Raw genomic sequence first — 109,335 nt, 5'->3', positions numbered from 1 at the left:
GATCCAGAGAAATGGCTGTTCCAATAAATCCAGTGATGCTGATAAACACTGAACATTTCTGCTTTCTAGCATACCCCTGTGTTGCCAAATGAAAGCTCACAGGAGTTGCAATACTCTTTGGAATGAAAAAGTCTGAAAGAGTGGTACACTGAAATGTGGTGACTATGCTCTTTGCACACCTCAGGTGCTTTAGTAAATTTCCATACTCTGGCTTAGTGAGTTTTCTCATTTGCTTCATGCAGCCTCAGTACACACAAGATAATTGCCGACAATTTATGATTTACAGCTCCAGATTATGCTATGATCCCAAAACATACATCTAGGCTGAGATTTGGTTTATTCTGTTTTGTTCAGTTTTTTTTCCTCTCTGCTTTTGTTTCACTTACCTGTGTTACCTCTCTCTTCACAAACAGACAAGCATACCTCCAGATTAGGTTCTCAAAAGTAGATTTTACATTAGAAACCAATATAAAAAATTCCTTTCTAAATGTTTTCTTAAAACTACAAGCGCATAATTACTCCAGCAAAATGCTTGCAACACAAATAATAATTTAAAAAAGTCAAATATAACCCCCCCCAAATGTAATGTAATGGAAACTGCCTTTTGAAAATGTCATACTAATAATATATAGGATGTTAAAGTAGTATTACTAATATACATAAGAAAATACATTTTTAAAAAAAGATGTGGCCTGATATTGAGTGTAGATCTCTATTTCTCCTTTAAAATTCTTCTTAGGTTTGAAGTTGATTAGAGAAGACAATCAAAGAATCAAATATGGACTTTCATATTTGATTTCTTGTATCATATCAGTGCTAATGTACTGGGGGTCACCACTCCTGAAACACTCACATAAGCAGCTTTATGCAAGGACATTTGCTCTCCAGCAACACATGTTGCTCCATATCAATTTGACTATGCCTACATTATTGATCTGAAGGAAAATGCACAACTTGAGAAAATAGGAGCTACATATCATTTATTTCTTTTGGCTCTATGTTTACTTGAGGATTGGAACTGTAGAATAATTCCATCCTTTTCTAAGTGGTCTTTTTCCTTTAATTCTTTGGGCAACATTTGAAAATTAAACCCTCCCTCAGTTAAGAAAAAGACCTGACTAAACTGATTTTGGTGACAGTCATACTCTACAGGTCAAAACAACTTTTAATATTCTGTCAACTCAAAATTCAGAAGTAATCTTCTGCTTTAGATCAGAAAGATTTCTGATGTTTGTAATACCGACAGCCCTTTTATCATCTGTTCTGAGCACAGCATTTGGGAGGGCACTGTGTGATATGAATTAAGCTGGAATTATAGTGCATACATGTTTTGACATGATTGGGACATCAGGGTCAAATACATCAACCCAGTGCCCTTTATTGCTCTGTTAGTCTGGAATGACCAATTTAAGATAATTGGATCTAATTTCCAAACAAATTATTCAGCATAAATTCAGTTTGACTTTATGTCAAAAAGACTGATGTTTAACCTCGTGTCTTCCAATCCAAGCTGGTTCATTTTGTCAGCTCACAAAAGAGGAAAATCCCTTGTTCACTGAGCATAAATTATACTTGTAAACCTTGTTTTAAGCAGAAAAAGTTAAAAGGCAATTCCTCATCCACAGGAACTATGGGCCTGGTTTGTTTTCTAATTTAGTAGCAAAACCAAGTTAAGCGATAGCAGTTTAACATTCTTGCTTAACAGAAAAATACAAATGTGTTTATATGTTAAAACCACAATCAGCTATTTAGGGTAAGAACTAGAACAATATCTTCAGAAAGCATTTAATTTTGATTAAAAATAAACAGTGATGAAGCATGCACCAAATAATTTGCAAATTGTTCTCATTCAAATTGTTCTCATTCAAATTTGATTTATTTGTGGTACTAATTTTGTGGCTTCGGTTTTCCATCCATTGAATCCTCTTACATCACTGACTGGTAAATTGAAAATCCCCTTGTTAGAAGATTTCTGGTCTGGTGTAGGTATTAATACATCATGATCAAGACTGCTCTTACATTCATCTTCAAGCCTGAACTTTATAAACTGTTACTTTTCCAGTCCATTCATCCTCCTAGTAACCATTCTGATGATTTCTAGTTTTTCTGTAACTCTTCTGCATTGCTAAACCAAAATGACATGTAGTATTCCAGTGTCTACACCAGTGCAAAATACAAAGGTAAAATAATTGCTACACTGCAGGGAGATAGAGCTATTTATTTCCTTTAACATAAGCATGCTGCCACAGTTTTGAAGCAACAGTACTCTCCAGCTTTCTCTGGAATCTTTCTGTCACTGCAGCATGTTCCAGCCACCCATTCAGTGGCCCATAGCCTCTCTAACAGACAAGCTCTTGGTGAAATTTGAGTTCAGCAGGAAGCAAGAAACTCTGTGAAGAGAAGAAACCAGATTTTACATCCTGAGTTTCCATGGCGTAGTGTATCAGCCTTTCCTATGAACACCTTGAAAATCTTGCTTCCCTGCACTGAAGGTGATGATGGACTGCCGAGCATCTGAGCCTTCCTACTACAGTGGAGCTAGATCTTCACTCCTGCCTCAGGCACAGATCTATCATCTCTTCAATCATATACCCATCAGTCACTTCACTCCTATGTGTTGTAACTGGAAACTCATACTGAACCAATTTTCTGTTGTCATTACTACCAACAGTCCAGTCCCATCCCTTAACTGTGGCCCAGCTCTCATTCTGTGTACTACAAGCTTGGAAATGTTTGCCTTGAAAACTTGGTAAGCATTCAGTATTGCTCTGAGTCAACAGGTATTCTTCATTATCTGTCACTATCCTAGTCTTACAAATGAAATCAGGAGGAATATTGTAAGACCTCAGTGCAAGAATCCACTGTTATAAAAATACAGGACAGCTTTGTGTAGCCTATATTCAGTTCAGATACAAGCAGCTGTTGGCTCGGAGAACTCTTCTGTGCAGGCACACTCATGCTATCAAGCAAGTTTGCATTTCTTCTTGGACTTTGTTGACTCACTTTATCTTAACTCCACAATATGGCATCTGTATTGTGGCACTGCATGTGCTAATCTAGTTTAAGAAAATAGCACAGGGAGTCTAATGAGCTTTTATCTCTTGATGTCTCTGCTCTCACCTGAATCCTTATAAAAATCCTTCCCAGACATCAACCACAGGACATTTAGGGCTTATTTAGCCAAACACATCCATCTCTTACCTAAGGTACAAGGACAGGAAATGCCTCATTGACACTCCAGACATACCCAAGAATTGGGCATTTTCACCTTCATCCTGTAATTAAAGCAGAATGATTAAACCCTGGTCACTCATTTCAGAACAGGAAGTGGAAGAAGAACTACCCACAGATTCGAGATTGATAGGGCACAGAGAGACTGTTTGCATCAGACATGCTGTTTTGATAAACTTAAGCAGTGCTTTTCCCTCTTCCCTGTTTAGCAATACTCATTTTCTGTGCTCCCTCTCCTTCTGACCTTGTTATTTTGTATTGGGAGCTATAATCACAACTAAGAATTACACAGAAAATATGAACTGATTATTTCTTGTCGAAAAACAAAACTAACAAACTTTGTTCAGATAGACATACACTGCCTTCGCAGCCAATTCAGGTTCTATGTCACCCTCTTTCTTCTGAATGCTCTGCCCCCTTTCCGTGCCGGCTCAGCATTCCCTTTGTTATTAAATGGAGGTCGGAGGTCAGGGATTGGTGTTAACCTGGAGAGGGGGCAGGGAGGCAATCAGCACACCTTACTGTGATTTCAGGACAGAAGGCTTTTTCTTCATTTGCCTTCAGCCTGGAAAGGTCCAGTCAATCTTAAACTAATAAGAATTTGTTAAACTGATAATAGGATAACCAGAACCCAGTCCAAATATAAGCCATTTATTCTTCCTTTATCTATTAAATATCTCACTTTTTACAGTCTGACAGCTTCTGCCAAACCCTAATCACTCGCTTGATTGCTACATCTTTCTGCTCTTTAGCCCCTCTGATATCTGCCAGCTATCACTGCCAGCTATCGTATTTCCACAAAACACAAGCAAAGAAATCACCTCCTTCATCAGCCTAACTTTATGCAACTGAACCACCATCCTGGTTCTCCTTTTCTAATCACATCGAGATTAATCTCTTTTTTTCCTACAAGACCTCAAGTCCCTCTACACAGACCACATTTCTTACCCAAGTTTGTTTAGCATTCCATGTCAGCTATCTTGGCAGTAATGTCAGCCTGTTTATTTTTTCATAATAGTTTCCCATTCTATCTCTCCTGCACACGGTCCTCAGACAATTCATGTTCAGGCTACCCATATTACACCAAACCAGTAATTTTGTTTCAGTCATTTCAATCAATGTTCTCTTAGCTGACAAATCCTGTTACCTGTCAAATTTTATCTTGCCTTATTATCTGTTTATTAATGCTATCAGAAGGCTTTGGTCATTAAAAAAAAAAAAGAAGGATGTATGTGATAAGAGCTGGTAGTTCCAGGTAGGTGGACAAGCATGATCACCACCAAGGACTGACGAATGCAGGAGGCATGGTTTCATAAGCTCTTTGTCCTTCCATTTGAGCACAGATGACTGCAAGGAGACTCTGCCAGGTTTATGTGTGTATTTGTGCCAGACTGGCTTTTTACATTTGTGCAGTATATTTAAATAAGAACTACACTTGAGAGACTTATTTCCCGTATTTTATATATACTGCAATAATAATAATAAACAGGCAATAGATAGATATATTGTATCTTCTTTAAAAGCAGCCCTATTCCAGTTGGAAATCAGTCAAGAAATTCTCTGGTGGTGAAAGGGGTGAAATAACTTTGAAATCCATGGAGCTGAAATAATTTACAGCAGCAGAGAACACAATCACTAACTTCAGTTTTGATAATATTGAGAAAAAGGCATTTCAAAAACACACATATAGTCAGCTTCTGTTTAAACCATTGCCAATTTTGTTCTAATGGTAAGTCTTTTGCTTTCCATTAAGTAGCACAAGGAAATGACAAAGGGTCAAAGTCATAAGCTACAGCAAGGAAAATTCAATTTGAATATTACGAGGGGGAAAAATTGCAGTGAGAGTGGTACAACACTGGGGCCCAGGTTATCCATAGAGGCTTCAGCTCTGCTATGATCCATCTGGATTGCTGTTTGCTCCATCTGGTTCACAGCTCTGGTTGTGTAAGAAATATAGTCTTGTTTATCAGAGTGTATCATGGTCACCATTCTATGCATATCTGTCTGGACAGTATAGCCTAGTGTCATCCATCTCTGCAGATACAGTTGCTACAGTTTATTTTTTTTACATGGGGCTCTGGAAGGTAGCACAGACCTATAGAGTTAGGAGGGAAAATAAGCCTGTGAAAGGACCTGACCTCCCAGTCCAGTATATATGTGTCAGAATATATAGATATATACTCTTTTATGTAAGAAAATCCAGCATAAAGACATCTTTCAGCTTAGAGACTCGCAGGTTGCTCAGACAGATGCAATGCAGCGACATAGCGCATAACTCTCTCCAGTGTGTGAGGAAGGAAGAACAAAGACCTGAGAGGTGTAATGCTGAAAAGTTACTCTGACACTGTCATGAAGGACATCCACAATTCAGCTACTGTTCCTCATTACCACCACTGGAGTCACCTGCCTTTCCTTTTCTATAAGGGAGAGTTTTTAGGCTGACAGCTTCACCGTACACATGGATACACTATTTGTATACAGCTGCCAGGTGAATTTCTCCTCTGGATTAAGCAGTCTTATCTGCCCAGTTTCATTCCTGGCCACATTTTTCCGCTTTCTGCATTGTGAAAGCACACAATGTGTTTCTCCACATTGAGAAACTGCCCCAGGGTAGTGATCAGCAGGGTCAGTTCACCAGTCTGGTTCACTGCATGAAAGCCCACCTGGCAGCAGGAAGGTGAAGTAGGAGTGGCAGCAACTTTTCTATCAGCAGTGTGCACTTAATACACTTCAAAAACTACCCCATAATTTTTCTTTTCCATGCTTTTGACTTCTACAGCCCTACAAAACAGTCCTAGAGAATTCTTCCAGCAAAAGAAAATTAGAATATCACCACACAAACTTACTGACTTCCCACTTCAAATATGCCAAAAATATGAAATATATCTGCTTCTTAGTTACACTTAGGTCAACTGACTGTATATTTATACTTCCCCTTAGCACACACTAACTACACAGATTACTGATCAAGTCATGAAGTAAGCACACAAACATGTAAATAAAAAGATTACAAAAACAAAGAAGCTACTGCAACAACCCACCGTGCTCCCCTGCAACTACTACAATAGCAGGCTATAGCCACCACAACCTTAATGCAAGACAAATTGCTGGGAAGCAGAATCAGTTACAATAATCTAGCAGTGAGAGCAGGGAGAGAAAAGCTTTACGAGATCCAGCAGTATATAAGGAATTGTGGGCCCTTAAATTACACAGCAAAGGGACTGCTCTGGTTTGATGAAAGGTTCTGAATGTGTATGTATCAGGCTTGGGTCCTGGAGAGCATATTCAAGCTTCCTATAATTTCTGTAGTTGCTGCAGGGTATGTGATGCTCAGCTGAAGCCAACATCTGCCCAACAGCACAACCATAGAGAAGCTACAAATTAATTTCAAATTTAAATAAACATTGGCAGTAAATGCCACAGAACTACAGGGAGTTTGAAGTCAGATGACACATCTGAACTTTCGGGTTGGTCCAATAGTTGAGTTCAATAAAAACTGTGGACAGCAGTCCAAGGCTAGTACAAATACAGTGCAGATATATTACAAAATTTGCCTTCCTCCTCTTGTTTCCTCCATCCACTCCTGATTTTTATTTCTCTGATCTCTACTCAGGACAGAACTTTGTTTTTCTGAGTGTAGGTGGAGTCAAATGACTTTTGAGGAGAGGAGGAGGGGATTTGTATAAAATCTGATGGCTTACACATCCTGAATGAGACAGATCGGTTTATTCAGATAGCCCGATGGTTGTTCAGATGAGAAAGATGACCTGGTGGTTTACAGTACAACTCAAGAACTTACATACAACTGGAAGGTGAAGGAAGGTGAAAGAAAAGCTTCATATACCCTACAAGCCTTGGTTGCCTGAATAAGGTAATTTCTTGATACTATGTTTGATTTTTGTTACTTCAAACTGATTGCTCAGAGCATTCAGGCCCTCTTTTCCCCCTGATATGCTCTGTCAATAAACTGTGTTATAGATCATACTTATTAGACTGATTCCTTCTAAAATGATGTTATGAAGTTAGAAAGGAGAATTTAATTAAGAGTTCCTCCTGAACTTGTATCTCAAGAGCAGTAACTAGCACAGCTCTATTTTATATCAAGCTGTAGTGGCCAGTGAGCATCAGCAGAGCCAATCTGAGTGTTATGAAGACCATAAGGTATATGAGTGTGACAAACACAGTAAGCACCTGTTCCTTGCTAGTGTATAAAGGCACGTGTGGAGGAAGTTTCAGCATAATTTACAATTGACTTCCTTATTTCTTTCTTCTAATACAACAATTAAGACAAGATTATATTTGTTAATCTGCTGACAATTTATTAAAGATCTACTTTGTATTTAGTTTTATGTAATTCCTGTTTCAAGGTATCAGCTTTTGGTAAAAAGTAGTTGTACGTCTGTGTACATCAAGTATGTTTTTCTTGCTTTTCTCTTTTTCTTGCTAAGTCTGAATCAAAGGTAAAGTACTATACTTGTACTGGAAACTCAAATCAAACCTCCACTTACGAATCACATTTCTTTATCTAAGTGTGGAAAAATTTAATACTTGCCTTTTTTGTCTTCCTGGGGAACCTGTTTCTGTAACGTATCATCAGCTCACAAGGAGTCCACTCAGCCTCTAAGAGAGAGTGAATACAGTTATCTGGGGAGTTTTATATATGAATTGCATGAAAACAAGAAGATTAGGAATCATACCAACAACAGTCTTTTCTTGATTCCACCACTCAGTTGTTCTGCAATGTGCAGCAAATGTATTCAACTCATTTGCTCTTTTGTAAAAAGTGAATTAGAACATGGAACAAGATAACCAGGTAAAACAAGTATCAGTCTTCACAAGTTTATATGGCACCCTCAAATGCAAGCAGTCAGATAAGTGTTTTATAATTTATTTTTATTATTGTTTGATAAGCCTTTTGAGTCAATGACATGAATAAAAGCAGAAGCAGCTTGGAGAACTTGTAGAGCATGAATAGAGCAACACCTGCAGTGTCTCAGAAAGTGCCTTTCTAGCTATTCAGCTGCAAAGATAAAAGTTGCACTCCTACCTGTGTGTTCTTGCTGGCAAATTTTGCTGTAAGGATAATGATACTACTAGCAGAGCTGTCTGCTCCTGCTGATGAACACACCAAGCACAGATGACAGCATTGTGGCTTTCCTGATTGAAGCCCCTGTCTCACAGGGCATCCACTCCAGCTGCCATGAGAAATCTTGGAGGTAGGAGTCAGTGGGATGCCAGACAGTGATTCTTCCAGACATGGCTTTATATTCTTTGAGCAATCTTGTGTGTTGGCACAACAGAAAGAGGACTTTCCCTTCAGGTTTTTTCTCCTTTCTTTTAAAAGACTAGTTTCAGGGAGAAGATGAGAAACTGAAGATACTAAAACCTTACTGTTTACCATTATTCAATAGCTAAGAGCAAAATGAAATCCTATGTGGGTTTTTTCAGCTTACGTTTTTTGGAACTACATCATCTTGTAATAAACTTTCTCTTGCAAGTGAAGGAGGAAGAAAGCAAAACATGGTGTCAGAAGCATGTTCACCCATTGCAACATCTATACTTTCTTCTACCCTGTTCAGGCATTCCAACCCTTCCTAACAGTATGTAGCTGCACTGCTTTCAAATCCATAGGGCTGTTGGAGATAACTACATTAATCATGCAACTGAAACAGGAATTTCATTTGGAGTTACATGTACCACTGTGATCATTAAAAGGGATTCTGAGGGCTGAATTCTGAGCTGTGACATAAAAGATATATTTGTTGTAAGGAAAAAAGCTGTTCATCTAAGTTTTGTGAGCAGTAGGGCCTGATTTATATTCCTCCTGGAGCAGAGTTTGCCTAATGAAGGTGAAGGGTGCTGGGTGGTGTCAGGAAGTAGTAGATTTTATCATGCCTGTTTTAGCCTGGGTGCTGCCTGGTAAGTAGCAGGATTTCTCCTATCTGTCTTGTGGCACAAATCATAATCCCTTGCCCAGGCATGCCCATGCAGAATACAGAAATATCAGTATCTCTCTGCCTAGGCAGGCTCATTTAGCTTAAGTCTTGCATCTTTTTTATGTTCTTCAAGGCCTCAAACAAAATTATGACCATGGTACTTGAACCAGCAATATCAGAAAACATGGCTACAGCTTGATCTAGATTCTGTATTTTCTCATAGTATCTGAGTACTAATATGAGTATTAACAGTTTTAACCTTACAAAATTTATGACCTTTGGAAGTATTAGCTGCATTTGCCAACTGAGAAAACAGGCACAGCAAGATCAAACAACTTGCTTAAGGTCACCCAGAAACTGTGGGAATGAAAACCAGTTTCCTTTATATAGACCTCAACCACAAGGCAGTCCTCCCTCTCTTGTGGCTAAGATTTTTCTAAGATTTTTCAGGATGTTGTCTGAGTTGTTGTGCAACTGATTACTCTGTCTGGCTAACTATGTCCAGTGCTACATGTTAGTCCAGACATGTCAGCAGAATGATTTTGCTTCTGACATCTAAAAGGCTCTGATGGATTCTTTCTCCCACGCTGCTGAAGTGATTTAGGTCCTCTTGAGATCATATACCTCAGTGAAGCAAATCACAGGACTAGTGACTGCTGCTTTGTACTGAATAATTTCTACTGGTATGGATTTCCCTAACACTCATTTTTCCCAGCTGCACACAGGGAAGATAATTTTAAGGATAGTACATCCGGCTATCTCAAGCTCCCATTCTCCCTCCAAGACAGGAGTGTCATCTCTTCTTTGGTCTTCTGCATTTTGTACAATATGCCTGCCCAGAATTTAGTGTCCATGAGGAAACCAGAAAAATGAATGTTTCCCTCCCTCAGCCAGATCCTGTGCCCACCATGCACTATATGATTACTCCAAGTTTGTCACAAAATTTCTAAGGGGAAATACACTTCTTTGATGATGTGTTTAATAAGATGTTCTTGCCTATTAAGATGCCTTCAAAAGGAAGCATGCACCCCATTTTGGCAAAAATGCTTGGCAGTGTAGGAGCCAATAATGTTTATAAATGCTAAAATGCTGAGGACCCTAAAATTCTTACGCAGCATTCCTTGTAAGTCAGTCACAGCTATATTGGTTCAGGCCAAAAGTGGATCTTTAAGATTAAGAACAGAGTAAGGATAAAGTGATACTTCCCGAATTTGGACTAGCTGCAGCTTGGACACTTTCTGATTCAGGGGCCATTTTAAAACATTTGTTAATCCCCAATAGTTCTGTACAGCACAGATTTATGTAATATTTCCATGTGAAGTTCAAGTATCCACAGTCTTATGTGGCAGGAAGCTCCAAAGTTTCACAGTGTACAGGTAGTCCTCAGATGTCCAGTACCATACCTCATACTGGTTCCCTGATTTACTCCTCAGAGACCAGAGTAACACCAAGTTTCATGCTGAATACCATTTCTGAGATCACACACATCTTTTTACACAGGGAGAAGACCAGTTGTCACTGGAATTACTGAGATAACATTGTAATGGTTCTGAATTAGAGATTTGCTTACAACAGCAAGAATTTTTAAGTTTATACATTCCCATGTTAAAGTTGCAAATTCACATGGGACTTTTAGTGACAAAGCACAAACAATAAAAAACAGGTTTGCAGTATTCCTGGAACTTATGCAATGATTAAAAAATGGAAAGTGTCGAGATTGATAGAATCCCATAGTGAATACCTTCAATGGGAATTCTTTTGGTTTTAAATGTCATTTTTGTATTTGCCAAATGGGAGGTGAAGTATTTCTCTGAGAGGCTGCCATCTCAGGAATGGAAAGTCCACTAGGTTCAGACTTCCAGATAAGTGAAGTAGCTTCCATTTATTTCCATTTATTGGATACCCAGAATATTGAAACACACTGATTTCCTGTCCTTTTCAGCTTGGGAACATTTTCTTTTTTTCTATAACATCTTCTGTTGCACTAGTAATACCACTCATAGAAGCAACTTAGCAAATATAATAGTGATTTATCTATACACACAAAATTACGACAACAGGCTGATGGGTACAAACAATTGCCTTGATGGCTTTACAATTCATTAAATTGATTGCTATGCTCAGAGAATGTTAGGAAGTATGGTAACCTATGAGGCATTTTATTTTCTGTTTACTATGATATATTGGTTTGAAAAATGGTGGGATAGGGTTCTTGAAGTTACTAGAAAGGGTAGGATCCTGGCCTGTGTTTGAAAATTTGCATATCTGCATCTTTTCCCATAGTCTTCTCTCTTATGTTCACATATGCATGCTTCTTTTTCTTTTTCCTGCACTCCATACCTGAATATTTTTCTTTTCTTTTTGTTTTCTTTTGTTTTGCTTTCTTCACCCAGTCTTCTGTCTCCTGGGGCATCAGTTCCTCAGGTAATATTTTCAGTCAAACTGCTGTAATGCATATTGTATTTTAATTTGGTAATTAATCTGTGTAAGCCATTCCTAGAATACTTTAATTCATTTCTTTAACAATGAGCCTTCTACCAATTTGCAGATCTGTTAAAAATCCTCATCACCATCACTACCACTGCAGGAAAAAAAAATCAAAAGCCAACCCAAAGCCCAGAGAAGATCTGAGAATTAAAAAAGATGCAGGCTGAAGACAGCAATCCACCAGATGGTGGCTATGGATGGGTTGTGGTAGTGTCAGCCTTCATGGTGATGGGCCTCACTGTTGCTGTTCTCAAGACTTTTGGTCTGTTCTTTGTTGAAATCCAGCAGCACTTTGATGGACTTGCAAGCACCACTTCCTGGATCACATCAGTAACTATTGCCATCTTTCATTTAGGAGGTAGGTAGAAGTGCTCCTCTAGCATTTCATTTTAATGTATTAACTACTAAAACAAGTTTGAAAAGCTTCCTTAAGAAAAACCCAAACCAAAAATATGTAAGGACAAGACTTTCTTCTTCTGTCTCTACAGAAAATACAGAAAAATTTCTTACAGAAAATTAGCATTTGCTGCCTCAGATATGGAATTGGTTAATAATGACACTCTAGATACACAGGAATCTGATTGCCATAAAGAACTTCACGTTCCTGAACTCATGATTCAATTTTGCTACAGGCTTTGAGTTAAACTCACTGGAAATAATTCTAATAACTACAGAGCTTGTTGAATCAAGCTCTTAAACCAGTTTGTGCAAGTTCACTGATCTCAGAGCGACTGTCACTTTTTCAAAGTACTTTTAAACTTAAGGACTGTAACCCTGTCTATCAGATAAACCATCTGCTACCAAAATGATGATTCTCAGTCCTGCCTTCTCACACTTCTCCTTTCTGTCTTTGCCAAGATCCCCCTTCTTTGCATGTATTGCCAGTTCTGGCTCTCCTTTAACCCCTTTAGAATGATTGCAAGTCATTTATCTAACAGAAAACTCACAGAGTTAAAAAGAAAAAAAAAATCAGTTCACTCAGAGCACAAGAAAGACAAGATCATGCAAGCAGAGCGTAGGGGAAGAGAGAGTGAACTATCCCCGTCAAAGGCAATGAGCTATGGGAGCAGGCCAAATACCATATCTCACCAAATGAAGGAGGAAAATAGAAAACACACTGCATTTGACTCAGCTTGGTTGTTAAGAGAGTCCTTTGCGCCCTGGTAAACTGCATGATCCTTCACATGATGATGATGATTCTAAACATGTGCAGGCTTGAAATGTACAGAATTTGTGAAGTCTGCTCTACATATTCTCATACAGATATATGGTTGTAATAGGTAAATATCCTTACGTAATAAATGCTATCATAATTTTGTTTGTGAAGACACTTCATTGCATAGACACTATATAATTATATGCATCCTACTCAGTCCACACCTATCAGTATTACCGCTTGGAACTGCAGTGCTTCCAAAGATCATGAACAACTGATCTTTCTTTAAAAAATGTATTCAGAAGAATCAAAGAATAATCCAAAGTCAAAGGATAAAGCAAGTCATGGGTTGAAAATATTTTATCAGTTCCATAAACTGCTATCCTTGATGCCTGTTTTGCAGTGACAGAAATAATTAATTGAAAAAAAAATTGAAAAACTTGCTTCACAGACCACAGAAATGAATAAATCTATCAATCTGGTTTACAAATTAGACTTATCACAGACCTACTGTGATACTATTTTGTCATTCAGGCATACAAACTTAATGAGAAAAAAACAAAACATAAGAGGATAAAAGAACTCAAAGTCCTGTTTTAGTTAGGTTTTGTTTCGGTTTTAACACATACTTACATTACATAGGAATGTATCAAGGAATTGAGCATATTAATAATATCAAATATAAACCAGCAAAACTGTATTTGCCTAGCCAGGTCTGAAACCAGCCTAGTTCCAAGAAGACAGCTATAATTTTCAGCAGAAATTGTTTTTCATCCTTTGAGATGAAAACAACCCTCTTTCAGTGAATACAGCCTGATGGCCAAATGTTCCAAAACCCCTCTGTATAGCAGTTTATATTGTCTCAGGTCAGTATGTAATTGTCCTCATCTTCTCCTGCCTTTGCTTCATTTACAGGGACCAGAAGACTTTCTGCTTAAGATCATCTGAACCTCCAGTTCTTTGAGCATCTTTCCGGGCCTGGCTTAGTCTTTCTTATCGTGTTCTTCTGGGAAACCTTCAGTGTCATTTGGTTCAGTATGAAGGATGATCACTGAATTATTATTTTGTCCTGTCTGGATCCTTCCAACATCAGCTCTGTTCTTGTATGGAAGGAGAGCATGTGCTTCTACTCCCAGGGTTTGCACTTGCAACAGGCTGTTCAGTTTACCAGAGCAAGGGTTTCACAGGCTTTCTCTTGGTATTGATGTACACATCCCATCACCTTTCTCTTTGCACTGTGATTATAATCCCTTTTCATTTCTTGTAAGTTTTCTGTGTGTTACTCTTTATCCTTCCAGACTGTGGAATCTAGCTATTTTTCCCGTTTCTAGTTCTGTGGTTAGCTTCTTTCCTTCTCCTTCTACCCTATGTTCAATTTCTGCCTATCCTCCTTTTTCATTATTTAAAAATTGGATTTTGGTAGTATTTCTGCTCCAACTGCAGATCTCTCTCGTCTTAAAGCACTTTCATGGAAGTTATCCTGAGTCTACTTTTCTCTCTTTTTTTTTTTTCTCATCATAATGTATGATTCTCCAACTGTATCTGCTTTATCATGTCTCATCCACTACATCATAGAGACCATGACTGAATTTTGGTATAATTTTTTCATGTTTATAAAATCATAATATTTTTGCTGTAAATTCTGATGAGACATCTGGGGTTTGTATAACTTCTGCCAGGTCTGTCTGCTATCAGACAATGTACATCCTGCACATTTTGCAGCCATTATACTCTGCCAGATTTATTTCCCTCATCCTAGCCACCAAATTCTCTTAATTCTGATCCTAATACAGGTGAACCTAGAACAACCTGCCCCTACAAACTACTATGAAACCTTCCTTACTGACTGCCCTCTCTTCATTGTCTTCCTACTTATTTCAACTTACAACCATGGTCCTCGTTAACTGAATTCCAGTTCCCAGAACATTAATGTATTGAAGGGAGCCGACCGATGCCAGGTGGTACTTGGGAGTCCCCTAGTGGCCAAGGCTTTTAAAGAAGTCTTACGGCCTTGACCTCATCTCTGTGATGCTGGTGGAAAAACAGCGAGGCAATATAACTGATCCTTAATTAAACAAAAATATCCCTGACATTTCAGGTGCTTCTAGATAGGGAATAGAGATAAAGCAGTTGCTGCCCTGTCAGATCTGTACCTACTGCATTTTTGCCCTTGTGCTGAACAGTCCCTGCACTCTGCTGAAACTGTACCCCTAAAATAAAGATTTAAGAAATGAACTGCAAATTTCCTGTAAAAAGCATAACCACAAAATAAACACTGATTTTTTGTCCTTTATAAACTTTTGTAATTCCATAAAGATATGATTTTGCAAAACTAACAAAGGTTATTTTCCTCCAGAAGGTTTCCGTGCCAACCATATCAATAATACAGTCTCAATAATAAAATTGAGGTTTCACTTCCTGCTAAAATTCTACACTAGTTTCTGTCACGTTGCTAGTTGTATATCCTTACATGAAATTCAGTAGAACTGTCCTGCAAGGAAGGCACTGAAATGCTCTTTCCCTTTAAAAAAGATTACATATTTTGAATATATTTAAAAATCTGACCGCCAGGGACAGTCATTTCCCTGTCAGTAAGGATCCAAGTTTGAAATTACAATTGATGTCCTGCTCCATCCAGAAGAATTAAGTCTGCTTGAGACAAGAGTTATAAGAGTACTTTATTTGATTTATTTGATTATTTGGTCATGTCAATCAGCTTAATGTTCCTAATGTATTTTTCTTTCTCCAATTTTGCTGCTGATCCAGCCCCTGTTGCCAGTTCATTATGTGCACGATACACCCATCGGGCAGTTGTGATCACTGGAGGACTCCTGGCTTTTTCAGGAATGGCACTGGGATTTTTTGGATTCAACATGGTCTGGATGTATGTAACGACTGGCTTCCTACAGGGTATGACTTTATGGCTTTATGGCTTTCTTCCAGCAGCAACTCAGAGCCCTTATCTGAGGGTGCTATTGGTAGGAGTTTTGAAATCTGATGTATATTTTGATTTCATGAGCAGCTAGAACCAACAATGCTCTTAAAAGGTGTCTTCCCTCCTTTCCCACTCTGGAAATAAGAATTTGTGCAGGAAACCTGCAATGACAAAGAAGGTAAATAATTAGATGCTAGTAATTTGCACCTGCAAATTATATACAAGCAGAAAATGAAAAGTGTTTTGTTTTTCACTTGGAGACAAGAGCCTTGTGAAGGTTTAAAGGACCTTCATAAAGAGTACTGGAGTACAAGGACACAAAGATCCCAAATTTTGTTCTTTCTATAACATTATCTTATGTTTTGAACAGAGGCCCAGACTTTCACTTGATTTCAATCCTTTCCTTTACTCCAGTGAAAACAGGCCAGAAAGTTGCTTCCAACAATTAACAGATTTTCCTGGAACAGGAAGAAAAGCTGGCAGGGAATAAAATAAACCATTTCAAATTCCATGCCAGATGCCTGGGAAAATGTCTGGAATTTGAGCCCTTTGGCAGTCCTGGGCTGCCAAATAATCTAGGGGCCTTTAAAATCACTCTAAGTTAGAGCAGGTTTGAGGTCCGCTCAAAGAAGTCAGGCAAGAAAATGAAGAGCAGATAGAGGTAATACACCAGCTTTCTTCATGTCCTGCCTCACTTGCTACCCTGAGCACAGTTCAGCACAGCTCAGCTTAACTCATCTAGTACCAGCCTTAATTCAGACAGGATAGACACTCAGATCTGTCTAGCTTCAACCACATGGCCATGTGATTTCTCACGCAGTGCCAAAGCTGTCAAACCAACTTCTTTTATTTATTTATTTATTTAAGTAAGTAAGAACTTCATGATCCTACTTTTTTGCTTGAATACATACGACTTACTCTTACAGAATATGTGACAAATTTACTCCTACAGGTAGTACAGCTAAGCTCATGCTGCTGCTAGGAACAAAAATGTTTTCCTTCTACACTTTTTAACTTTGCAAATAGAGGAGCACTGACTGCTTTAATTTCCTTCACAAAATACTCAAGAGTGTCTAACCTGTGCTTTTTCTATTGTTTTTCAGGTCTTGGGATTTCCTTTTCATGGACACCAGCCATTAGCATTGTTAGCCATTATTTCTCCAAGAAAAGGGCTTTGGCCAATGCTATTGCCAGCGCTGGAGAATGTGCCTTTGCATTCACATTTGGACCATTTTTCCAGTGGTTGATTAGTCAATATGGATGGAAAGGTGCCCTCTTGATCATAGGTGGCATCCAACTCAATATTTGTATTGGTGGAGCACTGATGCGACCCCTGGCAAGCAGCTGCCTCCTTGAGGCTCACCATTCCGAAACTCGAACACCACCTGGCAAGAGTGCATCCAGGATAGACAAAGAAGATAAGTCTCCTATCACACACAAAACCTTCAATTGGATGCTTCTGAAGCGACCAGAGTTTGTACTTTATGCCATTTTTGGCATATTAGCTGCTATGAGTTTTTTTGTTCCTCCGTTATTTTTAGTTCCATTTAGCTACAGCCTGGGAATAGATGAATCATGGACTGCATCACTCCTATCCATTTTGGCTATGGTGGACTTTGCAGGCAGACTGCTGTGTGGCTGGTATGCCAATCTCCACGTTACCAAAACCATTCATTTGCTGGTGATGACAATTACACTGATCAGTACTTCCCTGATGCTGTTGCCACTGGCTAACAATTATGTTTCCTTGGCAATATTCACTGGCTTCTATGGATTCTTCTTTGGTACGACAGTCGCCATTCACATTACAGTGCTGGCAGATGTTGTAGGCATGCCAGAATTTGACAGTGCTTTAGGGCTTTTCATGCTCATTCGAAGCTCTGGAGGTTTTGTGGGGCCCCCTCTTGCAGGTAAGTTAAGACGATACTCTGCCAAACACAGTTTACAAAGTTTACAAGAAGAAAGGGGAGTGGTAACCCAAACTGAAAAGATCTGGATCTGCACCCAAATTTCCCCCTTTCTTACCTCAGGCATATGTAAGCCAAGAAGTATATAAAAAACAAATGGTTGGTTTAAATCCTCTCAAAAAGACACTGTTCCCTCTCTTCTCTGTGATTTTAGAGACACCTATTCAACATGAAAGCAGGGATGAATGGCAGGGTTCACTTGGTGGTGTTCCTGCTTCCCACAGAATGCCACTTGATGGCCTCCCACTCTCTTGCTATGAAAGTGTGCCGTTAGGACAAGCAGCAGACCCATACTTTCAGAGAAGAAACTGAAATTTGAGACTAGCGATGTTGCACAAATGCTGGTATTGTTGGAAGGCTTCCTATAGAAGTTCAAACTGAACATTAGGCTATGCAAACCTCAAGGAAATATTCACAGAGATGCCTGCTGTTTTTAGACAGCATTTGAGACAACCAATATAATAAATGGGTGAGGCAGCACATAAGAACAGTGGGAAGAGAGAGCAGACAATGAGACAGCACATGGATTTATGGACTGGCAACAAAGCATAATCATCTTGGAAAAATGCACAGCAAATGAACTGCAAGCTGTAGGGACTTTACAAAGTGATATGGCAGAAAAATGACCAATGTGACTAGTAAATGCACACAGAGTCATTCAAAGACCACTGCTCATGCATGACAGTGACTTCTATGGTAATGGCATCACTAATAGATTGCAAATGGGTCAGACTGAATACTGGAACATTTTAATTCATTTTTGAAGATATAGGAACCAGGAAGATCTATAGAGAGTTTGAGACAGAACAGTATCAAAAGTGTGTTGGAAAGATCTGAAAATAATACAAAGGTAGCAAGACATTTATACAGTGGCTGGTCAGTAGTACTGATTATCTGGGGATCAGTTTGTGTACATATAGTAATCTACGATTACTGTATGTAGTAATATCATTTGTGTACATATAGTAATCTACAAAGAAAGTATGGAAGAGCAGGGAACCCTAAGTGCTTCTCAAGCTCTCCTCTCCCACTCTGAGAGTAAAATCTAAAAGATTTAAACTCAGAGTTCCTTTGACTACATAGGGCTGATGTCAGGTTAGAGGGTGGGCTAGAGACTACGCTAAATGTGAACAAGCCTTCCACAAGCAAGCAGTTTTCATCAACCCACAAAGGAGCATGCCATCACACCCATAGAGCAGCTGATATACTGCTGCAGTACTACTACTACTACTATACTAGTGATTTCTCAGTACAGAACAAAATGGCATTATGTATTTTGGTTGATTTAAAGCTTCTTGAAAACCAAGGTCTTTTTGTTAACATCTGTGACTCCTTGTAAAATGATGAAATGGAAACCTGTTATACATCAGACAAATTAACCAACTATGTCTCCCGCAGACGAATCTCCTTTCCTTCTTTAAATTCTCTTGTGCTGTACAGTTATGGTCCAAATTACAGCAACTGATGACAGCTACACCACAGAACATGGGGCTACTCAGATACACAGCTGCGTTGTCTGGGTTTTTTTTCTGCCAGTATCTTCACTGTCTGCCACACTTAAGGTTGGAAAGTGCTTCAAACTGTGTATCATATTGTTTGAGTAGCAACATACAAAACAATGGGATGTGAATTGTGTTTCAAATTTTAAAATGCTATAACAGAGTGATGTTACATGTGCTCATGATGTAGAAAGCTGCAAGACAGGTATGTAGCCAGCACACTGACTTTGTGAGAGGATGTGTTCACACTGTTGAGCTAATTCACATTAGCCTGTTTTCCATCAATCACATTTCTGTCACTTGTTTCTCTCTAGGTCTGATTGTGGACATGGCTGGAGACTACAGAGCAGGCTTCTACATGGCAGGAGCCACTCTCATCCTATCAGCTGGATTTTTAGTTACTTTAGATCAACTCCAACAGAGAAAAGAAAGAGAAAGCCAGACTAGTACTAAACCAGAAAAGTCAACATTATCCTACCCTTCCCTCCATCTCCTGAAACACAACAACAGAAGCTGTTGAGAACACAGTGTAGTGGTGTGACTACACTGGACCTTGGACAGCATTTCAGGACACATGGAAGTGTTTTATTTTAGCCAAATTCCCTATTAGTAGGATTTACAAAACAACAGAAGTTTTGGGTAGGAATGTTTGAAACTAAGGAAGAAAGTAAGTAGTTTACAAGCAAACTAAAGCAGTAACCATTATCATATTATTTTGATGTTGAAGTTGCATTTCGACTATACAAGTCTTCAGGCCATGCTAATTAGGGAAACTATGGTCTAAATTAAATTGCCATGAAGTGTGTACGCAGCAGATAGAAACTCTACTCCCAAATGCAGACTGCAGCTGTCACTATCAAACAGGAAGAGGCATCACCTCACAGATGTTTAGCTTGAGGAAGTAGTGTTCAGTATTTTCAGTAAACAAGTCGGATGTGAAAGCATGAGTACCTGAATAGAGTTTTGAGCTAAAGATTTGCAGAGCTACAGAGCAGGGCTGGAATCAGATAAATAAATAAACCTGATAAATGGGAAAAGGTACATACATGATAGAAAACAGTAGAGAGAAATACAGTATTAAATATCAGAAGTAAAAAGCAAAATACATCCACATAAAATGAAGAAGGATTGATGAATAGCAGAAGAAGACCTATGGCTATGGTGGCCTTCAAAATGAGTAAGAATCCCAAATGCAACCTTGCATTAAAAGTACTAAATGTTCTGTGTTATTGGTAAGATAGAAGAGATGATGATGCTTGCAAGGCTTTAACTGGAAGAAGTACGTAAGTTGCAAAGAATTAAGTGGAAAAAATTGAGACAATTAAGAAAACACAACCTAAGGAAAAAGTGTAAGAAATAAAGATTTTCTGGTTTAGAAGACAAAAGTATTTACAGGGCACAAGAACAGCCTTCAAATCCATAATAGGCTGACATAAAAAGACATTGTAGCCTGTTAAGCATGGAAGCAGACTACAGGGAGAATACGAAAACAGAGAGATATCAGAGAATAGGTAAGACATGAGCAAGAATCTAAATATATTTGACTGCACTTCTAAGTAGTATGATGGACTAGTTGACTTCCCTTTAGTCCCACATTCCAACTATCCTGAGGCAAATACTTTGAGTAAATACTCTTTGAGAATGAAAGAGAGTCTGGATCCAAATAACTTTTATTTTATCAGTGGGAAGAGAGAACTTAAAAGAAAGGAGGAAGGGCTGGATCACATTTAGAAAAAACAGTAAAAGGAAAAAAACATAGCACTTTAAAGTTCCCAAATTATCATGATTATCATAGCTGCCCTACTTATGAACTTTTTATGAAATTTTTACCATGGCTTCCCCTGGGAAGTTTAACATAAATCACTCATCTAAAATAATTACTTCTTGTCTCATAGAATAATCAGTATTTCAAAAACTTACTTTAACTTACACGAAATCAGCTGAGCCACTAATAAATCTGTGAGGGCTTGATTGCAGAATGTACACTGGAAGAAACACAACTGGGCGTGTTGTAGCACAGTCCTGAAAAACTACTTTTCAAAATTGTCAATGGAAAAACTTGGATTTTTCTAGAAGTATTAGTCTTCAGTCTTCTGCAGGGTTCCAATATTTAAAATAACTCTTCATTTTATAAATTGAAAGGAAGGGTTATTGGAGGCAGGACAAATGGGGATATGTTTAATAGACGTAGTTTCTACCTCTGCCTTTCTGTTAAAATTCTGTATTTTATTTACAAGTCCTGTCACTGATTTATTTTGACATGTCCTGACATCAGACATAGGCAATAAAGAAGACACTTAGTGGCATGCTGTGCTCTGCTCCACAGTTGTGCATGTATTTCAGAATACAGTAAAGGAGTTGACAAACACAACTGAGTTCAGCAGCGGATCACTGAGAGGCTGTGCAACTGGGGCTGGTTCAGCCAGGGGGGAGTGGTGGCTCTAGAGGCACCAAACAGCAATCAGGCACCAGGAGAGACAAAGGAGATGCAGGTGGGTCGTTCACAGTGGTGCTTGGTGTGCGGGTGAGACAGCAGCACAAGTGGAAACATGAGGAGCTCAGGCTGAAGCTGTGAGGGCAGCCCAGTGGTGGGGATGTGGTCCAGGGCAGTTGGGTTAATGCCATCCTTGGGGCTTTTATGGCCTGACAGGGTGAAGTCCCAAGTATCTTGGTCTGAGTCCAGAACTGACTCTGTCAGGGCTGGGGCTGGAGATTTCCCCACTTCCCACCAGCCTGAACAGGATCTTGTGAAAAATGAAAAGTCATATTCTTATTTTCTTGGCTAAATGCACAGAATAGAATTAGTCACCTGGACACTCTGTCATTTGATGGCTATGTATGTGTTTAATGGCACAGAAGTAGTAGAATCATAGAATCACAGAAAATGCTGAGTTGGAAGGGACTCATCAGGAACACTGAGTCCAACTCCTGGCCCTGCATAGGACACCCCAAGAGTCACACCATGTGCCTGAGACCATTGTCAAAATGCTTCTTGAACTCTGCCAGGCTTGGTACTGTGACCACATCCTTGGGAAGCCTGTTCCAGTGCCCAAACACCCTCTGGGTGATGAATCTTTTTCTTGATGTAAAACTAAACCTGCCCTGATGCAACTCAGGCCAATCCCTCAGGTCCTGTCACTGGTCACGAGAGTGAAGAGATCGGTACTTGCCCCTTCACCTCCCCTTGTGAGGATCTTGAAGACCAGAATGAGGTCTCCCTTCAGTCTCCTCTTCTTCAGGCTGAACACACCAAGTGACCTCAGTCACTCCTCAAACGGCTTCCCTTCAAGGCCCTTCACCATCTTCATTGTCCTCCTTTGGAGGCTCTCTAAGAGCTCAATATCTTTCTTGTATTGTGGTGCCCAAAACTGCACACAATATTCAAGGTGAGGCTGCCCCAGTGCAGAGCAGAGCAGACTGGCTGGCGATGCTTTGCCTGATGCCCCCCAGGACATGGTTGGCCCTCCTGGCTGCCAGGGCACTGCTGACTCAGATTCAACTTGCCATCGACCAGGACCCCCAGGTCCCTTTCTGCAGAGCTGCTCTCCAGCCTCTCGTTCCCCAGTCTATACACACATCCAGAGTTGCCCCATCCCAGGTGCAGAATCCAGCACTTTCCCTTGTTAAACTTCATATAGTTCATGACTGCCCAGTCCTCTAATTTGTCAAGGTCTCTGCAGGGCAGGGAATTAACAGCTCCTCCTAGTTCAGTGTCATTGGCAAACTTACTTATTATTCCTTCAAGTCCTATGTCCACATCATTAATGAAGATGTTGAACAGCACGGGACCCAAGATGGAGCCCTGTGGAACCCCATTAATGACTGAATGCTGGTCTGATGTTGTTACTCCATTCACTATAACTCTCTGTGCCCAACCTGTGAGCTCACCCATCACGTAACACAGTTATCCAGCTGTGTGCTGGACATTTTGTCCAGAAGGGTACTGTGAGAGTAGTATCCTACTACTCTCCAGTAGTGAGAATTTTGTTACTGAAAAGTATCAAAAGCTTTGCTGAAGTCTGAAAATATTACATCTAATGGATTTCCTAAATCAAGGAGGCTACCTTGTCATAGAAGGAAATCAGGTTTGACAAGCAGGACTTTCCCTCACGAAGCTGTGCTGGCTGTGACCAATGACTGCATTGTCCTCCAGGTGTTTTTCAATACCGCCCAGAATAATCTCCATACTGAAGTGAAACTGACAAGTCTGTAGTTCCAGGGTCCTCCTTCTTGCCATTCTTGAAAATTGAGACCAGTCAGCTGGGACCTCTCCAGATTCCCAAGACCACCTGAAAATCACTGAGAGAGGTTTTGCAGTGACATCAGTTAGCTCCTCAGGGATTCTTGGATGAATCCCATCAGGCCTCATAGATTTACAGGGATCCAGCTCAAGCATCAGATCCCACACAAGTCCAGGGTCAACTCGCAGTCATGGTCTTGAAGCTCAGGGCACTGAGATCCCCTTGGTCTGCCATCCATACTGGACAGAGGCAAAGAAAGTATTAAACATCTCTGCCTTGTCTCTGTCCCTGTTTGTGAGGTGACCATCCTCACCCTGTAATGGACCAATGTAATTTCTACACTGTCTTTTGCTATTAATATATTTGAAAAAAACCCCTCTTTTCCTATCCTCTACATTTTTGACAGTTTCAACTCCAATTGAGCTTTTTCTCCCTACTGTGGCAAACTGCATCTCTGTATTCTTCTCTTGTCACTTGACCTTGCTTCCGCTGGGCATACACCTTCCTTTTGCTCCTTATTTCCAAAAGCAGATCCCTGCTCAGCCAAGCTGGCCTTCTGCCTCATCTGCTTGACTTGCAACACTTTGGAATTGCCTGCTCCTGTGCCCTCAGGAGGTGATCTTTAAAGTGTGACTAGCACGATGGACCCCAGAACATATAAAATAATTTTCCATGGGCACTTTACTTACTAGCTTCCTGAAGTCTACTCTCCTCATGCCCAGAGTTGAAGTATTGAGTGTTTGTATTCATTTTAGGACTGCTTTTACTTCAGCTGTAGTGGCAATATTCCAAGTTAAGTTTCACTGGACTATTACTGCAGAGATTACTCAGAATCACAGAATCATCAAGGTTGGAAGAGACCTTTAAGATCATCCAATCCAACCATCCACCCAGCAGTAACACTGAACCCCCTGAACCACTGAACCATCACCCAGTGCCAGATGTCTTTGAAACACCTTCAGGGATGCTGACTTCACCACCTCCCTGGGCAATGTGCTGCAAAGGACTGTTCTGATCCAAGTCCTAAGGATACAGCCTGTGTTGACTATATTAATTTTCTTCAAACAAAATGTTTCAGAGATGGCCCCAGAGGCCTAAATCAGCAGCTCATCTGCAAGGAGTTTCTTACCCCAAACCAGTTATCAACCTACTGGTGGGAACAGGACTGTGAGGCTTTAGAAAGCACTGCCATTCTCTTAAATCCAGGGATGGTGTCCTGAAATCACAGGAAAGGGAAGTAATAACTCAATCTCACCTTGATAGTGCCCAACTGCATCCAAAAGTTTTTCACCCCCGGTTTTTCACTCATAGTTGGTCACCCTGCATCTCAGAAAGTCCCACAAATCGGAACAATCCCCTGGGCTCAGAACCTGCAGTCAACCACAAAGTAGGAGCAAAGAAAAACAGAAAGCTAGAAAGCTATCCAACCTTTTTTCTTTGGAAAAACACAGTGCAGCCACACAGGCACCACTGCAATCATGCCATCCTCTTGGCACAGCTACTACAGGATTAAGACTACCATTCCTTCCTTATTGTAAGTTTCAGAGATAGAGCAGAGGGAGATGGGCCTGACAGCAGGGACCAGAGCTTCACTTGCAAACTACTTGAGGAGGAACTTTCTGTCGTGAACTAGGCTTTCAGGATGAACATACTAAAGGTGTTTGTGCAAAGCAGCCTACAGGACAACATGTTGCTTCCTGGAGGTGCCTGCAGTCAAGGTAGCAGCTGTTTGAGGAATAGCTTTGCAAAAAGCTCCAAATCATAGAATCATAGAATCAGCTGGGTTGGAAAAGACCTCTGAGATCATCAAGTCCAACCCTTGATCCAACATCATCGTGGTTACTAGACCATGGCACTAAGTGCCACATCCAGTCTCAGGCCTATAGTGGAACTGTTCAGCCTTGAAGCCAGATAATACATACTTCCAAGTAAATCCCCAAACCATGGAGAGATGAGGATTCTGAGGACAAACTGAAAGGAGTATAATGTCCTTATTTTCACTTACTGTACTGTGTTACTGTTAATGTAGATTTAGCAGTGAAATACTTGTGAGTTTCCACTGAAATTCCCATAAAACTCAAAACTAAAGCCTTTACTAAATCAGGTGCCAAGGTACTCACATTTCTTTGTTTTGTCTGCTGTAGGAAGCCTCAAATGCCAGAGAAAATAAATTATCAATTAAGGGAAATAAATTAATAAAAATCCCAAGATCTTCTCCTAGAAAGATGGAATCACAGTGTCAACAGCATAAAACCAACAGCTATTCTTCTTCAAAGGTCAAGCCTGTTATTTTCAGTTACACTAGAAGCATTCATTTCATTCCTATGATCAAGATTCATCAGTGTCCTAGGTTTGCCACAAGTTCTGGCTTATCACAAAAAACCCAAACTAACTTGGGTTACTTGGAGGTTTCTCCATCCTCTTCCATCCTCTTCTCCTGAAATGCTATCTTTGAAAAGGTTAACACCTGTGAAATCCATTTGCCAATTCCAGTGACTTTACAGTGATGGATTTAGCAGCACTATTTCAGAGAACTAAGATTTTGTAAAAAAACTGAGATCAGAACCAGGATGTGGTGTTTCACCTTCTCATCCATCCAATTCCTCAATAGCAGCATTCTGCATTTACATTCCAGATGGTGCCACAAATCATGACAAAGTCGTTATTTTTTTCCCTTTGTTATACTATTAACAAGAGATTCATTCAGAACACAAAATATTCAAGCAGTTGACATTTTGCCCTACACATTGCTTGAAGTGGGGATGGGGTAGAGACTAGGATTGGTAATCACATGCATTTACTCTATGTCTTGATTCTCACAAGACCAAACAATGCCCTTCAGTTATCATCCTCTCCCAGTAATGAAGCTTTTCTTCAGGAAAACACATGATTTGATGAGGAGCTCTATGACATTTTCAGGGTGCACAAGGGCTGATATGTTGCTTGGGAACTTGACAGACTGTGATAGCGTCCACTTACAGTTTTACACACATGGGTATCTATAGAAACTTCCCTGCACCTCTTCTCCCTTTGAAACTCCCATTGAGTTCATCTGGTATAATATAAAGCATTGAATGATTTGTACAAATTAGAGAGTTTATGTTCCTCACTGTTCATTTTTCTTGTTCCCTTCATTTTCCCCTCCACAAAACCCATGTTGTTTGGTCCAGCAAAACTAGCTAGATCTTTCTTGTGTTAATCACAGCATGGTTGAGGTTGGAAGGCACCTTTGGAGTTCATGTGGTCTAACCCTCTGCTCCAGCAGGGCCACCTGGAGCTGGTTGCTCATGACTGTGTCCAGACAGCTTTTGCATATCGCCAGTGTGGGAGACCCAACAAGCTCTCCAGGCAATCTGTGCCAGTGCTCAGTCACTCCCATAGAAAAAAAAGTTTCCTGATGTTCAGAGCAGCTCCTGTGTTTCAGTCTGTGCTCACTGCCTCTGGTCCTGTCACTGAGCACCACGATGGAAAAATATCTAAAGAGAGATCACATTTTTACCATGATTAAGCAAAACACATAAGCAGAAAAATGGTCTGACCTTCCACACCTGCACTAGCTAAGAATACCAATGTTAAGACTTTTCATCTGATTTCCTAATGAAATGGATGTTGGTTTCTCACACTGTCTGTTCCCTCCTATTTGCTTTTCAGTCTGTCAGCTGTTTTCACCACATTTAGAGCCCCGTACACAACTTCAAAGACAAGTGAAAACTTATTAAAAGTTTTCAGTCCTTCAAACTTAAAAAATCTGTGGAAGGACAGAGAGGCTCAGATTAATGAATCATTAAGACGAATGACAAGCAGAACATGGTTCTTGTATCTTCTCTCTCTTTCAACAATATTTAAGACTGCTTGTCCATCACAGTACCCAGACTTCTGAATTAATCACAGACTGCCATTTCTTGCCTGGTCTTGTAAATGGAATTACCACAGTGTTAGCACAGACAATTCATACAAGTCCATAACAAAGGACTTGTATGGACTTGTATGAATTGCCTGTGCTAACACACAAAGGACTTGCATGGACTTGTATGAATTACAAGTCCTAACCTAGGCTTCATTAGTTCTGCAGCCCATGGGATAGACTCTCTTTTTGTTGCAGTATTTGCTTATTACTATAGAATTAAACTGTATTTGCCCAAATGTAAGACACTTCTGTTACAGTATAACATCATCCACCTATAAGTTTTTGTCCAAATATACTAGTTTGCACAGTGTTAAAATGATGCAAAAAGAGTGCATACACAAAGCTATAGTAAAGACATGCAAAAATACCAGTCCTCTGTCACAGAATAATCAGCCCTAAATCAAAACACGTTTAAATTTAGAAATAGTCCACTCTAGGAGCTTGTAAAAAGGGCAGGTAAAAAGGTGCTGACCCGTGTCTCAGAGGGTATGTAACAAATCAAGAAATAACAGATTCTACTGCTGCTTATTAAGAGAGAAGGACATAGAAGAAAATGAAAAGTTGTATCCTTGCCCCTTTCATGCTAATTAACGCATTCAGAAGCTGTACTGAAAGGAATTTAAACTCGTGATAGTCATAAGAAAACAGATCAAAGGAGAAAAAACCAGACCAAGTCAAGGAAAAGAAAGCTGCATATGCCTTTCAGTTAACAGAATACAGGTCTGAAGGAGGTAAGATGTATGCTTTTTTATTCTACGCAAATATTTGTATATTTTTATTCTACACAAAATTTTCTGCTTTGCTTCAAAAGTATGCTCTGGAAGAGGTTTGACTGTGTTTAAGTGAACTTGCAGATGTTTTCCTTCCCTGGCTAGAACTGTCTTAGCAAAGTCATCATGTTTTATACTTTAACTGTGTAAGGTACGTAGATTGCCTGGATACTATCAAGTAGGATCTATTGTTGTGCGCTTTAAATGACAGAAACATGATTACTTGTGGATTTCTTCTTCACTGTATTTGATCAATTAGATTTTTAACTGTTCAGACAGCTTGAAGCTTGATGATTATCACCTTAAGAATGGGAGTTAAGGTTATAACAAATTCTCTGCGCGTCTGAGTTTAGATTGTGGGAGACGTAAATTACTATTCCCATCTGAAAATCAACAGATCTCTGAGACTTTATAGTGAATGAAAACCTGTGCCCTGACTATTTACAGGGAATAACAGAAATAAACAGCTACTTGTAAGGACAATATTAGTTTTTCTTCTCAATAGTTTTACTTGCCCAGGTAAATTGCCTTACTTTCTGTATTCAAGATTGTACTTCAGAATTCTGCCATCACTTTGTACCTAAAAAGATGACATAAAATTCTTCTCTGCTGCAGTCAGGTGCAAATACCTTTATGTCACTGGAGATACTAAAATGTAGACTACAGTCTATACTTGAGTTTTCTCTTAAATTGGGACAGCTGCATATAGGTGTGGATCTACTTGATTCTGAAAATATCAGATTATCCTGCCTCCCTAAAATGCTTGCATTAAAACACAGAAGTTGATAATATTACACTTTAAAGATTACAAATTATTTATCACGCTGAGGCACTGTGTTTCTACCCTGTAGGTCTGAGCAGGACCAAGCTCACAAAATGGGCAGAAGAAATGACCATCCATATGGCAACTATTTCAGAGGGAGAGGACACGCCTATTTTGCAGCAGAAGAGTAAGCATAAATCAAAACCTACCTTGGCCTGTAAGCTGGTGAAAAAATTGCATTGAAAGAAAACCAGGAAATAGTATCAAAAAAACTCACCATTGTATATAGACGGAGTGCATTTTAACTATTGTGTAGTTGTCTCTAATGTTTGTCACTGCACAATCATTAAGAGCCCTCAATGATTAAGAAAAATCGGAATTGCAGAATTCAAGAACTTCGATCATATGATCACAAGTCACTGGTCTTTATAATTACCAGGTTTATTGAGGTTTATTTAGAATTTTCTTTTGAGGCTATTGCAAGGTGATCTGTACACTCAGTTTATCTCTAGATCCACAAACTTCTCTTAGAAACCTGAAAGGGACATTGTCTCACCCTAAAGAACATAGCAAACCCCCAGAGAAATGGTAAAAAAAAAGGTAGATGAAGACATCAATGCCGTATGAATGTGACCCTCAGTAAACTGTTTCTGGGTAAGAGTCCCCTTCAGCAGAACTAAGTCAAGCTAATACTGTTAGCTTCAGATTACAATAATATATTTTGGTCTTGGATTAGAAACACCATCCAACTGGTGATGTTTTAATACATTAGACAAATATCTCCAGTGTGCTTGGGATATCTGTAAGCAGAATTTGCTTCTGGTACTAGTTTATGGGCCCCCAAACTTAGTGACTTGCCCCACACGCACATACTGCAAGATTTTTGTTCCTCCATGCCCTGGCAGAGAGAATGAACCAAGGGGAAGGCTCTCTCATCGTCCATCCAAAGCTGCTTAGTTCTTCAAAAAAAAAGCTGGTTAGTCATGTCTCGGCACTTGAAACTAAGCACGCTCATCTCTAACTGCTGTGAATTCCAGTGGCTGCAATTGTAAGCAGTTTTTCTAGATACGTGAGGCAAAAGTGACTCTCTCCTTTTGGTACTAGAAGTAGTGTTTTAGATATAAGCCCAGATTCCTAAAAGCACAGCTGCAAATTTAACTGGAATTGCAAGAAATTGCACACACACTTTCCATACTAGCCTCTGAGTAGGTAGGGAAGGAGTTGGACGGCAAATATGTAGACAAAAGCACCAGCTCCAGAAATTACATACTAGAGGCATACAGGCTAATGGATGGCTAAAACTACATAACATGTGAAAAGCAGAAAGCAGTCTCAAAATGTAAAGAGAGCAGCAGCTGCTTGGAGGGTCTCTCCAAGTTTTAATTGTGCTGGGGACAGTAACAAAACCAGTGGAGCCATCTCATAACTTTGAAGATCAGCTGCAACACGGCTGCACCAGAAAGCAAGTGAATGCTGTTAGCTGTGTTCCTGGGTTTAACAGGTCTCCAGCCCACACAAAGTCTTCAAGGGGCAGGAGCAACTTGTAAGATCCAGGTACTTGTGAAAAAGAAAATCCCTTTGTCTCCAATGGGCTCATGTTTCAGACAGCACACAGGCAATTCAGACAAAAAGGCAGCCTGTTCTGTCGCACAAATCTGTTTTCATCTTCTTTCAGGCTTCTTAGGTCACAAGGAAACACTCCTTCATCAGACTTGGAGTCAGTGAAAATGATAGCAAATAGATATAAAAAGTCTCTGGTAAATCACATACCCCATACTCAGTCCCTACTAATGCAAAAGCATGGTGGTAATTACTGCAGGGCAACTGGTTAGTAGATATATAATAGTATGTTAGCATGGGTTTATCCTGATTCACACAGTAATATTATTCCCTTTAACCATTTTGCATACTCTTCTGTTCCTGAACAGGGAAAGAAAAAAAACAATGGGGAATGAATTCCATATGTCTTAGCAGGGAGATTATTAACACAGAAGGAAGGGGGTTTGTGACTAGGAAACTTGCAATTACTTTGTCAGCTTGCTTTCTGACAGACAGCGGAATCATGCTGCTTCTCCGAAGTCCCCACTGAGCAGTAGGAAGGATGTCACAGCACAGTTTGCTAAGTGTATTTTCCCTAAAATGAGTGATGCCAATACTGTGCCTAGCATGTCACGAAACAAGAACTAAATTCTTGCAGAGCTCTTAACGAATAAGGTTTTATAGTGTTTTATGTATCCAAAAAATCCTTCCATCACCAACAGTTGTTGCAATATGATGCAATAAGGATATATTTCCCCATACTTGCTGGCTACATAAATTTAGCAAATAAACATGACCTGCATCTCTGCAGGTGTGGCATTTAATTTATTTCACATTCTCTCAGGCAGGTATCTTTTCAGAATCAGCAGTAGAGTATTATCTTCAAAGAAATGTATTTCTTACTTTTAAAATTATTAAGAACTTGGCAGAGAATTTAGCTAACTGCTAAATCTACAGCGACTTGCTGAAGTTACTGATACTTTTTCCATTTTCTGAGGTAAATTCTGCACCATGCCTTCCTCTGATGAAAGGGCACTGACACAAACTTGTGCTCTAATCTTTCATGCTCCCAGGAGAATACATCTAGTTGTGGTGTTATTATTTTGTTTTGCTCTCCCAACAGAGCTCTGGGCATTGGACTTTTCATTTTGGTGCTGGCAACTTTGCTTGCCTTTGGCTGCTGGTATTACAAAAGACGGAGTGGCTATAAAAGTCTGCGGGTAAGCATGGCAGCTCACTTTCTAGCATGCTGTTATTTTGACACATATTACCTTTATTTGCAGGACATTAATGCAGAGAACATTGAATCTGTAACAGAACATCATCAGCTCAGGCAATATACATACACTGACATACGTCACAGGCAAACTCACACAATATGAAACACAACTTGCCCTCAAGAACTTGCAAGTCAGACGAAGGGATAAGAGGAAGCAGAAGCAAAGGGACATGAAGCCAGCCCAGCTTTACACAACACATCAGGGGAAAAGATTATCTGTAGAAAGCATTATATTTAATATTTACACAAAACCAAGATGTGTTCAGTGTCCTTTCATTTAAATAAAAGCAACATATTCACTACTCATAAGATTTACCCCTAAATAAGGACAGATGTGCTTACAGTAAATCTAGGAAGCAGAAAATAAGAATAACTGTTACAAGTAACTCAAGTAAATATGTTCACATAAAGATGACGCATGATTCATCTCTATAAAACTTGACTTGCAGTTTTAAGATTTACAAAAAAGAGCGGGGCAGATTTGAGGTTTGTTTTCTAAACATTACTTTTAAAATATTTTACTTCATGTCTTCTAAGAAAATATTAGAAAAAAGGTACAATCCTCATAACAACTGCTATTAGAAGTCTGAAAGCTTTATTTTTGAAGTTCTGCTCTCTCTCCTGTGGAAGGGAGGTCTTTTTTAATCCTTTAAAGTGAAAACTTGTGATTTAACTCTAGCCAGCAGCTAAGCTCCACGCTTACTTACTTCCCCTTGCCACACTGGTGAGGAGAATACTTCCCCTTGCCACACTGGTGAGGAGAATTGGAAAGAAAAGGTAAATATGGGTTAAGAAGGAACAGTTCAATAATTGAAACAAAATATAATCATCATCTACTAATCTACTACTGCTACTAATGATAATAATGAAAGAGAGAGAGAGAGCGATAAAACCCAAGAGGAACTAATGTTGCACAACACAGCTTCTCACCACTCCCTGACTGACGCCCATCTCGTTCCTTGGCAGCACTCAGCCCCTCCCAGTCAACTCCCTCATTTATATCCTGGGCATGGTGTTCTGTGGTGTGGAACATTCCTTTAGCCAGCACAGGTCAGGTGTCCCAGCCATGCTCCCTCCCAGTTTCTCATGTACCTAATGTGCACCTGATGTCAGTGCATGAGACAATGAAAAGTCTTCGATTTAGAGTAAGAGCTACTGAGCAACAACCAAATCATCGTTATGCTATCAGCATTATTCTCATAATGAATCCAAAACACAGCACTGTATCAGCTGTTAAGAAGAAAATGAACTCTACCCCGACTGGTATTCGCACCAGGCTTTATCCAAATTTTTGTTTTAGTATCTTTTTAGTATCTTTTAGTTATCCTAATATTTTGAAAAAGATATGACTATTTGGGAGTTAAAAAAATCAGCATACCTCTCATTTAAGTCAGCAAATCCATTTCCTTCCTGTTTTCCATAACTCTGTCCCATTCCCTTTCCAGTTATCTATCCAATACTATCTGGCAAAATACATAAAACCTGAACTTTCATAGTGAGATGTTGCAAAAATGAAGGTAATACTCAAAAAAACCTTTCAAAAATCAAACCAAATGCCTGTTTTGTACATCATGGCAAAAACCACAATTTCCTTTTTAATTCCTTCTTATTGCTGACTGCCACTTTCTGGTTTTGAAAATTACATCTTTCTTAGAATTTTTTTGGCTAGGGGAGAACTAGTACAGAATGTGTACAAAAGAAATGCTGGGAAAACAGAAAAGAAAAAGGTTGGAGATTAAAGAAAGAAATGAGTAGGATAAAAATGAGAAGGCATTTGGATACATAGGAAGATGTCAGTTCCTGCAGTAGTCTTGGACCTAAAAAATGTGATGCTCATTTTTCTGGCAATGTAATTGGATATCACAGAAGAAAGACTATGTCTCAGCAGAGACAGCCAAAATTGTAAATTGATAAGTAAATTGTCTCACTTGCTTACTTGCATTGTGTCTGGTCCTAATTCCAGATTCTAATACATATTGTAAATGTGCTATCAAATATTAAATGACGCATAATTTGCCCCAACTTCACAGTCTCTTCTTCCTTTCATGTTCCCCATGTTTCGTTATGCTCACAGAGCAAAAGCTCTAGTGTGAGCACAGCACGAACCGTGGTAGGTGAGGGAGCAATACTGGACTGCAAAATGGCTCTGCAGGACTACAGAAACTTTAATTCTGTGGTAAGTTGTAACTCAAGGTCTCATTTACTTAAACATAGTAAGACATGGTGAGACAATATTGGTAAATGGGCAATTAATGATTTCTTCCTTGGGGTGTGCTCTCTAGATAGAGTCTTCAATGCCTCTACATCAACTTAGAAAGTACTATTTTGAACAAGTTTTACTGTGAAAAGGATTTTTAAAATGTACTGTTTAGAATTCTTCTTTTAAAAATTCATTTCTTTCTTTTACATTTATTCTAAAGTTGTATGGTCATTATGCAATCTATTAGAATGATCTAACACCCGAATGCTGAAATATAATGAAAAAACCCCAAACATTTTCCAGTAGGTGTTCTGCCATTCTGACAAACAACAAATGGACTGTGTCTAGTATTACTATACTCTGAAAAGCATTGTCAGGGAATGTTATAAAAATTCAAGGTTTTAGCTCATCTAATCATTATGGAGAGATGAACATTCAAACTTATAACTGTCAAAAAGTTAAACTCAGTGATAAGTATATGTTAAGTAATGGGTGTGTTTAAATGGCTTTAGAATAGGGAAAAGTCTAATTTATAATCAGTTTTAAATAAGCTGCTCAAATTTTTAACACTAGAAATAAGACATGCCTGCATCAAGACTCTTACAGAAAAGCTTCAATATTTATCCGAGTTACCAATATAAAACCACCCATATCTTAAAAAAAAAAAATCCTGCCTTTACAACACTGAAAAATCTTTCTTCGGATGAACAGTTCCAATAAAATGAATCTGACGCAAAACCAGAAAACATACTAGCAAAAAAATAGACATAATGAATGAGCTTAGCTATTTTAAGTCACTGAACCATATCTAGTACAGTGGTAAATAGCTTGCTGCATGTTTAATGTCATATTCTTGTACCTCAATTGGTTTTTTCAATCTCTCACACCCATTTTCCTTACCACAGGTACCTGATGCTCCACCAGCTTATGACAAAATTGCTGCAGATCAGTCACCACCACCTTATTCACCATGATAACATGAAATTTTAAACTCTTCATGCTCCCTCTTAATTTCCCGTACATGCTTAACTTTCTTATAGCTAAAATCATAAAAAAAGGAAATCACATGCTTTCATTAGCAGTTGCTGAAACCGCTTAGTTACAGACCTGGTTTTTGAAGTGCCTCAATAAATCTGAATGTGCTTTTGGTTTAAGCTTTTCATTTCTTGTGATCAGATTAATACACCATGCTCTGGGCATCTTAAATCCTTCATAGATCTACCAAGTGTACGTACATATTATTCAGTATCAATCAAGAGTAAAAAGCGCTGGCACCTTTATTTTCATCTTTCTCATTTAGTCTCCCTTCCTTTAAAAAAATATATAAATAAACTATTCCTTGGAATGTGATGTACAAGAATCTGTCACAAAACGAACAAACCCATTTGACTACATATCCTGTTACAGACTGTTTTCCTTACCCACAGTTTTAAAATTAATTTCCAAAAAGCAACTCTGTTTTACAATACGCTTTTACCTCACTTCACCTGTTTATGTACCTGAAATAAATTAATTCCTTATAAAACACAATCCAGGTAACCAAGAAAATACCGCTTAGAGATCACATTATTTCATACCGGTCAATGGGTATAACAACATCCCCTCTAGTTTTCCTCTGGCAGTCTTGTGAGAGAGCAAGAGAACTTGTAGATATAGAGCTTTACATATCATCTGTTTCTAATATGATGGAACAATATGAGAAAATGGACGAAAACCATGTTACCAAGAATACAGAAGACAACAGACTTAAAGATGTTAATTTTTCCAGCTTGTCAGAACACGAGCAGTAATAAAAACCAAAGAACTGTGATGCGCATATATTAGCTATATAGATTTGATAGTTATTTTTTACTTAGTCTTTTTGTTATTGCTTATTTGCCAGATTATTTCTTAAGATGATATGCAGATCAACAAATTTATACACAAGGCCTGATATCTCACAGCAGGAGGCAGCTAAAACTGTACAACATTTGTTAAATTGAAAAGTAGCAACAAAAGAAAACTAATTTCATAAAGCAATTATTAACTGCTATTAGTAAAGAATCTGGCTCTTTGTCACCAGATATGCAAATACAAACACCTTAAAACAAAAAAAAAGTTTTAAACATAAGGCAGATTTACTTGCCTAACATAAACTCCACAGATGGTGATAAATAATAAGACACAGCTTTTTTCGAAATGTTTTTTAGATTAGATGTTTCTATAGATTGTTTATAAATGTTATATTAGATATATGTTTTTATTATATCTAATATCTATATAGTATCTAATATATGGAGTTTATGTTACACAAGTAAATCTGCCGTGTGTTTAAAGCTTTTTTTTGTTTTAAGGTGCATATATAAGATGTATATATATAAAAAATTATTTAATATATATTTATATAGATTATATAAAATTGTTGGAAGGTAATAAATATCAGTAATTCTAGTAAAAGGTTATATACATGGTTTTATAAATTTAGTTGATATATTTATTTAAAAACTTAGAGAGGTATTTTAACCCAAGGAGCTGTCTTACCTCTGTCATTTCCAATATATACCTTAAGGAAAAAAATTGTGGACTTGTTTAGTGACAGGAAGAAGAATACACAGGAAAATATACAGAATTCCAGCTTATAGCTAGTAAGCACTAGAGATGTAGAACACAATGTCTAACTAATTTTTTTGCAGAACTGGTAAGCTAAAGCTTGAGGCTAATATCTTTAGCAACTCTGTGCTCTGGATCTCTCTACCCTAAGGCAGCATCCTTTCAAAAGACTGTGTAGTGCTACAGTGGAATAGAACTGACATTCATGGTTGAGAAAAAAGTTAATTTCCATAGAGAATATATAATATAGAGAAGTAAAGTGCTTAGAGTTCAGAAAGCTTTACTTGATCCCATGCATTTTTAGTAGTGTCAGCATTAAATGTGTTACCAGCTGTTGCAAAAGCTCACAAGAAAGTTAACACTGATGAAGTAGAAATATTAATTTATTTCCAGAACTACACAAGGTCAAATTGTTAAAACTGCTCAGCAGCCAGAGCTAGAACTATTACACTTTGACATGAATTTATAGATACTTAAAAGACATATAAGCCCTATTCTGGTTTTCAGAAAAGTTCTCCCCTTTTTAGTCCCAGTAAAAGCAGTATTCTTTCTTAATAGACACAGTTAGACAGTGATCTCAGATTTTAATTGCATTAAAATAAGAGCATGAAATAGAGGTTCACAGAGCACTATATTATATAGGTGGAAACTTCATCACTGAACACCACCGCAAATTTCATTTTTCAAATCTGGCTCTATACCCAATGATGGTACACTGCAGTGTCTGGCTGCTGATCCATTAACTAAACACCAATACAAGACAGGTCAGAATGTGAAAGCAAGAGACCTGCAGTTGCCAAAGCTCCATGTTGCAAGAACTGGCTATTTTACATATTGTCTGTATTACACTCAATAACACTGCACTTTACCAAACACAAGTTAAAACCTTCTAGGAAGCCTGTTCCCTTAAAGAGAAATGCACAGAAATGTCTCAACAACGACACATGGAGAATGTGGCATAGAGTTTTCAAATTTCAAGGGAAGTTTTTCACATTACATAGTTATATGACCCCAGAATAACAACTACTTACAAAAATTTATATTTATAATTTATCTGGTATGGTCGTTATGTAACAGGGAAGGTGTAAAAGTCAAATACCTTCTGCTCCTCTTTTTTTTACCCTCTTTGCAATAAGGCCAAAATCAGATGCCTTGTATTACAACTGTAAGTCTGAACAAAGATAATATTTGTGCTTTATTTTCTCCCATTAAAAAAAGCTAATGAAAAAATTCATGGGCATTTTGAGTTTTCCCCCAGGATGGTGACAAAGACAGGTGGCTGATCATAGTTGGAGAATGAAGCTCTGCTTGCTACTGGTCTCCATTAAACTGCTTCCATCAGACTAGCAGATGAACTGTTATGAAAGCTTTTCTGTACGTGATGATGTTAGCAACTTTACAGCTATGCATGCAACCCTTATAAAGAGGCAATGAACACTTTCAAAATGAGGCCTCTCATGAACATAGCATGTTTTGATCAGATTGCTGTATTATAGTGGTACTAGCAGTTGTATTGTCTTATGTTTGGATTCCTGGTATGGCCTTACTTTCTAATGCAGTTACGAGCCCCAGTGTAGCCTTCAAAGATTCCAGAATATTGGTCAGCCATCCCAGACATTGCACAAAGGTAAAATGCAGCAGGTCCTGACGTATTCAATCCTTCTGGCATCCTGAACCATATAGCAAACACCAAGCCATGAGCCAGAAGTGTATATTTCACATATGTCAGAAAACTATGAAAAAAGAATGTACCAAGAACTTTCCACAGGAAGCACTTATTTTATTTTAGAGTCTCACCAGTCTAGTGTAACAGGAATGGCATTTGCAGCTGGTTAGTAGATAGTCCAGTGACATTCACCTCAGCAATCTCCTTCAGCCTAACTCCTGCTGTAGCTGGGGATGTACGTATATTATTTAGCTTAAGCACTGTATTAGTATTAGCCATACTGCTTGTCATTTTTCAGTAAAACATAACATTGCCAGACTATTTTGATTCATGTTTATGTCTAATATTGGTAAAATATCAATTACTTTGTTGGTGTACATCTCTGTGTTCATGTGACATAAGAGTACACTTTCTTGCTTTTAAAAATCAAACACGAGTTGAGTTCAAATCAATATAAAACAGAGTGATGGCCTAATATAAATACTATGGTCTTTCAATACTAATTCTGTAAGGTCTTTCCAACTCTGCTAACTTTCATTTCTAGATGTGAGAAACAGACGGCTCTGCTGCATGTTTGCCATGTTCTCTGCTTACACAGCTGCCTTCCTTCCTCCTGGTTCTTTTTTTAATTTACATTACCATCCACTGCATTCTTGTAGCTATTAGGGAAAAGATCTGACTCATTTTTGTTGAAAAGCATCTTCTAAGAAAAAGGTCTAATCTTCCAAGTTCTATCAGTTTGTCCTTTCCCACTTACCTTGGCAGAAGTAATTGATTTTTATTTCTGCACACCATCACATACACCCCAACCATCTCATTGCTCCTGACACTCTGGAGCAAAACAGCTGCCCTTTTTAGATTCCGTTCAGCGCTGGATTTGCTTGTGCAGTTGTTTTCAGGAGGAATTTTAGGATTGTCATCTGGTAAACATATTCAGAAAAAACCTGGAACTGCTTCAGGATTTGCAGAAAAACAACAAAATCGTATAGTAAGTGATATAGTAATATAATATTCCCTGACCATTAATCACCTGTAGAGGAATCCTTGCAAAGATTAGAAGGTATTAGATGCCTGCCTATTACTCCTATTTTAATATCTCCAGAAAACCCTTCCTGAACATTTTTGGTATTGACCCAGATTTAATAAGCCTGTCTTTCTTACATTTTTAAGTCTCGGAATATGCAGCCCACATAATGTACATTTCTTAGATTTTGGCCTCACCAACAGGAAGGACAACAATGATATTTCAGTCAACTCCTCACTCAAAACTTCTCCTGTTTAGCAGGATTCTGTTCAGCTGTTTAGCTTCTCCTACAACCTCTTAAACCGGAGAAGCAATTTTATGCTTTTATGTCATTTTTTCTTCTGCTCTGCTTCTCTGAATTACTGCTCACCTTTCTCCAGTACCTGATTCTTTGGCTGCAAAATCTGCTCTTTCACGTCACAGACAAACTCAGGCTGAGTTCACAAAATTCTCCTGGAATTACTTTTAGATGATGTGTGTACATACTGGGGAAAACTAATTCATATTTGTTTATTTCTTGTTCTTTCCACTAAGCATTCTCCGCTGGCCACTACAGTGAGACAGATGCCCAGTTTAAGGTGCAGCTCATACAATGACTGGACTGCTGTAATGAAATGCAACGCTGGCATTTCATGTGCCAAAGAAGCTCACTTTCATATATGGGCTGGTTTATAACAAAAGATTATGCTTTTGCATCAATTTCTTAGGCCATGGAAGGAGTAAAATACTTCCAGGCAGGCCTCTCCCACTTTTTGTTTTTCTGAGATCACTTTGCAGAAAAGCACTCTAGAGGCAAGAACAATATTTTGAAGGCATAGCATGTAGATGAACCATATATTACTGGCCAGACAAGCCTCAAACTACTATAATTTTAGTATTTGTGTGTTGCTAATATGAATTGACAAGGGTTTTTATAAATAGATGTAAGCAATTCCTTCTTCTCAGTAATTGATTATAATAGTAAAAATACCTGCTTTTTATACTGTGTAAATCAAATCCATCATAATTCCACTCTTTCGTTATTACAAGGAAGACGCCCTGTGGCTACATAGTAATACCTGTCACTAATCCCTCTTTGATGTTTTATTTCACTGCTGTATGTGATTAAAAAAAAGAGTGAAGAATGATTCTACAAATAACAGCACATTATCTGGACGGATCTCAATGTATATGCTGGTACCAGGTGCTGATGACCTATTGCCAGCCAAAGTAGTCTGATCTTATGCTTGTGTATTTACTAGATGGAATCAATATGAATAATAAAAGAAGAGTATTGTCTTCTTTTTATACATCAATATTGACAAGCAAAGTTCTAAAGACTGAAGACAATCACAAAAATCACAGTTGTTTCTTTACTATCTTGCTTTCCCATGCTATTTAATTTCTGTAAATGCTATCTGTCAATGCCCCTCACATTCTTGAAAACAATTTAATTTTCTAAATAATTTTTTCTTCTTTGTAAAAAGCAAAAATAGGGGAAAATAAAGCAGTAATCTAGTTGTCTAACCTTTAGTAATGGATGGGATGCTGGAAGGAGTTCAGGGGACCAAGGATTCTATTCTCAGTTCCTCCATGTTGCTATGAGAACTCAGTACTTCATTGCCTTCATCTGCAAAAGGTGGAAAATCATATTTATGCATATTTTAATAGACCTTCTGTGTAACAAACATAACTTCAAGAAATACTATAAGTAATTAATCACATTTCCTTTACACTGCTTTTACATACCATTTTCATTTAACATGTGTAGTTCAGCTGAGATTGTAGTAAAAGATACTGTAAGAACTTTCTGAAGAACTTCTGGAATAATCACATATGAAACAACGAAGTGTCCTGGTTACCAAGTTTACGCCAGACATCCAGGTCGATTGACCAAACAATTCCATATTTTGAGAAATGAAGAAAATACATGTCTATCAAGATCTTAAAGTTTGTTTTTATGCCACTGCGGTTTCAAGGAAAATATATTAAAATAACAGTGTTCTGTATCACATTTATAAAGTGGTCTCTTCAACAACTAAAAAATCTTTATCTGGATGTCAATGTGTATAAAACGACCATGCATCTAATATACAGACGTAACCTTGCATTCTCTGCATAAAAACAATGAGAATTAAAAAACCATCATCAAAATAATTTTGCTTGTCCTTTTTCATTTTCAAGAGAACTAAACCAAACAAAAACAGGAACTGGGAGAGTGTCAGACTTGCACTGGTTTCAATAGCCTGGTTTAAAGACCATGTCTTTATAGCCATGATATTCTGCAAGTGGTATAGTTTTATAGGATGAAATGAATTTGATACTGATGTGTATTTGGTTTAAAATTAATATTTCTATAAAAAAGTTAGTATAAGGCTAAATAATAGTCAGAAACCAACCCGCAAACATTGAAATAATTATGAGACACATAAACACACCGCTGAATAGATCAGTGCTTTTAGAACATGCGCTCTTCTGATCCCACAAGGACACAGTAAAACTGAAAAAGGCACACACAACAATGACAGCAACTAATTACTTCCATATAGGAAATAACTGAATTCACTATTTCTCTTTATTCTAGAGAAGAGACAACCAACATGGCAAAGGTCTACATAGGCCACATGGAGAAATGACTAAACAGCAAAGGCTTATTGCATCTTACAATATAAATATTATTTGCATCAAATGAAACTAGCAGGTGCCAGGTTCTGAAACCAAAAAGGAAATTTATTTACAAATTCTTTACCACTGGGTGCTGTGGATGGTAACAGTTTGTTTACATGCTTTCAAAAATTCTAGAAAGGATTGGTCCATTTCATCAAGAGAAATACACTGAAAGCTATTAAACTGAAGAAAAACACAGCTGCATGAGGAAGACTCTGGCTCACAGATTAGTGGATACTAGAAGATTATTCAGGCCTGTTATTGTGCTCTTTTGGAATGCTACTGTTGACTGCCTCAAGAGACGTGAAGGACCTAAAGTCTGATGCGGCATTACTAATCCTGCTTTGAGTCAGTTAACTCTCTTCAGGTGCAGCTTACAGACAACAGGCTACATGAGTTTGAGTCCTTTTGAGCACCTCTGGTTGTTCTTTTTAAAGGAAAGAGTTTCATCATAACAAACATTTGTGCTTTAATAAAAATGATTAATTAATTTAAAACCATTTTGGGCAATTGAAATTCTGCACTACCACAAAACAGAAGGAAAACCAACTATGAAACTAACTCTGTGGTAAGGCTATGGATGCCCTTCAAATGCTAGCTTTTAGTAATTTTCTGACCTACTCCCATGAGACAAATTATTTTCTCTTCACTTATCAGGAGAATTTTTGCTTCCCTTTTCACATTGTACCCTTTGCTATGTCACACAGTGAATCAGCATGGGTTTGAATGACTTCACAGTAACACACTTGGTTTGAACAGATACTTTTATAACAAATAATATACGCGAAATTTAACTGTTCCTAGTGTGGTAGGGGCAGAATCCCTAGGAGAAAATGGCAGCTCACAGATGTGGGTTTGAACAGTGAAGCAAAATAAGTGTAATTTTCTACTCAGAGCAAACCAAAATTATTGTGCAGAACATGTTAATTTAGGTAAATATAAAGGATATAATTCAAAATATTCAAAGTAATTTGTAAATCCAAAGTTTTGTATATAATATCGTGTATGAATAGCTGTAAATAGTATCAGAAGGGATCTAAAAGTAAGGCATTTTACAAGCACTGAAAAGCTGAACACCTTTTGTTAAAAGGTTGATTTATATATCTGTTTTTATGTGTAACAAAATGTCTTTAAAATTCAAGTAAAGATGCAGGTAGTTCTGCTTTTTCATTGTGTCTGTGAATATAATCCACTTGTTCACAGTTCTTTTTGTGCTATAAATAGCACGATACATTTGGTAGAGAGTAAAAGGTACGTAGCAAGTGTCAGTGTTTATTTACTTGCATTTGAAAGAAAACCTTAACTCTGACTGACATTTATATTACTGGAGAACAGTGTTGGGAATAGGAATTTTATTTGCAAAAATTACTAAAATTTGGTTTTACATAATGAATGATGCAAGCCCATTACATAGCAGTCTCAAGTCCTTCTCCAATAGGACTTGGAGTCTGAACACATGTCTAGTAGAGAATAAAAGTCCATGAAACTCTAATTAAACTGACTCAAACTTTTCATGTTGTAAAGTACATGTCTTCCAAATTATACAATATTTATAAAAATCATAGAATATTATCATATTAATTCAGAAAATTTCTTGGAAATCATTCAGGCAAGTTACTTGAGTCCTGAGTTTTTCAGTTCAGCTTTTCTAACTTCTCTCTTTATTAGAATCAATTATAGCATAAATCTTTCTACTACATCAGCACCCAGAAAAATGTCATGCAAGATTTTTTCTCTCATCAAGAATATCTGCAACAGCAGAACCTAGTCTTGAGCTTTTCAAACACCGTAGATATTCACTCTACAACAAACCTAAATGAACAAAAAAAAAAAAGGGAAAAAACAGTCATTGCAAGAAAATAGAAAAATCCAAGAAAGTGAGTCCCATGGTTCCACCAGTGAAATGGAAATAAAATGAGCTTCTGGTATATATGGTTTTAGAGTATGTAAAATGTCCATGAAGAAACTGCCACTCTGCCATCTTCCACTGTTGGAAAATTCACTGCAGCATTCAACTGTAATGTGTAGTCAGATTTAAAAATACTGTGAACTCTGATGGACAGACATACTTACTGCTAGGTGTTTTCAAAATCCATTACAAAATGCCTTTAATGAGAAGTAGCAAAGGTGTAGCAGGTAGCTTTTCCTAAAATTTAAACAAACCTTCTCTAATCCCAAAACTGACAGTTTCCATCTGTCCCAGCCCTGAGATAAGATGGAAAGATGTAATTTCCCAATGCAATTTTTTAAGTTAGTGCAAAACGAAAGGTCCCTATGGAAGGCACAAGCCTTTCTTCCCCCCACTTTCCCAAAACTCTAGCAAACTAGCTACCAGGCTACTTTTCAGAACAATACAAAGGGCAGCCGACACAGAGCGAGTAAGCTGTGGTCCTATTCGTCAACTCAATATCCAAACTGCCAAACTAGTATAGCAAAAGGGGAAGGGAAGTAGAAAATTCAAAAGGATGAAGAGCAAAGGCTGAAGCTTCATCCTGTTGAAACTCAGTCTAAGAATTCTGCTATATACAGATATGTAAGCTTTTATCCCCTTTGAAGTCATAGCTATTAGAAAGGCAATTATAATTTTTAAATTCTTCTGAAATCTTCCCTTCTAGTTTCTAAAAAATACCAAACAAACTCTACAAAAAATCAACACATACAAAGATAGCAATTCTAAAAACATCATCTTCCATAAAATAAGATGTGCACCCTTTCTTTATATGCAAAATCTCAAAAGATACCTAAAAACTTATCTCCACGAGCACTGCAGCAGGCAGTTGTGAACTCAGTAGATCTGCAGAAAATAACCCAAAAGTTTTATCAGATCAAAAGCTGAAACTAAGTCAACAAATACTGAATACACTGCATAAAAAAGGAAGGTTTCTGTAACATATTATTATCCCCAAAGCACTAATAAAGCTTCCTTTAATATTATGTGATGCTTCAGTGCTATCCTTCAAGATAGACCAATTATAAGCTAAAGAAAAACATACAGAACTAGAAAGTATGACTGGTGAAAAAAAATGGGTCATTTGTTATGGCTAGATAGAAGACTAACAAGTGATCCTGTTACAGTCATCAGACATACAGAAATGCATATAAGGCTGTAAAAAAGAGAGTAACAAACTGTTCAACAGATCTATGAGCTTTAAGACAAAGCATGTTAGTCCTTAACAGCAACCAGTGTGATTTAGACTGGTGTCTGAAAAGCCACTTGTAGCCTTACCACATCACTGGAGTTATTTAGGCAATATAACCAAACATTTATTAAGAACGGATGAAGTATGGCTTATCCAGCCCTGCATCACGAGGATCAACAAGAAAGCCTTCCTTCCAACTCCTGCTAAATCATGTGAAATGTAAAAGCAGAGAAAAGCAAAAGAGGTTAAATAATTTCATTCTACCACACACCAAAAGAAAGATGTGTGTATACACACACACACACACATAAATATACACATATATATACATATATATATATATATATATATAATATATATATATATACGTATGTATGTATGTAGGTAGGTATTCTGCCACGGTGTAACAGATACACATATTTTTAACTATTGCCAACACAAAGCAGTAAAGCAACTTGATTTATTATATGCAGATTCTTCTGCAGTTGCTAAACAGTACACTGGTCCAAAGTTACTAAAATACTTAAAAAACTATACACTATGTAAACCAAACATAAATAAGACAGCATAGTTCTTTGTACATATTGTTTAGTATGGACTGTTAGGAATTCAGGAATATGTACAATTCTACTCTATAGATTGCATTTTTACAATGCATAAATATTTTCCTTAAAGAAACAGATCAAAAATAAATTTGACAAATAAAAGAAGACATGTACTGTCAAAAACACACTGGCAAACAGTCCATAATGTAAGATGTAACATGTGCAAAAGGTGAGATTTCTCCAAACTGTTTAATGAACTCATTGGTCATTTCTGACCTTTTTGCTAAAGAACTCTCCGAAAACTTCCAACAAACTAAAATTTTTCTTCCTCTTAATCCCCACAGGTGAACAGGAAAGAACTGCAACCTTAAGTAATGTTGAGTAAATCAACTGGCTGTAAGAAATTATCCAATAGTTACAACTTCCAAAGTCTGAGGAATGCCCCAAAATTTCAAAGTGGCTCATTTGCAGTAAATTCAGAATGCAGCTTTGTCAGGTTTATCAAGGCAAGATGACTGAGATGCAGGGAAGACAGTGGTAGGATTTCTGCTTGTGGACACAACAACAGGAGGCAGCAATGAAGACAGAGGAGAAACTTTTGGTGCTGGAGTATTTAGAGCATTCAAAATGGCTCCCTCTGGACTGACCAACAGTTTTTTGATAGAAGTGTCTAAGTGAAACACTGAAGTGTTGCTTGGCAAATGAGAATTCGGAGGATGAACGGCAGAAACAACAGAAGATGTAGCCACAACATTAATAGGAGATTTTGTCACTGAAGACACAGACAGTGTTACCCCGGGCAGTGGAGTACATGAGCTAGCTGGAGTACTAAATATCTGGGGCGTTGCATGTACGATGGGTAAAGCATCTGCGGCACCAAAAGAGTTCATAATTTTTGTGGAGCTTTTCAAAGGATGTTTTGATATTTGACAACTTAATGAATTACTTGGTGCTAAGATGATTTTTGAGGTTATTGGATTAACAATTGGATTAACACCTTGAGCCTCTTGACCATGGTTAACAGTTAAAGGAGTCTGTTTCGTATTATGGGAGAGAAGAAGAACGTGGCTGCCAGCTCCAAGGCCTTGCAGTGGAACAACAAAACGAGTACCATTAATCATTATCTGAGTTCCAGGTGCCAAAGGCATACAGGTGTTAATGACTATTTTCTGTTGAATGCAGGATTCATTCAACTGACCTCCTCCGGTTTTGCTTTTTACAGCTGGTGAAGCTGAAGACATCTGAGCATTAGAAGCACAAGTGTAATCATGACTTTTTTTCTCTGTACTGAGAGGCACCTGCTGGCATTGTAGGGTAGAGGAACTGGGAAAGCTAACGACTTTACCTGTATTTGGTGACGGAGAGGGCAACACACTCTGAGGTTTGTGAATACCTGTGTGACTTGACATACCAGCTGAAGTTCCTGATGACTGAAACTGAGGCAGCATGGGCAACTGGTTTTTTGATACTAGAAGAGGAGCTGGAACTGTTGCTAACTGAGGAACTGTATGTAACACCTTTTGGGGGGCGGCTGCAGATCCAGGCAAGCTAATGAATGGAAATTGCAAAGTAGATGCTAAGTTTTGAGGAGATACTGCTGGTTGTGTGGTTGAAATCAGCACAGATGAAGCAAGATGTCCTGTTTTCACAGTTGATATACCCATATTTCCAATATTTGATGTACAAAGTCGATTACCCAGGACTGGCCTTATTCTTGAGGGATCATTGCCACCAGTCAAGACAGTGGACTGTGTCCTAGAAGTAGTCCCACTTGGTGCTACTGAAACAGATTCTACACGTGCATGTGCCATTGTTACTGTAAAGGCATTTTCAGCTTTTGTTGCAACACATACAGATTCATTAGCTGACACAGCAAAAGCTGGAGCAGGAACCACAGTACTGCTACTTGTCAAAGACAGCGCCAAGCCAATGCTTTTTTTGTCTTCTCCTTTAGAAATGGTAGAATGCAATATATTAACTGGTGGGGCCTCCTGTGCATTGCCTTTAGTATTTACAATGGTCTGACCTATATTTAGTCCTATTTTTACATCTTTTACTTGAGCAATAGTTGGTGATGAATTTATTCTTATTGGTGCTCCTATCGTAGATGGGATCAAAACCAAATGTGGTTGCTCTGTAGCATTAACAAAGGTTTTGGTTAGGGAAGAAGGAAGGTTCTGTCTCAATGACTCTGCAACTAGATTGGTGGTTGATGGGCCACTGGCAATTTGTGTGTTAACAAAAACCAGTTTCTGAGCATTAACAGCAGTGGATGCTGGAGAGGGTATAATACTGACTCCTGATGCTCCAGAGGGAGATAAAATTGGTGAATTTGTAACTAATGTAAATTTCTGGACTGGAGTACCACTGACTAAATCCCCACTTGTTGCTGAATTAGACTCAGACTGTATAACAGAATTTTTTTTGCTTTTAGTATCCCCTTGATGCTGTACAGAAGAATTTGGAGTTACGACAGTGTTATTTTGTCCAGTGCTAGTCACACTAACAGGACTGTTTGGAGTTGTGGACATCACATTGCTAGCTAATGAAATGGAAGATAAAGGAGAGGACACACAGTAGGAGTTCTCTATTACTTGACCTGAAGTGTGCCCAACAGGAGGCTGCTGTAGTGTGGATTTGATATTTTTCTCCATTGCCTGGGTAAAATCAGCTGGGAAAGCTGGAATGTTAACAGAAGAAACTGTTGAGGGGGCAAATCCAGAAACAGATGATTGTCCAATATGTGGGAAACCAGATGTGGCTGTTGCTAGAGATGGAAAAGTAGAGTATGATAATGCTGTGGTTTTTGGTACAAGAAAGGCCTGAAGTTGAGAAGTGTAAGTGAAAACTGAACTAGAAGATAAACTACTAGGTGAAATTTGGTCTGAGTTTGTTTGCACTTTAACAATGCCTGTGTTTCCGCCTCGTGTTGTGACCAGAATAGATTGTGATTCTCTTACACATACAGTCTTCAACTCTTGCCTAGTTTCACAGGAGTCAGTTGGCTGCTGCGATGCAAGACTATGACAGGCAGAATCAGTGTTCGCAGACCCACTTAATGCTGTTGCTGGTATCAAGGACTGGCTAGCTGTGGAAGGAGTAGATGAAGTCAAAGACACAGGGAATGTAGCAGTCAAAACTGTAGTCTTGATTTTGTCAGTTTCAGTTTGGTTCACCTTCATTTTTGATGATAGTAAGTTACCTGCTGAAGTTACATCAGGCAATGATAGTGTATTGTTCATGGGACCGGACACTTGTGATGAGTGGGTAATATTCTTGCTAAAAATTGTAGTAGGTGACTGAGTGGTAGTATTTGCAGAGCCTGTTACCAGAACAGGTGTTAAAGAAACACTGATATTTGACACTTTTGGTAAAGATGTACAGTGCAGCTCAGATGATTTTTGTTGTAGTGGCTGAACGTCCTTGGACACAATTTTTCCTTCCTGCTGCTGAAGAAAATTCTTAGGTAAAATAAGAACTTGTTGCATGATTTTTTCTCCAGTTTTAGGGTCAGTCACAGTTTGCATTTGAATTTTCACTGAGTTATTATGAAGGTCTATTGGTACACAAGGGCCATTCGGCATTTTGTATACCATTTGTAAGGGAGTCTTTGAACTGGCCTGGCAGGGCAATGCTGGTTTGATCACTGATGATTCCAAAGGTGGTAAAACTGACTTTTCAGAAGTCGATACATTTATGCCTGGGGGAGGCGACGGTTGATTTGTTAAGGTCACTTTGTTCCCAGTATTCTTGGCAAGCAAGGCCTGGATGGGTTTGGTCCCTTTCAGAAAGTTTGATACTGATGTTGTAGGATCTGTCAAGGAAAAAACCTCTAAACTTGATCCTTCAAATTGTTTTAGCTCAGTTAAACAACTATCCGGCTGCAGGCTACTTTCTGAACTCTGGACTACAGTCTCAACAGTGCTCAGCTTAGCTTTCTTCCTTGGTGAGAGCTCATTAGTGCTTTGATCCAGACAACTATTTTGCTTGAACTGTCGTTTAATGCATTTGGGCAGTGTCTTCTGGATTTCTTTAGAAGCTGATTCTTTTTTCAGAATTCTGTTTTTTCCTGCAGGTAAATTCATCTCTAATAGTTTCATTGCATCTGCAAGGATATTAAAACAGAAACTGCATTTTACATGTTTGAAACCAAAACAATTTCATAGTGTCTACCTAAAGGCAATATTTGCAAGAGCACATGGAAGGAAATGTCTGCTTCTTTAGAGGAATCTCATCAAGGATCTTTTTCAATGAAAAAAGGGCGTAATAAGGAAAGGAGGAAGTAATAAACAAAAACAATTCAGGAACTGAAACCTGATCGGCAATGGGAGACAGTGAGGAAAACCAAACCTGGTCATTCACATAAATTGTTAATGGCATGTGAGAATATAAGAATGTTTATTCCAGCAAGGTTATTTTGAAAGGAAAAAGGGAGAAACCAGGAAAAAAAAGATATACAGAGACACAGATCTAGCAAAATAAAAATGCAGACAATGACAAGAAACAGCCTCACCAATCACACCGATTCATGGGCTATCAAGAAACTGCATATGCCCCTTGCAGGAAGATCAACCTGGACTTTGCACCTGATATGATTATAAACCAGGGGAGATCTTGGAGACTGGGCTGGGAGGGGTGAGGAAATTGGTAGAGCTATACAAATCCATGAAGGGATGTGCAGAGGAAGGGGGAGCTGCAAGGATGGCTGCAAGAGGTCACAGCCTGTCTGCCTGGTGCAATCTGCTGCGGGGTGAATGTCTGTATCCTCCTCAAATCCAGTGCATGTGGGGATAGTGTTTGTGTATTCACTACTAAACTTCAAGCCAGACTAGCAAGTAAGCAGGAGGGCTTGGGGTCTGGGCTGGTAGAACAGGTGGACTTGTGAGGGTGGGGTGCCTGTGGGACAAAGATGTGAATGCCCAGTTTCATACTGAGCATCAAGCTAGACCAGACAGTGAGCAGGGGATGCATGAAGTGGATAAGATGGCTGAGGATGCAGGCAGGGGTGCCCGACAGACAGAGGGGCCATGTACTGAGGTTTTGGCAGTGTGGGGCAGCAGGGAGGCCTCTATGAGGACAGAGGCCAGGAGTTGCCCTGTGCCAGACACAGCTGGCTCCAAAACAGATTCACTGCAGGCCATGGTCAAGCCTGTCTGCCGAGCTGGTGATGTCCCGTGGAAAATGCTTCGCAGAAGGGTGTGACAGAGCACAGTAAGGACAAAATGTAGGCAAAACAACCCTGTATACACCAAGGTCAGTGAAGGAGGGGAAAGAAGCGCTTCAGACACTGGAATGGATTCCCCTGCAACCCATGATCAAGCAGGTTGACCGGCTCCCATGAAGGACCATGCTGGAACAGGTATGTACACAGCAGGCTGTGGAGGATGCCATTCTACAGCAGGTGAATATGGCTTGAAAGAAGATGCAGCCCATAAAGAGCCTACACTGGAGTAGGGTCCTGACAGGAACTGTGGCTTATGGGGGACCTACACAGGTACAGTCTTATCCTGAAAGACTCTAGTCTGTGTAGAGGACCCACACTGGAGCAGTTTGTGAAGGACTGTATCCCATAGAAGGGCTCCACACTGGAGCAGAGGGGAGGAAGGAACAGCAGAGACTAACTCTTATGAACTGACCTCAATCCCCAGCCCTGATCCCTCCTGTACCACTTGACAGGGGAGGAGTTGGAAGAATTGGGAAGGAAGATGAGCCTTCAAAGAAGGTGGAAATGGGAAAGGGGGGGCAGGTTTAGCTTTTGTATTTGGTTTTCACCATCCTACTCTATTTTTAATTGGTAATAAACGAAATTAATTCTCCCCAAGTGGATCTGTTTTGCCTGTGACAGTAACTGGTCAGTGATCCCCCTTGTCTGTATCTTGACCCTTGAACGTTTCTACACTGTTTTCTCTCCCTGTCCCATTAAGGAAGAGGGGTGAAAGACGGGCTGGGTGGGCATATGGCAACCAGCCAAGGTCAACCAACCATAAAAGTAAATACCACACAAGTCTACTATGTTATCATAGAAATAGTTGAGCACAAAAAGAAATGGCAAACACTTGAATAAAGCAGAATTTTCATCTTGGTCATGTCTGCCCTCTTCAAGTCTACATACGACAGATGCAGATCACAAGCTCTTTTGGTATTATCACAGTAGTAGTTAAGGTAAAAAGCAGGACACAAGCTCACATGGAAAAATTAAGTTCCCAAATCACCTTGATTCAGCTCCTGAATCAAGTTCAACCTCCTGAATTCCAGTAAATGCTTACCATTGTCTGAGTGATCTTTTTTGGGAACTTCTATATGTTCTGCAGACTCTGATGATTTACCGCATACTACTGCAAAAGATTCTTTGCCAGAATCAACTTCACTTTCATCATTACTCCACAATTCTCTGGTAAATTTATCATGGTCTGGATGTCTTTTAAAGTCATCATAGTCCTTCTTCAATCTAGACCTTGAAAATAACAAAACTAACTTTACTAAAAAACCACACTGTTTTAAACATTATTTTTATTTCTATTTGCTGCCATACAAAAAGTTGGTATAGATTTAATTGCCTGTGCCCCTCAAAAAATTTCAGTGTAGCTCTGTCTGCAAGTCTCTGAAACCCGGAAAATCTGAAGTGACAGTAAGGTCCTTTCCTTTATCAAACTGAATCCTATGTCATTAAGTTCTCTAACAATAAGTAAAAAGACTGAGTCAAATATGATCATCACTATTTTACTGCATCCATCTTCGGTTTCTTCCTTGGCTTTGCATTGTGACAGAAATACCTACATGGACTTGAGTATTAATTGTAACAAGCCTACTCCTTTCTCTGACAGCAACCCCAGCTAGAGAAGTAACTAAATCTTGTTTTTCTTAAATGCATCATGCTGTTGGCCCAGCTATGGGACTGTAATGTAACTTTCTCCTTAGAGAACATTTTCTTATCTCTGTGCCATTAGAACAGCTGTTACTACCACTTCCATAGATTCACGCTCCACTAAAGAATAGGTACATGACAGAAATACATAGCTATTTTACTCATTTGAACACCATTCAGAAACATATCCACTTACCTTGATAGCACTAAACTGTTACGTTTCCATTGTCCCTTCTTCTAAACCATTGTTTAGATAGGATCTAGTGGCTATTTTAGTGTACAATTACAATGAACTTCAGGATTCAGCTGGTGATTACCAACAAAATACCCAGGAGGATTATTTAGCAAATGAATAAATAAATTATAGCAATTAGCACCTTGTGTGGAATAGAATCTAGACTCTATTCTGGACCTAACCCTTATGACAGTATGAATAAGATCTTTAAGTTACCCATTCGTTTGCATTAAAATAACAGTTGCTAGCACTGAGTGCAGCAATGGCCAGCGACTCTCTAAGAGGTGGAGAGGGACGAGCCAAGTATGTCATAGCTCACAGGGCAAGAGCATCACCAGCCAGCACACCTGGCCCTGAATGAGGAAGCAGGGCAGGCCTAGGGGTAATTGGGTTCAACTAAGAGCCCAGACGAACAGCAAGTTCCTGGTGCTGAGGCAGGTCTGAGGTCAGGCTGGGTAATCAATTTAAAGGTTCAGATTAGGACCAGGTCCAGTGACAGCTGCCAGGGTCAGGACCCAGTTGAATGATTTCTGTGCAGTTCTACAGTGATGATGCTGGTAGTCTAGATCAGCAAGACCCATGGCCAGGCACAGTAACTGACGCAGTTGAGCTGGAAACTGGTATAGAAACTGGCAGAGATTGAAGGCTGCAGAATGACCTGAAATGGGGATCCTGGGCCCATGGACAGGTGGTGTGGATGGAGGGCCACGTGGGGCTGCTAAGGGTCAGTGAGACCTAACTGTTTACTCACAGCTTTGGCACTCTCACTGAGAAAAGACAACACTGAAGCCTGTATGAAGATGCAGTGTGGACAATACTTCAACTCTGTCATTAGGGTTTTGAGCTTGGAGTCTAGGTGTGGAAGAACTATAGAAGGATACCAGGGAACCACTACTGTATTAAAGCTTCTGGATGGAATTCCCTTTTTTCTTTTGAGGAACTTCTGTAGGGTCAGTGAACCGCTGTAATCAGTGGGCACAAGTAACTTTTAGTTTTAAACCTTGCTGCTATTCAAACACCATTCAACATTATTCTCTGTCATAATTTTGAAAAGACTAGAGGACCTTTCAGAAGGGAAAGAAAACAATTTTGACCATAAAGTGTGCTCCTACTAGTTAAAGACAATAAAAAAGGAAGGAAGGAAAACTCCAGACCCTTATTCCATAGTACAGTATAAGGAGGAAGGAACTCTGCCCAGCCCTCCACAGCTCAGAACTGTGTTCAGTTCAGAACTGTTGTTCAGTTAGCAGACATTAGTAGTTCACTGAGACACCCTATAGACACAGCAACGACAGCGAGACTTGTGGTACTGGTGTTTACACCACCATAAGCAAATTTTACTCAACTGCTTTTTTCCTTTTACATGATACCTTTCTTCATCACTGTCACTGGTGCTATAGAGCTGCCTAGAAGCTGCATGATGAACCAGATCAAGACACTGACCTAGAATCCTCCACCCATCTTTCTTTCCTCTGCATGATTTAGAAACATTGTTTTTCAGATGGAGCTGTTCCCTGGCATACTATGTGTATGTCCAAACAGTTATGTCGTGGAAATACTCAGCATCGTAGAATAAACTAGGGTTATAGCCTAAAACATAAATACTAAGAAATATGAATTGAATTAATTAATCCCAGAAGTTATCTTGCACTCCAAGTACATGGCTCTCTAGCTATCAGCACACATACTTGCAAGGTCTCAACCATCCACTTCCAGACTAAAATTTACTCCTATTAGTCATAGCTCATATACAGCACTGGAACACACTATAGATGACAGTTCTGTATTCTATAGCCACATCAACACAGCATGGGCAACAAAAAGGAGGACATAGAAGCCACTGTGCTGCTGGAAAGCTATGGTCTTGTTGCCTTACTGAAACTTGGGACATGACTGGAGTGAGACTATCAATGGCTACAGGCTGTTCAGAAGAGACAGGGGAGGAAGGAGAGACAGAGGGGCTGCTCTCTACACCAGGAGGTGGTTTGAGTGTGAAGAGTTGTCTCTGAAAAACAGCCACCAGCAGGTCGAAAGTCTGTGTGTAAGAATCAGAGATTAAGGCAACAAAGGGAACCTTGTGGTTGGTTTTTATTACAGGCCCCTGACTAAGGGTTGCCTATTGACAAAGCTTTCCTGCTCCAGCTACAGGAGGCATCGCGCCCGCAGGCTCTTGTGATGGCAGCCCTGCCAGAGAGGATGTGATACTGGACATGATGGGCACCAAATAAATGAGCTAATCTGCGACATCAAGACCTGGGCTGTAGAGATCATGCATCAGTGGAATTTGCAGTCCTGAGGGATATGAGTCAGGTAAAGTTAGGCCCCTGAACTTATGGAAAGCAAAGTTCCAGCTCTTCAAGGAGATAGTCAACGGGATCACTTAGGAAACTGCCCTTGCCCTCAGAGATAAGGAAGCAGATCAGAGCTGGCATATCTTTAAGGAAGTCTTTCATAGAGCACAAGAGCTGGCAATACCCATGGGCAAGAAATCAGGTAAGGAAGGCAAGAGATCAGCATGGGTGAGTTGGGAACTGGTGGTCAGACAGAAGGGCAAGAAGGAAATGCACAGGCAGAGGAAACAGGAACAGGTACTCTGGGAAGAGTATAGAGATGAAGCTTGGTTCTTTAGGAATGGGTGAGGAAGGCCAAGACAAATCTGGAACTTAACATGACAAAGGACATAAAGAATAACGGGAAGGGCTTCTACAGATATGTTAACCAGAAAAGGAAGGTCAAAGGAGGTGTACCCCCTCTGATAAACAAGGTTGAAAAACTGCAGCATTGAGAAGGCTGAGGTACTCGACAACTTTTTGTCTCAGCCTTCAATGGCTGACTCTCTTCCCTCACCTCCTGAGTGGATGGACAGCAGGAAGGGGACTGAGGGAGCAAAGTCCCTTCTACTGTAAGCAAAGATCAGATTCATGACCACTTGAAGAATCTGAATGTACAGAAGTCTATTGGACCCAATGAGATGCACCCCAGAGTCCTGAGAGAACTGGCTGATGTAGTTGCTGAGACACTCTCCATGATACTTGAAAAGCCATGGCAATTAGTTGAAGTCCCAGGTGACTGGAAAAGGGGAAACATTGTACCCATTTTAAAAAGGTTGAAAGGAGGACTCGGGGAACTACTTACCTGTCAACCTCTCCTCTGTGCCTGGAAATATCATTGCACAGACCCTACTAGAAGCTCTGCTAAGGCATTTGAAGGACAGGGAGGTGATCTGGGACAACCAGCACAGCTTCACCAGGGGCAAGTCTTGCTTGACCAACCGAGTGGCTTTCCACAACGGAATGACTACAGCAGTGGATAAGAGAAGGGCTATAGATGTCATTCATATGGAATTCTGTAAAGCCCTTGACATGATCCCCCACAACATCCTTCTCTGTAAACTGGAGAGAGAGGTTTGAGGAGTAGATTGTTAGGTGGATAAGAAAGTGGTTGGACAGTGGCATCCAGAGGGTAGTGGTCAATGGCTCAGAGTCCTGATGAACATCAGTGACCAGTGGTGTTTCTCATGGGTCCGTACTGGGCTCAATGCTATTTAAATCTTCATTAATTACATAGATGAAGGGATTGAGTGCGCCCTCAGTAAATTTGCAGAAGACACCACGCTGAAGGGTGTGATTGCCACACCTCAAGGACAGGATGCCATCCAGAGGGACATGGACAAACTTGAGAAGTGGGTTCATGGGAATCTCATGAGATTTAAAAAGACTAAGTGCAAACTGCTGCACCTGGGTTGGGGTAACCCCCAGTATCAATATAGGCTGGGGGGAAAAGGGTCTGAGAGCAGTCCTGAGGAGAAGGACTTGAGGGTGCTAATAGATGAGAGGCTGGACATTATCCAGCAATGTGCACTTGAAGTACAGAAAGACAATTGTATCCTGGGCTGCATTAAAAGCAGCATGGCCAGCAGGTCTAGGGAGGTGATTCTGTCCCTCTGCTCTGCTCTGGTTAGACCCCACCTGGAGCACTGCATCCAGTTCCAGGGCCCTCAGCACAGGAAGGACATCGACCTGTTGGACCAAGTCCAGAGGAGGCTACCAAGATGATTAGAGGATTAGAGCACCTCTCTTATGAGGAAAGACTACGGGGATTGGGATTGTTCAGCCCGGAAAAGGCTTTGGGGTGACCTAACTGCAGCCTTCCAGGACCTGAGGAAAGCCTACAAGAAAGATGGAGAGAGACTTTTTACAAGAGCATGTAGTGACAGGGAATAGTTTCAAACTGAAAGAGAGTAGGCATAGATTGGATATTAGGAAGAAATTCTGTAGTGTGATGCTCATGAGGCACTGGAGCAGGTTGCCCAAAGAAGCTGTGGATACCCCATCCCTGGAAGTGTTCAAGACCAGGTTGGATGGGGCTGTGAGCTCCCCTATGGCAGGGGCGTGGGAACTAGATGATTTTTAAGGTCCCTTGCAACCCAAACCATTCTATGATTCTGTGATTCACTAAACAAGAACTAATACTGGGCATCAAACCATTCCACATCAGAATTTACAAAAAAGATAAAACTGGAAACCCCGTGTACTGGAAAATTAAATCCTTCCTAAGAGTAATACTATCTGCCTTATTTCCAGAAGGAATCTAAATTGCAAAAAACCAGGGAGAAATGAACAGCCAAGGAAAATGAACAGAAATGTGAATAGAAACAAATAAAAAAACCCCAAAACTTGTACTTGGGTCAATTGTTTAAAGCAAAATGCTCAACAATATCCTAAATTGCCAAACAAGAATTTTAGTTCATCCATGATATCCATTAAATGAGCTACTAAGGAACCAAAATCTCAGTATTTCTATCTGTTTACTGTCTTTAGTGTTATGTTATTGTGTTTTTTTAAGTATAATACCTTTTACACTTTTCAGCATTAGTTTTGCACCACACAGCTGTAAGTTTACACTCAACATTTAAGCAGCTGCCTAACTTTTGCTCTCCTTTGTCACAGAGTTCAAGCTTTTAATCCTTATTTGTTCTTTAACTGTCTATGTGGCAAAAATAAGGTCTGACTATAGCAACAGCTATATGGCTGACAAACAAGAACAGCACCAAGCCTGAAGACAATACCTAATCTCTCCATGATTTATAATCAGGATAGCATCTTCACTGTTACTACTTGCCCTTACTAGATTTAAATCTGCCACTCTGACATGCCTCATTCCAGATGCATTTCTAATTTACAGGGTTACCAAGACCTCAAAACAATGCTTCAAGAACTGCTCTGTGGAGAATTCATTAACAGCCAATTTAGGTAAGTTTAGGAAGCACTCAGAGTATTCTAAGAAGCCCTAGTATAGTTTTATAGAGAAAGGTTTTCAGCCTCTCTTAACCAAATAAGCAGCAGTACAAATCCTAGCTGTATTGTGATATACTATTTACAGGCATGCTTAGGGTTTCTAGAACATTTTGGATGAAAAGCCATTAGAGGGTAAACTCAACTTTATTTAAAGATGATAGGTCTGGAATATAAAATACTTCTTCCAATTAAAGTACTACCAGTGCCTCACGCCTCTCCTCAAAGTATTTTTAATTAACTTATTTGAGAGAAGCCAATTCATTGATTAGTTTAAAAGGTGAATTTTGTTCCATGTTTCATCTCATGCACCACTGTTAAAAAAAAAGTAGCTAATTACCTGTTTCTTTGAAATGCTTTAATTAGCTTTGGTTCCCATGGTAACAGTTCATTAAGCAGTCGTAACAACGTACCATGCAATTCCTTTACTGCTTGCTTCCGGTGGTACCATCTTCCCTGAAAACATAAATTCCATTTATTTATCATTGTGTTAGACCTGAATCTTGTTAGATTTTATTAGTACTACAATAATCCTGGTACACTAATACAGTATATGAGGAAAATAACTGGAAGAAAATAGCGAGAAGTTTCAGAGTTACATCTACACTTAAGCTATGTAAGACATTAATACTTTAACTTTTTTTTAAACTAGAGAGATATAATGTCCCAGTTAAAATAGCAATACTGCAAGTATGCTAATTTTTTATAGCTCAAACTTAAAACTGAAGCAGGATCCTGCAAACACACTATGTGTTTAAAATTACTTAAATGAGTAACTAGCATAAGTAGTAATTCATTCAGGTCAGGGAAATGAACCACATTTTAACTTTTCACAATCAGAGATAAAATCTCTACAGAAAATCTTACCATAATCTCATTTAAGAGAAGTGGTATAAATTCTATCATTTTATTTGCCAAAAAAAAAAAATTACTGTAATTTTCAGGGATAAAACCTCCACAGTTTTTGCATTACATTTTATTTAAAGTTCTAGATAAAGGGTTTTTTTAAAAGAAAAGTTTTGCAAATTGATCTTTTATGAAGCAACAGACTATGCAGCAAAGACCAGTTTTCCCATGTAAAATCTTTAAGCTTTTAATTTAAATGTATAATTAAAAATGGTGTTATTTTCAAAATCAATATATGTAGTCTTATAATCTTTCGTGAAAAATCAATGTTTTCTTAAATCAGGAAAGTCTGAATGAGGATTAAAGACACTGGGAAATGACAACCATGGCAGCCATGATGCTGCAGAACTCACCCCTTAACACTCATAGATATCCCTAGTAAATATTTCTTCCCAAAACTTTATTCTGTAGTTCATTAGCTAAAAGACTGAACAGTGCATATATATCTAACTGCTATAAAAGAGAAGTGGTGTCCTCTAGTACTTCTCCCACTCTACTAACTCTGTGCGTTTTATGTAAATGAGGATTTTAGCTCTTGACTTGTCAGAGAGACTGTAAGACAATAAAGAGACTATGGGTCTGCAAGTAAAAGAAGCAAGACTTGGGGACTTATTTCATATACATATTTAGCTTTTCATAGCTCTTATATCCTTTACAGCTTCCTGTGGTCTAGCACACAAAGAAATGTAAGGCAGGAAAACCTGGATAAAGCTTGACATAGCTGCCTTTCAGTAGTCTACAAGAATGATCTTCCTAAGGACTTTTTACACATTTCAGCAGATCCCTCCAATGTACAGCAAGATCAGCTTGTTTGAAGACCAGATATCTATTTTTTATGAACAATCATTTACACGTTATGACATAACAAAACAAATAGTTACTCCTTCATTCTTAAATTAAAATTATAAAAGCGATGATTTTAAGTAGGATATTATATTACATTACCACACAATGATCACTGTTGAACACACAGACAAGCCAGCAAACTGTATTTTAATTTCCTTCGCTTATGGCCAGTCACATTTGCACATGTAACGCACTGCAGCATAAAACCTGTCACAAGCCACTGCAACAGAAAACAGCCCTGTGCTCACTGTAGCCTACTGGGGCATCTGATATCATCTCCTAATGTCAGTAATCAACAGAATTAATTGTTAACATACGAATATTATGTGCACAGATTTTTCTTCTAAGAGATACAAAACACTTCATAGACAGTTTTAAAAGAATGAATTTATATACTACAGAGTACTAGTGGATTGTCTCAAAACAAAAATCAAATAGCAAAAATAAACAATACCACTAATATTGTGATATAGAAATTCTGTACATGTAGTTGATATAGCAAAGAAGGGGATGTGTGAAAATGTAGCATTAAAAAGATATGAAAAATCACTACGAAGTAAAAATGTGAAATTATTAATTTCTAAGACTAACTGGTCTTTAATTAAGCCAAGATTGTGGCTTACATAGAAAAAAAAGAGTATTTATGAGACATAAATATCAGCAGACTGAGTAAATGAAGTGGTAAATGTATCAGGCAGCCAGATACAAGTAAAACACTTAGTCAAGGACAGACTTCAAGGCTTTATTGGCTTCATTAACACTTCACAGAAGAACAAGTATGAACAAATGTAAGTTAGTTTTCTCCTTGATTACAAAAATGAACAAAAAACCTAACCAATCCCTGCACCCTGAATTCTACAGCTAGCTACAGTTGGAGGCCTGTTCCTAGTAAGTGTCCTCCATGGTTCAACACCAGTCCAGCATTAAGTTAATCATCAATGACTTGGATGACAGGATAGAGGCCTCCTCAGCCAATTTGCTGAGGACACAAAGTTGGGAGGAGTGACCAATACTCCAGGGGGCTGTGCAGACATTCAGAAAGATCTTGACAGGTTGGAAAGATGGGCAGAGAAGAACTGTCTGAAATTCAACAAAAGCAAATGCAGGGTCCTGCACCTGGGGAGGAATAATCTCAGGCACCAGGACAGGCTAGGGGCCGACCTGCTGGAGAGCAGCTCTGCAGAGAAGGACCTGGGGTTCTGGTGAAAAACAAGCTGTCCATGAGCCAGCAGTGTGTCCTTGTGGCCTGGAAGGCCAATGGTGTCCTGGAGTGCATTAGGAAGAGCACTGACAGCAGGTTGAGAGAGGTGATCCTGCCCTTCCACTCAGCTCTAGGGAGGCCACATCTGAAGTGCTGTGTCCAGCTCTGGGCTCCTCAGTACAACAGAGACATGGAGCTCCTGTAGCAACTCCAGTGGAGGGTGACAAAGATGAGGGGACTGGAGCATCTCTTATGAGGAAAGCTGAGGGAGGTGGGCCTGTTCAGCCTTGAGAAGAGATGACTGAGAGGGGATGTCCAAGGCTTATAAGGGAGGGTGCCAAGAGGATGAAGCCAGGGCCTTCTTGGTGGTGCCAAGCAACAGGACAACAGGCAATGGGCAGAAACCGATGCACAGGAAGTTCTGCCTGAACACGAGGAAGAACTTCTTTACTGTGTGGGTGACTGAGTACTGGAATAGATTGCCCAGAAAGGTGGAGTCTCCCTGACTGGAGATATTCAAGAACGGTCTGGACACAATCATGTGCTGTGTGCTCTGGGGTGACTCTGCTTGAGCAGAGAGGTTGGACCAGATGACCCACTGTGGTCCCTTCCAACCTGACCCATTATGTGAATCTGTGAAATATAGTATCCACTGGATATAGTTTCTGGAAAACTCTACATTTTAATGTAAATTTTATAGCAACACAATTTTTAAAAATGTAAATTATTTCCCTTTATCCAATTATTCATCTTTTCTACTTGGGTTTTGGAGTTGACAATAAACCTGTTAATAGAAACACAGACAAATTTAAGCCATGAGAAGAACCTTCTCTCCTCAGAAATAGTAAGGACAGAACAAATATAGGTCAAATGACATTCTTCTAAATTGTGGTTCAGTTGATTTTCCATACAAATATGTAAGATCTCTGCAAAGGCCAGATGCTATAATTCCTTAAAAAGAGATATGAAAAATATACCTATAACCTTAAGACGCATCACTACAAAACTTAGCATTTCTTTTCCTATGCAATTTCATTGTCCAACACAGTCTTGTGGTTTTTTCCAGGAGGAAAAGAAAAAAAAAGGCAAACTGAGAATTGATAAAGCTATGACTTAACTCCCTACTTACATAGCTGCCTACTAATTTCTATAGATAATAGACTTGCTTTTACAAATGTTTGTGTGGCAAATTCTCAGAAATACCAAATGATAAAATGTAGGAGATTAGTTATAAACTGAAGCCTAGGAGGTTCAGGCTGGACCTCTGACAGTATATTTTCATCAGAAACATACAGCACTTGTCACCTGGGAGAAGAGGCTGACCACCACCTGGCCACAACCTCCTCTCATGTAGTTGGAGAGAGCAGTAAGGTCTCCCATGAGTCTCCTCTTCTTCAGGCTAAACAGCCTCAGCTCCCTTAGCTGCCCTTCACAGGTCTCATGTTCCAGATCCTTCACCAGCTTCGTTGCCCTTCTCTGGACATGCTGGAGCACCTCAATGTCTTTCCTGTACTGAGGGGCCCAGAACTGAACACAGGATTCCAGGTGCTTTGATTTCTACCAGTGCCAAGTACAGGGGGACAATCACTTCCCTGGTCCTGCTGCAGACACTATTTCTGATGCGGGCCTGGATGCCATCGGCCGCCTCAGCCACCTGGATACACCACTGGCTCATGTTCAGCCATGGTTGACCAGCACCTCCAGGTCCTTTTTTTACTGGGACACTTTCAGCTACTCCTCCCCCAGCTTGTAGTGCTGTCTGGGGTTTCTGTGACCCAAGTGCAGGACAGGGCACTTGGCCTTGTTGAACCACACAGCATTGGCCTTGGCCCATTGATCTAGTCTGTCCAGATCCCTCCAGAGAGCCTTCCTACCCTCCAGTAGATCAACACTGCTGCCCAGCTTGGTGTTGTCTCTGAAATGGCTGAGGGTGCCCTTGCCCAGATAATTCAGAATGATATTAAACAGAATTTAGTTACCACCTTGTTCCAGGTAGTAGACAACCAAAACATTACTTTTTTTTGGAAACACAATATAGGGTATTAACAACAGGAAAACAAGAGAAAAGAAGGTCTAGACAGAGGACAAGTATAAAATGTGACTTTGAGTTGTGTCAAGTTACAAGTAAATTTTAAAAATGCAAACATAATAAAAATACTTTTTAGAAATATGCTGAATGTTTCCATATAAACACAAAGAGATATTCAACACATTCTCAACTGAAAACTTACCTTTTAAAACAAGGTTTCTGACATCCAGAGCAGCCAGGAAATGCTGACTCCACTCTCTGTGATTGATGCCCCAACATACACTATGCTGGCATACTCATCATTGAATCCCAAAGCAGACTGGAGCCAGGATATTGATATATGGTATAAGGACTGAACTTTATATGGGAGTTTTTGTTTTGTTTTTAAATAAACACACACACACAACACCACAATATTTTGCAGTTTTATAAGATTTTCTGTCATCTTTACTTTATATTCCAGGGACATAAAGTAAAGAAAATTAGTAACCTTATAAAACCATACAATATTGTTGAAAAGGGGTGGTGGTGGAGGGAAAAACTTACCCTTAATAGGCCTGCTCCATTCTGCAGCGGGGTTCTGTGGTATGTGTGACATCACCAGTCTAGTGTTTTCTAGTGATGTCACACAGAGAGGGAGTTGGTGATCTCCAGCTGCTTTGGACATAAGATACCTGAAGAACAGAGATCAATAACTTCTTCAATTCAGCTACAGACTAACACTGAATGTTCTTAATATCGAATTTGTGGGCCAAATACTAGAATTTCAGACACTTCGAATTTTAACTGAATAAGAATGCATGATGAGAGTCTGTATTCATACTATGCAAATTCATCTATTATTGGAAGTGTTTTAATTTTGAAAACGTTTTGTTATATTCTACAGTAAAAGTTCCTGAAAATCAGTACCTTGTATTTTACCTTCAGCAACATCATTCTGAATATTATAAATATATATCAACAGCTAACCTCTGATGTTATTTGAAGACTGGGACTAAATATAGTCAGGAAGAATGACTTGCAGTAAATTATAAAACAAATACACTCATGACATCTCTTAATTTTATTTTTGAGCATTTACCAGCAACTAATGAAAAGTCGTCAGACTTCAGTTTGCACACCCATGACCTAGATATCCGATCACATCAAACTATATCCTAAAATGGTATTTCATACTCTCTTATACACTGCAAATAAATAAAGCAAAACAAACAACCAACAATAAAACCACAACAAACTTCTTGCTACCAAGACTGTCTTTGTCTCCTGATTTAGTTCACTACTATGAAATGGCTTTTTGTTCAGATGTTTAGACACATGTTCTAATTTTACTTAGGCAAAACTACTACAAAATCATCGTGTTGGTCCATCCACCATGTTTTTTTAAATATATAAACTACCAAAACACAGGAGAAAGTTTATTATCAGCATGATCTTACTATTGCTTTGAACCTGATTCAGAACAGTGAAATTATCTAGCACTGAATTGTCACATTTTACTCCTCATTGGAAGAACTTCTAGTTATTAACTAACTTATACTTCTGTAACTGACGAAGAAACTGGATGGACATAGTATCTGAAACTATTTACAAAAAAAGCTATGTCTTTTAGGCTGTTATGATCTTAACTCCCTCTCACATAGCTGAATATTTTATCTTCTTAATTCTGGATACACAAGTACTTCTCTATTCTTCAGCTGAGCATCTTAAAATCAGCTGTTTTGTTAGAACTGTATGCTGACAGGAATGCCTTGAATTATTTCTTCAAAGCAACAACTGACCAAAATCCAGAGCACTCTTAAATGTTCTGAATATACAGTAGTATCTCTATAACAAAAATGTTCCAGATTAAATGTATGAGTAGACATTCATCTCTGATGCAGAACCCACACTTTCACATTTGGAACTGTAGAAACATATGTGATGAAAGTGGCTTAAAAAAAGCTTGTTAGCATACATTTATTGGATGTTTAGTCAGCCACACAAAGAAAGGTATGAAAGATCAAGAGAAAAAAATCTGTGAAAAAAGTAGCCAATAAAGAGAGAAAACTGGAAGAGCTAAGATAAACCAAAGACTGGGACAAAAATATTGAAAGCTTTTGAGATAAGCCAAAGTCAGAAATATGAGAGAAGACAAATATTTCGGAGAAGATTTAAAAAACTGAAGCCTAAAATTGGCGTTATTCATTCATATTATACAATTAAATATTACAGAAGCTCCACATCTTCAATGTACAGGAAGCTGCAGGGATGTAAACGTGTAAATTTCAGTCTCAAAATGCAACATTTTTGGTTCATATTAGTGTTTTCAAGAGATGCAGGGAAGCCACAGAGAAGTACTAACCAACTATTTAGAAATGACTAAAGTACCAAACAAATTTTTGGGATAAAGAATGGAAAAAGAGAATATATTACATACACTACAGATGAAGATTCACAGTAACTTAGAACTTAGGCTTAAATAAAAAGAAAATATTTCAGTTGCAAGACTTGAAGTAAGTCTATTAAAATCCTGTTATTCTAAGTATTTATAGAAATCTCTTTAAAGTGCAACCCTGCAGTTTAAACCTCCTAGCATCTGTGCATACACAGATTCCTCAGTCTATAGTATTTTTTGTTTGTGTGTACATTTATGTAAACATAGTAATGCTGAAGAAAACAAGTATAACTGAAACCTCTTTACATGCAAAAGTCTCAAGCATGGTACATATTTTACTGGGAAGGGAGGAAGAGGTCAGGAGAAGAGGAGGGAGGAATCGGGAGAAGGAAGTCAACCTCCTCATAAAAATGGAAGAAGATTTAATCCAATAATACAAACGTTTCATTTGGGGCCCAAATGAGCAGACACAGTAACTTTTTCCATTTTATTGTTTGTAAAGTTGAGGTCTGATTCACTAAAAAATCAGTAAGAGCCCTAACCCATTTCTGATCGTTACATGAAGTTCTACTGAAGGGAAGTTCTTCTTGGAAGTCCCTGTAGAGTCTTGTCTAAACAGTCTTCCTGGCAAATATTTTCAAACATACAATAGTATTTCCCATTTTTTCACTGAACAGAGAGGAGTATTTTATAAACTTCTTTAAATAAATGAACCATTTTGCATTATTTTTGTCATATATTAATATATTTTAAAATAAAATGTAGCAAATCAATTAAAAAATCCAGAAAACACTCTCTTAGTTTAGATACTTACACCTTGTACAAACAAATTTAACAGCAGTTTGTTTAGAGCGTCAAAACAAACAGATATGGAAAATATTATGTTCCATCCTGGATCAATGTATTCCTTTGACTATCCTCATAAATTAATTTATGTCCGAGGTTCTAAATATTTCTGACCTGAACCAGTGGGTTTTTCTCTCTGAATCTTCAGATGCTCTCTGAAATATGTATTTTTTCAGCAGATATGGACTTGAAGTTGCAGAAAACCTCAGCTTGCTTTCAGCCCTTCTGACTCACCTGCCTAAAACATAAATCCACTCCCAAAGATAGACAAAAGACATTCACCTGTCCTGGGACTGTCTAAATCAACTGTCTAACCTCCAGGAAAAATAGCAGAACTGAAAACCTTCATAAGAGAGGTTTTTACTTTTTTTGTTACAAAGTCAAGAACATCAGGGTGTTACAGACCTCCATAAACAATAAAATCTTCAATGCATTTTTTCCAAACCCTTATTAGTTCTTAACGTGGCTGGTGTCCTTTGACTAAGTAATTCTCCTTTCCTTAACCTTTGTCTGACTTTTTTCTCTCTATAGGGAGAGAGTGGTCTCCTTCTCAGGAAAGTAATGCCCTTTATCCATTTAACCTTCTCAACTTAGCTATGGGAATCCTGGGCTCCAGCCTCCCTTCTAACTCCCTGGACAGCAATTCATTTACTGGTCATTCTTGTAGGGAATGATTCCAATCCAATCGTCCTACGAAAATAAAGTCTTGCATTACAGTAAATAAGAAATCTTTCAATGTTCATGTTCAAATTTTACATAAAAACATGCTTACTACAAAGTCAGCTTGCAAGATGGCATCTGCAAAAAAAGCCCGAGGTTCACTATTTTATAAAAGTACCTGCAGTCCTGGCACTTTGTTACTACACAATGTCAAGAAGGATTTGAAAAAAAAAATAAAAATTTTTGCTATGATATGCAATAGTAAAGTATATACAAATGATCTACAAAATAGCTTAAGTAACAGTTTCACACACACAAAGCAAAATTATTTCAGCTCACAAGAGAAGCTGATTATCTGCAAGGCAGTAAGAAGATTTCCACTCATGCTGCAACTCCCACTGATTTGACCAGACACAGAAAACCTATGGAAAAATGGGATCCAAAATGTGAGAAGCTCATAGTTGTTATCTTGCATACCGATAGGACAGGAGGTGCTACTTTACCATCTCTTCTCATAAAAGAAATTTCATATATTAGATAGCAGTCTCTATGTTATCCTAAATATACTGGCAAAATGCTTCACTATCACGTTTGACAAAATTATTTTTTCAGCAATACCACTCCAAATGTGGAATTAGGCTACTTTGCATGTCTTGATCGATTTGATAGTTATAGCAAATTTCTAAGACCTCACATTCAACTGAACAGCCATGCATATTATATATACAGTCTAAATTTTCAGCAAATAAGAGGTAAAAATGCAATAAAATCTCAAAAGAATTTTTAGCCAGTATGTTCTACTTCAGGTTTATAATTGTCTATTCACTGCTTGTAATTTAACCCACATAATTTAACACATTTTTTTCCTATTAATTCAATTTTTACTGCCATTTTTAGTCATAGTATTTTAAAATTAAAGGATTCTAGCTTAGACACTCCTTAGGGAACCATTCTCTATCCTGTCACTAGACAGTGCACAGAACATTAAACACAAGTCCTTTAAGTCCCGCTTTCTGCATCTTTCACTTTCTAATTTCCTGTCGGGCACTCAAACAGTAGATCTCACTAAATTGACTTCTCATCTCCCTCTGGATATGTAATATATAGTAGATACATTACATATAATACATAGAACTGTTTAGCAGCTGAAGGTATAGACTTTTTAGAGCACTTCTGATAGTAATATCACACACAACTTCACTTGTCACAAAAAGGCACTTTTCCTGTCCAAATCAGTCCCACTTTCTTTTCCCCACAGATGCTCAATCCTGTTCTTACAATGACTCCTCAGACTCTGGCAGAATACAAGCACAGGTATTTGTGCAACTGCATGATAAATCGCACTAGAAAACTGATCTGGCTTAAAAAAACTCAGCAGCAGAAAAAGGGTAGTTAGGTTTATCACAGACTAACTCTCTCACCATGCAGCTGAATAAAGAATTTTTCTGGCTTCTCTCATGGGGTGGAACAGAAAAGAGAAGCTTCCAGAGACACAGAGAGTAGGAACTACTTATTTGGCAGCAGTTTTCGCTTATGTCAGTTAAAAGCATATGTGAAACTGCAGTGTCACTTCAGAACTGTGGCTGGAGTTCAAGAGCAGAGTTGAACTCTGTTCAAAATTAAAGAACTGAGGTCAAATTTTATTCTCCTCTCTAAACAGCTACAGTGAACTAGCACAAAGCAAATCTCACAATTGGTACAACAAACTCACCAGTAATCAATCAAAAGTGCAAGACTTTTTAAAAGGAAAAATAATACTCATAACTAATGCAAAAGACAATACAGTGTACAAGAGTACAGAAACAAACTGTTTTAATCAACCAAGCAGATTTATTACTTCATTGTTGTGGAAGAAGCTTGTTGAAATGTCCACACTTAAAATTACCCATGGCTTTCCATTACATAACCCTGTTCTAATTTGATTTTAACTTGCCAAACAAAAACCTGCCATGTCATTCGTTGTCTCAAGCTGATGTTCTGAAACGTGTCAGATACAACCAGTCCAACTACCTATAAAAAATGAGGGAAAATAGTAAGTTTATTCATGTTAAAAAAGTGTTACAGCTCAGCTCTCTCATTATAGTCTCCACTAATTCCAAGTTCTGGAGAAGGAATTCCTTTTACGTACTCTAGAATGGTCTTCTAGGAAACAAAAGCAAGGTTAGGACTAAGAAAAGGTTATATTTAAAAGTGTTACTATCAGTTAGACAAGCTGTATTTCTAATATGCTTTAGTAATTAACATAACATTAAAGCTTGCCTTGACAATTTTTCTCAGTAGCATGTGCTAGCAGCTACTAAAACTGGAATTACCAAGGAGGTTAGCCATGAAGAAGATTCCTATGGCTTTACTCAGGTCACTGTTGCAAACAAAAATCAATAAAGTTACCATGAAGTAGTAACAACATCACCATTTTGGGTCAAAACAAGAAAAAAGTCCATGAACAGCATATATAAATACCATCACACAAAAATAAGCTTTCACATGAGATCCTACTTCTATTAGCAAATTAAAACAATGTCTTACTTAATAGTTAGAAAAACCAAACAAATTTGATTCTAGATGCTTCTGAAACTGCCACTGTCATTTGGTCAGAGCTGAAGAATAAAAATCTGGTTTTTTTCCAATTTTTCACCTATCTAACAAAATTACACATGGTGTTAGACGTCAAAAGTGACATCCTAATGACTTTCCTTACAAACTGAAACCTAATTTTAACATGTCAAATTTATGATTATTCATCTAATTTAACATCTTTCTATTTGTATGTTTGAAAGGAAAACATGAAACTTCCCTAATAAATGTTTTTAAAAATCAGTATTTCACTTTACTGTTTCCTCATAACCACTTCTTCAGCAATTAATCCTAACCCTTTTCCTTTCTGTAAAATTTCTAACAACACAAGTGTTTAGAGACCCAGAATCACGATCTGATAGGTCTATACAAGCACAAGAAAGATTGTCCTTACCTCATAACTACCGAATGCTGAATCTTAACTCCCCTATACTTCAGTGTTTGGTTTTTTTAAGATGGTGCAATTAGAACTAAACATAGTATTCCTGCTGAAGTCATGCAACTTACTTACATAATGACATTATCAGATTTCAGTTCAAAGAGCAATTATGACATATTTAGCATTTGTCTACCCTTGAAGAAGTCTTGTTCATACAGTTTTACTAGCAGACTAAAAGTCTCACCTACACTAAGATTATTGATATGCTGTAGTATACTCTCATTTTTTTGCTTTTTCTTCTATTGTTGCCATAACCTTTCTGATAACCTCTTGACATTTCATCATAAAAACCAGTTTGCAATTTAGCAACTGCAAAATAATTTCAAGATAAGGCTGTTTTTATTCGCTTGGATATTTTAACAATTATTATGCTAAGTGCCTGCAGAGAAATTTGTCTTTCAGAGTCCTAATTTATAGTGCCTCTCTCCTACATCTGTCTCCTCTATTTAAAAAATTTAGGAATAAATTGTTTCTGCATGAGACTGTAGACATTCACTTGAATTAAAAGCAGTCTAGTTTCTAAGGTTTAGAAAAAGCAACATTTTTATCTACCACCTTTTATAGAAATGCCACGGAAATGCCTAGTTCAATAAACAGAACTACAATACAAAAATGCAAGAAGAATAATTCACTAAAAAGGGACATTCATATGAGTACTATTCATGTATTTAAATTTATCTACCATCTTAATTAAAATCACTGTCTCCTACAAAAGCCAAAACATATTGGATTCTCTTGTCTAACCGTTACTCATTCGAGGTTTTCAGTTGCATAGGCTGAGTGATCCAGCATACATTGGTAAAATTTGTATCTCAGTCTGACACCAAAAGCCAGATAGCATGCTTTCTGGTACAACCTACTTTAATAAAAATTAAACAAAGCCAATTTTAATAACTTACTTGCAAACAAAAGGAGTTAGGAATCCCAATAACAATGTAAGAGTCAGCTCACCGGAAGTTTTGATCAGCACTGCATAGGCAGATATAAGAATTCTATCCTGTAATTGCTTGTTAGTAAGAATTGTCCCCAGGGCAGAATGTTAACATGTTTAATAGAAATGACCTACTCCTTCTAAGGCATTGCCACTATCCAAATTTATTTTGGCAGTGAAAAGTGTTAACACGGTTACTGAATTCACTTCTAAAAACATTGAGAACAGAGCACTACATACAGGAAAGATTAAAATTACAGTCTCTACGTATCAACCATATGAGGTTTTATGCAGTTAGTGAACAGCATAAAAATCTTCAGTTGAGAGGCCTCAGTAAATAACTGGCACTGTTTTATATCCATACAAGAGAAAGCTGTTAATGTCACATACCGATTTCTTTTTAATGTCCTCCAGATCTTTGAGTTCATTCTCAATCTTTGTGATTAATTCCCTGAGTTCATCAAGATTAGTGCAAATAAGCTAAAAAACAAATGAACACAAACACTCGGTGATGTGGGACTTGGAAAACATACAATGAAGTTAAATAAAATGTAAAAGCACGGTATTACTTAATGCTACCATTTGTTTTTTATTTTCTTACAGCATTTTTAAAAGTAAAAAAAAAAAAAAAAGCAGGACTTGTTGAAAGAAAGAAAAGCTAATAAGAAAATAATCTATTCTTCAGACATAAATCATATCTCTGCCTGTAAGCTTCCATTTCAAAATGTAGGTATTTTCTTAAAACTTCTGTGAATGACAACTACCAAATTTATCTCAAGTGCACTAATGAGTTGGAACATCTTCGAGTTCCAAACAACTCCCTGGTGAATAAAAGTATACTAGCTTTGGAGTATGCTGTGCTTATAACATTTCACACTTGTTACAACTTTTTCCTGAACATAACTTTATATGCTGACACCGAGTCTTCAGTTCCTGCAGGTGTTTAAGACGCATCTGGTGATATGGTTTACAGTTGTAGTGCTGGGTGCTGGTTGGACTGGATGATTTTTTGAAGGACTCTTACAACCTTGCTGATTCTATGATTCTAAGGCAACCTAGTTGTCTATCAGATCTATCTATTTGTGTACGTTTTGAGAAAGGATTATATTTTTCTTATTCCTGTCTTTAGAAATCAGCTTTTTTACATTTCTCCTTTCAGAAAATGGATGCTATCTTCCTGAAAAAACCATCAAGCAAAAGTAATCTGTATATTTTGTCTTATCATCATTTAGGGCAGTTTAAGACTTAACAAACCGGAAATTATTAAGCTGTTAGGTTCTTTCAGGTTAAGACTTGCTTTTTCTGAACACCCTTAGGTGAAAATCTTTTCATTATTACTGAAAACATGTTAAAATAATTTAAAAAAATAAAAAAAATTATAATAAAAGAAACCATGCAAAACCCATCCCAGAAAAAGTGTTTTTATCATACAAGTGTTAATTATTTTTCCCAAATCAGTAATTCATAACAATATAGTTTTACATCAAATTCATGTGCAACTTTAGATTTGTAGCAAAGACATTAAAAAGAGCCTTTGTTTCACTATTAAAACACAGAATTGACACTTTTTGCAAAATACGTAAATTTCAGAAACCTCTAATGCATACACACCATTGTTTTCATAGCACTTGTGCACATTTGAAGCACTGAGGAACTGAAGTGATTCAAACTAAAGTTTACAGTTTTCACATTTATCAAGTTTAGAATAGCAAATTAATAAGGAAATTGGCACTGTCTTGCCACTCCCAATGTATGCAAAATTAACTTGCAAAAGGTCTCTCTCTTAAGCCAGGAAACAGAATTACTATGTGTAACTTTACCAGGTTCAACATGCATGTCTGTCCTGCACTTAAAGAAGTGTTAAATACATAAGATGTAAACTGAAGCTAAATACTGGCTTTTCTTTGCCTGTCTGGCCTGTGAAGAAATCTATGACACTGTATTATTATGCAAAAAAGTGCAAGTATGTCACATAAAGTCCTTGAAAAAAGTCAATAAAGGCATGGATAAAGATTTTCCCTACACAATTATAATCCACTCTTTTGACTAGATACCTGAAAATTCAGTTACTAAGTATTATCACTACTTTTTATTTTTTTCTATGAGACCAATCCAAACTACATCAATGGGAAAAACAATGCCAATATACTAAGTTGAGTTGTCTTGGGGCTGGGAAAGACAGGCAAGAGTAATCAAATCTCTAAGTCCCAACTTTCATCAGAGGAGGTGTACATGTGAGGCTCATATCTGTGTGTCAGTTACACTCTGGTAAAACAAGGAAGGTAACAGCAGCTGACCCTGGAGGATTTATGGTCAAAATTAGTTCAGTATTTGAAATAGTTCAGTACTGTACTGAAAATCACTATAAAAAAAGGTTCAAGAAAAAATTTATATTTTGTCATTCACAGTGTGATTTCAGGTGGGGAAATGAAGAAGCACACTGATTGGGAAGAAAGTATTTATGAAACTTCTCTCACACGGCTAACATTTCCCACCTTACAGAATGAAGCCAGCATTTTGAAGGAAAGATGAAAAGGATAGTAATAACAAAGTGTAGTGTATTTTGTATGATCATTTTGTTATGGAATCTAGATCATATTTCTCCTAATGAGATTTTTATTTATGTTCCCGTGTTCTTTGCTCCTTGTTGTTGTAGCCTGAAAATTAAGTATATTATTAGAAAGTGTTAGACACAGAATTTATGTATTTTAGACTAAGCATTTTAAAAGGACTTAAAAAAGGACTTGGTGGAACTAAACAATTCAATTTCCTGTGAACAACACTGCCTTTCTAAATTGTTCTATATTTTAATGGGCAAGCTAATATGAAGGTAAAAGGAGAGTTATTGATGTTATAACCTAATCATTTTAGATTAGATTAGATTAGATTACATTACATTCTGATAGCTCACTGGTAGTTTCATATATGGTTCTTGAAGAACATGCCTTCTAATGACCTATCATGAGAAAAATAATCTGAGGAGAAAAAACGTTTCCTTTATAAAATGTTAGGTATTATAAATGTTAAAATTAAGTAGTACAACTAACTCCTGAATGTTTCTGTTAATAATGGATTTTAATGTATCATTTTTGTCATTGCACATATTAAAAGACTTATTAACACTAATTTACTCAGTTTTAGTGACAAGTTATGATTTTCGGGTATGGGATCTATACTTAATTACAGAACCTAATCTTATAAAATAAAGTGTCTTATGGTTGGTTTGGGGTTTTTTTTCTACATTTGTAGGCTGCAGGAACATGAAAAATATTATATATTTTTATTTATTAATTTTCATTCCAAAAGAACTGATGTTTAGACAAGAATAGCAATATACTTGTGGTTATACCCTTCCTGCATATCTCACAGCGCCTGTATACTTAAGGTGTTTTATCAAATATTTAAAAAATATACTTGTACCTTCAAACAGTTCATAATTTCATAAAGTTTGGCTATCTGTGTATGCGGGAAAAGTATACTGAAGCATACATTACTAGATTCCAAAAGTCTTAATATTATTCCAAATATAAACAGTTTAGTATTTGCAAATACTTCTAACAGTCACACCAATCCTGTCTGTCCTCTTGAAAAAGGCAGGTTAAGTTGTTAAAGAGCTCCCTCATAAGATTAAACTGTTCAATACTAATTAATCTGAGCCTCACCTAAATCAGACATAACTCATAGCTTTGATCAAAAGAGCCAGAAGTATTATGTTATATTTTAAGTTTTTACACAAATAAATATACACTTAGATAGATATGTAAATGTATGTACATTTTACCTTGATTAGCTAAAAGATTGGGCTAAGTTTTAGACAGACTACTTAAATGCAGTAGTTTAATATTGTAAAAAAAGGATTTCTAACCTACCTGTATATATCCATGGCATGCAGGTAATGTGCTCGAAAAATAAAATTTTTAGACACTGTATCTATTTTTTGGAAACGTTTCAGTCACTACCATTACAATATAGATAAAAGACAGATTACACTTAAATGTCAGTCGTTTCTCAATATTGAGTGTTACTAACCAATTTTATCACCAGAAATTCTACTAGCTCCCTCTGAAACACATCATCATCATCATGGTGGAATAAACTGGTTTGGTGGGAAGGTTTTAGAAAATAGTCATGATTTAATGTGGGTCTACTCGTCAAAATAGCAGATTGCTTTCTGAAGAAAAAAAAAAAAAGATAGCCAAAGGAGAACTTCAATGTAAAGCAGGCATGCATACATAAATAGCAACTTAGAACTGAAGCACTGTAACACTTCTACAGCACTATAAAACCACATTATCATAATTAATACTCTTGGTGTTCTCTGGCCCTAAAGTCACATACAGACAAGCAAGGTGAGCATAGTTGCCTATAAATTTTTTGCAAGTCCTTCAGTAAACCAAGATGGATTTCAATTAAAGAACCACATTGTCATACCTCATACAAAACAAGTAATCTTATCCCAGAAAATTTTATCTACCCTAAAAATTTCATTAACAACTCCTACCTTTTATAGGTTTTATGCAGTAACAGATATATCTGGGATCCTAAACAACAGTGTGGAACAGTGTGCAAGCTGCAGATAATAAAAATGCTAAAACATTCTTTACCAAGAAAAGGTGAAACGCACTTTTACAAATACTATCAGGTTAAACCTCTCAAACTAGAAGAAGGATTTCCAGCATCTCTATCAGAAACTAAAGGACTTACTTCACAGACAGTCAGATTTCAAGTGCTTAAAACAAAAATTAAAATAATTACCTGAAATTCTGGTATGGTAGACTTTCTGACACCCTTCCTCTTCTTTGTGATTGCTTTTTTAGATAGTGATTTTTTTCCTTGTAAGATTAAAAGAGAAAAGCTTCATAATGCTGTTTGTTGTACTTAATTAATACAACCAAGCTATATACAGACTTGAAAGTTAAACTGTAACTAACAGACGGCTTACAGTAATTCATGTAAACATGATGAATTAGAACTAGGCTCAGTAAAAGCAAACATTAAACACGTATCTGTGTAGTGCAGTCTTTTGGGGTTGGAGGAAGGAAAAAAAAGAAAAAAAAGAATAAACAAGAAGAAAAGGAATAAACCCTTTACAATTCTAATAACATGGCATCCAAAAATTTCAGTCATAAAGGAAACATTCACACCACTCTTCTGAAAGGAGTGAAATCCAGAACTTACTGCACAAACTTAAGAAATATAGCATCTTACCTGAAGATTTGTTCTCTGACACTGTAAAGTGAATCACACATTAGGATCTGGGATCTCTGCACCGTACAGTAAAAAGATACCCTCAAAGCACAAGCAATATCTAGAAATGCCTGACTGAACATACTGAAGTTACCAATGAAATCAGATTATTGATTTGTTTTTTCCAGCAACAGCAGAACTTAACAGTTTTAGAAGAAAGCAAATGCCTTCCTATAATGCAGTTTACACTCACCTATGCTATATAAGAACATGGATGTACCAAAACATGCCTTGGAAGGTAAGGCAGGTACTTTACTGTCTAGAATGTCAGAGCTCTGACATACATTTCTCAAATCAAGTAGTTATGTCACTAAGCAATATATGCAAGACAGGAGTTTCTTATATGGTTATTTCTACATTCATATGGTAAATTGAAATAAGACCGCTTTTAACTTGTTCACTCAGACCAGACCATCACTCTAACATTATTACTGTGTTCACATGTGGGAGTCTTAAAAAAGAATTAAAACCCTTAAACAAAAAAAGAACTTGAAAAAAAAAGTAATTTTTTGTCAACTAGCATAATTACAGGCACTTGGTAATAACACAAGCACAGGTACATTCAATATTTATATTAATGAAAATATTGGCAAATAATGCATTTAAATTCTTCTTAACACATGTTTTCTTGTGTGGGCAAATGCATATGTACATACACATACATCTATTTCTAGGCATCTATTCTATAGGTGCCTGGGCATCTATATTTTCAGTTTATTATACTGTGAGTTTCCTGAACATCTTACCTGACTCTGAAATAAACACATTTAAGGGACAAGGCACAGGGCTTGAAGAATCTAGATCTGAAACTCCACATAAAATCAAACTATACAAAAATCACTAAATCAGCCTAGATTTGAAACTCCCCATACTGAACACATTAAAAAATTTAAAGAGCCCTCAATTACCAAAAATAAACACTTACAGATTTCACACTAGAGAACAAGTGATAAAACAGAGAGGCATGTTTATTAGAACAACAACCCAAAGGTCTTGACAAGAGGCAAATAAGTCACCATTTTTGTTATGTAGTTTATGGATACAGTTGCATTGAAAACATAATTGCTACTACTGAGAACATTGCTGTCCATTTACTGAACTAAAGAAGACACTTATAACCTTTCTTGACAAACTGACTCAAAAAGAAGTCTAGTCGTATCGTGGTTCCTTGTAATAGTCCTGTAAAAAATGTTATTTGGAAAGAATATGAAAAGATTTTTAGAAAGGGCAGCTAGACTGCCTTGCTTCCTTACAAAAAGGAAGATTTGATTATGTTTAAAACGAAATTTTCACTTTACTTGAATATTGTAACGTACTTTTCAACAAATGCTTACTTGAAAATTTTCAGCATGTGGTGCAGTATGATTTATGATGCAGTGTACTTCAAAAAATAAGTTAACAGAAATACTCTCTCTCTTTTCCCCAACATATCCTTGTGACAAAAGAGATAAAAAACTGTTAGAAAAAATTATAAACAATTAAAAAAACAAATAAAATAAAAATTTCTTCCTTTGCATCAGCATCTAAAAAGTACGAAGTAGGAAAGATATGGGGTAACAGAGAGACCAAGAATTAAAAGAAACTGTCTAGAAGCACAAGGAAAATGAGCCTTACCTCCTGTGTAAAGTGGATCAAGGAAAAAAAAAGTTAAAAATAGAGTATGACATATGGGTTATCACAAAGCATGCCTGTTGGAATACATGCACCAAAAGACCTACACAATTCCCAGGCTGGCATCTGCCCCGAGCTAAGCATATATCTGTACAGAGAAGCACTACAGTCTTTTTCACATTTTTTGACACCAGATATCCTATGGTGCAGGCGTTTTTGGCTACCACATATAAAAAATTAAGAAAACACTACAGATAGTTGCACAATGGGAGAGAATTAATACATACAGCAAACTACTTATCACAAATTCATCTTCTACCCTAGTAACTTCCTCATAAAATACAAAACTGATGTAAAAAGAAGTTGTACCAGTAGCATTGATAATCTTTTCCTTTTAAGAAAGCTTGTATCTGTTTTTCCCAAAATAGTATTTCTCAACTTCAAACATCTGCAAACAATGGTAACAGGAAACTATTCTTTCACAATCAGCATTTAGCTAATAATCCATATGTATTATGTAGGTGGAAAATATTATAAAACAGTGTTTAAAAACAGAGCTTTGTAACCCAGAGGTGTGCTGGTTTTGTGGATTACCATCCAGCATCCAGACTTGGAACTTTGTAACACACTACCTTGTCTCTATGTATGATTGGCTCTACCACATCTGGCTACTAACCCTGTCTGGGGATAACAAAATCCCCAAGAGGTTGAACCAGTATCAGCTGGGAGAGGCAACTTCTCAAATCACTCCACTGAGGTCTGCTAGGGATATTTTGCCCATAATCACAGGTAAAGTAACTATTTCAAATGGTTTATAATAATTCCTTAGCAGATAATGTTTTTGACAGCAGCCAGATCTCAGTGCACTGTACATTTCAGAGCATACTCAATGTACAAATATATTTAATTGCTGACCAGTTAGAAAAACTTAGAAAAACCTAAGATAATGAAAATAAATATTTCTAATAAGGAATCTCTTTACCTCACCTATTCAATTCAACACAGCCTGCTTCCTTCCCATGCCTCCAGATTCCACCTTTTACTAGTCATATTTTATAAAGCATGTAGCAGGAGTTCTACACACAGACAAAATAATACAGCAATTTCAGTACAAAAATTTTTAGAGAGGGAAGGGTTCCACAGTGGTTCAATAAACAGATTTCCATCTTTAGAGATCTTCAAGTTACATCTGACCTGCTCTGGTATTTGTCTCAGTTCTGCTCCAAACAAGGAATCAGAGCAGATGACCTCCATATGTTTCCTCCAACCAGCATTTCTACAGTTTGTGACTTTTTAAAAAAAGACTGCCTTGCACAGTATACATATATTAGCAACAAATACAGAGGAATCACTAACTCAGGACTGCACTGCTCAGAAGGAAGACAAACCAGACAATGCTTTTCTCCAACCAATTTTGTTACACTTCTCCATAATCATGTAAGACTGAAATGAGAAAAACACTCTCCATCAAAACAAATGAGTTTCCGAAACTAAACCAAGAAGTCCAAAGAAAATCATGATCCTGAAACAGCTGAAGAGGCATTCTCCTTCAACAGCTGAAGTACATGAAAGCTGTTGTTAGCCCTACCACCTTGAGGCACTAACAGTGCCATCCAGCAATAGCTATAACACTAAATTATGTTTACTCAGACAAGTGTTTGATAAATATTTTATAAATACTGATAAATAAATACTGATTTGTTCTTAATCCTTTTCCACTATTGAGCAATACTTGTGATAAAGATTAAAGTTTTACTTCTTTTTGATACAAAGTTCAATTTCAAATATAGTTAACACTTCAGAAAAAGAAAGTGCTTTATTTATTGCCAGGATTATAAAATAACATTACTAGATTAAAAAAAAAATCAACTGGTTTGTATTCAAACATACACAACAAAACTATATTGAAAAATATACTTTGCTGCAAATGGCACTGTTCTAAAGCTAGGAACTGTCTGCCTATACTACTGCTGTGTAACTTTACATTCACTCACAAACAGTTTACTATGCCACAATTACTAATTATGTCTCCACACTGCCTTTTCCAACAGGCTCCACATCTCAGTTTGGTTTCAGCTCAGAGGAGAAGAGATTGAGACACCATACCTCAAATGGAAGTTGTAACTAGCATCCCTTTTCCCCTCCTACACTGCAGGAGAGGATGAGCTGTTTTTATACCACCTCCAATACTCACAGCTAAGCCAATTCTGATGCTAGAGAGTGGACAACTACAGACATCCCAGGTCAGATTCTTTTCATGTTCAGTAAATGAATCAGGACTATACAACAAATACAGAGTACTTTTCTTTCTCTACCAGAGAATAAAGGGGAAATACACAATTACTTTATTCTTTAAGCAAACTACGACAAAGCTTATCCTAATTTAAACTATAATTCAATTACCTGTGGATATAAACCAAAATTATTTATTGAAGTAAAATTTCTCTCCAATAACATGTGACCAACCTATGCCTACAGTTGGCAGCATCAGAGCCCAAAAACTCAATTTGCACATTTTCTCACTTTACCTGCTGAAACAAACTACTTGCATATTAAATTGAAACACAAGCACTGTCAAAATGCATACACTCTGCAGGAAAGAACAGAGCAGTTGTGTAACATTTTAGCTATCACACCATCGTTTTGGCTGAATGAAAACAAACCTCTCTTGCAGCAGAAATGCAGCAAAACACAGGTTTTCCACAGTAAACTTACTTAAGCCACCCTGTACTCATCTGCCAAAAAAGCTGAAAACTCTGTTCAGCAGACACAAGCAGCATTCACTTGGATACTGCCTTGTCCACCTAGTGTTAGGTGCTTGAAGGACAATGAGGGCAGAAACCTATATAGTGAGTATCAGTATAAACCAATATTTGAGGTTAGTGAAAGCATTGAAGTGAACACAAAACATGCTACTCTTCATGCTTGCTTTTCTAATTTCAAAGCAAGTGAACGTCACATTAGAAAGCACTGAAATATTTTTAGTGTTTAAAACACTGTATTCCAGGTTTCATGTATGATTCAGTCTCAAACTAAAGACAGCGCTTTATATAACAAAGTAAACCTAAACCAAAATAAATGGGTAACATAATTTCTTACATCACTGCTTCTTAAGAAGCTAATTAATGCTGAATTAATGGTGACCACAATAGGTAAGGCAGAAGAAATATCACTTCTCTGAATCAATACTGTTTTTAGTTAACTTCTATTTTAGTCTCAACTACAAATCCCAAGAGATTGGATTATTTTGTACTTATGACTCATAGTTAAGAGGTGGGTTTTATTGATTCTCCTTCTACATGTTTATAATTGTCATCAAGCAACTTTTTAAACAAACTCATTGCTGAAAGTAAAAAACAAATCTAGATCTATAGATCTTTCACATTTATTTCTTTTAAATAACACTAGTGCTGGAACACTTCTGTTTTAAGTTTCACAGGAAATCAACATTTTATTAACCAAGAGCCCCTTAGCTCTGTGAACATTCTTACATATTAAATTTAAGTTCAGTAGGTTCAGGAGATGTCTGGCTGCCACAGGTTTTCCTTCCAAGCCAAAACAAATTCCACAGATGTTATTACTGAACAGATGTGTAAGCAATTAACAAGGTAACATAACAACTTGAACCTGAACACTAGTTACAAGCATCCAAAAAACACACTAGGGAGGTTAGATACAACTAAAACATAAGCCTTCTCAAGTTGGTCTTGCCACCTGAGGGTGAAGGAGGGGAAACAAAAAAATAAATAATTCAGATCTCTTCTACTACTACTTTAGAAGCACAAAAATGAGACAGATAAAACACTAAGCCACAGGAATGTTGTTGACACTTGTAAATGACTTCAGCAAAAACCATTTTTTAGTTTTCTACATTGGAATCCTTTTGACTTGAAAACAGGAACGTTTTTACAGACCTAGTAAAATTTTTTGTTATATACTCTGATATTTGAGTCCTTGTGGTTTCTTGAAGAAGAAAAGTAATGTTAATCCATGCTACAAATTATAAAGTGACAACAGAGAGCAATTTTAAACAAAAACTTACTTGAATAATATATTTTTTATAAAGATGAAATTTTTACTGCATATGCAGCCAAGTCTTATTACCCCAGATGGGGCAACATCAAATACTAACTCAGTAGTATTTGCCACGGTAAAATACAGTTAAGTTAGCCCACTCCAACTGCAAGAATTTCTGTTTTCATTACATTCTAGGAGCAACTCCACTGTTCTCAAATTGAAGAATAGGCTCTATATCTTTCTGTCAACAAATCTGTAAAGACACATTTCATGCCTTTCAAAGATTTGGCAACTACTGAGGATGTCCTATTTCCTCTCTAATCTTCTAATCTTCAATCTTGCTCCGTGCTCTCAACAAGCTCTCCCTTTAGAAAATATAATATGGTACAATCTGGAAAATGAAGCATCATGATAGGGTTTTGAAGCTTCCATACTGACACAGCATATGCTTTTATACAGTCAAAAGAGCAAAACAGGTCTGGACAAGCGCCTAACAATGCTGATTTAAAGAACAATGTAAGGAAACCCTATAAAACCTCAGTGGTACACATTTTTGAAGACACTAGCACTGAAGCTTAATGAATTGTGGACCTTGTTACAACTTGGTGGAATACCCCTCAATGTTTTCAACATGATTAGCAGGCTGTTCATATCTAGAGGCTAGACAACTCTACAATAAAGCTTTTACAACACTGAAGACAAAAGTCTTCAGAAGTCTTTTGAAGATTAAACTCCCAAGGACAATAAACCAGGCCCTACAAAGCTGCTGCCAGGCCTTCTACTTCATTTCTTCACATTGAATCAACACTTGACTTCATACACAAAAAGTACCGATACTCTAAAGAAATAAAATACACTGTGAAAGGTACTTTGAGCAGTAGACTGTAATGAATCTTTCAGAGCATAGAGTTTACATCAAGGTTCTCCTAAAGTTCTGTGCTGTATTGGTGTTTTCTACACCAATTGCAATATAAAGAGATTTAACTTACTTCAACCTTTGCTTCAGGAACATCACAGTTACTTCAAGTCTCTGGTGCCTCCTATTTTCTCAACCCTACGGATGCTCTGAATTTCATCCAATCCCTGTTTCAAACATGCAATCACAGGATTCTCATACTTTTGTACTGTGCCTTGCCCTGAAACCTTTATTGTACCCCACAATTTACTTTGGCATAGCTGTCTTAGTCCAGACCCAACAAGCCTTATCACCATTGTCACAGTCCAATTCAAGATGTATAGCCTAATTTATCTAACTCCAGTAACAAAATACATTTAGAAAGGAATGCATAGCATGCAAGTTGTTTACAGAACTGCTCTCCCTGATTCTGTATTTTCACTTTATTCAGTACTACTCTGTTAATAATACTGACACAGAATGCTGCCACAGTAATAACCATCATCTTCTCTCAAAGACACAGACTCAGTAAAGTGGTTACACCTTTTCATAAATCATAAGAAAACCCTGTCATTATGGGAAAGGTCATAACATGGCTCTGTTCTCCAGTAAGTTTTCCTCACAATAGTTCTGGGAAGTTTTCAGCTAGAAAAACTGTACTACCAGGCTATATTCATGATGGGTATCACTGCTACAGCAAGCCAGGAGTGCGCAAATCATCTCAACAGAAATACAAACTGTGACTGTTACATTTAGCTGCCTGAGAGAACTAGAAGCAGGAAAAAAAAATTTTTGTTAAAAAGTAAGGAAAGGTACTCACTTTTACATTCCCGATGCTCTCTTCTACCCACTGCACTGTTTTAAGAATGTTGTAAAGAGTGATTATGGCCAGGATCAGATTTAAATCAAATGTCTTTGTGAATTCAGACCGGGTTTTACCAAATCTCTTTTTCTGTTCTACATCGTAAGGGAATTTTTAAACAGAGGATTTACATTTCAGCTGATCTTTGACAAATACTACTTAGCCTTAAACATTATAAACCATTATAGAACAATAAAGTATTAGCATGAATTGAATCCAATTGTATCCATTTCAGCCTAATAGGTACAGGATAAATGGACATTTAACATGTATCCCGTTGTTCCTATAGGAACAACAGCTCTTTCTTGCAATGCTGTAAAGTTTTAGGAAAATTTTCTCCAGCAAGGTCAAAATTTGCAATGAAGAAGTGGTCAGAATTAAGATGGAAAATGCCTCAACATTTTAAGAGATAAAGGACAACAGTTCTACAAACTAAAGAGGCCTTGTTTGCAATTTGGGTTATTATTCACTTTGCTTGGTTTTAAGAAAAATGAAAACAGTGACACTTTTGGAGAGCTAGCAGTAGTGCAACTGAACGTAAAATACATTAGTTTTGCCGTATACGGCATATATGAACTTCAGCTGCAACTTTTAAAATTTCTGTTGAGATGTGGGCATTGAAATTTTTTGGAAGGAGGAATTTGTGACTTAAATGGTAAGACAGTTTGTTGGATATTATGCACAAATATTTGGGATCTAAATATTACTTGTTTCCTTAGATTTAAAATTGAACTTCTAGTAAAATGCACTGACATCAAATCTTGGAATTTTCTTGCCCTTTAGAAGACATTTTGCTGTTATTCAAATTTTTCATTTTGACTTTCCACATTTCAGATGAAATCCAGTACTTATCTGTCAGTTTACACTGTTCTGAAAAGTAGCTTGTCACTTTGAAAAATATAATTTTTGAAGCAGTCTGCTAAAATCTAGCACAGATAGCTTAGCCCAGGACTCAACAGAATGAAGCTTTTATGGTGTTTCATATGACATCAAAAATACTACAGCTACCTGACAATTTGAACTGACTTAAAGACTTTGAAAACTTTACTGTTTTCAAATAGCTTTAAAATTTTCCAGTGAGTTAACTGAAATCTGGATTGTATATCACCTACCTGAAACACTTAGCTAGATGCTGCCCAAATCTGTAAAAAGAATGCCATCAGCATAAACTCTGTATCTCAGTTGCTGGATTCAGTAATCAGGCCCACAGTTAAAGCAGTACTGCTTGGTGACCTAAGACTGCACAGTTCCAGTATGAATGACTTTAGATTCATGATCTCATATAATTACTCTGTATTTCTTCATAATTTGGATAAGGTAATATTACCAGAAAGGGGAGAAACATTTCCACAATTGCTCTAATGTAAGACACCACAAAATGGCTTCAGGTGATGCTCTCTGATGCTAACCAGTCAGTAACATTCATTCTTCTAAATATTTTTTGCAACAAACAACCTCTCCTAATGTATTATGTTCTCTAAATTCTGCAAATGAATCACGGTTCAATCAGCCGATGAGCCTGTTTTACATACTTTATATGGGAAACTTTCACTCTAAAATTAACAACCGGAATGTCTAATGCAATAAGGCTGTCCTGTTTCACAAAATAAAATATAGACTTATTAGCTAAAAACACAACCTAGAAATCAGTATCCTCCTAAGTTTTACTACAGGTAAAAACTGTCAACTTACCAGATTTGTGCTTCTTGTGTTTTGCTTTCTTTTTAATTATAAACAACTTGTTCTGGAGCTCAGATTTATAAGATTTGAATGGATGAAGATGAATCTCACGTTTTCTTTGCAGGTCATCAAGTTTTCTCTGTAGATTTTCATTTAGAATATCCTTCAACTTCTTTTTTTTCTTTTTCTTCTTTTTTGCTAGTATCTTATTTAGTTTCTTATTATTTCGCAGTGAGTTCTCTAGCACTGTTTCTTTAGCAGATTCATGGTAACTGGTGTCTTGGTAATCATTGTAAGCGCCATTGACATGCACCTGGCAAGCTTTCAGTGTGTTCTCCTTGAAGGGACTCATATCAGACCTTAGTCTGGCCATTTCAGCATAACCTTGTCCATTCTCCCCATCCGCTATTTCTCTTGAACTAGAGTCACCACCCACACCAACAATCTCTCCTGAAGTAATCAAATTCCTCAAGTTCTCTTTATAACAAACAGTTTTCTTGATGTCACAGACTCTTGAGTCTTTGATTTCACAGTTTATCTCCCCGGTAGGGATTCTAAAGGTGCCTAAATGTAGGTTTTTTTCTGGACAGACAACAACAGAGTCCATACTTTTCTCTACTTCTGTCTTGGAAGGATGTAGCAGTTCTCTACCAGCAGAACTGACCTCCCCATTGCTTTTGGCTACATATTCATGTTTTACTCTTTCTGATTTAATACGTGGTACTTTTTTAACTTTGATGGGAAGAGATGGAAATTCAGGAGCCTGAAAAGGTTTTTGTTTGTAAATCCGAACATCCGCACCACAGAACTGTGGAAAATGAACATATGCATTCTCCAAGCAGTCATAACCAAGAATTACTTCTCTGCATTCATGGATAGGCTGACCTAGCACTGCATCCTGAACATCCTTTTGTGTTTCATACACAAAGTCACAGAGACCTTTTAGCAGCCACACTTTTTGGTAGAATGGTAGCTCATGAAATGGTTTCTCCTCCAAAGGATTAACTTCTCCGAGCACTTTGAAAAACTGGGGACATAAGCCAAGTTTTTCTGCAGCGCCATTAGGATTGTCGGTCTGCCCTACAACAGTATACCAGTGTTGTACTTTCTTTCTCAGTGCTGCTTCCCAAGTCCTGTAAGAAAACGTCGGCCTGCGGTGTAACGTAGATCTGCGATGAGGAGGACTTAACAAAGAAGTCATTATTTTAGATAAAAAAACATTACACTGAGGCATCAGAAGACAGCGTTCCAATTCATAGAATACTATTTCAGGTAAATTTAAAATCTGTTGTGCTAAACAAAGAAAATGACCAATAGCTGGAATCTCCCACATCGTCTCCATCCTTGTAGGTGCTGCTTGAGCTAAAAGTGATTTTTCCCATTCTTCTATTTCTTTCTGACTGGCTTCTTCTGCTTCTTTTCTTTCTTGATCTCTCTGCCTATTAAAGAAAGTTCATGAAAATTCAGACACTGGGTGAACAAAAAAAATGAGAGAGACAAAAATCAGAGCTACAGCATGACAAACATACTTATCTTGAAGTAATGAAGAGCACAGCACATAAAATTTTAGTTCAGTTTCTCTTATTTTGCAGTACACAATGCATCACTGGACCAAAATGGGAAATTACAGTCTTTTATAATCTATCACCACCAGTTTAAAAATGGAAAAAGCCTGGCATATATCAATAGTCTGTGTGGTTTAGGTTTTTGGAGGTTTTAAAATGTATTTCCTTCCCCAGTCTCTTTGTCAGGATTAAGTATTCATCAAATTATCCATATCAAAATCTCTGAAACAAATTCCAGGTAAATCTTGCTGTCAAATGGTTGCCCTGTGGCTTGCATCACCCTCCTTGTACTTCCTTCCTCAGCACACAAGCGTACATGTCTAAGTGCTAAGTGCTTTATTTACACACATTTTCCCTCCCAGTCATAGGTGTGCTGGTTTGCAATGGTAGTTAAAAAGGAAACAAGTATTGGGATACACAAAGAATGTGATGGAAAATAACACCAGAAATAAAATGTCATTACATTAATGAATGGTTTGCCCTCACCTGAAAAAATGTATTCAGTTCTGGTCCCCCTATCTAAAAAAAGGATAGAGCAGAAATAATGTGTATTCAGAGAAAGAGGTTATCAGTAATCAAAGGCCTGTAAAAAAGTTCTGAATAATCTGGAGGTCCACACAAAACACCAGCAAGAGGAAACATGACAGCAATATACAAAGCTAATACAACAGACTGAGAAATTCTATTTACTTTTATTTGGAAATTCATCATGCAATTTAAGGGCAACAAGTGTTAGAAGAAATGCTTTCATTTCAGATAATCAAATCACACCTAGCTTACCATCTAACTTACTAAAATATACGATATGTTAATTCAGTTCCAAAGAGGAAAATTGGACATCTGCATGAATCACAAGAATATAAAAGTTTACCAGCCACAGAAGGGATTTTTCTTTAATGCTCCAATAGTAAACTAACGTTTTTGCCTGAAGGTGTGACCAGATTCCAAAAGATAGCATTAGGATACAGCTGTACTTACAGGAAAATTTTTTTAGAGCTCATCCTAAGCTTCTCATATGTTTTTCCCTAAAACTTCTATCACTGGTAGAAACGATGACCTGCCTACAACACTAATATGACCTGCAGAATTTCCATGTCCTTATTTCCATATTGCTAACCTCCAATTATTTTTTTTTCATACACAAGTAGCAAATAAATGGCATGTAGCCATTCAAAGCATCAATGGCTTCAAATTCAGCAAAAGAGTAATAATAAAGTAAAATCTTTCTTCTAACAACCTGAAGCTAATAGTGGCTTCTAGCTTGAAGAGCGTGTATTTGAAGCATTAACTACTGACTAGCTATCTCAACAATGTAAAAAATGTGACCAACCCAACTTAGTTCACATTTTAGTCAGCACTGGAGAAACATACCATATATATGCAAAATAACATAAAATACAGTAAGATTCTACTGAATACTTTATCTTATACAATTAAATTAAACTTCCAGTGAATTATTACTATAATTTGAACAGAACTTTTTAATACCACAAACACACATTCTTGTGACAGATTCATGTAAAGCATAAAATGTAAAAGCAAACAGATCAGTAAATTCTTAACTTCAGTATCCCAATGCAGCATTAATTTAATGATGTAAAGGATGGGATATAAAAACAAAATCCTACTTTGCAGCACAAAATCCCATTTGCCATTCCATGTGAACAAACCAATAAATTCAACAATACTACTTGCATAGGTAAAGTGAGCATTATTTTTATTCTGACTTATGTTCTATTTCAATGTGCTAATATTGCTTTGATATAATACAGAACAGAAGATAATAAATAAAAATAACTGATTTACATGTGAGACAGAGGAAGAAATGATACTAAGTAAAAAATAGTCTAAACATCAATTTCAAAGCACTTTTGGATCCCACTCCCTCCTTCATCCTAAATGTAAAACACACCTCTTAATAACCTGCTGCCTCCAAAAGGTGTGAACACTATTAATGTGGTATGGAAATAAGATTAAATATGAACATATAGTGAGATAGAACATATGTAGAAACAATAACATTTCAGTATTGTTGAGAAAAATACAAGCTGTAGGTGATCCAAAAATATCATCTTTGCAAGCAGCTTAGATTTATCATCAATTTATAATTTAAATCAAGATAGAATTCTCAAACACAATACCATAGATTCACTTCAGTCTAGATAAAATTACAATTATTATACTATTTTAAGAATGCTTTAGAAGGTTCCTTAAAAAGAAAAATATAAGTTGTTTCACTTGCAAAAAGTTTGTCTTTGTTTTTTAAACTGTTGTTTTATCACAATATCTGTTATTCCGTTCTCAGCAGACATTCAAGAGAAAATGTATATAAAAGCACACTTTCATGTCTTCATTATTGAGGTCTTCCTGCTAGAATCTTTTGGAGGGCATAGCTTTTTCCTGCAGTGTTTTTTGGGCAGTTTTTTTTTTTTGAGAGGACAGAAGGGAATGAAGAGGGGAGAGGGGATGGGGCAAGGGAGCAGGGATGGAGGAAGAAATGGGGGGTAGCCATCATTATGGCTAGGCTTTGCGAACGAAGATTTGGAAAGGGCTCTACTCACGTTTGTTACAAGTGTGCTGGTGGCTAAAAAGGCCAATATGAGATAGACACATCCAGTTGCAAAAGGCACAGCAGAAAGACTCCTTAGGTGGTGTATTCTGCAAGACACGATTCTTTCTGCGTGGTCTTTTCTCCTCGAGAGTGACCCTGCGTGCTTTCTCAAAAGCATCAGCAGCATTATAGATGGTGTGTCTCCAGACCTCCCGACTGGAGGCCGGAGTAGACCAGTTATGTTGATCAATATGGCCAAGGCTGAGATGTTGTGTCAGGGAGTCCTTGTATCTTCTCTTCGGGGCTCCTCTCTTGCGGCAGCCGGTGGCAAATTCACCATAGAGCAGGATCTTATGGAGGCGGTGGTCCTTCATCCTTGAGACGTGCCCTGCCCATCGCAGCTGTGTTCTCAGCAACATGGCCTCTATACTTGTGACAGCTGCTTGTTCTAGAACAGATGTATTGGTCACATAATCTGACCAGTGGATGTTTAGGATTGTACGGAGGCAGCGTTGATGGAAGCGCTCTAGGAGTCGCAGGTGGTGGTGATAGATGACCCATGATTCGGAACCATATAAGAGAGTAGACAGCACTATGGCTTTGTAAACACTGATCTTGGTACTTTTCTTCAAGTGTTTATTTCGCCAAACTCTTTTATGAAGCTTTCCGAAGGCACTATATGCCTTTGCTAACCTGTTGTCCATCTCTCCGTCAATCTTACCATCCGAGGAGATGAGGCTGCCTAGGTAATTAAACTGCTGGACTGATTTGAGCTCTGATTGGCCAATGGTGATGTGGGGATGATGGAAGACTTCCTGAGGTGCTGGTTGATAGAGAACTTCTGTCTTCTTTAAGCTGACTTCCAGCCCAAAGAGCTCAGCAGCATCTGCAAAGCAGGATGTTAAACGCTGCAGAGCTGCTTCTGTGTGGGCAACAAGGGCGGCGTCATCAGCATAAAGCAGCTCCCGGACAAGATGGTTTAAGGTCTTAGTGTGGGCCTTCAGTTGCCTTAGGTTGAAAAGGCTTCCATCAGTACGGTATCGAATGTAGATACCGTCCTGATCATCAAGGTCTGCCGTGGCCCTTTGGAGCATCATGCTGAAAAAGACTGTGAATAGGGTTGGAGCAAGAATGCAGCCTTGTTTCACACCATTAGTTATTAGAAAGGGCTCAGAAAGTGCATCGCCATATCTGACTTGGCCGTGCTGATCCTCATGGAGTGAGATGATCATTTTAAGGAACTTGGGGGGACAACCTAAACATTCCAAAATCTGCCACAGACCTTTCCTGCTCACAGTATCGAAAGCCTTGGTGAGATCAACAAAGGTTACATAGAGATGAGGAGGACAATCAAGGTCTTCCTGCTAGAATCTTTTGGAGGGCATAGCTTTTTCCTGCAGTGGGTTTTTTTGGGGTTTTTTTGGTGGTTTTTTTTGAGAGGATAGAAGGGAATGAAGAGGGGAAAGGGGGTGGGGCAAGGGAGCAGAGATGGAGGAAGAAATGGGGGGTGGTAAGAGAGAGACATTTGCTGTTGGACTGAGAAATTCTCTGGACATACATATTTGGCTTTTATTTCATACTTTTATTCACATTTACCATGAATATGTTTGCAGACATGTATTGTGCTTACAGTCATAACAAAACTAATCTAAGGTAAAGCTGACACTTCCAGACTAAGATCATATTCCCACAACACATGTGCAGCACTTGTTTTGCAGCTCTTAAGTGGATAAAGCCATGGCATTTCACATTAAAGCTCAGCAACCATGATCCCCAAGTAGAGATAACACCTAAAACAGAGTCCAGATGTAACTCCCACTTTTCTTATTATTTTCTCCTTTGAGACAGCAGACAGATAGCACCAGCAAACTCCTTCTCACTTGCAACAAGAGATTTCACTTGGAGGGGAGAGGAGACAATGATTAGATTTTACTTTGTTCCTTCAATTACCACTTCTAACCTACACAGGTGTTGATTCAGGTAAAAGGTCAGAGACTGGAACTCTAATGACAAGATACAGAGAACTATTTTAATTCTACCATAACTTGTTTCTACAAACTTTCTTCTAAAAAATGAAATCAAAATTTATGTACAAATTAGCAATATTACACCTCATTCTAAATTAAGTCAAGGTGTAACACTCAGAAGGTATTAAATTGGAATATGCCCGTGTAATCTTAATTCTGTATCTGTACTGGTTTACATCATATTATAACATACTCTACATTTTTCTCTAGGACCCAGGTTAATTCCATGCTAACATCCTCATAAAAATCAAAACTGACTGTATAAACATATCTTATTCCAAAATTTGCTAAACAAAATTACTAACTTGCAACCAGAATTGAACTCTTTAAATGTTCTGATGAACAAATCTGAAACTTATCCCAGGATCATGTTTTCAGAGATGGTGAAGTTCTGCCTAGCATAACTTTCAACAAACCAAAGTTATAGAGACACTTAATTCCCACTGAAATCAGTTAATTAGCTGTCATTCACCAGCGGTTTAAAAAATTTCAGTAGGAATCTACCTCTATGTTTCAGTACCTAACTAGGCAAGTATTTCGAATTAAAAAAAAAATCCCACAATTATTTATTGTTAACTGATATGTAAATTAGTATGTATATTGCTATGTAAATGTATATTAGCATGTAACCAAACAGCTGAGTAGAAACTCATAGAAACGTAATTAATAATCCAAAGAAGATGATCAATATTCTGATAATTAGAACACTTGAACAAAAGGAAAGCTTGGGAAAAAGTGCTTTTGCCACCGTACAGAAATTATTATCTGCAAAATAATGAAATCTGCTTTGCAATGACATCTCAGTTTCACATGTTGAGTGTACCATGATGAATGTGTCACTTGGGGGAAGTTGTAAAACACAGAATAAAGAAAAAATGAAACTGATTGTGCAAGAAATGGATAAATTGCAAGAAAAAGAGAACCCTCGATGAAGGATACCCATATAATGAAAACATAGGTAGAATCTGTAGGAGGATTTCCATGAAGCTAACTACAGAAAAGAAGATAAAAATCACACTTCAGGATGTTATTCCAAAATATGCAGTTAGAAAAAAGCTTGCAAAATCAATGTCAAGGATTTTGGGGGGAAAACAAACCCAAAATTTTTTAAAGGATTTATTTTTATTTTTATACATAATATACATTATTATATCTATTTGTATATTTTAGTATTTTTAATTTAATTTTAGTTTTATTTAATATTCACCATAAGATGCCTGTGCCTTACAAGAGTATCTAAATATCTAGAGCAAAGAATTAGATATAAAATTATACTTCAACAGGTAATTTCTTTAGGTATGAAGCTAAGTTTTGTAGACAGGCCCTTGCATTTATAACCTTAGTTATTTGGGACTGAAAGCATGTAACTCCTAGGCATTCTAAACTAAGATAATTACTGGCTAGAAAGTACATGCACACTGAGGGGTCTACTGGATGGCAGAAAGGGAGCTTTTTTTTATGTTCCTGACAACTCATCTGAAAGTGGGGTGAACAGCAGATGCTGCCTATCCAAATACAACTTATTGGCCAGCACAGTGCTTGCCAACTGAAATATTCAAGCCTGTAATCTTGCATTTAATTTTGAAAGTATTCCTTCTGTGCCAACCTCAATGTATCAGATTTCAAAAAAAAAAAAAAAAAAAGCAGAATAACCATTTTGTCTTCTTAACAACATAATCTATACTTTAGTAATAAGCCAAAATAAGTTTAGAAAGTTGAAATATATTTTTGAACAAAAACAGTATCCCATCTTAGTGTTGAAAGTCTGTGCATTTATATATACAACACTTCGAAAATTTATATACACTGTTATCATGTGATCTTCACTAGTAATATATTACTAGTTTTATAGGTCTTCCAATTTCCAAGCCTTTTTCATAAAATACTACTAAAAGGTACTTTTGGAACATTTTTAGTGAGTTGGGAAGCAATTGATACAGAGAGGTCCAAATTACTTTGAAAACATGGTGGGATCCACAAAAGAAGATATCTGAAGCACAATTATTTGAGTAGCTCAATAGAGTCAAAGAAATATTCGACCAGCTACTTAGTGATAGATTTTTATCGCTTCATAGTAAATGGTACAGTTCAACATTTTAGGGTGTAAAGGGACAAGCTTGCTGTGATCTTCTGTTATCACAGAATTTTCTGTAGAACCAAGCACTGTGGAGTATCCTTTGCACAGGATCTGGGACTTCTGAGTACATCCAGACACATGAATTTAACTGTTAATTACTACAGTGTTGCAGGAATAGCTCAAAACAGGTGTACGAAAGCCAAATTTTTACTTTGTCTGGTAAAATATTCCACGGACTCTATGGGTGAATTAAAATACAACCCAAATGTTTTTTTTATAACAGTTTTATCAAGTTCTGAGTTCTAGAACAAAGAACTGAGCAAAAATCAAGAGACTTTTACCAGAGAAACAATAACGCTGGTGATCTTTGCTTTTCTTTTTTTTGTGAAGTGTGATTAGAAGATGAGTGGATTAGAAAAAAGATTCACTCCTTTCTAGGAAAAAAGTACTGTCTAACAGTTAAGTCAGCCAAATAGCTTCAAATCTGTTGAAAATAAGGATTACCTGCAAAATTAGAGTGAATTGATTACATATGGGAAGAAGCCTCCAAAGCTTTGAAAAAAGCTAGAAACATTTTGCTTCCTAAAGCAAATACTGTCTTACCATCATGCTCCACCTTCAGACACAGTCACTCAAGTTACTATTAAAATATACAAATTTACAAGCTTCTTTCTCCTCAAAGTGAAACATATTAACATTAAGCACCGCCTGGAATTATACACCTCAAAATCTGACAGATTTTAATTACGCACACATTCTGAAAGTGCTCCCTAACTGACAAGCTGAAATGCCACATCAGTGAGGTAACAGCAGTGGCACTGGCAGAGATAATTTGCTTCTGGCTATCAATGAGGGAAGCAGTGACAAGATCGTGGAATTAGATGTAGTTAAGCATTCTGGTAGTTTTTAATCTAATTGTTGCATGAAAAACAGTCCAAGGACATGGGTGATAACCTGTGAATGAGCTAACAGGAAATTGCTGTGGATGTTCTTAATTAGTCTTAAAAGTTTCACAATCCTAAAATAAAAGCAGCTATAATTTAACGTAATGACTTTGTCATTATGTGGTGAATTCTATGACTTCAACAATTTTTCCAGAAGGTGGTACTAACATTTTGCTTTGCAGATGTACTGTATTGAAGTCATGAACTTAAGAGCACAAGAGCTCCATAATATTTATTTACCTAAAAAAGCCATAAGGAGCTAGCCCCTGTAGAGAACTAGGAAGACATAATTATTTAAAACTAGAACAAAACGGTTTTTCCTATTACCTCTTTTCCTCTTTTGCTCTCAGCTGCTCCTCTTGTCTTAGAACCTGAACCATCACAGACTCAAACATGCCTGTTGACAAGCCTACTAAACTGCGAGGTGTGGAACGACGTCTTGTGGAAATGCATGCTGTTCCTTTCTCATCTTCCTGCCCATAGCATCCTCTAGATGTGACAGCTAATGATGTTTTCTCTCTTAAATGCCTAGAAGAAAAAAGCAAGCCAATTCACAACTATGACTGTCCTTACCAGTGGCACTTCAATGCCTATCCTACCAACCATGGATCAAGCATATTTACTCAGACAAAAGCAGTTACCTTTTCATCTGCCAGTTTTTCCACTTTAGAAGTTCCTTCATGAAATTTTAAACCCAACATGCTAAAATGCCCTAAGTTTTCACATCAGTTAAAAATAGTGGATATTTACCTCAAGTAAACAAATATTATTTGGAGATTGAATTCTCTATATTAATCCATAAATATTTGGGGGGCAAAAAAAGGTGAATTTGTTGGTTTAGGTTGGGGAAGTGTGTGTTAAACACCAGTTTAGTGCTGTTTAAAACTACAAAAGGTGAAAGGCAAAACACTACAAATTTGGCTGCAAAGTTTCATTTCATCCTACATTGTTTCAAAATACTCCATTAGAAATGGTAGAGTTTTTCACAAACTCTGAAAAGATTTGAGGGGACAGAGGGGAAAAATCCAATCTCCGTTCAAAAGCAATCTCCATTCTAAGGTAATTTTCTGTAGCTTGTACCATCTGAGAATTATACAACTAACATTGATTGATTCCCTTGAACCACTTGAAGGGGATCATTAAGCTAAACATTGCTCTGTAATGATGCAAAAATGATTATTCCAGGAAGTAGTTCTTCAATTGCATTTTACTCATAAAATTAGGTCTGGTAAACACTTAAAACAAATTTGTCTGATCAAAAATTATAAAAGAACTTTGAGACTTCTAGATTCCATAATCCTTTCTATATATAGTTCTTAGAAATTTTTACTAAGCTAGCGCACACAGACATATTGAGTGTGTCTTTACAAATCTCTGAAGAGCTAATACAAGAGAAATTCACCGTATACTGAGGCAAGATTATTTTTAGTTTAGTATTTCCTAATATTTATTTGAAAATAACTGTGAATTTCTGAAATAATTACAAGGGCAATTTATATTTTTTTTTAGTAAATACATATATGGCTATTTAGATGACACAGTGCATAAACTGACTTCACTTTCTTACATTATTTCTTATAAAACAGCATTGTGCATTCTCAGGTCCTATCGAATGAAGTGAGTAGTCACTTAATTCAACCAAGAGCCTTCAACAAAATGCCCATCAATTCAATACAGCAGAGATGCTACAGTCACACAACATACAGAAATGAACACAGCACAGATTTTCCAAGCTGCATTTCGTTATTTATTTGCCAGCGGTAACTCTACTAAGCCAGGAATTCTGATTTTTTTTTAAACCAAGTTTTACTCAAGCAAACTAACAACATGCATGCCCCATTAGGTTTGGCTCCTTCCCTTCTCACAAACTGTCTCAAAACTGCTGTTATACAAAAACAGTTTCAAATATATTGTTGCTACATCAGAATGCATATGCTCATTCCAGTTTCAGCTGAGTTCTGCACCACGCTCCTCAAGTGTTCCTACTACACAAGCAAGGTTCTTCTTACCAGCTGGCAGGTCACGCTCTGTGTCACTAACAAGCTTAAAGCTGATGGACATGCACACCTTTACAAACTTCCTAATACTGTTCCTTCTTCACCCTCACCTTTAGCCAAAAAAAACTTTTGTTTTTTACATGCAAAACACTATGTCATTCAGGAGACTGGTGGGCCTTTCATTGTAAGAAGCCACTATGAGTTTCTGATAATGACTGAACTGTGCCTATGACAAATTCATGAGAAAGCACTTACTTCAGTCGTGATTTAAACTGGCCTTTCTACCATATAGCTCAACAGCTTTCTACGTTTCAGCTGCTTTGGCTGATAAACAAGTTCCTGCTGGGGACTCATATTTAAACTTATCACAGTTTCCATTTTGCCGTTTAAGACTACAGTATGCCAAGTACTGTCTCTCATTTTATGGGTATCAAAAAATATGCCATTTCAAAGCAGGTAACTTTGGTTCAACATTTTACTCCTACTTATTTTAAAGACAGTAAAAAATTCACAGAATGTTAAAAAAACAATTCTAAAGAGCCAGATATTCATACAGAGTTTAGGCAGCTTCACGACAGAGTAAAATAAAGAAGCATTTGACATCTTGTGTAAACAAGTGCGTCTCCATGTTCACAAAAAGCTTCTTTCAGGAGGAAAATCTTAGCCAGGAAAAGCTGTGCTCTGTTTGGCATTTTGGTTTGGAATTATTTTTGGAATATTCAGGTTTGGAATTTCCAAAGAGTTTTGAATTAAGATTTGAATACCTCACACTAGGAAACGTTCCTCACATGAAAGTATTGAGAGTTCCAGTATTCTGTTGTGGGGCTTTGTTTGGTTTGGATCGGTGTTTGTTCTCTTTTAATGGAATTTTTCACACAAAGAAACACACCCCCCTGTTCTACTTTATGTAAACAACATGCGGCAGGGAATCTACAGACTTTTCTACACCTACCGGGACAGCAGCGCCAACTTCTGCTCCAGCATCATCTCCAGCTTCTGGGCCTGTTTGGAGAGCCAGTGATCCACACCGTGCAGCCGGTAGCAAGTCTCCAGCATAAGCCGGAAGTCACACACGAAATCTGCTATCCCTGTGTACTGCCCACTGGAAAATTTCTCTTCCATCTTCAACAGCCATATTCCAGTTGGCAACTGCTGGAGGGACTGGCCGCTCTTATGGCCCGAGGGGGAGCCGGCGCCTTCTTCTCCGAAGGATGCCTGATCCGCGAGGGGCTCCAGGAACGGCGCCGTCAGAGGCCGGTACTTCTCTAGTAGGAACTCGCGCAGGATTCGGTATCCCTGCTGTAGCTCGGGACTCAGGCTCTGCTGCCAGGCGGTCTTCCCTCCGGCACCATCTCCCTCCTTGTCGGGCTCCTCCATCCCGCTCCGAAGGGCGGCGGGCCGATCCGCCGGGAGATCTCCGCCGGAGTCCGTGTCCTCCCCGCCCCGGCCGGCTCCTCGGCACCGCTCGGGCACCGCGGCGCTGCCCTTCGCCCGCCCGCCGCATCTGCACTGGCTCAGCTGCGCGACACAGACCCCGCTCAAGCCCCCGCCTCGCTGCCTGGCACGGCCCCAGCCCTGCCCCCGCACCGGGGGCGGGACCACCAGCCGCCGGGGAGCACCGCCCGGGCCTCTCGCGGCCCCGCCGCCTGGGACCCGCCGCCCTCGCCCTCAGGGCCGCCCCCCTTCTGCCCCCGCCGCCCCGCGGCGGTGGCACCGGGCGCATTCCCGGCTCCGGGGCCGCTTTCCCGCCCGCCGGCCTTCCCTTTCGCCTCCCGAGGGCGGCGGCGCTGCCGGCCCGCGCCGGCCTCCGGCGGGCAACGGCGGCGCGAGGGGGGCGCAGGGCGGGGGGAGGGGCGTGGCACCCCCGGGCGGGCACGGTGAAGTGACGCCGGCGCCGCTCACCCCAGCGCGCATGCGCGCGAGCCGGCTGCGGGCCGGCGTGCGCTGGGCGAGTTGCTGTCGGACGCCGGGCGAGACGTGGCGTCATCAGAGGGCGCCGGGCTCGGCCGTGGGGGGCGCGCGGGTGGCCGTTGGTGCGCGCGCTGGCGAGGGAGGAGCGATCGGTCAGAGCGGGGAGGTGGGCAGGGGAATCTCCTGCCCTTGTCCTTTGGCGGGGCCGTGCGCCGTCGTCCCGCAGACCTCTAATGCCTTGCTCTGGGGGAGAGATTTCCTCTCAAGACGCCCAGATAGCGGATTTGTTATCAAATGCCAGAGGTGTTTCCTCACTGGCGTTCAGCCGTGGAAGCGAGACAGCTCACAAAAGAGGCAGCAGCTCGCAAAAGCGCTCGGTTCTACACTCAGTCCTGCCTGACTTGCCTTAGGAGTTGGTGCCTGTGAGGGGAGGCTGCTCCGCACGGCGCTGACCTGTTCTGGGGGGCACTTGCAGTCCTTCCAGGTTTGCTCTCAGGCGCGCTCCGGTCCCACACGACATCCCAAGGGACATTGCCCCGGCGACGGGGAACTCCACAGTAGTAGCAGTCTCCACAGTACTGGTACAAAGCAGCTGGGAGACAGTTACGTGTGTGCGATTTCAGTTTTTTCCTCTTCCACATCCATAACTGTACAAAAAGCTGAGGACACCCTGCTGAGAGAGAGGGAATTAATGTAAGGGGGCAGGAAAGAACCGAAGTTTTCCTTGATCAGACCTCTACTTCGTAGGGACGTTCTTGTCCATTCTCACAGAATCACAGAATGGTTCAGGTTGGAAGAGACCACAGAGGCACATCTGGTCCAATCTCCCTGCTCAACCAGTGTCATCCCAGAGCATATTGCCTGGGATTGTGTTCAGACGGTTCTGGAGTATCTCCAGTGAGGGTGACTCCACAACCTCTCTGAGCAATCTATTCCAGTTGCACACTCACCCACACAGTAAAGAAGTTCTTCCTCAAGTTCCAGTGAAACTTCCTGTGCATCAGTTTCTGCCCATTGCCTCCTGTCCTATTGCTTGATACTACCGAGAAGAGCCTGGCTCTGTCCTCTTGGCACCCTCCCTTTAGATATTTATACAAAAATTCTGCAAGGTAATGCTCTGCAGAGATCACACCAGAGACCTTGCTCATAGTGGAGTTCTCTTGATGGGAGTAAATCAGAATTTGGAACATAAAGAAATCAAGAACCGCTCCCCTGTTGTTACTGTGCTTTCTCAGTCTAAGGACACCAGGAAGTCTCTGTTGCTTAAATCCCTGTTAGGTCAGAGCCAGCTTTCATAAATGCTTCTGTCAAGCCGATTTTGCAGAAAGGGCCTGAGCAGAGGGACAACTATGGTACTCCAGCCACAGTGCTTTCCCTGGAGGCTGTGCCTATTGGACAGAGGCTGTGCCTTTTGGACCCCCTCTAGCCCCATTTTCCAACACCAATCTACAAAGCCCAGGTAACAGCCTATGCTCAGAAGTTGATCTCCAAAGTCCTGACATCTCTCCTGATCACTCAGTGATGTTACAGGTGCCCGTTTTTATTCTCCAAAGCCTCCTCTTGAATTGTAGACTCCAGAGAAATGAGGTCAGACACCATAGTGTGCACACAGGGTGTGGTGCTGGACCACAGGCTGCAGTGTGCCTCCACATTAGTGGTCTTGGAAGGGCCACTGTGCTTTGAGACTGTAGTGTCCATGCAATAGTTAACCCAAGTGCAGCCATGTGACCTTCAGGCCTGTGTTGTGCTGGGCATATCCCATGGTCACAGGATAAATTCAGCCAGCACAGTGCTAAAGGAGCCATGAGCAGCTCCCACATTGTACTGGCACCTCCGTGACTTTGCTTCTATCTAAAAGTGCAGCAAGAAGTCCTTATGCAAACATCCTTTCTGTTTGACAGTAGAAATAATAAAGTTGTTTTATTTTAAGAAAATCCTCTAATAGCTTGAATGACCACAGACAGTCTTTGTGATGTGCCCTTATTAGAGACCCATTTGATGTGGCATTACACATCATTTTGAAGTCTGAAATGCTGTAGGATAACAATTCTCTATTTCCTTACGGTGTTAACTCTAATAAATTGCATTTGAAATTATACTTTGCAGACAGAAACTGAATTCCTTTCGTGTACCGGGACCATAAGGACCAGCATGTTCTGGTGTGAAACAGGGAATGCTTTGTTGTGTTTTCTTTAATAACTTAACTCAGGAATAGTGTTCATCTTGTCTAAGTCCCACTCCAAGATGAAGAGTCATCACCAGAGGGACAGAAGTGGTGGAGGGAGTCTTGCAAGATGTGCGGAGATTAAATGAACTATAGAAAAAGCATAACTGAAGATAATGGAAAAGAAGCCATTCAAGCTACAGTGGGAATTTCTAGTATAAATTAAATAAAACTAGATTAAGATGGCAGCTCCTTTAGAACTTTTGTGCCTTTTGGATGCTTGGCCTGCAACTCTCACTTTTTGGTACTTTTGGGTCACTCAAAAAAATTAATCCGAACAGCCTCTTAGGCCTCTTCCAACAGGGCTTTCTAGCAGTGGCTTCCCTCTTTCCTTCAATCCTTGGTCTAGAAACATGAAAGGCACGATTCTTCACAGTTCTTGAGATCAGTCCTCCACTGGATTAACAAAGGTCAGCTGTCCAGTAATCTCCAAAACAGGGCATTTCTTCGTTCAGGACTGAATATCCTTCTCCTATATTACAGCCCCATTGAAATGTCCTTGCTTGCAACCTCACCGCTGTGGAACCTGCTGGCAGCCAGATACTGTAAGAAACCTGTTAGCCATGGGAAATGGCAGAACAAAAGAAGGCTTACCAAGATTCTAGGCAATCTTTCTAACAATTTCAGTTGGACCAAAGATGTACTGTCAGAAAGAGAGAATTAAAAGTTCTTCTGGCATGGATACAGTGGTACCGCATCTCTTCTTAGAGAGCACTCTGCCCTGTATGCCTTGCTATATCTCTCTGATCCCTGACACTTATACCTATCTACAGCTGCATGTGATTGCCCAAAATGTGGGAAGCATGCTCCAAGGGGCGTTTTTTTCCCTGAAATACAACTTCACAAAGACTAGAAATGGCAACAGTAAAGCTGATTTGACTCCTGTCGGCTAACTAGTTACCATCTCTCCAGCTCCCTCAAAGCCTGTAACGATTTCTTTGAGAAGACTGTCTTCTTAACGAAAGAAAAAGAATTTCTGGGTCTCTGAAATATGCAGCTTTTTCAGGAGGAGAGAGTGTATAATGAAGTACCAAACCACTGTCTGTTTTTTGCTTTTTTTTTTTTTTTAATTCCAAAAAGTTAGAATTTTTGATCAGTGCTCATCCTTTGAAAATGTTTTGTAGGTCTCCCCTGTGAGCCAGGTCTGAGATGACATGGAGGGTTTGATCATATGCTGCATATCTAAATAAATAAGTCCACTTGCTTTCAATGTATGTCCAGCTTTCAACTCCACTATTTTTGTACTTTTTAAGAAAGGCTTGTTTGCCTGGAGGCTCATTTATACTTTCCTCACCGGTATCAGGTTGCATAATAAAAGTTGTTACTTCTTGCTATATATCTGGCCTTGCCTTGAGCATATGAGAACTTGCAGTCATAATTCTGCATACAATTCATAGACTAGGAGCTGAGGAGCCACAAAATGTGATGTTCAGAGATTTTGGTGTGATAACATCTTAGCTATACTCAGATCTGTCGCAGAGAACAGAACTTTTAGTCTGTGGTTATGAAAAAAATGAAGATATCAAGAAATTAAATTTCAGTAAAGAAAGGGGCCACATATAACAAAACGAAATAATATCCTTTATTGGGAACTCTTGTATCACCAAAACATTTGAAATAGGATATTTTTTCTAAGTATGCAATCAAAGTATCTTAAAAAAATAGTAATAAAAAGAATTATACAGGAGAACATATCATTGTATTGATTTAATCTACAACAACTTTTATGTGTTATTTTATCTTCTGTAAAGAAAAAATTACATTGCATTCAACGAATGCTGTAATACACTATTTATGTACTTTCTAAATCTTGCCACATGAGTGCGCTGTCGAATAAAACCCATATACCATTCCTGCCTTAAATTAGAGGTAATACTCCTTTTCAATGTAACCAGTGTAGAACTCCTGGAGCAAAAGCAAACAGTTTGGAAAACCTATAAACAGAGGAGTTGTGTTTTACCATGTTCAGTATTAATAATAGGAGCTATGACATGCATATCAGAAAAAAATATTGTTCAGAATAAATAGACCTGATAAATATTCTAATTTCTCTCCATACATCTGAATTTGGTCTCCAATTTTTGTCAAATGTCATGGTAGAGATTTACATACATCTTAACCATAAAAAATAGTTGAAAGCCTGTCTACATGACCTTCTCAAAGACAGAATGTTACACTACATGAGCCCCTGTGCCTTCATGTTATCACGAAGATGTCAAGAAATTTTACAATTATGGTGTTATCACAGTGTCTTAGGTGGTTACAGAAAAGTGAAAACGGCAAGTGGATAAAAGTATACCATGAGGAAGAAATGTGAAATGTGCTTAGGAAAGAACAGTCTTCCATATACAGTTCACAGAGGACAGGATGATCTTGGAATAGAGACAACTATTAGACATGACCAATATCCTCCACTTCTGATGAAATGTTTGAGTGAGGGAGCACTAGCAGGTCATGGAGGTCACAATCAGGAATCTAAAGTTAAGGGAGTATTTCAGGCTGATCATAAAATATCCACAATTTCTACAGACGCCCAATGACAATGTAAATATTTATGGTGTATATTATTAATTTGGGTATTATTGTAAAGTTTCCATTGTATACCCTAATCTGATACTTTGCCTTTACATTTGCTTTCAATCTGAAATGAATGTTATTACACTACAAAGAAATCGCTAGTGGCTACAAATATTACATAGAGTAAGATGAACTGCTAGGCAAAACCCAGCAGTTTAACTCCCTGAATTACTTGTGACTATTGTCTATATTTAACAACAGATTATATGTGCATTTTTTAGAGATTTATATACAATTCTTAGAAAATGTGTAAAAAAATATTTTACTCAAAAGTTCTTAAATCCAAAGGCCCTCTAGCTCAAGTTGTTTTCTATTCTATAGACAAAGGGATATAGCGTTTTTGTAAAAGAAGATATCACTGTTCCACCACCCTCAAAGAATCACTTAGGCTGGCAAAATCGTAGTATTCATACTAGAACACTGGAAGGTTGTGTCCTAACAGGTTAGAAGGTGCCTGTTTCAGCGTGTGACATGAAGAAAGATGGATGATCTCTGCAGCAGCAACACTGAACCAATGTTTAGGAAAAAGAGTAAAATTGCCTGTTTCTTTCTGTAAAGACCTGGACTTCCTGTGACTTGAAATCATACTCTCTGTTTCAGGAGTAGTAAAGAGGGATGAAAAGTACCTTCTGCCTTCAACCTTCTGTTTGGAGGAATGATCCTGAGAGATCAGAGAGCTGTGTGTAGATGAACTCTGTAGGATACCCAGAGACCTTGACCAGTAATGCTTGAGATTGGAGGCTGCAGGAGGCGTCACAGCAGGAACCAACATGATTATCTGCCCAACCATGCCAGATTAGCAGCAGGAACCTTCCTGCCCATGCCAGACCACAAACAGAGGAGACAAGTTGAGACTTTGGAATGTGACGTGAGTGAATAATTGTGCCAGATAATCAGGTAGGGTAAAATGTCTAATCTCTTTGGTTCTGTAAAAAACTCCAGAGTTCAGATCCCTTGTGGGTTGCCATTTTGTCTGTTGCACCTGACAGCTGAAGACCTAGTACATACAGGCTGATAACTAGGTCCTTAGCCAAACTGATAGGATAACTGTTGAGATCAGGATGCATTTTTTCATTCGCCAATGTATGTCAGTTGTCTGCTATTCAGGTGCTAGTGTTCACAAAACTGGAAAGATGTGTATTTTTTTCAACTAACCTTCTTCCTTCCACACCCTTGCCAAATTTGGTCAAAATTATCTAGTAGGTTTAAAAGTGTTTGGAGAGGACACAGATAGCACAACTGCATAAGCCTCAGTCCCTTAGAAAATTGGCAGCAGGAGCTTAGTAATCTCCAACACTATTCATTTCCCGTCTGCTCTCTGTAATTGTGCAACACAGGAAAGGAAACCACAAAATTGTTTTATATGGACCTAATATTTTTTACGTGAAAGGTTTTGCAATTTTAATATATTATGACTAATTGCACAGCTGAACCTTGTTTTTCTTTGTTGTAGTATTATAGAAATGCCAGTTATTTCCCTTTCCAGTTGCTGAAGAGTGGAGAGATAATACAAGGATATAATTTCAATAGCAAAGGGAGATTTTGAGAAAGGCTAGGTGTGGAGATTAAAAGTGCACAGAGAGTCAATGTTTAGATGACTAAAACATTTGTTCCATTCACTGCCCATTCACTGCCTTTTATAATCATTAACTCTAAAGACCATATTCTACAATATCTGAGAAAACATATCATGGGCAAGGGCTAAAACTTCAGTCACCCAGATATGAATGTCTGTTTCTGATAGGGGAAAAGAGAACTTCTCCAAATATGTTCACATTATCAACAAGTCTACAGTATGTGTTGTATGTCACTGTTCCTTGTGGCTGGTGTCAAACAAAAGAAGCTGTGGCAATGCTTAGTCACCTTACCGATAGACACACCTTACACATAAAGCACACTTCAAGACAACACGTGTATGGTACTGTGCCAGTCTATCAATGAGGAATAGTGGAAAGTCTGGGCAATATTTGAAAAGTATAAATTAAAAGGATTACCTGTACAATACTGATTCTTGTTTTAGAGTGTTGTCAGAAAGTTGCGGGAATCTATCACTAAAATTTTGTTAAAAATATAACAGTCTTCAGTCTCATCCAACCACATTTCTTTTGTACTTCTGTTCTGATTCTACATTTAAAGAGAAAATACAATTCTTTCCAAGTAGGAGATATAGAAAAGTCAGAATAAGTAAATTAATCAATATAAAAATTAGTATTTCTTTAATATTGATTTCACAGAATCATAGTATAATTGAGGTTGAAACAGACCTTTGTATGTCTGTTGCCTCCATGCTCCAAGCAGGGATGACTAGAACTGCTTGCTCAGGGCCTTGTTCATTTGGGTTTTGAGTATCTTCAGTGATGGAGGCTCCACAACAATTTTGCATGTAATAAAGATATACTACTGTGGTCCAAGAAGATATCCTGACAGCCTCCTTATTTTCCTCTATTTGCAATTGAAGTACATGGCACCACAGGGTGTTAGAAACCTAGAACTGTAGAATATTCTGGGGACCCACAAGGATCATCAGGTCCAACTCTTAGCTGTGCACAAGATCACCCCAAGAGTCACGTTATGTGCCTGAGATTATCATCCAAATGCCTCTTGAACTCTGTTGGGCTTGGTGTTGTGATCCCTTCTCTGGGCAGCCTGTTCCAGTGCCTAACCAGCCTCTGGGTGAAGAACCTTTTCCTAATATCCAACTTAAATCTCCCCTGGCACAACTTCATATGGTTCCCTGTCACTGGTCACCACAAAGAAGAGATCAGTGCCTGTCCCTCTGCTTCCCCTCACCAGGAAGTTTTAGACTGCAATGAGGTCTCCCCTCAGTCTTTTCCAGGCTGAACAAATAAAGTGACCTCAGTCACTCCTTGTATGGCTTCCATATATTAATGTGCAGTGGACCCCTTTTGCTGAACCCCTTCTGTGATCCTGTATGTCTCTAGCAAGTACAGGGAGGACTCTTCTGTGATCTCAAGTTCAAGAGGCATCATCCTTCTCTTATTCCTGGAAGTACCAAAAATAATGTAACCCGTAATGAGTAAAAAGCATCTACAGTAATATTCAGTGTAAGAACTCGACTTCAAGAAGTGTTACAAAGTAGTAAAATGGCATCGAAGCAGAAGCAGTTTTCATTTATACAGCACCATTTTTCCCTTTTGTGAGTATGTTTTTAACAATAAGTTCCAAAAAAATTGTAGATTTTGCCGCCGTGGTCAGTTATAAGCATTATGTCACTAGACTTCTGTTGTACACCGAAACATGTGGAGGTTTAAATAAAAGCCTGATGTTCTGAGTAGAAGTCTTCGCTGTACAGTAGAAGAGAATTATTTAACAACAGTTTGGAAGTCCTGGAAGCAATAGATAGGCTACAGTAGACTCCGTTTAGTCCTATATATGTCTTTGGCATGCCATGTTAACAGGATGCAAAACAAGATAAAGTTGGAAGTTAAATGCTTATGTTATAATGTTCTTAGAATACTAAAAAAATCAACAGTTTCCATGAAAAAAATGTCTTGATAGGTTACCATGACAGTTTGTCTCAGTAATAAAATATATTACTGCTAATTATATTCACTTTGGTATCTTCATGCCTTTGGGGGAGAAAGACTTCAATGTGAAGAAAAACAAGAACTTTTACAAATGTTAATATATATTCTGATACAATGAAAATGCAATCAATATTTTCTATTTGTAAGTCTCCAGATACTAGAATAGAAACCCTATATTCAAAACTAGAGCAAGTTTTTTTGACCTGGCATCTCCTAAATCTGACAACTCTACCTTTCACATCTGTTTTAATGTGTTCAATCACTTTTACAGAAAATGCTTTGGATAGGCTTTCTTCACAGTATTACTACTCGTATTAAACTTTTCCCCAGTGTAACTCTAACCATACACTGGAGTCAGAATTAGAAATTAGTTTTTTATGTCTGATCTTTTTGTCTGGTGCAGTCCATTGGCTATGTTTCTGTTTTGTTCCAGCTTGAGATACTTTGAGTTAGGTTTCCTGCAAATTATTTGCAAATTAACTGACTGATAAAATGCAGTTGCTGATATTTAATGCATGCTAAATATTATTCATGCAGTAGCATGTGGTACCAGAAAACTTTTTCTTCTTCTCTTTCCTGCAAATACTGACTTTTTGCAGATGAATATCTCAAACCAAAAAATAAACCAGCTTTAGGCAGTTGTTTCCTTTATTACTTTCCATGTCAATATTTACACTAAAACTAATTTTTTAGTAATTTTATTTATGTTTTTCTCTGTATCGCTACTTTCTAGAGGCAGTTGGATTTCAAGATAATTTAATATGACATATTAATTTAATTTGATGAGAATTTTTAAGACTTGTCCAGTGATGGACTGAACCTAATGTTGCAACTGTAGGGATACAGTTAAAAGAAGGGAAGGGAAAGGGAGACATAGATGACAAAGAGCAGTGTGGGGAGGGCAGTGTTGAAGAGAGGCAGACAACGGAAAATGCTTCCCAGTGGCCAGTCTGGAATTGAAGTGTGTGGGGCATCCCAGACGAGTGTCCTCCCCTGTTTTCCTCTCAAGTGGGTCAGGTGGCCTCCCTCATAGTACTTCTAACATGGTAACTTGGTATTTTTCTTTAGGATCTCCATAAAATCTGCTTTGGTTGTTCCTGCTTTTGATGCTGTTATTGCTGATGGGAGCAATAAAACAGTAAAATTTTAAATCAACTGTAAAGGTTAAGATGGAAGACCAGCTGCAATGTGGATGCATCCTCAGTATTTCTATGGCCTAATCTAATAATTGGTTTAAGATAGTTTCTTTTTTTTGTGGCACCTGATGGCATATGTTATTATTTAGCTCTTTTAGAGCCTTGCTGGTGTAGTGCATTACGCATACAGTATGAACAGTATGGTCACACAGTTGCTTATTTAAAATAAGAAATTGTTCTGTACTGTGGCTATAAGGACAACAAACACCTCAGTTAAACCTGGAATTTTACCTCATGGCCCATATGCAGCCTGCAAGCATGGTTCATGTGATATGCAGTCTATATCTTAAAACCTGGATCCATCTGCTCCCTACCAAAAAATGCAGCTGCCCCAGCATCTTTGGATTTTGACTCAGTATAGTCTCTGAACAACTGCATTAAAACAAATGAAAATGCTTTTGCTGCATCATACATTTTTCATTGTGTTTGTCCTTGTCATGGTTTAATCCAACAGGTAGCTAAATAGCACACAGCTGCACACTCACTTCAACCACCACCCTTCCCCAACCCCCAGGATGGGGGAGAGAATTGAGGGGAAAAATGGTAAGATTGATGAGCTGAGATAAAGACAGTTTGATAGGACAGAAACAGCAGGGAACATAATAATATTTATATTAGTAATGGTAGAAGAATAGAATATACGAAACAAACGATGCACAGTGCAATTGCTCACCACCCACACCAACTGATGCTCAGCAGTTCCCAAGCAGCAGCCCCCTGCCAGCATTTCCCTTAATTTATATACTGAACATGATGCAATATGATATGAAATATCCTTGAGATAGCTGGCGTCAGCTGTCCCAGCTGCGTCTCCTCCCAGCTTTTTGTGCCCCAGGCTCCTTGATAGTGTGGCAGCGTGAGAACCTGAAAAGTCCTTGGCTTGATGTAAACCCTGCTCAGCACTAACTAAACATCAGGGTGTTATCAACATTGTTCTTATCCTAAATCCATAACATGGCTATACACACTATACCAGCTACTAGGGCAAAAATTGTCTCAAACAAAACACAGAACAGTATCCAACCAGAACAATATTCTATACCATTTAAGTAATGCTCTTTCCAATGCATCCTTTCCCATCTTTTGATACATACACACAGATATTATTCCTGTATTATCCTTCTAAAGTGTTCATTGAGCCAATTTAGTCCATGACTTTGGGCTTCATTTGTCATAGTAGACTTTTAAGGCCAGAGAGATGGTATGTGGTGTTGGACTGTTGCATGTTGAAGCCAGTTCTGGTTCCATCACCAGTGTTCTATCATTGCTGCACTTTGCCCAGTTTCTTCAAGACTCATTTTTCATTAAGCCAGGCAATTTTTACTGCAATACCATCGATATGGCATATAGCAACCCTAGTAGTGATGGCATACAATATTATACAGCAGTTAACATCACACGGTGCTGATCATTGCCTGTTCTCAGCCAGAATCAAATCCTTTTGAGATGCGCATCAGAGTTCCCCATCCTTCCACATTACCAATAAAGTGCACCCAGATCCTTGAGTGAAAGCCACCCCATGAATGGGTTTGCCTTTGCCCATGTTTATATTTCAGCCAAGGTTCTCCATACCACAGAGGCTTTACCCGCTTGGCCTGCTTGATTGCAGCATGTTTCACATGCGTGGATAACCTGGGAGATTATGTCTATGGTAAGTCCAACCCTCAGTCACAAGCCAATCTG

At 38.3% G+C, this 109,335-nt stretch overlaps 3 protein-coding genes across 3 annotated transcripts; 2 read left to right on the top strand and 1 right to left on the bottom strand.

The window, feature by feature from the left end:
- Positions 1-13,803: 13,803 nt before the first annotated feature.
- Positions 13,804-97,700, bottom strand: KIAA2026 (KIAA2026 ortholog). The gene is given in 11 exon segments (XM_008921631.3): positions 13,804-15,906; positions 40,697-40,798; positions 46,866-49,625; positions 51,787-51,974; positions 58,255-58,370; positions 71,114-71,203; positions 75,479-75,555; positions 85,048-86,474; positions 94,527-94,727; positions 97,149-97,630; positions 97,632-97,700. Coding segments are annotated over 10 exon segments (5,481 nt in total). The 3' UTR covers positions 13,804-15,906; positions 40,697-40,727.
- Positions 15,657-19,731, top strand: LOC115307367 (monocarboxylate transporter 2-like). The gene is made up of 3 exons (XM_029959038.1): positions 15,657-15,720; positions 16,849-17,655; positions 19,526-19,731. The coding sequence occupies exons 1-3, from the start codon at positions 15,657-15,659 to the stop codon at positions 19,729-19,731; spliced, it is 1,077 nt and encodes a 358-aa protein (XP_029814898.1).
- On the top strand, positions 28,019-35,022 carry MLANA (melan-A). The gene is made up of 5 exons (XM_029958987.1): positions 28,019-28,090; positions 28,981-29,079; positions 31,555-31,651; positions 33,785-33,886; positions 34,816-35,022. Exons 2-5 carry the CDS (start codon positions 29,006-29,008, stop codon positions 34,882-34,884), a joined length of 342 nt encoding a protein of 113 aa, XP_029814847.1. The 5' UTR covers positions 28,019-28,090; positions 28,981-29,005; the 3' UTR covers positions 34,885-35,022.
- Positions 97,701-109,335: the final 11,635 nt, after the last annotated feature.

This window comes from Manacus vitellinus, unplaced genomic scaffold, assembly GCF_001715985.3.
Source record: "Manacus vitellinus isolate BGI_N305 unplaced genomic scaffold, ASM171598v3 scaffold_18_pilon, whole genome shotgun sequence".
NCBI lineage: Eukaryota > Metazoa > Chordata > Aves > Passeriformes > Pipridae > Manacus > Manacus vitellinus.
The sequence above is the reverse complement of the archived record's forward strand: the minus strand, read 5'-3'. Positions and strand labels throughout refer to the sequence as shown.

Coding starts and splice junctions, on each gene's coding strand:
- LOC115307367 (XM_029959038.1), top strand. CDS start 15,657: ATGGCACTGGGATTTTTTGGATTCAACATGGTCTGGATGTATGTAACG. Junction 15,721..16,848: donor AACGACTGGCTTCCTACAGG/GTATGACTTTAT, acceptor ATTGTTTTTCAG/GTCTTGGGATTTCCTTTTCA. Junction 17,656..19,525: donor TGTGGGGCCCCCTCTTGCAG/GTAAGTTAAGAC, acceptor GTTTCTCTCTAG/GTCTGATTGTGGACATGGCT.
- MLANA (XM_029958987.1), top strand. CDS start 29,006: ATGGGCAGAAGAAATGACCATCCATATGGCAACTATTTCAGAGGGAGA. Junction 29,080..31,554: donor GCCTATTTTGCAGCAGAAGA/GTAAGCATAAAT, acceptor CTCTCCCAACAG/AGCTCTGGGCATTGGACTTT. Junction 33,887..34,815: donor ACAGAAACTTTAATTCTGTG/GTAAGTTGTAAC, acceptor TCCTTACCACAG/GTACCTGATGCTCCACCAGC.